The 115810-nt window shown below is 40.4% G+C and overlaps 8 protein-coding genes across 12 annotated transcripts; 5 read left to right on the top strand and 3 right to left on the bottom strand.

Annotated features, from left to right (window-relative positions):
• The first annotated feature begins 10969 nt into the window (after nucleotides 1-10969).
• LOC139942254 (uncharacterized) lies at nucleotides 10970-21968 on the top strand. Its single transcript, XM_071939044.1, has 10 exons — nucleotides 10970-11059; nucleotides 12164-12386; nucleotides 12903-13017; nucleotides 13567-13692; nucleotides 15293-15462; nucleotides 15878-16206; nucleotides 16516-16710; nucleotides 17425-17485; nucleotides 18726-19702; nucleotides 20531-21968. The coding sequence occupies exons 2-10, from the start codon at nucleotides 12283-12285 to the stop codon at nucleotides 20542-20544; spliced, it is 2091 nt and encodes a 696-aa protein (XP_071795145.1). The 5' UTR covers nucleotides 10970-11059; nucleotides 12164-12282; the 3' UTR covers nucleotides 20545-21968.
• Nucleotides 21969-22035: 67 nt separating this feature from the next.
• LOC139942062 (sugar transporter SWEET1-like) lies at nucleotides 22036-31230 on the bottom strand. Of its 2 annotated transcripts, XM_071938748.1 has the most exons (7): nucleotides 30760-31230; nucleotides 29719-29796; nucleotides 29206-29329; nucleotides 28217-28378; nucleotides 27812-27931; nucleotides 26740-26862; nucleotides 22036-25544 (listed from the first exon to the last, which is right to left on the bottom strand). In XM_071938748.1, exons 1-6 carry the CDS (start codon nucleotides 30825-30827, stop codon nucleotides 26770-26772), a joined length of 645 nt encoding a protein of 214 aa, XP_071794849.1. In that variant the 5' UTR covers nucleotides 30828-31230; the 3' UTR covers nucleotides 22036-25544; nucleotides 26740-26769. The 2 variants fall into 2 exon arrangements, with proteins under 2 accessions (XP_071794849.1, XP_071794848.1); XM_071938747.1 differs by lacking the exon at nucleotides 22036-25544 and having other exon boundaries at nucleotides 25566-26862.
• Nucleotides 31231-31391: 161 nt separating this feature from the next.
• On the top strand, nucleotides 31392-38211 carry LOC139942098 (RAB6A-GEF complex partner protein 2-like). Its single transcript, XM_071938791.1, has 9 exons — nucleotides 31392-31554; nucleotides 32564-32724; nucleotides 33238-33395; nucleotides 34087-34170; nucleotides 34837-34986; nucleotides 35382-35522; nucleotides 36385-36515; nucleotides 36997-37174; nucleotides 37812-38211. Exons 2-9 carry the CDS (start codon nucleotides 32609-32611, stop codon nucleotides 38039-38041), a joined length of 1188 nt encoding a protein of 395 aa, XP_071794892.1. The 5' UTR covers nucleotides 31392-31554; nucleotides 32564-32608; the 3' UTR covers nucleotides 38042-38211.
• An 879-nt stretch (nucleotides 38212-39090) lies between these two features.
• On the bottom strand, nucleotides 39091-43609 carry LOC139942099 (alpha-ketoglutarate dehydrogenase component 4-like). The gene is made up of 4 exons (XM_071938792.1): nucleotides 43556-43609; nucleotides 42951-43005; nucleotides 41625-41770; nucleotides 39091-40773 (listed from the first exon to the last, which is right to left on the bottom strand). Exons 1-4 carry the CDS (start codon nucleotides 43580-43582, stop codon nucleotides 40750-40752), a joined length of 252 nt encoding a protein of 83 aa, XP_071794893.1. The 5' UTR covers nucleotides 43583-43609; the 3' UTR covers nucleotides 39091-40749.
• Nucleotides 43610-44169: 560 nt separating this feature from the next.
• On the bottom strand, nucleotides 44170-82026 carry LOC139941778 (uncharacterized). 3 transcript variants are annotated; one of them, XM_071938394.1, is made up of 28 exons: nucleotides 80040-82026; nucleotides 67602-67771; nucleotides 65479-65680; nucleotides 64647-64816; nucleotides 63864-63920; nucleotides 63027-63419; nucleotides 62021-62146; nucleotides 61205-61363; nucleotides 59864-60001; nucleotides 57110-57307; nucleotides 56332-56658; nucleotides 56081-56149; nucleotides 55266-55592; nucleotides 55017-55085; nucleotides 54081-54431; nucleotides 53186-53323; nucleotides 52586-52780; nucleotides 51867-51950; nucleotides 51099-51257; nucleotides 50413-50562; nucleotides 49590-49757; nucleotides 48797-49147; nucleotides 48119-48256; nucleotides 47610-47807; nucleotides 46605-46955; nucleotides 46190-46324; nucleotides 45792-45958; nucleotides 44170-45217 (listed from the first exon to the last, which is right to left on the bottom strand). In XM_071938394.1, the coding sequence occupies exons 2-27, from the start codon at nucleotides 67702-67704 to the stop codon at nucleotides 45822-45824; spliced, it is 4893 nt and encodes a 1630-aa protein (XP_071794495.1). In that variant the 5' UTR covers nucleotides 67705-67771; nucleotides 80040-82026; the 3' UTR covers nucleotides 44170-45217; nucleotides 45792-45821. The 3 variants fall into 3 exon arrangements, with proteins under 3 accessions (XP_071794495.1, XP_071794497.1, XP_071794496.1); XM_071938396.1 differs by lacking the exons at nucleotides 67602-67771; nucleotides 80040-82026 and adding an exon at nucleotides 66830-66946; XM_071938395.1 differs by lacking the exons at nucleotides 67602-67771; nucleotides 80040-82026 and adding an exon at nucleotides 66645-66797.
• On the top strand, nucleotides 71295-80048 carry LOC139941779 (uncharacterized). The gene is made up of 14 exons (XM_071938397.1): nucleotides 71295-71459; nucleotides 72056-72184; nucleotides 72874-73122; nucleotides 74006-74243; nucleotides 74564-74733; nucleotides 74829-75039; nucleotides 75350-75519; nucleotides 75940-76150; nucleotides 76762-76931; nucleotides 77096-77306; nucleotides 77613-77782; nucleotides 78098-78251; nucleotides 78486-78650; nucleotides 79125-80048. Exons 1-14 carry the CDS (start codon nucleotides 71303-71305, stop codon nucleotides 79264-79266), a joined length of 2547 nt encoding a protein of 848 aa, XP_071794498.1. The 5' UTR covers nucleotides 71295-71302; the 3' UTR covers nucleotides 79267-80048.
• Nucleotides 82027-82713: 687 nt separating the features above from the next.
• On the top strand, nucleotides 82714-100522 carry LOC139941939 (uncharacterized). Its single transcript, XM_071938584.1, has 20 exons — nucleotides 82714-82923; nucleotides 83662-83790; nucleotides 83901-84149; nucleotides 85263-85655; nucleotides 86518-86868; nucleotides 87540-87768; nucleotides 88273-88442; nucleotides 89066-89225; nucleotides 89752-89928; nucleotides 90235-90373; nucleotides 93449-93515; nucleotides 93935-94063; nucleotides 94342-94596; nucleotides 95004-95387; nucleotides 95924-96280; nucleotides 96880-97105; nucleotides 97329-97498; nucleotides 97708-97849; nucleotides 99139-99315; nucleotides 100039-100522. Exons 1-20 carry the CDS (start codon nucleotides 82866-82868, stop codon nucleotides 100178-100180), a joined length of 4104 nt encoding a protein of 1367 aa, XP_071794685.1. The 5' UTR covers nucleotides 82714-82865; the 3' UTR covers nucleotides 100181-100522.
• Nucleotides 100523-101785: 1263 nt separating this feature from the next.
• LOC139941780 (uncharacterized) lies at nucleotides 101786-105404 on the top strand. 2 transcript variants are annotated; one of them, XM_071938399.1, is made up of 4 exons: nucleotides 101786-102004; nucleotides 102729-102975; nucleotides 103066-103486; nucleotides 103861-105404. In XM_071938399.1, the coding sequence occupies exons 1-4, from the start codon at nucleotides 101917-101919 to the stop codon at nucleotides 104002-104004; spliced, it is 900 nt and encodes a 299-aa protein (XP_071794500.1). In that variant the 5' UTR covers nucleotides 101786-101916; the 3' UTR covers nucleotides 104005-105404. The 2 variants fall into 2 exon arrangements, with proteins under 2 accessions (XP_071794500.1, XP_071794499.1); XM_071938398.1 differs by having other exon boundaries at nucleotides 102729-103486.
• Nucleotides 105405-115810: the final 10406 nt, after the last annotated feature.

Genomic DNA, 115810 nt, shown 5'->3' on the forward strand with positions numbered 1-115810 from the left:
TTTGTACCTTGTAGAAATGCCTAAAATACCAAACTTTTTGCATTTACAAGTGCAAATAACCAGTGGAGCCTTACATACTTCTAAGTTTTGGTCAAGGGAGAGGAGACTCTTTGCTTAGCAAATAAAACCACACAATTTTTATCTAGGGACAGTTTGCATCGCGCACAGAGAGGTAAAAGATTTGCCACGATTTTAGGGACACCTCGAAAACAGGACCTCCTACGATATCAAAATTATTATTAATATTAAATTTTAAACATCAGCTTGTTGATTCAATTATCACTGTTTATTTATACGCTTATTGTAAATATTAAGAAAAAAAAAATCAGATTTGGAAGCCAGTAATTATTCACACATTTTATAATTTTTTATATTTTTTTAAAAGTTTTTGCAAGTACCATGGTAATTTTTAAAATTTAATAAAAACAATATTTTGAATAAAATGAAGGCAACTGCTGGCTATAAAACAAATGGGGCCAGTTGAAGTCATCCAAGATCGGTGTGTGGTGTGAACATTTCAATGTCCATCAAGTTTTAATACATGTTTGCATACTTCGTATTAACAAATGAAGATAATTAGGGCATCGGTTGATATATGGCATCATTATTTTTTCCCAATTCAAAGAAAAAGGCATAATAGCGTGAAAACTGGTAAGCGGAGGATATGCAAGAAATGGAAACCATGTAGGCCCTAATCCTGTTTTTTTTGTCAAGGAAGAAATGTCATGCTAAAGTTTTCGTGCTTAGCAGCTCTATGAAATTGGGCCATTGTGTGTCGCTCAAGAGATGTATAGCTTATCTATACTATTAAAAGCGTAACCTGCGCCATCTTGGATTGAAAATTAGAAGGTCCAGTGGTATGGCATCCTTGTGGAATCCAACACGGTTGTTTGTGTGGAATTCAATACGTTTGTGTGGTTTCAGACGTCGGGTTGCAAGTCTGCAAAACCCGGATCCAAACTCGCACTTACAAGTCATGTGATTGGAGGAAGTTTGGGCGGCGACCGTGCGTCAACCACTGGTCGATGTTGTTACCAGACTTCCTAGAAATCTTTCTGACAGGCGACTCATTGGACAGTGTTTCGCAGATGGTGCTCCGGATTGGTTCATTCATTGCCCCTTGCCCGCCCACCCGCCATTCGATCCGCCCTTTTTGGTCAGGTTACTTTCGTGTTGTACTAACCATGGTTCTCCGGATTAGCCTTGCTCAAGGCAGTCGAATTATTCACTCCGAAAAAAGACCGCCACTGTATAAAAACCCACCCGTATTCACTGTGCGTAAAACCCACCCGTATTCACTGTGCGTAACATCGCACGACACGATGCCCCCGTACACTATCCGCATGCGGAGGCCGTCAGGCCGACAGCCTTGTAGGATCTGTGTTGAAGCCACTGACCTCATTACTATAATAAGCGAAGAGTTCCCACGGTCAGCTCATTACCATAATGCCCGCGAAAGACGAGACATGTTCTCACACACCACCACCACGGACGCATGATAGTAGAGGACCAGATTTAGACATTTTTTTCATGTTGAGTCAAACAAATTGCAAAAGTTTGTTTTATTGTTGATTCTTGTTTATTGGGTGGTTATTGATGACATATCCAAAATGGGACAAGAGTTTCAACCCAGAAATGACCTAATTTGCATATTTAAATTAGGTCGCAATTATCAAACTTTAAGGTCAATTATCTCTAAAACTATCCATTTTTAGGATAAATGTTGTGTTAGAGGTGAATAGAAACCTGACCCTGAGAATCTAAAAAACATATTTGTATACTCGATTGACACCTTCCAAACAACTAGGTCAAAGGTCAAGGGGTCAAACATACGTTAAATTGGTTTTCTCCACTCAAATGCATTGTTACATGGAATACCATCACAGTGAAATTAAAAACTAATGTGTTCTTTGGTTTAAATGATAAACCTTCATCAATGACATTCAATTAAATCAATTAGATTCAAATGACCTTTCTAAACAGCTAGGTCAAAGGTCAAGATGAATGGTGTGATGGGCCTTAATAGTACAGCTAGCTTTGTTTCATCGCAGTTTATTAGTATCTGCATGTGTAAACAGGAAAGCGGAGTTTGCCAGTGTATTTGAATTTTATCTTTGGTTTCAAGGAACTCATCAACAAGTTGTATGAGAAAGGGCTTTGTCTGTTCTATAATGAAGGTCCGCTATTCAAAGGGTCTGTAGCAAAACACCAGGGTGATAGCTTCTCTAGTAGCTTCTGGGAGCGATAGCTTCTCTTGATCTCCTTTGGAAGTGCGGTTCATACAAGAGGAATACCAACAGGTAGTTAACAATGCCTGTAGAGAAGTTTATTGAGGCAACAACAGAATTAGAGGCAGCAACATTGGAGCACCAGCTGGGAGGCAACAGCAGGGGAGGCAACAACATGGGAGGCAACACGTGGGGAGGCAACAGCAGGGGAAGCAACAACTGGGGAGGCAACAACAGGGGATCCGGGAGGCAACAAGGGAAGAGGCAACTGGGGAGGCAACAACTGGGATGCAGCAAAAGGGAGGCAACAAAAGTGGAGGCAACAACTAGGGAGGCAATTGGGGTGGCCACAACTAGGGAGGCAACAACTAGGGAGGCAACAACTGTGGAGGCAACAACTGTGGAGGCAACAACAAGGGAGGCAACAACTGGGGAGGCAACAACATCGGATGCAACAACCGAGGAGGCAACAACCGAGGAGGCAACAACTTAAGAAGCAACAACTGGGGAGGCAACAACGATGAGGCAACAACCGAGGAGGCAACAACTTAAGAAGCAACAACTGGGGAGGCAACAACGATGGAAGCAATGGGGGTGGCAGCAACTGGAAGGCAACAAAAGTGGAGTTGACAACTAGGGACGCAACAACCGGGGAGGCAGCGCAACAGGGGAGGCAGCAACAGGGGATGCAACAACTGGGGTGGCATCAACTGGGGGCAACAAAAGGGGAGGGCAGGACACTGGGGAGGCAACAACCAGGGAGGCAGCAACAGGGGGGGGGGGGGGCAACAACTCGGGTGGCAACAACCGGGGAGGCAGCAACATTGGAGGCAGCAACTGGGGATGCAACAACTGGGGATGCAACACCTCCCCAGTTGTTGCCTCTCCTGTTGTTGCTTCCCCTGTTGTTGCCTCACCAGGCAACAACAGGGGAGGCACCAGGTGAGGAGGTACTTGTACCAGCGAGGGAGGCACACAACTGGGGAGGCAACAACAGGGGAGGCAACTGATCTAATTGTCGAGAGCATCGTGGAATCACACAAAGACGGGATATGGATGAAGCACAGCGGACACTGTGGCTGCTGACGATGCCTGAATATGCTCAGAGAAGCTGAGTAGCTACAACAACGCAACAAGCTAAATCAAATATGGCAAAGACGGCAATCATTCTTGAGTACCTAGAAAGCCATAATAGTGTGTCAAACGTCTGGTCTTCAACGTTTGCCATGGACACAGGGACAAACATACCGACAGATTATCAACACATCAGCAACGTGAAACCAAAATAATGTGCAAACCTTTTTGCAGTCAATCTTTCAGCCAAAGTCAGAATAAACCTTGATTTGCCACTCAACATTGCGGCAAAGAGTCACAAGAGTGTCTCAATCCAATGAGCACACTCAACAGATGATGCTTCAAAGTAACACGCATACAGGGTATACTTGAAGGCCCAAGTTTGGAACAGCAATGTAGAAATGCAACCTAATGATCGGGAGGGGGGGGGCAGTGTGAAACTTTGCTTGCTACCAGAGAAAATGTACAACAATCCAGCCCCAGAGGATTATTGATACCATGATGTTTGTGTAAAATAAATGGGTTCAATTTGCACCTATTCACTTGGGAAATGACTAGAAGAAGGCATTTGCACCACGATTCCGTCGGATGAATTTGATTGTTAATTTCTTTGATTTTATTGAATGTCATCAATAGAGGTCATTTGGGACAGGGTGGAATCATTCATCCCAAATAATTCATTTATTATTAATTTCAATGTAATGGGAAGCCATGTAATGATGAATTTGAGTGGAGAAAACCAATTTCACGTATGTTTGACCCCTTGACCTTTGACCTAGTTGTTTGGGAAAGGGTCATTTGAGTATACAATTATGTTTTTTAGATTCCCAAGGTCATGTTTCTATTCACCTCTAACACAACATTTTTCCTAAAAATGGATAGTTTTAGAGATAATTGACCTTAAAGTTTGATAATTACGACCTAATTTAAATATGCAAATTAGGTCATTTCTTGGTTGAAACTCTTGTCCCATTTTGGATATGTCATCAATAACTACCCACTTAACAAGAATCTACAATAAAACAAACTTTTGCAATTTGTTTGACTCAAAATTTTAAATCTGGTCCTCTATAGGGTCCAAAGGTCGTGATAAGGGAAGTGCGTGATTGGACGTCAAAATGAATAATTCATTTGCCTCACATCCTGTGTTGTCTGATAGGTCTGACGAACGATATACATATTCATGAGCTGCATACTAGCATATCCTAGAGCCCCCCCAATTTCGTCCACTATTGGAATTTTTTCAATACAACACATTAAAACGGGAAGATACAGACCCGACAAGGCTGTCGGCCTGACGGCCTCCGCATGCGGTTAGTGGTGTACGAGTGCAATGACTTGTGTGAACAGTATTCGTGCGATGTGACAGTGTGTATTCGGGTGGGTCATTCGGTGTGATCGCACACACCATGCACAGGGTATACGGCGGGTGGGTTTACAGCTGCGTCTTTTCGGAGCGAATAATGCGACTGCCTTGAGCAAGGCTATCTCCGGATTGGTTCATTCATTGCCGCGCAGGGTCGAAAGGGTCGAAGAGGCTGGGTGCCAGGACAAAACCGAAACCAATCTCACGAATTTGACCGAATGTGCATTGAATGGATGAAGTACCGTAGATTGATGTTTCGCAGGCGACCATGTGTCAACCACTGGTCGACGTTGTTATCAGACTTCCTAGAAATCCTTCTGCGGGTGACTCATTTGTTGAAAAGATTAAATGGAGAATATTTATAAAAAAGCATTCACTTCCAAACCGCCGGCATGAGAATTATCATGATGAACAAGGATGGGATCAAACGGAAGCTTAATAATTTGGAAACATTGGGTAGGGTCGGCTATAGGTTGGAAGGTGTCTAAGGGAACTTTACAATTAATAACATTTTGGGGGTGGGGGTGGGGGGGGGGGTGGGGGGTGGGGGGGGGGTGGGGGGTGGGGGGGGGCCTTACACAAAGAGCCATTCTGGTCAGTGTATTGTGAGTGGTGTGTTGTCTGGTTTGAGACAGGCCACCTGTTGCTTGGTGAAGAAGGTCGCCGTGTGACCACTTTAGGTTGACAGTGGGTGGCGACCTTGGGCCAGTAAACTCAAATGGGTACATGAATACCGTTTTAGAATACGGTCTGTTCATGGAGATATAATGTTGCAGTTTCAGAGTTTAACCATGGAGGTAGAATTGTGAAACCATTCCTTACTCTATGGTGAAACTTATACACGTACGTCAAAGGCTGTTTTGAAGCTGTAAAAAAAGAACTTTGCTTTGCATTTGGTCAAAGTTGTTAACCAAAACGACATTAAGTTTCCTTTTGAATAAGTCCATTTACAAAATTGGTTAGGGCAGTGTGTCGGTCAGGTCTCAGAATGTACATTTTGCCAAATCCGTTTTGAAGCCTAATTTAGCCATCGGCCCGTCGGGTTGGTTACTGATGGAGATAATATTAACAAAAGAGACCTGAATGGGGTACATTTTTAGGAGTTTGTCTATTGACCCAAACTGGACGTAACAAACCCTAAACATGACTTGACATGCTTTCTGAAAGTGAAATAAGTTAGAGAAAATTAAGGAGTGGGAACGAGTTTATCGTTTTTATTTAGTTTGTACGATATAGGGTTCCAGAGATATGGGATGTATGGAGGTTTGTTCCTAGAGCAGCGTGAACATGAACGCGGTCAGAAATTGAGTCGTTTGTCGTTCAAATTTCGCGAGATGCAATAAGCCCAAAGTGACAATAAAACAAAACCAGACCTGCCAGTTGTCTCACGCATTAGGCGTGAGACTCACGCGTTTGGGCTCTGTCTCACGCTCACACGCACATCAACCATTATTGGGGCGAGATCGGGAAAAAAAAATTAACGACATTTTTTGTACAAAATTTGTACAAACAGAGCGCAAATTTGCAGATTACGCACGCTTTTGCTCATCCAATAGGTTCAGCTCAAATTCGGCAGAGCGCAAAACGCTTATTGCGCACAAGTTTGTTCCGATTCTTTTAGCAAATTCGTTGAAATGCGCTCCACTAGCGAATACACAACAGGCAGAAGAAGTGAGCGATTGATTTTGGACATCATTTTTAGTCTATTTTTTTCAAGTTTGGAAGGATATAATCTGACACAATCGAACCTCCACATTAACCATCAACATCTCCTGTGTACCTCAAGTGAGTTTTAATTATTCTGAGGAGGTTTTTGATGCATTTTGAAACACTTTTTGTCCACAATTAAATTTCACATTGTTTTATTTATTTATTAAAAAAAAAAAAAAAAAGGTTAGGCGGCGATTTAAAAAGGCCTTCTTAAACTGGCAATTTTTTTCCGGGGGGATAGGGGTTGAGCTTTGAAAAATCTCACACATAGCTAGCCTCTGGACTTGGCATCTCTGCCTGTAAAACACTTTTTTTGACGTTCACGTTAAGTGCTCCCGTTATACATGCAGCCTATTGACCAGAAAGTTTACAAGACCAATTCAGATGAGAATAAACTAAAAAGAGGCCTACGCTCTTACCGCCCCGCCCCCCCCCCCGAAAAAAAAAAACAAACAGTAGATAAATTAGATTTGTGGCACACAGCATGTTCCAAAAACTCGCTTTACTTATAGTGCTGTAGCAACGCTATGTATCGTGGGACGTAAAAATGTCATTTTTGACGATGTTTTTTAAAAAGGAAATGCAAGCATTATGAATGTATATTGAGTGTGTGGAGAAAGTTTTGGTAGTGTAGTACAAAAGACACTTTAGTTATTGCTGGCTAACGGTCAGTTTCACCTATCAACGCTGATTTGAAAAACGTGTAACGTTAGGGAGGCCCAACATATTAGACCCCTATAAGGATCACGGGGGAGCCTTATAGTTTCTAGATGCATAAGGTACGTCGTCTAACCCAAAACGAGGTGGGTACAGCCACTGCAAGTAGTAGTGGACGTGCGAAATAGCTTCATTTTGGGTTAGAATTATGACGCCATGCATAAATATTGAGAGAGGCGTATAACACCCTCGAAACATTTCGAAATATTTGTGTAAAGGATTTTTATATCCTAGCGGGGTGCATCCCGCTAGTGTTGTTTATAGATAAAACAACGCCCGGATGTTTCGAAGGACGCATACTATTTGTATGGTGGCCCTGAAGGGACATCGCATATCGCAAACGTGTGCGCATACGTATGCAATGTCGTAAAACAATTCGCGAATATGTGCGCACACGAATGCAATGTCATGAAACAATTCGCAAATATGTGCGCACACGTATGCAATGTCGTGAAACAATTCGCGAATATGTGCGCACACGTCTGCGAATATTATTTGCGATGTCGTGAATATGTTGCATACCTTTGAATAAAATGTCTAATGATTTGGGGGGTTTCTTTCCAACAGTGAGATAAGCGGTAGTCATTGCAGCAGTAGTCTTTGTTGTGAGGCAAGCGAGGCGTGTGGTCGTCCTTGGCCTGGTGCCAAGTTCCTGGGTATACACATGCTTTACAGAGGGAGCCTGCTGTAGCGCCACAGTACTCCCTAGATCGGTAACAAATTATCCACAACTATGACATCATCCTAATGGTATGCAACATGGTATGCAATAAAATTCACGACATTGCAAAACAAATCGCACTCGTGTGCGCACATATTCACGATTTGGTTCACGAAATTGCATATGTGTGCGCACATATTCACGATTTGGTTTACGAGATTGCATACGTGTGCGCACATATTCGCGATTTGTTTCACGACATTGCATACGTGTGCGCACATATTCGCGAATTGTTTCACGACATTGCATACGTGTGCGCACATATTCGCGAATTGTTTCACGATATTGTATACGTGTGCGCATATATTCGCGATTTGTTTCACGACATTGCATACGTGTGCGCACACGTTTGCGTTATGCGATGTCCCTTCGGGGCCACCATATATTTGGCAGTTTTAAAGTGGGCTGTGTCGACAGCAAACATGTGACTAGTCTTGGTTCCAAGACCATTGGTGTTGCGCGGTCACACACAACCAACGTTCCGATTATGCACGGCAAAAACTGTCCACGCTTGTAATGAACGAACGCTAGCGGGCGCTCTGTTTCTCTGATTTACGGATCTCACCATGTCCTGTGCTCACCATGGTCTTGGATATTTGCAAATTGAAGGCGTGGCCAGACTATGTAAATTACTTTTAATGTATGCAATATTCATATCACGTGACGAATTGAAGATGACTATTCAAACTAGATCGAGTCAAAGGTCAATATGATCGGCGGTCTTTTTTTAATAATCTTTGCTCAAAGAGTGATTCCGTGGTCATTATAGGCCTATTAAAAGGAAAACAGTGAAATTTTAAGTATAGGTACCTATTCAGATTATGGATACGTGACGATTTGAAATCGTAAATAATGGTCAAAAATCGAACGTAAAATTAGCATTCAGAGAGTCCGTGTATCGGACGCTGTATGGCCCCACAGCGTGGAGCAATCGGAACGTGAAATAAGCCTTGTGAAACCGCCCCGTGCCGTGTCTCGTGGGGGTTGGAGGTGTTAAATCCCAGGTGCTATGAACTCCCAGCTTGCGGGTGTCGAATCCGTTGTTTCTTATGATCGCAACGTTTCAATATGCTCCATTTTGATTCATGGCCCCCTAATTTCTTTTTGTTATGAGTTTTCAGGTAATTTTGATGATGTCAAAACGTAGGAATATCGCATATTGTTATATTGACAGTGTTATTGTGTGAGTAGCTTAAAACAATTATGAGAATTTTTTATAAAAGGTTTAAATAAAAATAATGCTAAAACAAAATTCCCTCAAAGCATAATTTTGTCAAACAAAGTATTATTTTTTAATTCTGTGAATGAAGAGTTATTTTTGAGGTAATGATTAAACTGGGCAAGTAGTGGAATTTAATGACCCGACTATTCGCCTCAAATAACTGGGAGTTGAATAGCAGTAGTCGCCGCTGGACAAGCAATCAAAATTCGAAATTTCTCATGAGTTATTCCAAAAGATATTGTTACGACTACATTCCAAAAAAATGTTATATGGTTACGTTCCAAGCTACGCAGCTACTCGGCTATAGTTTACGTTCCAAGATACGCTTAGGTCTACGTTCCTTCAAGTTACACTATAATATCAAAAGGTATGTTTTCAAGTCCGAGTCAAGCTACGCTTACATTCCAAGATACGCAGCTACGTTTACGTTCCAAGATACGCTTAGGTCTACGTTCCTTCAAGTTACACTATAATATCAAAAAGTACGCTTTCAAGCCTGAGTCAAGCTATGCCTACGTTCAAAGATACGCAGCTGCGTTTATGTTCCAAGATGCTACGCTTGAGTCCAAGATATGCTTTACGTTCCAAAAGATGTCAACGTTCCAAGCTACACAGCTACTCAGCTGCGCTTACAGATCTGCTTACGTTCCTTCAAGTTACGCTATAATATAAAAAGGTACGCTTTCAATCCCATGTCAAGTTACGCTTACGTTCCAAGATACGCAGCTACGAATTACGCTCCAAGATATGCTTACGCTCCACCAAAAGATACTGTTACGTTCCAAGCTACGCAGCTACTCAGCTTACACACTCCAAGATACTATTAGGTTACGCTACAATATCAAAAAGTACGCTTTCAATCCCGAGTCAAGCTACGCTTACGTTCCAAGATATGCAGCTACGGTTACGTTTCAAAATACGTTCTCACAAAGACGCTTTTGAATCCCTCAAGATTTCCTTCCCCCAAGATTAAAAAACTTTCACTGTGAATAACACTACAGGGCCCACCAGTTAATACCTGTTTGGCAGAAAATACTGTACAAAATTTCTTTACTATCCAAAAATTTACTTGGGCACTACAAAATTTCAAATTTAATTAAAAATTGGCTGGCAACCAGTTTCTGCTAAGCAATACTATTTTGTGCTAACTATAAGCAAATTGTTTAGCCAATACAGGCTTCATCAGTGTGGGCCCTGGCACGTCGGGAGCATAACGCCACGATCGCATTTCAAGCTGCATATCATGGCAATGCAGGTGTCTGGATCTGGACATTATACATAGAAATGTTTGTGCTGGTACCACAAACCTTTCTTTATCGTATTTCCACCCTGTGTCAAAGTTTTAAATCCTACTGATCTGGACATTATTTTACTCCGATAAAAACATATATACCCACACACAGAGTAAAGCAAAAGTCATGCAACGGAATTACTGCATGCATTGTACACTACATGCACAACACTGATGAATTATTCATGAGCCAACCGCAACGCAGCCTCTGATTGGCTCCACCGGAAAGTCGGGGGAGATTTGCCGAAAAACAATAAAAAAGTTAAGACCCGTCGCTGCAAATATTCAAGACCATGGTGAGATCTAAATCAGAGAAACAGAGCGCCCGCTAGCGTTCGTTCATTACAAGCGTGGACAGTTTTTGCCGTGCATAATCGGAACGTTGGTTGTGTGTGACCGCGCAACACCAATGGTCTTGGAACCAAGACTAACATGTGACGTTAAGGGGAATACCCTTTTGACGATCACGTGCACAATGCGTGCAAGTTGGGATAGCCTTTAGTCAAGGCGCACAATGCCGCTCGCGGTGATAATCTTTTTTCGTGCGTTACATTTTTGGGGTTGTGCGTGCTATCCGGTGTGCCGCGTGCGCCTTGACTAAAGGCTATGATCCACAGAGACTGTGCTTTAAAAAAAAACCCGCAAATTCTGAGCACCACAACATGTCTATCAGTATCATCTAGATTTTGTGAGGCCGCGACGTGGACATGTTTTCGACAGTTTCAGAAAGGTAACTCAAGTCTCAAAATGTTTATTTATCAAACTGATATTAATTTAATTGTGAACTTGCTACCCCCCTTTCCCTTTTGCTGTGACTTGTTGATGTAAGCATGGATGAAAACATGAGTATGATAATGTACTTATACTTCAAGTTGAAGTTTACAATTTCGTGATGCGTCACAGTTTCTGTTAGGGAGGTGGGGCTAGGGGGGCACATCTAGCTACTTGTCAAAGCCTGTTCAGCATATCTCTCGGAATCTTGCTGTATATCTTGGGTAGGCTCGAGTCCACACTAGAAAAAAACAAATGCCTATTTGACTAGTTCATCAATCAAAGACTCCACACCACAGCAGGAATTAATATTACATTTAATTTAACTTTTAATTTTAATTACTTTAGTTTAGAGGGGTTTATACTGCAGACTTGAAGATGAAACCGAGAAGCTTGGTTGAACCATGGTTGAACAAAGAATTGACTAGAGTGGGATTTGAACCAACGACCTCCGGTTTTTGCTAACAAAACAGTTGCTGGCAGTGTGTTTTAAGCATATATGGGTATAAGCACTTTATGAAATCTATTATATAAACTGACAAACCTGTTTGGAGTTTGAGATTAATCGGCCATCTGGATGGGCATGATCTGGGTCACAAGAAAAAAGTGAAGAAACCCCCCCCCCCCAAAAAAACGATTACCGTTACACATTTTGAATGACATCCATTCAAAAAAAGAAGAAATAACGCTCACTGAGTGAAAAACTCCAAACGGGAAATTAGTTTTAATTATTCGTCATAAAATATGGCATTAATTACTGAAATATTTCAAGGGATGTTTTCTACTATCATCATCATTAGACCCTGTAAATTTTATGTCAATCTATGATCTTCTTAGACAATTTTTTTTCCCATTACCAATTCTGTTATGTTCCTTTAATAACAAACTGAACATTGTTTTAATAGAAGGAGCTGAGATAATCTCATAATAATTAATTTCATGAGACAATCTCAATTTGACAAGTTTAATGAGACAACTAATTTTTCTTTTGATAATCTCATTTGATATTGTTTCATTAGTAAATCTCATTGTTTTATGGCTGTATCGTGTTACTATTTACCAGACAGAAAACCACGGAAAAGTACTGGAAAACTACAGGAAAACTACAGGAAAACTACTTGGAACAGTGTTACGGCAGGAGGGCCTTTTCTTCAACATTGGCCGCATGATCTTTAGTTGACAATGGATAAGTGTTCTGTCAAACAAAACCAAGTTTGGGGCTTTTTCCAACTTCTCCATCTCCTACCTTTACTTGCTAGGCGTTCCGACGATGCAAGCTCAAACATGTGAGTTTATTCATATTTTGGAAGGCAGAGGGGCATAAAGCCCGGTTCATACTTCCAGCGAATGCGAATGCGAAGCGAATGTTGACGTCACAAATAGGCAACGAATAATTCGCTTGAGACAGACATGAGTGACTAAAGATTGCGAAGTAATAATAAGTTTTAAAAGTTTGACTTCAGATTGAGAAAGTTCGAGTGCGCATATTTCGTCGACAGCTGACCAGCAACATGCACAGTGCATGCACTCACTCGAATAACTCATTTACAAGCCAAGCCGACCATCGGTAACACGGTATTCAACACTCCATTGCTGTCGCTAAATTGTCACTGGTTCCCCTCTGCACTTTTGCATATGTTAGCACGGAATAAACCATGGTCATGAGGCCGGTTTTAAATGGTTGACCACAGTAGTCAACCAATGGTCTACCAGCCTGGGTTCTAGTCAATAAAGGTCAACATTTACTAAAACCATGGTGCATGCTTAAACTTGATCTTTTTTTTTTTTTTTTTTTTTTACAGAACTTCTGTGAAGAGGATCGAACACAGTGGTGACACAACCAGAGCTCTTCTTTTCACACTGATTATGTTAGTGGTGATTCAAATGGACTGTGTTAAATCTGACACAGAGGTTGAGGTAATTGAATGTTCTGTACAATTTTTTTCAAAATCACAGAATGTTAATTTCGGTAGTGGTATCGTGATCATTTCTGCTTAGCCGTGATCATTTCTGCTTAGCAGAAGATTATTGAGCAGCATTTTCTGCTTAAAAAGTAGCTAGATGAAAGTGGTGTGGTGTGGCAGGGTAGATTCTGTCCCCCATATGGCGAACTGTGTACAAACGTCTTTTGTACCACATTTCATGGCTCTGCATGATAACGCAGAATTCTGCGCTTGCAATCATAATTCATCGCTTACAGGGTTTGTGCCGAATTCTTTTGCTAGCTGTTTAAGCGAAGAATGCTTGGTAATGTGAATCACCCTGCTCACCTGTTAAAACAGCTTGATGAAATCGCGGAACTCTTTCCTGTAAGTGCCGATTCTAAGCATGGAGCCGTGCCCTAACTGTACGATTTTCTTTTAGCCCTTTCCACAGGCCAGATTTCCAGTTAATGTATCTTTCCTGTAATATATCTCCCGATGAGTTAGTCATTAAGTCAGATAAAATGTCTTTTTCAATGTTTAGTGCCCAACATCGCCATCACCGCCAGATTGTAACCCTGACTGCAACGGCAACAAATGGTTTTATCACAAGGATGGAGAGAACTGCCAACCGTGCCCTAAATGTGATCCTGGCCAGGGTCTAGATGGTGTGAGTATATTACTAGCGGTTAAGAACACCGGGTTCAAACTCTGGTGGTGTTTCTAATCAACAGAGTGTGGGTTCGAGTCCCAGTCGTGACACCTGTGTCCTTCAAGCAAGACACTTAACCATGATGCTGTGTCCTGCGGTTGGGACAGTAAGCTATTGGTCCGGTGTTGTGTTAATAGCACACGTCAAAGAACCCAGTGCACTTATTAAAGGCAGTGGACACTATTGGTAATTGTCAAAGACAAGCCTTCACAGTTGGTGTATCTCAACATATGCATAAAATAACTAACCTGTGAAAACTTGAGCTCAATCGGTCATCGAAGTTGCGAGATAATAATGAAAGAAAAAAACATCCTTGTCACACGAAGTTGTGTGCGTTTAGATGGTTGATTTCGAGACCTCAAGTTCTAAACTTGAAGTCTCGAAATCAAATTCGTGGAAAATTACTTCTTTCTCGAAAACTATGGCACTTCAGAGGGAGCCGTTTCTCACATTGTTTTACACCATCAACCTCTCCCCATTACTCGTTACCAAGAAAGATGTTATGCTAATAATTATTTTGAGTAATTACCAATAGTGTCCAATGCCTTTAAAGGGAAGGTACATGTTTGGTAATTACTCAAAACAAATATTAACTTAAAAACTGACTTGGTAATGAGCATTGGAGAGCTGTTGATTTGATAGTATCAAACATTGTGGGAAACAACTCCCTCTGAAGAAACTTAGTTTTGGAGAAAGAGGTAATTTCTCACTTAAATAATAAAGGACTTCTAGCTAAATGTCTTTTATTCCTATCTGAAAGCACACAAATTCGTCAAACAAGGGTGTTTTTTCTTTTAGCATTTTCTCGCAACTTCGATGACCGATTGAGTCCAAATTTTCACAGGCTTGTTATTTTATGCTTATGATGGGATACACCAAGTGGTCTTTGACAATTCCCAAACGTGTACCTTCCCTTTAAAGCACCACGAGCATCACTGAGTGACAGGGATGCGTGCCACATGTATTTATAAGAAGCCACTTATTATTATTACTATTGTAACGTCGACTCGAGCGGTCTAAAAGTCTTCGCTGCAGCTTAACAATAATAATAATTGACACAATAAAGAAAATAACTGGTGTGAAGCAATATGTCTCCGTTACTGATAATGGTTTATTCTGTTTCCTTATTCTCTCTTGTCGATTAACTCCTTTTAATGATTCTCTTTAATTCCTTCTCTTTATTTAACAATAATCAAGCCCTGGGTTCGCAACTACTGACCTGTTCTCTGAATCTGTTCTTTCCTCCAAGCCAGCCAAATCACAACTGAAAACGCAGCCTAAAAATACCCACTGCTGCGGCCTGTGGTCAGCACATGCTGTCCATGTGATCCCCATGCGGGGATCACGCGTTGTGCACACACAGTGTATGTGCCCGGCACCGCTGGCGATGGCTCTGGAACTAGGTCAGCAATTGCGCCCCCATGCAACTGTTTCGCCACACTATTATTAATATTTGCTCGTGCCCTGATGAGTGATATTAATTTACCTGACACAATTTGTGTTAGCCTTGTTACTGAAACCTTTAAAGTGTTTGTTCTTTATGGTATATTTTCTCCAGCACTGTGATGGAAAGGATGGTCAGAATGCAAAATGTCAACCATGTAATCCAGGTCAGTTTTCAGGTCCGAAGGATTACAGTTGTCAACCATGTCGTCTGTGCGATAACACTGTCGGCGATACTCCATGTCAAGTCACAACCGATGTCATTTGTGGGAAGTGTCGACCAGGGTAATTTCTCAAAGTTTTCTTTACAAGCTACCATTAAAAGATGCATGGAATTACACAGGGAGGCCATTTTGCAGTGACTGGCCTTGGTGCTCCTTCAAAAATCTCATATTTTGTTTTAAATGAAAGGGCCAGGTCCACAATGCACAATGAAAATAGCTTTGCCCTCTCAAAGATGAATGTCCAGGCCATGGTTTATTGACTTTGAGTAGAAAAAGCAAAGATCAACTTTAATTCTGAAATCTGTAATTTTCTTTGAAAAAATGACACTTGAATAGTCTGAATTACTCTTCCCTCTTTTTGTCTTCCTGCAATTTCAAAGTAGTTTGCTTTCCTGCGCAAATGCAGCTCACATGACTTTAGAATTGCAAGTTTTTCTGTTTCTGAGGCTTGTATATCTTTAAAAAACAAATTTCAGCTATTACCACCACGAAGGTACGCCAGACCAGTGCCACACATGTGAATTTCTTTCACCCACCGAGTTAGAGCGGGAACCTCAGTGCCAAATCCTGATGACGGACCCACCGCAGGAAGGAAGTGAAGAGTCAACGTCGACGGAAGCAATGCTTGCACCTACACTATCTAAAGAAATTACAAGTCCGCCACAAGAAACTAATTTTGTTTCACCTTCCCCTGTGAGTGGAGACTTAACTGATCAAGTTGTTACATCTACTGGCATCTTTTCACCCCAGGAAGAGGTGGGTGACGACAGCGACGGCAGTGGTGACCTAGCCGAGGAAGAGCAGGGTAAGCGATACATGTAGCAAAATAGTTATTTTCAAGAAAGGGTTGTGGATCTTCATTCGTTTTTATGAACAGATACAATTTTTGACCTCCGGATATTAACAATTTAATGGTTAGATAGGTTTATTAAAAATTTTGAACGATGAGCCTACCATGTTAACAAATTAAATGGCATCAGGTTGAGCGACTTCTCTCTGGCTTCTGCTGGCGTGTTGTTGTTTATCTACTTGTCACAAAAGAAATGTTTTGTTTAAGAATTATGATATAAAGGTTAATAATCATGACACATTTTAACATTTTTCCCCCATTCAGAGGCTGATGCCCCAGTTCCCCAAAGCAGCAATCATGTATTGAATGGCATCATCTTGGTCATTTGTGCAATAATCCTGGTTGTTGGGATTGCTACATTGATGTATCAATGCTTGAACAACCGAATTTCTCAAGAAGCAAATGGTCAACATTTCCCACCATCAGATTATGTTGCAGTGGATGTCGGAGATTCAGAAGGTAAATTTCAATTCATCTTCATTAAACTCCATGTTAGGTTGTTATTATTGACGTGTTTTAATACAAATATTATTTATTATCTAGACAGGAAATTTTGGGGTGGGGTGATATTGACCCCTTGCACGCACGTCACACACGGTGACTGTGCCACGCTCACCATTTTGGTGGTCAATTAGGTATACGTGTAAACTTGGCCTCAATTATAATGCGCTTTTCACTGAATAACGCACAGTGACATTGCCCACCAGTATGGCGCATCCAAGATTATTCTGATGATGACGTCAGGTGAATTTGGCCAATACTGCAAAACAAAATTCAGATTGCAGTTTGCATCACGACAGGGACAGGGCTCAGTTTCTTGGCTCTGCATTCGCAGAATCTGCGCTTGCAAACACCATTTTTCGCTTACAGGGCAAGAGCAGAATCTTGTGTAAGCGATCAAAGAATACCTAGTAAGGTGAACTATAACACAACAATTCCAGCTAACCCGTGAAATATGCTTGACGTAAGTGCATAATTACATGCTTCTGTAAGCGCTGATTCTTTGCTTATGGTAAGTAGCACCATGACATTGGGCTCCGGTCCCAGCAGGATTTGAACCATGGTCCTGGAGGTGGAAGGCGTGTATTTTAACCTGTGTTTTAATATTATTTTTAAGCTGAGTAATTCTGTAGGTAACTTTTCATTAAACCCATAAGTTTATTTCTTACACAGCATCTGTTGCAGTTGATGTAAATGCTCAGACTGTCAGTTACAAGGTCAACCCACTAGCAAAGTAAGTAAATGAAACACTGCATTGCACTGCAATCAATTTTGAAATTTAGGTCTTTATAGATTTGAAATGTTTTAATCATGCTCACTGTTTTATGCGCATCTTTTTTAGATTTCAGATTTAACATTTTTGTTCTTCATTCTACATTGCTTTATGATGTTTTTACACTTCCGTTGAAGTTGTACTCCAAATCAACTTTCACCTCTCTGGGTTAATAACAATTAGAGTTGCCAACAATCCATTTTGGCCCAGACTTCATTTGTGGTGTTGGGTGACTCAGCTTCAAAACTTTCCCTGAGAGTCTTGCTCAGTTTACCCCTGAAAGTCTTAAGTGACTTGGTGACCCTCTGTGACATGTGAATCGAGTTCTAAACTCATCAATTTGAAACCCCAATTCTTGTAGTTAAAGAGTCTGGGTTCTATTTGTACGACACTTAACACAATTGTCAACAGTAAACAATAAACTTACACAGTATAAAAATAATGATGATAGAAAGCTTCCCTTAAAATTTTACTTGCCGAGGTACTGTATTTTTTTTTTAGAAATGAGTAAAACAACAACACAAAAATAATTTTTGTCTCGGTGAGACGAAAAATTATGTTAGCATGTACAACGCATTTCTGGACCCTCCTGAAAACATTGCTCCATGAAAAACTTGACGACTAATGAAGCTGAAACTTCATTCACAGTGAGTAGGGATCCATAGGCAAGAACGTTATGTACAAAAGGTACCCAAACCCTTTAAAGACACTGGACACTTTTGGTAATTGTCAAGAACCAGTCTTCTCACTTGGTGTATCTCAACATATGCATAAAATAACAAACCTGTGGAAACTTGAGCTCAATCGATCGTCGAAGTTGCGAGATATTAATGAAAGAAAAAACACCCTTGTCACACCATGGTCACTCAAAGTTGTGTGCTTTCAGATGGTTGATTTCGAGACCTCAAATTCTAAACTTGAGGTCTTGAAATCAAATTTGTTGAAAATTACTTCTTTCTCAAAAACCATGTCACTTCAGAGAGAGCTGTTTTGCAGAATGTTTTATACTATCAACCTCTCCCCATAACTCGTAATCAAGAAAGGTTTTATGACAATAATTATTTTGAGTAAGTACCAATAGTGTCCACTGCCTTTAATGATGATCTGAGATAAACCGAGTTGTATATTATGTCTCCCCTATACTAGACAGATTTGTGCTTTCATAACTAATTGACACTCTGTGTGACATTGTTTTATGAAGGGTCAGGGAGCTGAGTGACAACGGAGGTATTTCAAGGCGCGTTGGATCAGCCGAGTCAGGCGGTGCATGTAAGAGCAGCACAAAGCTTTTAGGCAGTTCACCATACTCAGACTCTGACCTGAGAAGTTATATTACATCGAATGCTGCCATGCCTGATGATGATGAAAGAGACGTGATGAGTGACACGCCTATCAACAGTATGGCACATTTATCAACTTCTTCTTCAGGTCCCACATTAGATTATGACCAACAGGCTGTCAAGGCAACTTCTTGTAAAGTTCGCTCAACGAGGAGTCCAGATTCCCAGCTGAGTGGCGAACCCCTTGTCTTTCCAGCCATGCTTGAGTCTTCCTTAGGGAATGCTAGCAATATTGGCACCCAACACCCTACTCCTGAAGGTTCCTGCCAATCAGTGGTTACTTCGGCTTATCCTGATGGAAAGGAAGGTGTTGCAATTCCAGAAGTCACTCTCTGCAAAGAGAACGGGATCGACGCCGACAAAGTCAGTACCTGCCAGGCTGCCTGTTCTGCCACCCTAGGTGTTACAGATGTTACTGTCGGTGCTGCATCTACAGTGGTGGACCTCGCAGCTGTTTCGTGTCACTCGCCTTCTTCTGCAGACACACATGCTGATGCAGCTCTAGCAGTGACAGATGATGCTTCTACTGCTGCTGCAGTAGCAACTGCTGCAGGTGCTGTTGATGTTGCAGCTATTTCCCTGGATGAAACTGATCGTGCTAAACTGAACAATAAAGGCGCAGGTGCTCGCAGCAGTCATTCGATGAAATCAAAGAAATCTTGGAAACCCAAAATAAGGGTAGCTCCTTCAGCTCAGAATTCTACCAATGGAAGTGAAGAGTGTTCTGCCCCTTCTCGTCATGGACATAGTATTTATGTCATTGGATCATCAAAGGTGAACATAAACATTGCTGGTAATTACAGTAATCAGAATGTTGGTTTTCTCTCCACTGACACAGGTAAAAACAAATATATTAATAGCAAATTATTTGTTATTTATAACAATTGTAGTTTTGTTTAATGTCGGCTGGTTTAAACTTGATGATCAACTCACTTTAGTCACTTGGAGACTTGATAATCCTTGGTAGCAACAACCTTAATACATGAATACGTTGTTCTTGAAAGACTGCATACCACAAAGCTTTGTTATAATAGAATTTTACTCCTTATTGACCTAACTTCATCACATTCCCCCTGTTTTACTCTGAAGTGCCCATTTTCGACAAAGAGCACGATGCCCACCATAGTGTTCAGTTAGACTTCCAATCCAATATCTCAGAACCATGGGCAGACAGTAGCCATGTGTGACATAGATCAGGTTCAAATGCACATATTTAGACAAATTCTGACCAGCAGCGTACAGGCGCAGTGACGCCCTCACTCGATAGACTTGTTTGGAAGTCTAGTCAACCATCGGTACGGTACCACGGTATCCAACACTCCACTGCCTTCCACGTTTTTGCTATAGTGTCACTGGTTCCCCTCTACGCTACACACATTTTAGCATGGAACAGGCTATTGGGACCAGTGAAGAAACCATGGTCATGAGGCCGGTTTTAAATGGTTGACCAAAGTAGTCAACCAATGGTCAGCCAGCCTGGGTTCGAGTAAAAAAAGTCAACCTTTATTTAGCTAACCATGGTGCACACTCGAACTTGCTCATAATTGCAAGGGTTCAATATCTTTTCCCCTTTTTGTGTTGAATGTTGTGTTGAATTTCGAGCTCAAAATTGTTTGGTCTCCCTTTAAAACTAAGATGAAGATTCTGTTTTTTTTGTTTGCAACAGAGGACGACGAGTAGTTGTGTGAACCACCACCACCAGCTGATGATGATGTACCCTTGCTATTGGATTTGTCATCTCAAGGAACCATCCTAATATTGTTGGTTGACACAGCTAGAGGGCTGTATAAGCCAAAAGAAGGGGCCTTTTCCAAACCCAGTGGTCCAATTTCAAAGACCTGCTTAAAGGCAGTGGACACTATTGGTATTACTCAAAATAATTATTAGCCTAAAACCTTTCTTGGTAATGAGTAATGGGGAGCTATTGATAGTATAAAACATTGTGAGCAACGGCTCCCTCTGAAGTAATGTAGTTTTTGAGAAAGAAGTAATTTTCCACGAATTTGATTTCGAGACCTCAGATTTAGAATTTGAGGTCTCGAAATCAAGCATATGAAGGCACATAACTTCGTGTGGCAGGGGTGTTTTTTCTTTCATTATTGTCTCGCAACTTCGACGACCAATTGAGCTCAACTTTTCACAGGTTATTTTATGCATATGTTGAGATACACCAAGTGAGAAGACTGGTCTTTGATAATTACCAATAGTGTCCAGTGTCTTTAAGCACAACCAAATTTTGCTAACCAGAACATGGTTTCTAACTGAACTACCATGTTAAATACACAATTTGTGACTGGTATCCTGCTCATTTCTGCTAAGCAGACAACTGTTAAGCAATATTTCTTTGCTTAAAGAAGCTCTATGAAATTGGGCCCAGGTCTGGCTTGGGCTCCATGATCAATTTGGAGCATTAAGTGCATTTCACAAGGTGCTTCAACTCTTAATGTAGCCAGACCCAGAGCCAGAGCTGCAGCCAAGCTTTCAAAAAAGCTCTCAGTAGTAAAGTTTCTGGACCAAATTTCATGGAGCTGCTTAAGCACAAAAAGCAGCACAACAAAACTATGCAGAGCCCAGCAAGTAGGAATACACATGGTGCTACCGCAAACTAAATTAAATACATTGATACTCTACCCCCAATGCCTCAAATCCAACAAAACTTACCAGAATAAGGTTACCAGCCAAAATAACATGCCACCATGTACAATCAGTGACTGGTATCCTGCTTATTTTTGCTCAGCAGAATCTTTTAAGCTTATATAGCTCTATGAAATTGGGTCAAGGTTACTTCTACCGGGTACCTCTAGGCAGGTATTAGTAGTATCAAACATGCAGTACTTACTGAAAGTGGCGTACACAAAAATAATTAGAAAACTGAAAAAGAAAGGCACACTTTTTTATCAGGGGAGGCCTTTATAGTGTCCTTGTCTGATGGGGAAAGGTGCTTTTTTTAGGACCCTTCCAATTATGTAAATAGAAAAGGTTGAGTTTAATACAGCGATTAGCTACGTATATACAACAAAGCTTGGCTTGTAACTATTTGTTACAATAATAAGAAAAAAAGAGGAAAAAAATAAGCTATTGGAGGAAAGTAGTAACAAACCGCCCCCCCCCCCAAAAAAAAAAAAAAGAAAAAAAAAAAAAAAAAGAAAAAAAAAAAAAAAAACGCAAAGACTACAATGTATTTACTCAAAAATCTTAACATTTACTGAAATGAATGTAATAATTGAAAAACATCAAGCTAATTTACAAGGCTTGTCTCGGGAATCATTCATACATAATTTATTTTGTATCTGATTTTGTGTGTGTTAATATATTATGCAGATGAAGTCATATCATAGTGTTTTTATATAGTAGAGTTATTTAAAATTAGTTGAATGGATAATTCTGGGATTGTGGATTTCTTCACTGCTACATACAGTGTATAAATAGATGTAGCCTAGCGTGAATTTTAATGTGTGTGTTTGATGTTTGTATTCAAGATAGTTTTAAGGTGGCGCACTTTGCCAAAAATGTAGAATATGGGTGTTTTTATCGCTAATTATTTGCTAACCTGAAGGGTTCTGATATTTAAAAAAACCCAACTCAGATTATATAAAGTGAATGTAGATTTAAATTTGGGGACGATATTTTAAAAAAGTCTTAATGAAAAGGAAAAAAAGGTTTTAAATGTGAATACCCTAAAATCCCCTCAAGAAAAAAAGGAATAAAGAAAAACAACTTGTTATAAGAAAATAAAAGTTGAAAAGACAAAAGTAAAGCAACAAGGCTGCTTTAACCCCAAATAAAAAATAGTTTCCATATTTAAAACAGGAGCGTTCCTGAAAGATGATAGGTTTTTTACATGCAAAGCTTATGCAGTAATATTTTGAACAAGGTCGCGTAAAGATTAGTGTACAGATAGAATCATGTAATATTTTTAACTAGGTCCATGTCCCCCCTGGGCCACCCCACTCCATTCAAAATTTTTATTATTTTTATAAAAAAAATTACATGAGTAAAATTTTACATTTTATACTAAAATGTGATGTTTCAAAGTTTTTAAAAACTAGTTTTTTTGCATTGCAAGATTATCTTGAAAAAAGTAGTAAATGGCAAAACAAGAATGCTGAGAAGAGTTTTTCAAAGAGAGAATCAAATGGAAAAGTCCCCCCTTCCCTTTGTGCCCCCACCCGCCTACAGTAGCATAGCTTCTGGTCTATACAGAGATGACATCGTTTTATAAATGTACATTTTGATCATAAATGAGTATCTCAACCCTTCCTTTTCTTTTCTATTTTCATGGTTGTCTTATATTCGTTGGTAACATACTTTTGTGGAACCTATTTTCGTGGTTGTCCTTTTTTCATGGGTAACCTATCTTCAAGCGTCTCTATTTTTGTGGGTAACAAATTTTCGCGCCTGACCTACTTCCGTGATTGATCTATTTTCGAGGGCGACCTGTTTTCGAGGGTCCTCTATTTTCGAAGGTCCCTATTTGTTTAGGCCGACGTATTTTTGTGTGGCCCTATTTTACAGCTCTGCCTTATATGCTTTTCTAAATTTCTACTCACCAACAATGTCTTTCACTATTTACATGTACTTAACTGGAAAGAAATGAAATGATTTAAATGTTTCAGGAACAAACATTTGTAAATGATACTTTGAGATGTATAAACCGAAATTCATACGGTGTTCCTGCAATTACTTATCAGTTATAAGATAACTATATGATCGAATATTTGATAAATAAATAATTCTGTTGTCTGAAGATATATTTATGTACTGAGTGTTCCTGCAAACCTTATTTGCAAGTTCATATGAAATGTTGTTATGGACAAAGTGAATTTGTATAATGATGATCCAAATCATAAATGTAATAAATCATTATTGTTACATTATGTTGTAATGGGCCAAGTGATTTTTTATAATGATGATCCAATGGATTTGAAAAAACAATACTATACAGGATTTAGAAATCTTTAAAATGTGTTAATAGGCAAAGTGAAACTTTATGATGATCCAATGGATCTGAAAGAAACATCACTTATAGAAAAATTTATATTACAAAGATTACCAGGCTTGATTTTCTAATATCTTTGATAAATGTTTATATTTTATAATAACCTGGAGTACATTTTCTTAAACTGATTCTGTGTAATTGTCTTATGCCATTTCTACTGTTATGTGCCCTCAAACAAGCTTGTCCTGGAGAAAGCTCTATATTGACCCCTTGCACGTGCGTCACACACGGCAACTGATGCCACGCTCACCATGTTGGTGGTCAATAGGTTTACGTGTAAACGCCACGTCAACTAAAATGCGCACTTCTCTGAACATAGAGCAAGGATGCTCTGAATAACACACGTTGACATTGACCACCAAAATGGCGCATCCAAGATTATTCTGATGACGACGTCAGGTTAAATGGGTCAGTAAATATACTAAATCATTATTGTTATATTATGTTGTAATTGGCCAAGTGATTTTTTATAATGATGATCCAATGGATTTGAAAAAAGAATACAGTGTCTGTAGTCAGAAGTTTTGTAAGTTTTGTGTTCTTCCTGAAGAAGACCACAGCATACGGTTCTTTCCAGAAATACCACAACTCATGTATGTAAAGACTAGAGAGGTTTATGTACAAAGAGTTCCTGCAAACCTTTAAGAGATTTAGAAATCTTTAAAAACTTGTGATTGTCCAAGTGAATTTTTATGACGATCTGAAGGATCTGAAAGAAGTACAATGCGTAAAGAGAGGTCAATTAAAAGATGTTCCTGCAAACCTTACGAGAGTATACTATGCAAGTTTCAGATATCTTTTCTGATGGGCCAAGCGAATTTTGGGATTGATGATCCAATGGATTAAAGAAATTTAAACAGGATTTAGATATCTTCAAAATGTTGTAATGGGACAAGTGAATATTTATGAAGATCCAATGGATCTGAAAGAAATCTGTACACAACGATTGTTAAGAGAATTTCCTGTACAAGATGTTCCTACAAACCTTACAAGAATACTATGCAATATTTAGGTTTATCTTTGAAATGTTGTTTTTCTGCAACAATGCACCTAATATTTTTATAATGTATTCTAAAAAACTAAATTTGGAATCAGTATGTAAGCTTCAAGTGGTACAGTTTATACTTTCACATTGTTGCCTTACAATTCAAAATGAATAATGGAATTGGAAGTGTATTTAAAAATTGTATACTTTGAATAAAATACTCCATTTGGCCCACCAATTGTGTCAGTCTTTACTTATGTTTACGGTCAAGAAAAAAAGCAAGTGCCACAAATGCCATTTGCGAGTTAGATTTTATTAATAAACGTCACCACAAAAATTTTCAGATTTTTTGTTCAACACCCAGTTGCATCTCTGCCAATAACACTTGGGGGAAACTCCTTGTCTAAATGCTATTGGTACTGGCTTTATCACTGTGTATGACACAACACACAGGACCTATATGTCTTGCGCAGAGGTCCTTCATAGCATGAACTTGAAATCATCCCTTGAGATTGACACTGGTCTAAGCGGTCCATCCCTCTCTAACACTATGCCTGACAGAGACAGTAGGGCACAACTTACCGAGTGTCGAGTAGGGTGTCGTGGCCGAGTATCAAATTTTAAGTTCTAAAGGCCGAGTCATCAGGGTGTGGGTTCGAATCCCAGTCATGACCTCACCAAGGGGTAAATGGGTACCTGTTAGGGCAGAGATGGTTTCTGTGATTCATTTAGCTTAGTGCTCACATATTTGGCAGCACAGGATGTATACTCCCAAGGGAGCTGAGATGGTTTGAGAAATAAAATCAAATGGCCAAGTGGCCAGGGGTAATAATTTTGAAGAGCCATGAGAGTTCAGTGAGTGATGGACCTATGAGCGCCATATAAGAAGGCACTATTAGTATTTAAGTCATCATGGTAGTTATTTAAAAACAAATGAATGAAATAAAGGACACTTGTTCCTTGACCAGGGTTCGAACCAACCAACGTTCTGCAATCATCGGCATGTGAAGTCTGGTGTGCTATAGCGCTCGGCTTCGACATTCCCTTACTCTCACTAGCTCCAGGTGTTACATCGATCCCCAATTTGACTGGATATTTAGTTACTTCATTCATCAGTCCTCTTAGAAAATTTGCAACAAGATTTACAAAAACATAAAACTGTCTTTTTTGTATTCTTTATTATTCCAAAGAATTTCACAATATTTCAATGTCTCATCAAATAAAGATTATAATATAAAAAATAATTTTAGTAGAAAATATAGAGCCATAAATACCAAGGAAATATACACAAAATTGTCTCAAACTTGACTTTCTGAAAAAAACCATCAAATTGTATCAACCTTAATAGAACATATAGGTTCCGCACACCCACACCATAGATAGAATATTATTAAAATGAGAGTTTTAAAAGTAAATACATCAACCTTCCTTACTTAAAAAAAACAACCATGTGCATGCATGCATATAATCACGCATGCATATAATCACGCCAACAAACAATTTTCAAAAGAAAAAAGTTAAGATTTATATAATATAATTATAAGTAACACAACCACCAGCAGTTATCGCTTACCTCCCAAAATTATGCGGGGTCTATAAAACGAAAGTCATCTGTTCCCTGGATAGTAAACGCCTTTTGGCAAACTGAAACGATGGCGGATAGGTGACATCTGTCGCATTAGCTTTGTGCTCACATAAACAAATAAAATATAAATAAAAAGTCACTAATATTAAATGTTCTTGCTGGCCGTAAGCACATAACTCTTAGCTTCCGTACACGCTGATTCTGTGGTTACGGTAAGCAGAGCCATGAAATTGGGCCTACGTGAATGGTCTTGTGTGTGGTGCTCCCTCGCCTGACTTAACATGGAGATGCTTAACTCAAACTCACCCAAATTGTCTTGAGATGTTGTGTCTAGATCTAGGAGGAGGAGGCAGTCACTGAGTTGTCTTTGTACTTCCACAGAAGGATGATTCGCAGCAGACTGCTCACAATACCAGGGATATTTGGAACCTGTGGAGTTGGGCAGGAGAGAAGACTGCTTTAAAGACACTGGACACTATTGGTAATTATCAAAGACCAGTCTTCTCACTTGGTGTATCTCAACATTGCATAAAATAACAAACCTGATTAATTTAAGCTCGATTGGTCGTCGGAGTTGCGAGATAACTATGAAAGAAAAAAATAACCCTTGTCACACAAAATTGTGTGATTTCAGATGCTTGATTTCGAAACCTCAAATTCTAAATCTGAGGTCTCGAAATCAAATTCCTGGAAAATTACTTCTTTCTCGAAAACTACATCACTTCAGAGGGAGCCGTTTCTCAGAATGTTTTATACTACCAACCTCTCCCCATTACTTGTTACCAAGTAAGGTGTTATGCTTAATAGTTATTTTGAGTAATTACCAAAAGTGTCCACTGCCTTTAAAGGCAAAGTACGTACACTATTGAGTTTTGAAACCGTCCGATTGTTTTAATCCTTTATAAAAACAACTACCTCTGCCAAATAGCCACTCACTCACTCACTCGATCGCCCACAGGCAGACTCGAGTATGACTTTTCCCAAGTAATTTGGTCTTGCATGAGGGTGGTCAGTTTGTCTTTTGATTCTACACCGGGGTCCTTTTGCACCACCCCTGTGTAAGACATTTTCGATTCTTCCACTGTAACTGTAAAGTCATGCCTGTTTCACACAAACTGGGTCTAACAGTTATAAGAGGGCTGTAGTGAATGATTGTACATTGAGGTTTTGTGTTGTTGAAATTTTGCAAACAAAATTGAGTTAGCGTAAGAATTATCAGTTTCTGTCCCCACAAAATGGCTACATGTATGACAGAAAATTTTGTTGCCAGCTTTCCTGGGCAGTAGTATCAAGGCAGATGGGGAAACTTTGTGCGTCCAGAAGTATATAATGACTTATAAAAAGGAAAGTCAATGTACAAAGACTCATTGGATCTCACCTGAATGTATAAGTCATTCACGCATTTCCCGTATAACACCCAGAGAGATGACGCAATGAGAGTTGTGATGGTCAGCGGCAGAGAGATTCCTTTGGCAGATTGTGTACGAATCACCGTTGCCTGTAAAAAATGAAACAGTGACAAGGGCTATTACAGGCCTGGAATTTGATCTTTGAGAGGGCAAGGCCAGTTTCATTTTGCAAAGGGCACTGCCATTTCAAAAACTTAAAGTTTATGAGAACTTTTTTGAAGGGGCACCGAGGCCAAGACCAGATAAACTCAATATAAAAATGGAAACTCAATTTACAAACACTTGAGAGATTCAATATAAAAACACTTGGAAGACTCAATCCATACAACAGAATCTGGCTGACTTTATCAATTAAAAAATATTTAAGTACTTACTATTTCTGCTAATGGGGAAAAGTACATCAGTACAGTCACCGAAGAACAAATGAGGCCCAGTTGATTAAGGACGGCTTCAGAGGTGGAAGTGTAGCTGGTCAAGTACATGTAGAGGGTGACCATGGCAATAAATGCTGCAACAGTGCGCTGGAAAGGCAGCAACTGAGATGAAATACAGTACACAAATTCAAGTCACTTACAGACAGCTTTATGCAGTCAAGTCAAGGAGGTGAAACTTCTTATGCTTTGACATAAATTTCATAAAAATTTTCAATTCTGGTTGTGAAGTCAAGGACTCTCAGAAAATTTAACATAATCACTATACTAGGTAAGAACCTCATGGAGTGAGAAGACAAGAAAGTTTTTTTGGGATGAGAAAACCCCAGAGAATTAATTAAATTGTGTGTAATTCAATCCAAATAGTGCCCTCCGGCAAGACTCGAACTAGAATTTCAGAAGTAAAAGGCAAGGAAAGCTACAACTGCACCAACCTGACCCCTAATCAAATGTTTTCAACGCAATATAAGGGATGTGCAAGTTTCGTTGATTAGATAGCAAAGATCTTCAAATGCACGAGTTAGCTATATAGCAGTGTAATGATTCCGGGGTGGGGTATGGCTCTTATCAATTTAACCACGCCGCCACTCTGGAATCTGAAGCCACAGGGGAAAGATGAAACATATGGGGGATTGTCCTTACACTCCACTAATGAGACCGCTGATGAGGCACATTGAAATAAATCAACTGTTTCAAACAGAGGGTTGACATTAACTGCAAGGAACTACACAGTGTGTATTTTATTCAATCATGTTCAATTACAAAATGTACATAGCGCCCTTTCTGATTTAAACGGTACTAACTTAAAGTCATCTATTCATCCAATCAGAACGAAGGTAGTATTAAAAGCAGGATTTTCAAGAGCAGGGAAGGGTCCTGACCCCGGCCCCCCATGGGCCCACCCCGGGGATCTGTGCCTGACTGAAACAAACCTTTGATTTGGTGTAGAAGATGAATACTATCATGTAGGAGGACTGTAGAAAACTCCCCACACTGTTCACTATCATCAATGTGGAGTCTTGCTTCAGGTAGCCATAGAAAAACCACATTATGTTACTGGGGAAAAAAAACAAAAACATTTACAATTTCAATTTCCTTGAACTTTACTTGGCATGTCAGAGCTCACCGGATTCCAGTTTTTGTATTTCTGATCAGCAGACTGCCTGGGCAGCCTGTGAATATCACTACTACTAGTCACGCTTCAAATAGTTGCAACTTTTTTTATATCCCAAGATGCATTGCAGTATATTTTCGCTGCAGGCGCACGATTGTACTAAAATTCCACTGAAATATGAAGTGCATGTATGCACTGCAAATGAAACCATTGTCATGAGCTTATTGGCCCAACACTAAAAGTTGTCGCTTGCCTTACGAGATATGGCTGGGATTGTAGCTTTTGGGTTGCTTTTGAACTCTCTAAAGTTGTTGTTTTAATTGCTACTCACTTCATATTGGTCATGAGGAACGGAAGAAAGATAACATTTTCTGTGCTTCCAGTTCTGATGATACCGAAACAGTCAGGGCTGCAGCAAAACAAAAACATAGTTGTTAGAAGGCTATTATAGTACAATCAATTTACACTAAAATTTATCAACATTATTTACAAGTTCCCGAGTTCTGTGAAAAAAAATCACAGGCAAATTACTCGGGTGGGATTCGAACCCATGACCTTTTGAATTCTAGGGCATTGTCTTACCACCTACAACCACCGAGATTGCCTGGGAGCTAGAGGCAGTTCAAACCAGTTGTAGTTTGCCACTTTGTTTGTCTTATTTAGGTTGTTAACTTTATTACATTTTTATTTATTTTTGCAGGGTAGACCCATGGTAAAAAAATCAATTGTGTTACATAATTAAAGGCTGTGGACACTTTTAAATAATTAATAGCATAAAACCTTACTTGGTAATGAGTAATTGGGAGAGTTTGATGGTATAAACATTGTGAGAAACGACTCCCCTGAAGTGACGTAGTTATCGAGAGAGAAGTAATTTTCCACGATTTTGATTTCGAGACCTCAAATTTAGATTTTGAGGCCTCAAAATCAAGCATCTGGAAGCACACAACTTTGTGTGACAAGGATAGCTGAATCCTTGGCCACACAAGTGGGCTAGTGACAAGGGTGTTTTTTCTTTCATTATTTTCTCGCAACTTGGACGACCAATTGAGCGCAAATTGAGTGAGAAGACTGGTCTTTGACAATTACCAATAGTGTCCAGTGTCTTTAAAATAAATAATACTAATAATGTCAGCTGTACCTTTACTTGTGCGTCAAACAGTAACACTCAGTGTAGTACGTGCTAGCATATTTGTTGGCTTAAAAAAATAAATAGCATACTGCAAATGGTCAAATTTTGCTAGTGCCATAATTAATGCACATTGTCATGCAGTGCAGATGATTGTTTAAAATAATTACATTTTAATATTATTAATTAAAAATTTATAAATTAATATTTTTAAAATAAATTTATAAATTATGGATGACTCACATTCCTGCCATAAACATCCCAATTGTACAGCAAATTGTGACATTCGATAAGAGCTGCACCCAATCCATAGTTGCTTTTTGGTTGGATTCGATTCGGTAAAGATTGGAGATTCCAAAAACGGCACCTTCCTAAGTTTGTCAAGAGCTAGAGTTTTGCAGACAGAGTGTGGAACCTCTATTGCTCCATGCTTAGTCAGTGCAGAGTGTGACTAACTAATGTGTGACAGACGTGTACGTGGCCGGCGTAGTCGGCTGTGACCGACTGGAACTATGGAACTTTATAAAAGTTTTATCAAGTCAGAAGTCAGTTACACAATAACACTACCACAGCAAGATGTTAGAGTGAAAAATACCACTTTCTTTGCAGGGAATTACTGTGTGAAATTTCGCTCCTGCATTTAGCTTTCTGCTAGCACTACCGTACCAGTCCTGTTGTTGCATGCTGATGCTCTTCTGGCCGCCGTGCGCTGGCCGTGCGCTGAAAAACGTAAATAATGCGAGAGGATTGTGGGTAGTTGACCTGAATTTCCGTTGACCTTCTTGTAGTGCATGGTTTCTGAGACCGTTTGGAGAGTGATAGTATTATTGCTTTAAACGCATCCGGTACCCTGCATACACACTCGATCGAGCGAGCGAGCGAGCGAGACACTCGACGACAAACATTATACGTGTTGACTGTGCTGTGGATGGACTGGATTGAAGGAATGTGATCCCAAGCAAAAATGTTGAAAAAAACTGTTTTCTACTTTTATTTTTAGACCTTTATACCTCGTACTCTACCCAGTGAGTTCAATCGGTAAGTAACAAGTACATGATTCGCTCAACTTGTGCAGAACTGTGCATTTTATTGGCAAGAATTGAAAATTGCTTTATTCAATAATTCATTCAATTTCAATAAGTAATATTAATAACATTAACAATTCTAATTTGAAATTGAACTTTGTTTTATTAGATGAATTAAGTAACTCAATTTCATCTTATCTTTTTTATTTTAAGTAAGGAAACCATATATCTATCTGTGTCACAGGTTAAATGGGCCCAGTTTCATAAAGCCTACAGTCACACCACAGTCATTGATAATGAAAGTGTCTGTTGTAGCACTTTTGTGTCCGATCTGCACTGCATCAACAATCAAGCACCCTAGGCCTTACGTCCTGACTTAAGGATTCTGCCGAGTATCAACGTAAACATAAACGTATTGTAACTGTTGATACATGATGATGTGAAGCACTTGTAAACACTTGCTAATATATGATAATAATTATATGATAGATGGCAGAAACTGGTTTGGATAACTTTTCGTATGGTGCCACCACTTTTTCACTCGTGTTTACTTGCTTGAACTTACTTGAACTTACTTGAATCCACCGCACCATCACACAACTGGGGAGGAGACGGTGGTTCTGGTTACTGGGGCAGACAGCTTAGATAAGCTTATGTAGAGCCCCCCGTTGTTCTTTAGGAATTTATCCACATGTCCCGAGTTCCACATGTTTACAAAAAGGGATATCTCATTAATAAGGTAAATTAGATACACTATTATTTCATATCGAATGAAAAGTGGTGGTGCCATACAGAAACTTTTCCACAGGTTTCACCACGGGGGACCAGTGAACCAAAATATGTGTTTGCATCGTTGTGGCTAGTGCCCAACTCAATTTTTGCAAAGAATTTTTTTTCAAGCAACAGTTTCTGCTAAATAGCTTTACTAGGCCCTGATCGCTCTGCTGAGATTGTTATAAATAATATCATAATGAGGATTTTGATTTTTGTTCATACATTTCAAACTTATTTTCTATTCCCAGTTGTTGTAGGATAACTAACTAGTCGGCCAACCAGTCCGTGTGATCATGATTGACGTCAGTGCTAATCTAGTGAGAGGTGTCACTTTCTTGGCTGGGGAAGTGTTAGAGTGCAATGTCACATTCTCTTGTCCGGCAAACAGCTCTAATAGCACCAGCCCTGGGTGAGTATGCAGCGCTCTCCCTTAACAGTGGTCCACTTGCCAAATGGTAGTTAGACACCTGAGGAGGACCAGTAAAAGGCTCTCCAAGTGGTTCAGCTGGTTAAAGTTCAGTATTGAAAAGCGTCCCTGTTTCATGTTAAAAGCACATCGACTAGTGAAACAACTGGCGGGCTAGTGAAAAGACAAGATAGTTGCAAACTGGCCTAGCTGGCTAGTCATTGAACAAAGTTTACATCAAACCATGCTATGGGAATTTCACTTTAAGTTTAGTTGTGTCTACCCGAGTGGTATAGCCCACCGTACTCAACTTCTAGTGACTTGAAAAGTTCCAGCAACTCGACAAGTTCTACATGTAGCTCAAAGCAGTACGGTTTGAGTTTTGGTCGAGATGGTTATGCATAATTGCTGCTCATCACCAACTGAGTACAAAATCTGAGTATCACCCAATCTCAAAAAAATCTTCTAAACACTCTTTTTTACAATTTCCTCCATTGGTTCTCTTTCTTCACACAGTGGTGTCCAATCCCTCGCTTGGGCAAGCGCCCAGCTCCATTGTCAATGTCACATCAGTGCCTCAAAGGTTATGTTGCCTAAAGTACCAATCAGCGAAAAGTCAGAGGAACTGGAGTTACTGCAGAGTTCTGGCAACACAAGCTTTGCACCCAGTAGGGGTAGGCGCTTTGATGTTTTGGTTTTTAACTTTTTAACATTGACTGAATAAATTCTTATCTTATCTGTATCAAGAGACATCACATGTAATGTGGCCTATAGACCATGTGGCGTGTCATGGCCGAACAGTTAAGAGCGCTGGATTCAAGCTCTATTGTTTGATCAGCAGAGTGTGGGTTCGAATCCCGGTCGTGACACTTGCTACATAAAATTGGGGAGGTAGTGCTTTATGCTCTACCTGCCAGGCTTCGGACTGATGATATCCAAGCCTACATCCGCATGGACTGTAAAAGGGGTAACCCTGTTTCACACTAAGGAGTAGGTGGCAACAGCCTCTGGAAAAAACAGTTGTAGCCCACACCTTGAAGTGGCCTTCAGGCCTTGTGTGTCTGGCAACTTGCATAACAAAAAAATAAAGCTCCGGTGATCACTCAAACCCTATTACTTTTGCTGCACTTGGTTAGTGTCAAAACACCTGTATTAATGGACTGCCAAACAAAACTCATCACTGGGGGAACTCACTTATGGGGGGAAATATAAACAGTATAACAAAGTACTAACTCTTCAAACATACAAGCTTTTCTACACCTGCCTCACAATCTCTCGCCAAACTGGCTCTTTCCACAAAGTTTCCATAGTGAGACTACTGTAGAGACCAAACTCAAGAACCCTCTGTGATTTTATTTTTGTCAGGAGAGAAGGGGAACTGCATCCTGTCAACAGAGCCCAAGATACTCTTCTGCGATTTGAACCTTAAACCTGGAGAAAGAAAAACATGTGAGTCAAAGGAAAATTTGATGCAACTTGATTCTGTCTTGATGTACGCTCCTCTCCAACAAGAGGTCCTGCCCGAAGGTCTACAACCAAAGTGTTATGACATGTACCGGGTAAAAATAGGGTATAAATGTGAGACAACCATGTGGGTAGACTCTTTTGAGAAGTGGTGGTTCCAAGCTGAACCACAATTGAAAAGAAGTCTTGCATTTGACTGAAGACAAGAAGCAGTGTACACTATTCAAAATGTCAAGGCTGTTTCTCTGCTATGTTTTTTCTCGGAAACCACCACTTCTCACTTGTCTCATCACAAAACAGCTATTTTGCCAATGTGGTTGTTACCTGCTATCTACTTTCTTACTGCACTAAAATGCCATTGGAAGCTTTAAACCTTACTGAGATACAGACCTGGAATGTCATCTTTGATAGGGCAAGGCCACTTTGGACACATCTTAAAAGTCTATGGGAAACTTTTGAAGGGGCAAATCATGAATAATTTTGGGCTTATGCTGATTTCAGCCATTTCTGTACGCTTTTGGTTTAATTTCTCTTGAACAATATTTCAAGTTGTCTAGATTGTTTTCGGAAAGGAGCGGGTAAAGATGCTCAGATAAGTTGTTTTAAAAAAAAATTGACTTTTCAATAATTATTTTCTGTAAACCTTTGCAGTCCTTTACCATGAGACAATCCCGAATGATGCACCCCCATCCTACAGAGGGCAGGCTGTGAAGTACTCCTACAAGGTCACCATCGGCACGCAGCGAGTTAACTGCCCCATCAGGCTTCTCAGAGTACCATTCAGAGTTCTCTTTCTGTACGGTGAGTGAAGATGTTCGAGAGCCAAACACGATCAAGTATAGGACCATATTGAATATGATGTCACCATTCAAATATCTGACCTACAAAATGGCGTGTGTGCGCATGTGCGTGCGTGTGTGCGTGCATGTGCCGTAAAAATCAAACTGGGAATGTTGCGTGCTGTGTGCCCAAGCTACCCTGGCTCTCAGAAGGCTTTTTCAAACATGCAGGTACCTATTTATACCCCACGTAAAGAGAAGCAATTGTAAAGCATCTTGCTCAAGGACACAAGTGCTATGACTGAGATTCGAACACACACTCCGATGACTTAACCACCAGAACATGAATTTGATGCTCTTAACCACTGCCATGACATACGAATTCGTTCTGAACAGTTTTCCTTTCTGACTTTTCAGGTTTGGGTGACACCAGTTTGCCCGAGCAGGAAGACACGACAGCATCCAGTAATCCGTTCCTGGCCGAGGAGAGAACTCAGAACACCTTTCTTGATCTTGCCACCCAGGTTCTCAACACAGTCACCTCAAGGAAAAACCCAAGTAGGAAAAGTTCAGTTTTTAGTACACACCAAACAGCACAATTAGCGCCATTAACATGATAGATAGGAAACAAGAAGAAATGTTCAGTTTCAGAAGTGGGAGGAAAATCCCAAATGGGGAAAACTCATGCAATCAGTTAGGGACTGAAAACCCAATCCACATGCAAGGGTCTGGTCTGAGGTTGGATTCGATTCGAGTCCACAGAGGTGAAAGGCAGCATACCTAATTCCCAGTAGGAAATAGGAAATTGAGAATGAAGAAAAAAGAAGTATTATTGACCAAAAATTAAATAAAGACTTTACAGGAAGAATACCTTTTGGAAGAGTAAATGTATTCTAATCTTCTGTTTTGCAATAAAAATACTAAACAACCGACGTTTTGCAATAAAAATACTAAACAACCGACGTTTTGCAATAAAAATACTAAACAACCGACATGTGAACAGTTATTCAAAGCGGTAACGCTTCTCGCAGTCAAATTTTGACATAAATTGTGTTATCTTTTTACATACCCATGTTGCTTCAAAGAGAAACGATTCTCAAAATTCTTTATACTATCAAACTCTGCTGAAGGGTTCTAACCAAAGGTTTTTATTGCCTTCAATTTAAAGAGTGATTACCCAACTTATTACCCTCCCTTAAATCTATTTTGAGAAATCAAGTATTGTTTTGATAAAAATATAGGCTCTGAGACCCAACCAAATCTTTTCACAGCCAACACTCAACCTAAGAGATTTACATGGTTGTACCCGCAAGTTTACTATTTATTTATAGTTTCTTCTTATTTCTCCACACCATGCAAAGCTTCAAACAATACTTATTGTTTTGATGTTTCAATTTGTAACTGAATCCTTTTCCGACAGATTCCTACAACATTAAGAACTCTGATGGTACTGTGGCTAGATTTTGTCTCTTCAAGCCGGCGTACAAACTGGGAGAAGATATTATTGGAACCATCGAGTTCCCACCAAGCTGCACGGTACCCTGTGTACAGGTAAGTACAGGGAACCAGTGATGCTCTGTGGGCATTTTTTTAGTACAACAGGCTGCAGGGATAGCAAGCCAAGAATCAGGGATATGATGTCTTTGTTTTAACCGGATAAAAAAAAAAAAAAAAAAAAAAAAAATGCATGTATAAATTTTTACAAATTTTTATAATTAAGATCAAATTAAAAAAAACATGTAGATAAAACCATACAGAATGCCCCAGATTGCAGAGTCATCAACGACAAATGTATGTAAGCTAGCTTCACGCTCACAAGCCTTCACGCCTTGCGCTCACAGTTCAGGCTTTTTTCAAACAGACTGTCTTATCCATGAAGAAAACATTTGTGCCTCTTTTAAACCCTTAGGTCGGAAAGTGTAATTATGTGATAATAATAAGCAGTTCTTGTACAGCGCATAATAAAATAAAGTTTCTATGCACTTCTGTAATTAAAAAGATGGGTTTCAAATGTATTTGTATTTTTCTACAGTATTCGGTGGTTCTTCAGTGTGAGGAGCACATAGCGGAGGAATGTAGGCGCAAACCCCACCAGGGCGTGTCAATGTCATCCCACGGTCGGCACCAGGAATTCTGCCTCCATATGAGCAAGTCGCACATGGTCTTGCCAATTCCACTGCACGTCACCCCCGGCTTCATTACGGACATCGGTAAGACAAGGATTGCCAGAGAGTGTCTCTCATAAAAATAACCGAGAGGAGCCTTAGGAAATCTTGTACTAGTATAGTATCTTGCCTGCCAGGAAGTGCACTGGAATGTTCCAAGTCTCATGACAATGACTAGAGCAAGCTCGAAATGTTGAGATTAATTAAGAACTCACTCTGCAGCAGTGATGCTAAAAACAAGAACTTCCCTCGATCTAAAGAGACCTACCTTCTGTCCAGGTAGTGTTTAATAAAGCAGGACAGTTCTTTTTAGAATAGAGAAATCTCCATAATTTCACAAAATTTGCACTGCGGCAGTTGTACATGTATATCTCAGACATGCAACTTGCTTATTGCCCCAAAAAGACGAAAGGACTGTTTACACTAAACTTTTGTACAATGGTTTTTCAGTTTTCTATGGCACTGTTTTGAAAAGTAAAAGAGGAAATCGGCTGATCAACTGAAAAGTTGCATGCCAGATATAATAATAGCAAGACAATTTCCAAAAAGAACATAGTAGACCCAGCAAGTACATGTAGTTCTACACATTAACCAAATATACAAGTTCAAACTCACTCTGTTTGTGAACGATTGTCCCATAAACCAACCCTTTTTAAAACATCCTTCATCTTTCTTTTTTTAGTTTGCTTGAAATGGAGGCTTCACTTCGAGTTCATCACCGCCAAGGATCCATCACCAGAACATGTGATCCCAGCAGACCAATCAGAGATTGCCATGTGGCAGGGTCCCAACTTCCTGAGCGTGGATACGCTGGTCTGGAATCTGCCCATTAAGATCCTGCCAACGAACCCCATGAATGCGTCAACGAGAACCGCGCTGGCGACAAGAACGCCCACATCTCTAACTGTGTGAGGGGTCTCTCTTTCTCTCTCTATGGATGTTTTGAGTAGCTTCTGGATGAAGGGAGTGTCTGGAAAATAGGAATGGGAGACTTTTCGAAAGCTCTGCCACTAGAGGGCAGCAGACCTACCAGGTAAGGGTGCACAACTCCTATACCAAACAATGGTAAATGCTACAAATTCAAAAATACTCAAAAAATATTTAGAAGTCTCTCAACCTCTTGAAAACTAAATCAGATACATTGTCATACACTAAACTTCAGATTTCTTCTCAATTTTTTTGTAGGTCAGCATTTTGGAATTTTAGCTAATTACCCTAGAAGAAACACTCCCAAAACCTCATGCATACCGCTTGTTATCATAGGGGAACTCGTGTCCAGTACGTCCTGTTCCAGAACAGTGCGGTTTATGCTGGCATTGTGTTATGAAAAACAAAATACAGTTTGGCTAAATCTAAATACAAAATCAAAAACACGCAAAACACATGGTATTTGCTGTCAGTGACCGTCACTCATGCTTCTCCTATTCCTAAGTTGTTGACATTACCTGGTGAAGTGCGCCCTCTCTTGGTGAATGGCAGATAGTGTAAAGTTTCCCATTATCTAGTTGGATTGAATAAGTATTCCGAGTGCTCATGGACATGGCACAATTTCATGGCTCTGCTTACTGACGAATTTCTGTGGTAGCTGTGTAAGTGAGGAATGTCCAGTAACGTGCAGTATGCATGTGAGCACAAGCCAAAAGTAATCACAGAATTCCCTGCTTTTGCAAGTGCCGATTCTAAGCTTTCCTTTAATAAAAAAAGTAATTAGTTTGCTATCTATTTAGACCAACACATCTAGCTCTATTACATTAGTAAGACAAAGAAAACATAGAGGTAGACATTGCATGAGGATTATTGTGAACAGTTATTTTACCCCGATATCATGACCAAAATCCCAGTGAAAGAAACAAACAATTTCTATCCATATTGTAAGTTTCTTTTTCAAAACAATGTTTTATTTTACAATACATGTACATGTACTCATATTTTTTAAAGATTTAACATAAACACTTTGCTTAGGTATTAATTAAATTATTTGTACAATAAAACGGTATATTAATTAGCAAAACAATACATTTTGTGTGACTCGCTTTTGTCAGTCTATATGTATAAATACTAGGGACTGTGCGTTCGATGACTATTTTACTGGGTTTTTAATTGAAAACAAAAGAGAAAGTATTTTAACCAGTTTAAACAGTATTGAGGGATCCTTTTCTTGGGCGAGAAAAGCAAACGTAATTACAAAATCGACAACATTTTTGCAACAATGCTGTTACAGAGCAAATCCAACTGATAACCACAGCTTAAAAAAAAGCTCAATTACAATGCAAACAAATCAAATGCATGCAGCAAGCAATTGCACTGTGTTTGATTGAGATACTACTGGTCAAATGAAGGTGTTTCTCAAGTCTTCTCATCTCACTATTATCACTAAGGGGATTAATTCAACCATGGTGCAAGGAACACACCAACTCTGTCAGTACCCATTTCATACACCTGGATTAAGAGAAACAATTTACGGTAAAGACTCTGCTGAATGACACAAGTATCTTGACTGCACTTCAAAGCCACCCTCCAAAAACGGGCATAACTTGACTCTGATGCATTAGACAGCTCGGATATTCTCAAACTTTGCATAGTGCAGTGCACAAATGGTTAGTGTGAAAGATTGGCATGGTATGATAAATTAGTCCGACTTCAGTGCACAATGATTTAGTCACTATAGACGATGTGACCAGTGACATCACATGTTTACAAAAGAGCCACAGAGCCTGGACTTCCTGCAGGCAAGATTTGTACACAGCCCAATGGAAGAAACCATAAAACCTTATATTTTATGGAGATTGCATATCAACTTTTGATATGATGAAAGGGGGCATATCTCAAAACTTGTCCATCGTTTACATTCATAACTCTTGGTTTTATGTGGAAATTATAACACAAAATTTCAACTTTCCCATAGAACCAGTGTAGTGTCTTGCCTGCCAGAATGCTCAAAGAATGTACAAGGTCACACTTATTGTAAACAAGGTTCACATGGTTTATAGTTTAACTGGCAACAGGGCCTAATTTCATAGAGCTGCTTTTAAAAGCACAACATTAGGCTAGCCAGAAAAAGATTACACCATTTGTGACTTTATCCTGCTTATTTTTACTTAGCATAAAATTTTCAAGCAATATTTTATGCCTCAGCAGCTCTGCCAAACTGCGTCCTGATGAGAAAAATTTCTCATAGACAAAGGCAGCGAGGTATCAAAACTTACGTCTGTCTTCTGTTAAGCAACAACTAAAAAATAAAAAATAATAGTATTGCATTGTTGCGATTACTTGTCTTCAAGTGAAGAAGCTCAGACCTGGGCCCATTTTCATAAAGCTGTTTAGCAGAAAATACTGCTTAACCAAATATATTTGCTAAGCAAACAAAAAAATTAATGAGCGGAGCACCAGTCACAACAAAGTAAACTTAATTGAATGTTGGCTGGTAACCCATTTTAGCTAAGCAATATTTTCCTGTGCTGAGCAAGTTTTTGTGCTTACAGGCTTTATGAAACTGGGCCCGTCATTTCCTTTCCCTCAAACTACGCCATCCTGGGTTGAATACTGGTTGTGTTGCGCATACTGACTGCTGATAAGTAAGAGATGATGAAGTAGTTATATGAAGCACCTTCATGTTGAAACTAATATAGCTTAGACCCTCCACTCTGTAACAAGAAACCAGAAAACAAATGCTAAACAAATTTCCTAAGAACTTGCTTGGTAGTGTGGAAAATACTTAAACACCAACACGTCAAAATACCCAGTTCTGTGTTGCATTCACTCTGTGGACATTCCTTTAGTACGTGCTCCATTAAACTTTTCAGGCCTTTTTGATAACAACTTCTCAGATTTTTTTCCACAGAACAACGAATCTGAAAACAGACTATAGCAGGGCTCAAATATTGGGGGAAAATCCCCAAGACCACAGGACTTGTAGCTCAGAATTTGTACTGAAAGGGGATTTATTTACAAGACCAAAATCAAAATGAGAAGCGACTACAGTCAAAATTAGAACAAGGTTTTACCATCTTAACTGTTTCATTTGAACAAAACACAAGGAGAAGATTCATCTCTTCTGTTTAATGGGCATACTCAGCAGAATTGAAAGACATTTGTGAGACTCAGATTCAACATTTGAACATCATCTGTTTGAGACAAAGATGTTGAAAAAGAACCACCAAAAAAAACAAGACCACCAGTCCTGTCTTGAGTTTACTGGGCCAACACTGAAATCACTGGCCTTTGACACATGTGTAAAAATTTGAGGCCTTTAATTTAACCAGGAAGAATATCATGCCTGTTATGTGTCACCGCAAATTTCTCATGTTATTGAATCAGAGATCATTTGCCATGTTTATTACTGACTTTTGCTGACTTTTACTGTCTTTGGGAGACATACGCCTTTTGGCGACAGTTTTTATTTTTAACTAAAATTTTGCTCTCCTGGGCATCTGATGTGTGTACCTACATGTACTTGTGAATGTTTTGCCTGAATAAATTTATTATTATTACTTACATTGATACAGTCCATCTCTTCTATTGACATTGGTAACCTTTTATACTTTGTTGGGAGACTTGTGAAGTCAATACCTTCCCCTCGTCTTGTGCTGACCTTTGAGGTACTGGAATTAGATTGAGCCTTGGAAGATGATATTGCCGGCCCTGAACAATGAGAAATGTCAATATCAAAAAAATAAATAACAGGTGATTTTTGAGGCATGGTGTGAGCTCTCGATGTATATTTATTGGTTTGCGGTAACACCATCATGTGTATACATGTATCTACGTACTTGCTGGATTTATTATGTTCTTTTGAACCAAACCTACACAGCAAAGTAATAATAAAAATAAAACGTCCATTTATATTGCGCAGTTACCTATATAAATATACTCTACGCCATTACAAGGAATACAAAAATTGCAGAAAAAAAATTAAAAAACAAAAACACAAACAGAGCAAGAATGAGTTAAATGGGTGAAGTAAACAAGTGGGTTTTTAACTTAGATTTAAATACAGTAAGTGAACAAGACTGTCTAATGCAAGGTGTGAGATTGTTCCAAAGATTTGGAGCAGCGTATAGAAATGCCAGATAACCTAATGTAGTAGATATAAGCATGGTCTTACTGCAAACTATTCTTAGAACTATGCGGTTTCGTTCCACTATCGTCTCCTGTAACAACATACGGGAGACAATAGCATAGTTCTAGGAGTAACTTCAAACCAAATACACAAAGTTTACATTTCTACAAATTTACAGGATCAACTTGATTAAAGGAACACGTTGCCTTGGATCGGACGAGTTGGTCTTTGAAAAGCATTTGTAACCGTTTGTTATAAAATGCATATGGTGAGAAAGATGTTGTAAAAGTAGAATACAATGATCCACACAAATTTGCCTCGAAATTGCGTGGTTTTCCATTTACTGTGCGAACTAACACGGTCGGCCATTTATGGGAGTCAAAAATTTGAATCCATAAATGGCCGACCGTGTTAGTCGACGAGGTAAAAGGAAAACCGTGCAATTTCGAGGCATGTTTGTGTGGATTATTGTATTCTACTTTTACAACATCTTTCTACCCATATGCATTTTATAACAAATGGTTACAAACGCTTTCAAAGACCAACTCGACCGATCCAAGGCAACGTGTTCCTTTAACCATATTTCTCCTTGTTTTAAAAGGTTCAACTTAGTTTTAAACATTCAGCAAAACGACAACAAATAGTAATAGATGTTAAAGATAAAGAATATTAATTTTTGGTTTTCACCCATACACCGCTGTGTTAGCACTTTGTACTCAGTACTTTCCCCAAATACTAAATAGTAAGTCAGTAAACACATACCTGGTGTTGCTTCGGAAAAGCGGAATTTGATGAGTGGTACGTGGGGTCGCACCCTCTGAAAGAAACAGGAACATTTAAATGTTAAAAAAGTTATTACCACCATTAAAATAAAGAGTGAATAAACCCCAAACATCACATATTTATGTTTACTTTAAAATTCAATTTACTAAGAATACAAAAAAATAAATAAAAAAATAAATATGTATTTCCCAATCCGGGTGGTGTCACTCACCTGCCCTGCCTGTGAAAACAAGTCAAAGCTCTGCAAAATTTGCCTCTAAGGTACTATAAAAGTAAAACCTAAAAGGTATTTCTCATTATTGGTCGTAAACACACTTAGCCATGGATATAGTGTCGGCAATACACGTACTCCCTTTAAAACACCGTTGTGAAATTTAAAGACCGATCTCTTTTGTGTTGGCGGATCGGACGTGCTAACGTTAATCGTTGTTAATGTTACTGTTAACAAAAGGTAGCACTACTGCATTCCAAAACCTAAAATATTAGTCCCTTAATCTGTAGGTATTAAGCTATTCATAAATTTCAATTGTACGAAAATATACTTTTCATGAAAGGAAGAATATTGCAAAGATTTCTAAGCTTACCTGGATGACAACACGGGCGGCCGACATGATGACTGGAGGTCAAAGGTTGTACCCGTGATCCTCTGCGCGAAAACAAATTAAGTTTGAGGGGGGAGGGGGCGGTGTAGGAGTGCTTTCTGTGCATTAAAACACAAGGGTCTCTCTCAATTTCAATATTTTCCGCTTACTTTCAAGAATTTGGCAATCAACTCTCAGAAATAATGAAAAGTTTCTAAGAATATAGTTTGAGGTGTTTTTGCTCATTTTGGGGGTTGCAATACAGAGAATTTGTGGAGAAATTTGTAGTGCAGAAACATTTTGAGTGCGTTGTTCGCAGTCATTGAACTTGCCATTTGTTGATCACTGGCCATTGATCTTAACAAGGATTGGTTACAGAGGGTCATGTTATAGTAACATAAATAAAGCGGCCTTTGGTTTACTAGGGTAAATTGTAGATTATTTTCCGTTTTCCGTTAACAAGACAAAATCTACCGATTCAACCGTGCTAAAGGCACAACCAGGTAAACCGTTTTAAATCAAACCCGATCAACAAATGTAGTAAAAAAACATCTCTTAATATATTAATCAAAACTCCTGATAAGTAAAGTACACAAATAAGGAAAACTGACTTGCTCTTCAACATTACTTTATTTCATTTAATTTATTAATTTCACAAGTAAAAATTGCAAGTGATAAAAGAACAATAAAGAAAACACACACAGAATGCGGTTATAAAGAAGATTTTTATTACTATCTGGTTTTGATGTCCTGGGCCCAAATTCATAAAGCTGTTAAGCAGAAAATGGAAGAAATTTTGGATGGTAACCAGAAATTTCTTAAGCAAAACTTTTCTGTGCTTCAGGTTTTATGAAATTGGGCCCTGTTATTAACATTGTTAAACACTAATTTATAGCATATAAGGATAATTATTTTTTCGGTATATGGGTACAAACCAAAAATTAATATTCTTTATCCCCGATGCAAATGTAACATCTATTAAATCGTTTGCAGTACCCGCTGCTAAAACATAGGATTCGAACTGCCTCTAGCTACCGGGCAATCTCGGTGGTCTAGTTGGTATGACACTGCTCTAGAATTGCAAAGGTCGTGGGTTCGAATCCCACCCGAGTAAAAATGCCTGTGATTTTTTTCACAGGACTCGGGAAAGTACTGAGTATACAGTGCTACACACATCGGTGTATATGGGTAAAAACCAAAAATTAAAATTATTTTTTCAATCGGTAATTAGTTTTACCCTGAAAGCTCACTTAAAGTTCACATTAGTACAAATATTCAGGAGAAATTTTATAACAAAATTAATTTTGTTATTAAAAACTAAAGGCTTTAATGAATTTACTATTCTATGAAAACTCCTGTTGTAAAATTTTCCTCCCTCTCAAGCCCCTTTCCCCTAACCAAATCACAACACTTGTCCGTACATTATTTTTAATTTAAAACAATATTATAAAAAACTAGTAGACAAGACTTAAAGGTTTAAACCCAGCCCCCTACATTTTACTGTTTACTACATCACACATGTGGCATCATGGCAAATGACTTTATATTTTTTATTATAAAAAAGTACAGTTAACGCTTATTACAAGTACAGCTGTTTCTTATTGAAGCAAAAGGTCTCTATGGTAACATTTCAAACATCGTTGGTGAGACATCCCGTCTGATCATCTGAAGAAGAAAAACAAAATTACCAACATTAAAAAAAATAATTTGGTGAACTCATTTAACTTGTATTTCAACAAAAAATCAAAAGCTCTTTCACATTACCAAGAGAATTCCCTGGTAAAAAAAAGAAAAAAAGAGGGAATTTGAGGGCGGGGGGGGGGGGGGGGGGGGATTGTAATCCTACTGTAAACCAACCATAATTTCACACTGAATTCAATTTTCCTGGTAAAATTAACAATCAGTTTTGCCAACTCCAGGTTATCCCGAGTTTTAACCTGGGTAGGAAATACAGCTGCTAAAAGGTCAACCAAATATTTCATGGGAATGGCAGGTGCAAAAGGCACTATAAAACTTTAAAATGAGTTGAATGAGTTTAACTTAAGGGCACTGGGCACTAATTGTACTTATACTCAAAATAATTGTTAACATAAAAAACTTACTTGGTAACGAGCACAAGCTTTTGATAGTATAAAACAGTGTGAGAAACGGCTCCCTCTGAAGTAACACATTTTTTGAGAAAGATGTAATTTCTCAAGCCAAATAAGTAATTAAGCTTTTTGCTCAATCGCCAACTTACCTCATGATTGTTTTCACTTCGGGTTCAGGTTTACAAATCGACAGACACTGTCTGGTCGCGGCCATGACATGTGTAGGTTCCTTCGTCAATGGACGCATCGTAATCTCTGATACGCAAGCGAGTGACGGAGGAAGAGATTTCAACTGAGCTTACTCGTGCTGGTGGTCCTAACAAAGAAACAAAAAACCAATTGCATAAGTGTATGTAATGCATACCTGCACATTATAGTAGTGATAGCTTTAACCCTTTGGTGCACAAGGTGGTCGCTAGCGACCACCAAAAACGCGTCAAATTGGGTTTTAACAGTCATAACTTGGTGAGAGTTATCTGTTATTCCTTTACTTCTTGTTACTAACTATCACCCCAGTACACTGAAAGTTTGTCTTCTTCATATTTACCTGCAATTTCTAAGCCGTCGGGGCCAGACCACTTGGGGTGGAGTTCGGGAAGAAGGTTGTAGGTACACTCAACGTATTTTTCAACACCATCTACTGATGCTACGCCATATAATTCTCCAATTTCAACCTCTTTCACTGAAAGACAAAACACCAAAATAAATAAATAGATAAATTAACATGGGGATGAATTAGGCTGTTCGAATCAAGGATTGTGTTTATAATATTATCATTTTTATTATTAATTTTAGTTTTACCCATGTACACCAATGTGTGTAAGCACTGTATACTCAGTACTTTCCCGAGCTTTGTAAACAAACCACAGGCATTTGCGTTTTATACATTTGGCTTGTTATTATCATTATCACTATACAGAATACAAATTTGAAGAAAACTAGGAAGAAAAGGAGCCAACTACCGTTGTAACATTCGCTGGAGCCATCTGCCTCACTCGGCATTGAGGCACAGGACTCTCTCAATGCAAAAATCTCCTGATAGGAGAATGACCCCGCTAATGTGCTGGCGCAATCATTGACTGCTTTCAGGCATAGCTCCTGGCAGGGTACGACCGCCTTCTCTCTGCACGGTGGCAAGTAGAGGGAGCACATGTAGGGACGGAAGTAAGCGCTGCAGGCATTTTCCAAGATGAGGGAGAAGTTTTCCAAATTGGCTGCAACTTGATCTTGGTTCAGGCCGGTGAGGCTTGGGACGAACGTCGAGGAGTAGGCGATTCCAGTCATGCAGGCAGGCACTCGGATCTCCTCACAGGCTGTTGAAAAACATTTCGAAAATCAGAACAAACTATAATTGTTCAGGCAAGATATTTTGATCATTGAAAAACAAGTAAGAACATTAGTAGTGCAAGGGCTGACCTAGATGTACACATGGTATACATGCTCTCATTCATTTAGTTTTTATGCATATATATATATCAATAAGGGAATCAATGTGTGGTGAAGAGGTTTTCAACTAGTGGATAAATCCCAACGAGGCCTCGTTCTTGATAATTTTACCGAGACGAAGTCAAGGTAAATTATCAAGAACCAGGCCTCGGCAGGTTTAAACCACTACTTGAAAACCGATTCAACACACTTTGATTCCCATTCATAAATACCTTTTTCAGTCAAAAACATCAACACTTTTTGGTCAAAAAGTAAAATAACTTCAAAAGTTATAATTGTTCAATGATTTCTTTCAACACAACACCCTCCAGCTATGAAATGGTAAAGCCCTCTGCCGCCCTAGGTACCCTCTCTACTATCATTATCTTCAGACGGTGTAAGTTTAATGTAAATCTGTGGACATTGTGTTTTGTGTTACAAAAAGTACCAAAATCCTTTAGGTGAGAGGTCTCCCCAGAGTAAATAAGAAAAGAAAAAAAAAAAAAAAATCAAACTTCATAAATACAGCCCTTTATTCTTACATGAATGATCTGGTCCCTCATCGGGTACAGTAGTGTTGTCAATATTAGTGGTATCACCGATTAAAACTGGGACGGCTGAATCTTCATGGGAACCAGTGCAGACATAGGTACCGGCGTCGACCGAGTCGGTAAACTCTCTGATGGAAAGTGCTGTGACATTGTCCGAGAAGTGGTGGACTTTGATGCGGGAAGTATAATCTGGGATTTCACAGGTAATAAAGAAGAATCTTAAATCATAAACCTTCTCAGCTCCCTGGGGAGTATATACAGCCTGTGCTGCCAAATATGTAGCGCACTTAGCTTATCAATCACAAGAACCATCTCTGCCCTCACAAGGAACCCATTTACCCCTGGGTGGAGAGAAGCTTATGGTTTAGTGTCTTGCTCAACGACACAAGGGTCAAGACCAGGATTGGAACCCACATTCTACTGAACAGAAACACCAGAGCTTGAGTTCGGTGCTCTTATCCGCTCGGCCACGAATACAAATAATCCAACAAGCTTCTTACCATCTGTGATTTCAACTCCATCAGGGTTGAACCATTTGGGCTGGACCACCGGGAGAAGGTTGTAGTGACACTCAACGTACTTATCGGTGCGACCGAGTGACGTATAGCTGCTGACCTCTTCCACTGAAACTTCGTTCACTGCAAACAAAACAACGTCAAGAAGATTAATTTGAATAATCCCAAAACATACATTGAGGGATGATTCATGGGCTTTGCAACTTCCCATAGTCAAATGTACTTTCATCAAGTAATAGTAATAATAATATTCAGTCTTTTATATATCGCTTTTTTACACTGTGTCTCAAAGTGCTTCCATTATTATAACCTCTAATCACTGGGCCTTTTCATTCCTTAAACCATCTCACCTCCCTCGGGAGTATACAGCCTTGTGCAACAAATGCGCTACTCGGCTAAATCAATCACAAGAGCGATCTCTGCGCCCACAGGTACCCATTTACCCCTGGGTGGAGAGAAGCAATTAAAGTGTCCTGCTCATGGACACAAGTGTCACAAACAGGATTCAAACCCACACTCTGCTGAACAGAAACACCAACATCCGCTCAGCCATGCAACCCCACTTTTCATTGGTTCATTTCAAAGGGCATTAATGCTTTAGGAAAGTGGGCTTCACACCCACAACACAACTTTGCAGAAAATAAAAGAAAGAGCGCGAACTACCGTTGTAACATTCGCTGGAGCCATCTGCCTCACTCGGCATTGAGGCACACGCGTCTCTCAAGGCGGTCACCTCCGTCTGCGAGAACGACCCCGCTAAAGTACTGGCGCATTCATTGACTGCTTTCAGACACAGCTCCTGGCAGGGTATAATGGCCTTCTCTCTGCACGGTGGCAAGTAGAGGGAGCACATGTAGGGACGGAAGTAAGCACTGCAGGCGTTGTCCAAGATGAGGGAGAAACTCTCCATGAGGGTCTCAACCTCATCTTGGTTCAGGCCGATGATGCTCGGGATGTAGGTCGAGGAGTAGCCGATTCCAGTCATGCAGGCTGAGACTCGAATCTCCTCACAGTCTGTAAACAAATAACCCAATATTTGTCATTTTCCTTAACCTCGTCGAGCAAAATATTTGGTCCTTTAAAACGAATAGGGAGATTTTATAAGCAATATTTGCTTAAGAAGAATTTTAGGGCAGCAGGATTTCCTAATGAAAACTTTTGAGGGCGACGCTATTTTCTACAAAATTGTTTTAATGGGCAGCAATCTTTCCCTGAGAAGAATCTCAGAGCAGCAATATTTTTGGGGCTATTTCCTAAACAAAATGTTTGTTTAGAACAACTAAATTTTCCTCAGAAATTTTTTAGGGCAGCAGTATTTTCAGATATCTAATGAAAAGCTGGTGAAATTAAACTACCAACAATGAAATGTCAACCTTAGTTAAATATTCCTTAAGTAACACCTTTAAAAAAAACAATTTAGGAAAGGCAAACTAATTCTGAAAACAAAAGTACATACTTTCTCCGATTTGCTTTGGATTCAGATCAACCAGACGAGTTGACTTTTCAAAACTGTAAACGCCGCAAACATAAGTTCCTCCATTGGCTTCATCGGTGTAACCCTCAATGATAAGACGGCTTGTGAAGTCGTTGACATATTCCACGCGGGTGTTTAGTAAACTGGAACCTTTTGAAATACAACAAATTAGGAATAATATTATTTGGTTTTAAACATACACTGGTTGTGTTCAGTACTGTCTTAATTCCTGTGAAAAAATCCACAGCAAATGTCTTACCAGTTAAATGTAGATATATATACAATAAAACTAACATGTGAAAATTAGTCATTTCAAGAGGTGGTAGCGTTTTTGAGATATCGCCAACTGGTTGTGTTGAGCTCTGCACATACTGAGTACTTCCTTAATTCCGTGAAAAAAAAAAACCAGCAAATGTCATACCAGATAAACATATATATATAAAAATAAGTATGAAGTAATTATTGAAAACAAGACCTTGAAGTGTGAGAAGAACACTTAAAGACTTTTAATGATAGATCTAACGAGCATCCAATGACATCACTTGGTGCATCACACACAGTACAAACATGTACGAAATAAGGTGGAGTTTGCGGTGACACCACATGCAAAATCTATTTAGAGTTGTGTATGGACAAATAGAACCACTACGCAAAGTTTCAAAAAAGTGTACTTTGGGTTTTTGGAACCATTCAATTGTTTTAATCCTTCATAAATGTAGATATATACAGTAAAACTAACATGTTAAAAGTACTTGAATTGAAAAAGATTAATTGTAGGAGCTGGGGTTTTAAGTCAACGACTGACCAGGTGCAATGGTATCCCCATCTGCAGTTATCCACGCCGGTTGTTCCTGTACGGTATGGTAGACAAACAGCGAGGAGCACTCCAACGACACATCAATCCGAGTTGAGGAAACTTGACTCACATTCGCAGGTGCCACCACCAGAAGAAGGGCTACATAAAAAGTAACAAATTGAAATCATGTTTTATAGCATTACCATTTTAAAATTTTAAATTGTAAAGCCTAATTTTGATGTCAAATGTTCTCCTTTGTAAAAAGTGTTTGATTATCTTTTATTTTGTGTGATTTGAATGTCCTTTAAAAATGTAAATTCAGATGGCAATTCGGTCGTTGGACCGCAAATTTATGAATTTTTTTTAATAAACCATAAACCGTATTATACAGGCACGATTCTTTCCTTTGAAAAAAGTAGGACAATTTAGTTGAGAAGGACTGACCTAAAGGTACACATGGTGCAGGCTTTAATAATAGACTTTTCCTGCTATTTTTCTGATTAGGGTAAAAAAAAAACAATCAGAAATCAGAACTACTGGTTTTTCTTGATCAAATAACAATTAGATTAGGGTTCACTGTTTTTAAAAGGAATTACATGGAGATAACAGGTGTGAGTTGGCTAAGAGGAAAAAGGATGTATTATTCCGTCCTCTTTCTTTAATGAAGCTTTCCTGCATAATGCATGACGACTTACAGCAGTTGTTTTCATCTGAGTTATCAGCGCAGTCGAACTTGCCATCGCACCAAAACACCGCCTTCAGGCACTCCCCACTTAGTAGGCAGGCGTGTTCGTCAACAGAGCAGCCCGATGAAGACGTCTTGCATAACTCCTCTGCCTCGTCACTCTCGTCAGCTTGTACAAGAGAAAACAGGAAGAAGAATTTAAGTATTGTGGCCAAAATGTCATGACTCTGCTAAGCTGTGAGCGAAGAATCGGCGCTTATAATCAAGCGTTAGTCAAGCAGTGAAGAACCAGTTGGTTTTTCAAAAATTATTTTGTCTGTTTTGTCATGATATGATAGTTGTTAGTTTTTCTTTGCAAAACAAATAATTAGTCAATCAAAGTTAAATGCATGAATTAAAAATGTAATTTGGAACATAAAAGTATAAATTCAAAAAATAAAAAACTACCAAACCAGTGAGAGGGAAGGAGGAAAAGGTGACCAGGTGATGGCTGTCCCATCAAACAAATATTGTAAACTATTACATCACAATTAACAGATGTTAAATTTGCATCGGGGATAAAGAATTTTCATTTTGGTTTTACTAATAATTTTACACTGATGTGTGTTACTGCTGTATACTCAGTACTTTTCTAAATTCTGGGGGAAAAAATGAATAAAAAAATCACAGGCATATTACTCGGGTGGGAGTCGAACCCACACCACACCTAAAATAACCACAGAAATAAATAAAAACCTTAACCCCCAACCCTAATGCAGAAGTTGCTTTATGCTCTCACCACAATCGTAGTTGTTATCACATACTAGGGTGCTGGAAATACATTCTCGGTTATTGCAGACAAATTCAAATAAAGAACAGTTCCCTGAATGAAAAAAGAGAAAAGAGAAAATGAAAAAAACAACCAATGAATGAATATCACCAATTAGGTGAGGTGCAGCGGTAGCACCATGGAAAAATCTCCTTTTTAAGGCAGAGACACTATTGGTAATTACTCAAAATAATTGTTAGCATAAAAACTTACTTGGTAAAGAGCAATGGGAGCTGTTGATAGTATAAAACATTGTGAGAAACGGCTAACTCTGAGGTAACATAGTTTTTGAGAAAAAGGTAACTTCTCACTCGATTAATAAAAAAGTTCAGCTGAAGCCTTTTTCTATGCATCTGAAAGCACACAAAGTAATGCGACAAGGATGTTTTTCTTTCATTATCCTCTTGCAACTTCGATGACCCATTCAGCCCAAATTTTGTTGTGTCTGTTCTTTTTCATTTTTGTTTTTGGTTTGACTGCACCTTGCACCCAGCAGGGAGAACATGTGCGCATTACATGGTTTTATAATTATTTTATTACTGTGTCGTGTTTGGATATCCCATCAAATTGTAACATACTGGAAATACCAACAATGTCAGTCCAAAAAACTTTGAGTTTGAAAATGCAAAAATAAAAAAAACAATGTACATGTGTACCTTAATAAAATAAAAGTATCCCTTTATTCTTACATGATTGGTCTGGTATGCCAGGTATAGTAGTGTTGTCCATGTTAGTGGCATCACCAATTACAACTGGAACGGCTGAATCTTCATGGGCACCAGTGCAAACATAGGTGCCGGTGACAAATGAGTCAGCGAAATCGCTGATGGAAAGTTCGGTGACGCTGTCTGACACATAGTTGACTTTGATGGGGGAGTTAACATCTGGAAGTTCACCGATAATAATAAAGGGTACTTGTCAGTTTATAATCAAGAAAATTAAATATATATTTGCTGGTCTGGCAGGATTTTCATATTCTTGGCAATACAAGTTTCTCCGGAGGATTGTTACTGCACTATGAACTGTATAATATTGTAAACTATTCTACATAAATTCAAAATCTTGTGTATGGAATTTTTGGCACATTGATATACCTGTTCCACTTGCATCAATAAAAATAAGCAACATTATTATTATTGTTATAAAAATGACCTTTTTTTGGTTTTTGAAAAATGAAAAATGAAGGAAAACTCAAAGAATACATCAAGTTAAAACCACTTTAAAATTTTCATTAAGCACTGCCCTGCTCCCTGCTTTAAAAGTTCAAAATAATCTTGCTTAATTCTTACCGTCCGTGATTTCAACTCCCTCAGGAGTAAACCACTTGGGCTGGAACGCTGGCAGAAAGTTGTAGGTACACCTAACAGACTTCATGGTGATGCCCAAAATAGTTTGACTGACGACTTCATCTACTGAGACTTCGTTTACTGCGAAGAAAACAATAACAAGAGATTGATTATATATGATTTGAAGCAACACATGGTGAGGTATCAATATATATTTGGTTTGCGGTAACGCCATGTGTATATCTACTTGCTAGGTAGAGTTTATTCTTTAGAGAACTGTCTTGCTATTTATGTAGATTTTTCAGATTTTTTGGGAGACTTCTCAGTTCTGAGAAGAACTGTCCTGCTTTTTAACTACTACCTGGGCGGAAGGTAGAAAATTAGCTGGGACTACTACTTTAGCTTATAGGATAGTTGTAAACTGCTGTACCACGGAGTGAGTTCTCAATTGGTCTCAAGGTTTCGACAAGGCAGGAGACTGACGATGACTATAGCCACATCAAGGTGACGGCTACATGATTTTAGGCTGTTTACCCTTAACAACTGTCACAGGGTTAGCCTACAGGCATAGGTATCATGCACTGGGAGCCTGGCTGGTAGAGCAGAAAGCGGAACCTTCCCAACTGTTTACAAAGCAATTATGGTTAAGTGCCTTGCTCAAGGGCACAAGTGTCATGACCGGGATTCGAACCCACACTCTGCTGCTGACTTCACCAGAGATTGGGTCGGGTGAACTAGACTGCTCAGCCACAACACGCAACGCATCTTCTTTAATGCATAAAGTCTTGGCAAAGTTATTGTAAAGCAATGAAACAGTTTCATGTAATCAGGCCCACTGCAGGACTACAAAATTAGGTTCAGACAACTTTGAAGAAGAAAGGAAATTGCGCTAAACTACCGTTGTAACATTCGCTGAAGTCATCTGCCTCACTCGGCACTGAAGAACATGCATCTCTCAATGCGGTCACCTGTCCCTGCGAGAATGACCCCGCTAATGTACTGGCGCAATCATTGACTGCTTTCAGGCATAGCTCCTGGCAGGGTACGACCGCCTTCTCTCTGCACGGTGGCAAGTAGAGGGAGCACATGTAGGGACGGAAGTAAGCACTGCAGGCATTGTCCAAGATCAGGGAGAAGCTTTCCAGATTGGATGCAACTTGATCTTGGTTCAGGCCGGTGAGGCTTGGGACGAAGGTCGAGGAGTAGGCGATTCCAGTCATGCAGGCAGGCACTCGAATCTCCTCACAGGCTGTGAAATATTTTTCAAATCAGAATAAAGGAGAACCTTTAGAAATTAGCTACGACATGATACTTGTTATCTATTAAGACATCATCCACACCCTGTTTTTTTTAATAGTTTGGTCAGCGAGTTTTTTCATTTGCCTCAACCTCGTGTAAAAGAGTTGCACGTGAAGGATTTGGGTGCTCATTAGTTTCCTTTGCATTCCACTCTGGCAAAAGAGTTTGCATGATTGTTAAACTGTGCACCATGCTAACACTTGGACCGGTACACACTTTATCGTGAGGTCGTCTGTTCTGTCTCTTTTGTACGCACATTTTGTGTCAATTTGTTGGACCAAGCAATATGAAGTTTCTGGTCAACTGTTTGAATGCAAGAGGAATTTTTCTGTAGCAACAAGAAAAATTGGTTCTAACCAGTGTCTTGCTGGTAGAACATTATGTGAAAACTGACATCTGAATGGTTTCCCTTTTTGGAGATGTCTGGAACTGGTTGCCTGGAAATTGTATTGTAAATCCAGAACCTATTATTTGGATTTTATTATTGAATAGAAGTTGTAAACAAAACTTCATTTCTCCAACCCATTTTTCTTACATGATTGATCTGTTATGACTGTTCCCTCATCAGGTATAGTAGTGTTGTTCATGATGGTGTCTTCATTAACTGTGAACGAATCAATGTGAAGAGATGGATTTAAAACAAGAAAGATTTGAGAGATAATTGAGTGATTAATTTGAGAGATAAAAGAAATTTTTAAGCGTTTTATGAACTGGGGTAAACCACAGGACCCAGGCAAAATAGAATGAGACAATTTTAAAGAAAAAAGGAAATTGCGCTAACTACCATTGTAACATTCGATGAGGCCATCTGACTCTTTTGGCAAAGACGAACACGACTCTCTCAAAGACTCTGGAATTAGCCCAGAGCAGCCATCGAATGCTTTCAGGCACAGCTCCTGGCATGGTGCGACGGCCCTCTTTCCGCAGGGTGGCAGGAAGAGAGAGCAGATGTAGGGTCGGAGGTAAGCGCTGCAGTCAGAATCCAAGATGGGGGAAAAACTTTCCATGAGGGACTCAGCAAAATCTTGATCCTCCGCAACTAAGTTTGGGATTTGGGTCGAGGAGTAGGCAATTCCAGTCATGCAGGCAGGCACTCGGATCTCCTCACAGGCTGTGAAATATTTTGTAACAAATCAAAACCTTTTTAGAGGATTTTGCAAACATTGGATGCCATGAGTCAGAGAGTATCATGGGTGCATCCAACTCCTGCAACTGCTTGTGCTAGTGTTTGCCACCTGTGTGCCATGATAAGATATTTGATCCCGAGACACACCTTACTCATGGGCTGTAATTGGGTCATTTTGTTGGAACAACCTTTATAAAAGTCTTTATATACATGTATAAAAATATTTTTTTGTATATTAGTCTCTTTTTGCATGTATGTAGGAACAATTTGTTAGGAGCAATTAAGAGAAATTTTTTCTACCAGTGTCTTGCATTATCCACAAAAAGTTCCCTTCAGTAAAAACTGCTATCTTGGAGATGGTCTGGCACTGGTTGCCTGGAAATCGTACCGTATTTCTAAAACGTATAGTTTGAATTAAGTTATTGAGTTGAATTATTGAACAAAACTTCATTACTCCAACCCATTTTTCTTACATGATTGATCTGTTATGACTGGTCCCTCATCCGGTATAGTAGTGTTGTACATGATGGTGTCTTCATTTACTGTGAACAAATCAATGTGAAAAGATCAATTTAACAAAAAATAGATTTGAAAGATAATTGAGTGATAAATTTGAGAGATAAAAGAAATTTTTAAGCGTTTTATGAACTGGGGTAAATCGCAGGACCCAGGCAAAATAGAATGAGGCAACTTTGAAGAAAAAAGGAAATTGCGCTATAACTACCGTTGTAACATTCGATGAGGTCATCTGACTCTTTTGGCAATGAAGAACACGACTCTCTCAAAGACTCTGGAATTGGCCCAGAGCAGCCATCGACTGCTTTCAAGCATAGCTCCTGGCAGGGTGCGACCGCCTTCTTTCCGCAGGGTGGCAGGAAGAGGGAGCACATGTAGGGACGGAAGTAAGCACTGCAGCCATTGTCCAAGATCAGGGAGAAGCTTTCCAGACTGGCTGCAACGTCATCTTGACTCAGACCGGTCAAGCTTGGGACGAAGGTCGAGGAGTAGGCGATTCCAGTCATGCAGGCAGGCACTCGAATCTCCTCACAGGCTGTGAAATATTTTTCAAATCAGAATAAAAGAGAACCTTTAGAAATTAGCTACTACATGATACTTGTTATCTATTAAGACATCAAGAAGGAGCAAATGTAGGGGCGGAGGCAAGTGCTGCAGGCATTGTCCAAGATGGGGGAGAAGCTTTCCAAGAGGGACTCAGCAAAGTCTTGATTCTCGGCAACGGGGTTTGGGATTTGGGTCGAGGAGTAAGCAATTCCAGTCATGCAGGCAGGCACTCCGATCTCCTCACAGGCTGTGAAATATTTTTAAAAACAAATCAGGTTAAAGCAGAACCGTTTACACGATAAGCACCTACATGTTGAAGCTCGCACAAGTTGTGTGGTCTCAGATGCTTGATTTCGAAACCTCAGCTGGGGTTTCAAAAACAATTCAAATGTTTAATTAATTAATAAATTAACTTCATTTCCCAAACCCATTATTCTTACATGAATGATCTGGTCCCTCATCGGGTATAGTAGTGTTTTCCATATTAGTGGTATCACCGATTAAAACTGGGACGGCTGAATCTTCATGGGCACCAGTGCAGACATAGGTACCAGCGTCGACAGAGTCAGTGAAATCGTGGATGGAAAGTCCAGTGATGCTGTCCGAAACATAGTTGACTTTGATGCGGGAATGAACATCTGGGAGTTCACAGATAAAAAAGAAAAGTACTTATGTCAGATTATAATCAAAAGGAAAAGACCACGAACCTTGTGTTCAAAAGGGCACATGCTTTTTCTAGAATTTGAAGGGCATCGGTGCCATCGGTAAATTTGAGGCATGAAAGTATTAAATAATGAGCAGTACCTATAGATACTAAATAGTAAACTTACGGGTACAACCATGAACAATATCTCTTATGAGGGAGTGTTGGCTCTGAATAGAGCCATTGTACATGGTTGTACCCGCAAGTTTACTTTTTAGTATTTATAGTTACTACTTATTTTTCACACAATGCAAAGCTTTAAACACAATTTGATAAATAATGGTTACTCTTGAGGTAACGTCCGTCGATGTCGGTTTTTTCCCATAACCGATATATCGAAAATTTAATATCGAGTATACTCGATATATCGAGTATTTCCCGCGCGCAAGATGGAAGCCTAAAAACAGCACTTGGTATACTCATGGAGGTAGAAATATATATACCGTAGACTGACAGTTTAATAGGGTTACATTTCAACCTGTTTTTGTCTGATCCCCCGAACTTGTTTGTAGTTCATACAATTTCAAATTGCGTAGTCTTGCCCCGATTATTTCTGGTTTTACAACAAAGTATGATCGCCGCTACCGCTGGCTTGGCCATTTGGTGAACGCTCACCACAATTCTCGATTCGTGATTGGCCATGATTGGCCGTCTCAAAATGACACAGAGCCTTTGTGAGTTGCGTGACTCGCCGACATTAAGGTGTCAGTTGCCGATGCATTGACGTAGAAGTGTCAATCAAGTTGTCCGACGGGCGCCCGGACTACCTTTACGGTTGAAAATGGTTGAGATAATCATCGAAAAAAAATCACTAGAAAGTCCCGCAAAACACAGACCTACCACTCCGCGATCACAATATACAACGCACGCAGCATGCAGTCACATAGTCTCCAATAAAGGCTCGTAGTCTTTTTACTTTGCATTCTATAACAAAGGCAAGAAACATTGAATGCTAGAACGCCCTCTATTGTCGAAATAACGCAGTGCATCACGCGTTACCGCCTTGACCAAAGACTGCACGTGTCTGTGCATGCTTGGGCAAACGGGTTTTCCCCCCGAATTGCAATAACCATACACGCTGGTGTGCACGCTTAAACCGTACAAAAGCATAGTCTTCGCTGGTACGCACGCAATAGCCGCCGACAGCGTGGTCTGTGCTGCGAAGCATAAAGTTCCTCGGAAATGTTAGCTTGTTTACCGAAAACAACACAACGTGTAGGCTTTATTTGACCAAAATGACGCCATTACGAAACCTTGGATTGTTAGAAAGATTATTTTACTGTATAACGTAAGATTGTTTTCTTCCTTGTTTTGTTTTGTCTTGTTGATTCGGGGAAGTTTTTGCGGGGTGAAGACGCATTGATTTTGATCACATGCGCAATGGGAAGTTGCATCTTAAACAGCCGATGGGGCAGCAGCGGCGGTTTCTTTTGAGGTTTTACCGAGCGCTCGCCGCGGGGTCGTGAACTTCTGCGGCGGGCCGGCGGCTGATGGCGAAAACACAAAGAACAAGCAGACATACTTGGTTGTAAAACGTATTTTATTTAACAGAGCAACTCAAAATGATGAAACTACATAACGACGACGGCTTTTCTAATACTCAAACACAGATTTCTTTTAAATAATCGGACACTCTTTTGGTATTTTCGATATCATTTAGGAACATCGAAATTTTCAAAACATCGAAATTATTTTCGATATATCGAAAATCCGATATTACGATATGATTATAAAAGTGACATCGGCGATTTCGATGTAAAAAAAATATCGAGTTTTTGAGTATTTTCGATATATCGACGGACGTTATCTTGAGGATTTGAAAAATCTTGTCACACAAATTGTTCACCATATGCCTCTCTTAAAGCCATTGGACCCTTTCGGTACAGAAAAAAGTTCACAGATTTACAAATAATTTACAGGGTTTACAGAAGGTAATGGTGAAAGACTTCTCTTGAAATAGTAGTCCATGAAATGCTTTACTTTTTGAGAAAACGGTAAAACAATATAAATTCTCGTTAACAAGAATTACGGATTTATTTTAAACACATGTCATGACATGGCGAAACGCACGGAAACAAGAGTGGGTTTTCCCGCTATTTTCTCCCGACTCCGATGACCGATTGGGCCTAAATTTTCACAGGTTTGTTGTTTTATATATAAGTTGTGATACACTTGGACAATACTGTTTACCGAAAGTGTATAATGGCTTTAATATTTATGCATGAGGTACGTCACAATGCTAATTCAAAACGAGGCGATGGGCGCAGCCACTGCAAGTGATGGGGAATGTGCGCCCATAGCCTCATTTTGGGTAAGAATTATGGCGTCATGCATAAATATTAAGAGAGGCGTATTGGCTGTTCATGTCACCAATTTCTAAAAGTGAGGGTGTTGCTCAAGCATCAACACCAGATTAAATTCTTTCACACTTGTCTTTCACAAGATAATGATATTTTTCTTCAAAGTTATTCAAAATAGTCTTGCTTCTTACCGTCCGTGATTTCAACTCCGTCAGGATTCAACCACTTGGGCTGGAACGCTGGCAGGTTGTCGTAGGTACAACTAACAGACTTGATGGTGATGCCCAAAATAGATTGACTGACGACCTCAGCTACGGAAACTTTGTTTACTGTGAACAAATTAATTAATAGATTAATTAACAAAATTATTTGGGAGATGATTGACGAGTAACTGAATTTTAATTTAAAGGCAGTGGACACTATTGGTAATTACTCAAAATAATTATCATCATAAAACCTTACATGGTTCTGAGTAATGGGGAGAGGTTGATGGTATAAAACATCGTGAGAAACGGCTCCCTCTGAAGTGACGAAGTTTTCGAGAAAGAAGTAATTTTCCACAAATGAGTCCACTCATGTAGAATGACCCTTAAATGTACAAACTGAGAAACGCTTCATGTATGAACAGCATTCCAGATTGAAATGTTTTTGAACCTTTCTTTCAAACCACAATCCTTAGGAGTGGAATAGTTTCTCAAAATGATATAGGTTTTCAACAGCCGCAGAACTGTTTTTTGGGCCATGCAAAAAGTTGAATGGCCTTTTGACTGTGTTCGGTTTCCGTGAAATTTGATACTCCTGATCGTTAGCCGTGTCTCAACCTCCATGCTCAGATCAATGCACAGTGGACATTTTTTTTTAAATCTGTACTGGGCGGCACATTGTATTTTGCTCAGAATGCTGGGCAAGAATGGTTGAGTCCTGGGCAAGCCCGCCCAACACAGCCCACCCACCTTTATCACACGCCAATTCGACCCTGCCGGCTTTAAACGGCCGTTTAAGAATTCGTCGCTACCCTTTTATTCCCTTGTTAAACAACATGCAAACAAAAATAAAAAACACATTTTGTGTTCACTCTCCTATCACTCAATAGCCCTGTACTGGAAAGTGAGTTGTGTGACAAGCGACTCATTTTTGTAGGGCATGTCATGTTTGATTGTATTGATAAATGTTTTGTTTTTGTTATAGGCCCTCTATTCTATTTTATTGATTCAACTTCTGCCGATATTGTCTCTACTTATCTCGTCTCCACATTGCCATTTACTGAACCATTTACTGGTTTTTTTACTGTTTGTGTTTTGTCAGTGTCTTTTCATGAGCGACTAGTTTGTGTGCTTTCAATTATTTTAGTCTATTCTTGCATTGCTTTCTCATAGATACGTATGTATGTGCACACATTCGGGGGTCTCCATCCAACAAGCTTGCTTTTAGGAGACCTCCCTCACTTAATCTATTAAGTTTTTACTCCTGTAAAGTTATATTTTGTCATCCTAAATGATTGAGTGGAAACTATGAACTATATGAAACTGTACCTGGCGCTGGCTGAGAGATGTCTCCCAGAGTTACCGAGCGTGAGAAGTTACCAGCCGTGCAGGTGTACTTCCCGCTGTGCACAGAATCGATGAACCCCTCAATGATTAGGTCCGTTACGTGTTTGTCTGTGGCCTCTACAAACACCCTCATATCAGTATCTGATAAATTATGGGAAAAATTACATAACAATAATAATAATAATAATTGTGGCATCTTATATAGCCCACATGTCTGTCACTCAGTGACGCTCCTGGCGCCGTAAAATACAGTATTTCCTGCAAGATGTGGGACTTTGTTTGAATTATGAGACCTAATTCTGATAGCACCATGTAATGTTTTACAAGGTGCTTTGGCGCAATTTGCTGCCGATCGGACCAGGAACACAGGGGCAAACCCCATGGGACCAATGGCTTAACGTCCAATTCGAAGGACGAAGCAATAGTGAAGTGTCTTGCTTAAGGACATAGTGAAGTGTCTTGCTTAAGGACATAGTGAAGTGTCTTGCTTAAGGACATAGTGAAGTGTCTTGCTTAAGGACGCAAGTGTCACGATTCGGGATACGAACCCACACTCTGCTGATCAGAAACACCAGAGTTTGAATTCGGTGCTCTTAACCGCTTGGCCACGACACTTCGGTAAGCTTTGGCGTTTAAGCCGCCCGGTGTATTTCAGACACAGGCACCAGTGTGGCGCCAAACCAAATTCTGAATTAAGTACATGAAAAGTTTGACGTCTGAAACAAGTGAGATACAACCTTTGGCTGCGCCCAGCGATTTAAGGATCAGTTAAGAAGTTAGTGTATGTACTGATCTTACCTGATGAGACTAGGGTGCCATCAGGAGTCAGCCACTGGGGTTGAACGGTAGGGCTGAGGCTGAATGTACAAGGCACTCTAACACTGGTGGAGACGTCACTTTCGGACGCTTCCCCTAAACTCAAAGCTTTAAAAAAATTCAATAAAATTCTAAAATATCAATATAAACCACAAGGGAAACTGACTGGGTAAATTTGTAAATGATTTTTGGGGTTGAACAAAGAATTGACTAGAGTGGGATTCGAACCAACGACCTCCGGATTAACGTGCCGGCGCTCTACCAACTGAGCTATCTGAAATACACCAGGCGGCTTAAACGCTAGATAGCTCAGTTGGTAGAGCGCCGGCACGTTAATCCGGAGGTCGCTGGTTCGAATCCCACTCTAGTCAATTCTTTGTTCAACCCCTAAAATTCTAAAAGTTAGTCTGACATACTGACTAGAACAGTCACCCTGTAAAACTTTGTGAATGTTTATCACTCGCTCTCTTTAAACACAACACCAATCTTCTTTAAAGGCAGTGGACACTATTGGTAATTATTCAAAATAATTATTAGCATAAAACCTTACTTGGTTACGAGTAATGGGGAGAGGTTGATAGTATATTAACATTGTGAGAAAGTGATGTAGTTATCGAGAAAGAAGTAGTTTTCAACGAATATGATTTTGAGACCTCAAATTAAGAATTTGAGTCTCGAAATCAAGCATCTGAAAGCACACAATCTCGTGTGACAAGGGTATTTTTTCTTTCATTATTATCTCGCAACTTCGAGGACCGATTGAGCTCAAATTTTCACAGGTTTGATATTTTATGCCTATGTTGAGATACACCAACTGTGAAGACTAGTCTTTGAGATCTACCAATAGTGTCCAGTGGCTTTAAGGCTTGTTTGGGGTGGAGCTTGCACTATGAATTTTCTTTTAAGGGCTTTGCACAAGAAATCATTCACCTCACTACCACAAGGCTGGTTCAATCTTTCAGCCATGGAACAAAACAAAAAAACTTACCAGAGAGGCATTCAGGATTCTCCTCTTCTGTTGGAAAGCGGTTACAATCTAGCGAACTCGGCCATTGCAGACCATGTCTGAGCATGCTCAGTCTACACGAAGACTGAGCTTGCATGCAGAGGTCCTTGCAGGGAAGGGTGACATTATGCCCACCGACACCACAGGCCGGCAGGTACGTGCCACACACTAAGGGTTTAAGAAACTCCTGGCACCCACCACCCCTACTCAAAAGGGTGGTATAGGGAGCGATGACATCAAAGGCCTCCCTCTGGGTTGGGTAGAGATTGAAGTCTTCCAGGCCGGAACCAAACGGGACGGCGATCGGGGTTCTCGTCTGGCTGTGAAGGACGCCCGACCCTGTGCAGATCTTGACTGTGATTGGTTCACATGACCCTAAAGCAAAGAGTGTGAGTTGCGTATATCAGGCGTGGAATCACACTGAGCCCAAAAATTTGTTCTTTTTTTTACAAAAGGAGCAATTTGTAAAAAATTCCACAATCATGCTAAAAATAAGCTAGGGAATGTCTGATTTTCAATGTCATGTGAAAAAGACTTTTGAACTTGTGTATGCCTTGACTGCAGTCACTGTTTCCTGGAAGTTTGTGCATGACATTTTCTAAAATAAGTGTCAATCTGCCACCATGTTTGAAGATCGGTGTTCTTCTTTGACCTAGCTGGGGTTAGGTCTAAAGAAGAGATTCATAGCAGATAACCATTTATGTTTTCAGCACACTATAATCAGTGCCCTCTGTTGGCGGGTAGACACGGCTATTGTTACAGGGCACTGCCAGGGGTAACGCTTAGACAATACAATAAAATACTAATACTGGAACGTACCATGATCTTGTTGGAGATTGCCGTAGAAATCGTCGTCAAGTGGTGGTACTCTAAAATCTTCAGGAAGTAAAATTTAAAAAAACGTTATTAACCTGTGTTACCAGGATTGGGCATGAGCTAGGGTAAGGAGATGTGAGGGAGGCGGGTCTTAAAGGCAGTGGACACTACTCGTAACTACTCTAAATAATTGTTAGCACAAAAAATGACTTGGTAACCAGCAATGGAGAGCTGTTGATAGTATAAAACATTGTGAGAAACAGTTCCCTCTGAAGTAATGTAGTTTTTGAGAAAGAGGTAAATTCTCATTCAAGATCAAAAGACTCCAGGCCTGGAGCCTTTTACTATGCATCTGAAAGCACACAAATTTGTGCAACAAGGGTGTTTTTTCTGTCATTATTCTCTAGAGTTTCAATGACCAATTGACTCATAGAATTTTCACAGATTTGTTATTTTAGGCATATGATAAAGTGGGAAAACTGGTCTTTGGCAAATACCAAGGGTGTCCCTGGGGTGGATTTCACAAAGAGTAAGGACTCTGAGTCTTATCTCGAGTTAGGATCGGTTACTTGTCCTAACTTAGTACTATCCATGCAATTTGTATATCTCCTAGGACTAGTCCTAAGTTAGGAAATCGACCCCAGCGCCTTTAAGTGTCATTTTTTTTTATAATCTAAAAGGACCAGACTTCAGATTGGTTGGGGGCATTGTTATGCAGCCGGTGGTCATATCGCATCATGGCAAATATTAGGGTTTTTTTTGAAAACAAATTTGGGTTAAAACTACCTTCCAAGTTGCACTCCTGGCCGTAGCTATGACTTGGGAATCTCTCACACTCAAGGTTCTCAGGCCATCTAAAACCAAAGGATTCCATGACTGTGGCACATCCACTTTTCACCTCTGCGCAGAGTTCTCTGCAGGGAAATAGAGCTGGACGTCCCCCTTCCTGGCCACACCTGTATTAATTGACAAAATATCGTTTCAGTAAAATTTGAAATTTTGCATTGGAGTATACTTAGGTGAGGTTTGCGGTAACACCAGGTGGAAATCTCTTTTGAGTAGTGTTGGTTGAGAAAAGAATCGGTGGTTGACAACTCAACGATTCGATCAGTATGCTTTGACCGTCTTATGTCGTTTTCAGGTTAGATTGCCTTTTCCAGTGCTTACAGTTAGCAGCGCTATAATGAAATGAAATCTTTACAGTGAGCACAGAATCAGCCGCTAAGCAGCTCTAAGAAATTGGTCACAGGATAGCCACAGGAAATGCTCTACGGAAGTTTTTAGCGTAAAGAACATAGTATTTGGGTCTCTCCAAAAAGTAATGTATACAACTGATTATCAAAAAAGGTCTGTAATTGTGTTTCCAACACATTTGTCATCGAAAATGCCCTTGTGCAGTAAAAAGAATGGTCAATTTTGAGTAGGGAATGCAGGCCTGAAGTTGACACGCAGTCAACAAAGGTCATTGCCCCTGGTTTTGGACTTGGGGTCATGCCCCTTCAAAAGTTTCCCATTGACTTTTTAAGGTTTTAAATTGGCCTCGCCCTTTCAAACATGAAATTCCAGGCCTGGTTAATATTCGCATGGTGTCGTCGAATACAAAATCTGTAGTATATACCTGGTTGCATAGAAAGCACAGAGTAAGTTCTGCAGGTAAGGCGAGCACTCCAGTTCCGCAAAGGGAAGATTCTGCAGCATCTTAAGATTTCTGTCATCTCGAAGTAGGTCCCTGAGCGAACTGGTCATGGCCGTCTGCGTGTAGTTAAAGCCAGGCTGACACAGCGATTCCATGACGTCGTCACATGCTGCTGCTGTTGTACCTACACATTATAAATAAAAATCGTCAATCATTTTGAATGTTATTTTTTTAATTTTAATTAAACTGCAACAACTTGTCTGTAGAATGACAAAATTTTTATCAAACGAGGATGCGTATGGTAAACTGACCTCCCAGTTTTGTTTGACCGGGGACTGCAATAAAGGAAATTGACCTTGCTTTCTCTGATGGGATGATCAGGGCCCAGTTTCTTAAGGCCTGTATTAAGCACACAAACTTGCTCAGCACAGATAAATATTGCTTAACAGAAAAAGGTTACCAGTCAAAATTACATTACATTGTTTTGACTGGTTCCATAATCAATGTTTGCTTAGCATTTACATCACATTTACATTATGTGTGACTTATTTTTGTTTAGCAAAGAAATTTGTCAAGATGTATTCTATGCTTAAACCAGTTAACAGCTATTTGAATTAGGACCCAGCCAGCCAGGCATACACCAATCAGAATCCAATCAGTGATGTAAGATTTTGTTGGAGTGAGGAGAAGAAGGAAAAGTAAAAGGTGTCCGGTGTTTAGTTCGTTGTCACAAAAGGTTCAGCCGGAGAGTGACCTCTTCTTGTCACTCTACCTTGACAGTTTGACGCCTTTGAACAACCCAGTGTGTCCAAACTTCCTGAAGTGATTATAACGTGTTTTAACAACCACCTACACATCCTGCAATCTGAACAATAGGAGCTCCACATGGGAATTACCATGAGTGGCAAGACTAATCAATTTGCACTGTGTATACTGTATGCAGTTCATCACAGGACCACGTTGAAATGAGATGGCACTGGACACCGTTGAAATGAAATGGCAGTTTGACACAAAACCCGGGACTGTACAGGGTGTTGAAAATGAAACTTCCTAAACTAGTTAAATTAGTAAAGTGTTATGTCAAAAACTACCCAAAACTACAATACTTGCATTCATGGGGGAGGAGGGACAGTCTGACATGGACATACCCAGTAAGGACAGAGCTGATCATCCATGCTGACACTAGTCAGTGCGGAATATTCACCCACAACACAAGGCCATGGGGCCATGCACTGACTGTGGTGAATGTGATGCAGACCCAAAAGTATAATTACTTGCCGAGATAAAGGTTATCAAGTGACGTCTTAGATACAGCTAGTTACTTTCTCCGAACCTTCATTTCTGTCATCTCCACTTTCCCGTTGATCAGAGCATGATCAGAGTTGAAATGAAACAGGTTTCTTTCTCCATGGTTCTAACCACATCTCGGATTCCCCCGCCGCGCCGCCGCGACGGAGATAAAACACGCCACCTAGAGCCACTTTCCAGGTAGTGTCTCATCAGCTAAAATTACGTGTCCCCTTCCGAGGGGGGGGGGGGGGGGGGGGGGGGAGGGGTGGAGGGGGAGGGGAAGGGGGGAGGGGGAGGGGAGGAGGGGGGGGGGGTCTCACCTTATGCAGTGGTCGAAATTGCCGCTAGCCCACTAGCCAGGGACTGCAGATTGCGTGAATTGGCAGCCGCCTTATGTCATTTAAAGGGACACACCGGCTCACCGTTTACGCAATTTAGGGCTGTAGGATCATAAATAATCTTTGGCAAATGATGCAAATTAATGACGTCGAGAAGACGGATGGTACACGTTGGTAAAGAAAACGCTGGATCCCACCCCACCCCGTGGTCCAAGCTCTGAGGTGGTCCGAATGAAAAAAAATGAAAAAATGAAAGAAAAAACCCCAGCAGCTTCTGTAATGTCGACTGTTTTTAATGTTAAATAGTCGCAACTCGCAACATTAATTTGCTCCCCGGTGATAATATTATGTTGAATTAAGTGCAGAAGTTTCTATATCCATTTTTGACCTGCCTTTAAATTGATGTAATGTATAGGGCTACTATCAAATACAAATTAATGTCAGTTGAACAGTGTACTGAAATCAGATGATTCTTACCTTGTATTGGTAGGCATACCATACCGAGCAGGCACAGTAACACAAACATGGTTGGCATTTTGTTCCTATAGTTAACACCCACAGAACGATCAGCCAACAACATCCACACACTCCTAGCTCTCCTCGGGTTTGACTGCACGTTGTGTTTATGTTACCTCCAAGATTTATACCTAAACAGGTGACCATGAAAATTATTTGGAGGGGACGTGAGGTTTGGGCGCAAAATGGTCCCGGGAACTTTAGACAAGCGCTGACTTGCTTGATTTATCAGCTGCGCTAACGTTTACTTTCGTTTTCAGTATAGACCTAGAGGTTGGAAAGATTAGATTTCGGAATGAAATGTTTTTTCACCAACTAAAAATCCATTTGTTACAAGTGAAAGAGTAAAGCATGCAGCCATACTGTGAAAGGGTCTATATAGGCCTCGCGGTTTTTGTGCCACTGTTTCCAAAAGTCTGAGATCCCTTGTTTGTCACGTTTTCTTTCTTTCTATTTTGATACCGCTCTCTGCTGAGGATACGAAGGGAAAAGAGCACACTCCATTCTAAAAAAACGGGTCAGAATATTGACCCGGAGTCGAGTCCTGACTCATTTCGTGAGCATGACCCGGGATTTTTTTAATCAAAATATTTACAAAAAACATTGGTCAAACTGACCCAGAAACCAGGTCAAGTGTTCTTCTTTAAAGACACTGGACACTATTATGCCTAATTGTCAAAGACTAGCCTTCACAGTTGGTGTATCTCATTATATGCATAACATACTGTGAACACTGAGCTCAGTCGGTCCTCGAACGAAGTTGCGAGATAATAATGAAAGAAAACAAAAAACACCCTTGTCACACGAACTTAGTTGTGTGCTTTCAGATGCTTGATTTCGAGAGCTTAAATTCTAAATGAGGTCTCAAAATCAAATTCGTGTAAAAATACTTCTTTCTCGAAAACTACATTACTTCGAGTTAATCCAACGGTTCTTTTCAGAACCACCCCAACTCATTTAGAGACAGTCATTACATGGTGTAATACCGCAAACTCTTCTATATCTTATTTCCACCATGCAAAGTTTCAAATCCTACTTACATTACTTCAGAGGGAGCCGTTTCTCACAATGTTTTATATGAACAGCTCCCCATTACTCGTTACCAAGAAATGTGTTATATGCTAATAGTTATTTTGAGTAATCAATAGTGTCCACTGCCTTTAACCAGTATAGTTTCCGGGTCAGCCTGACCGGGAACGGGTCAGGCTGCCCGTACCAATTCTCTGTGACCCGGAAGTTTGTTTTCCTACCAGCTGACATTCAGACTTGGAATTGTCATCCTCAAAAATGTTCATTATTTGTGTTGGATTCCCTTTTTTGAATCGATTTAGAAGAACAAAATTCTTATTCGATTCAGTCCTCAAAGTGTTCACAACAGATTTTGCGGCTATCGTGACTGTGGGTAATTAGGAGAAAAACGAAAGTCATTTCAGTGATTGCAGATAACTGCATTATTTGGTTGCGAAATTTGTTGATTCACACGATCGACATCTACCGGGTACTGGAGAAGGATATGATATGGGGGTGTATTTATTTAGTGTTAACCTTCCCTGAAGCTGAATGACTTGTATCCTGGAATGTAAACTACAGCTGAAAAGCTTGATAACAGATGTATATCTATGCACTGTCAATTACTGCCACAACCTCCTCACTGGGATTATTTAGCAGAGCTCTCAAAACAGTGTTTACGGTGCCCACACTTTTTATCATTTTGACACCTGCTCAAATTGTTTATAGCATTCAAACACACGCACAATAATCTACACATTTTTTTTAAAGGTCTTACATAATGTGAAAAAGTGGGTACAAAACTTGCTTAGATAGTGTTGAATTTCTAAACACTATTTTTACAGTGTGTTTTATTCAGGTGCAATGAGCGAACATAATTGTAGGCACCCCTCAGGAAAGTGGACATGTTTGTATCTTTACCTGACGACAACAGTATTGCAAATTATTTCTGGGGGTAATATAAATAACCTACAGTGTTTAGGCGTATGGCACACTGTGGACATAAAAATGGCCCAATTATTTCAACTTTGTCAGGGCCACTGTAGGCTTATTCACTTCACGAAGTAAACACGGGTCCAATACTGCATTGTCTCGGCCCACTCTTTACATTCATGCTCTATCAAAGAAGGGAATAAGATTATTCTCTAGGGAGTTTGGTATTAATTTGTTTTGTTTTAAAAGCTTAAGGGGAATTTTGAAGGTCCTGTGTTTTCGCAAAGGATCTGCTGCAGCTGATGTCGCGTCATGGATGCCGCGTGTACTCAGTGCCAGTCACTCCATTAGGGTCACACCCCGCCGGGGTTGAAGCCCAACGGCGCACGGTGCCGGGTACGCCATCTCGCCAAGGCCGCGACTGATTAATCTTTAACCCATGTTTTTTTTAAAGGGGAGTAATGGTTTTGGGAAAGATTCAAGCGCTGCGACAAATAATTCCTTACCAAATTTTCCAGAGACAATAATATCAAATAGAAAAGCTTTGCAAACCTCCATGGCTTAGTATTAAAACCTATAACGACAAACCAGGGCCCAATTAATCATAGAACAAAAAGTAGCTAAGCATAATAATATTACGCTAACCAGAATAAGGTTTACAGCCAAACTAGCCATGTCACAAGTACAATGTATGACTGGTATCCTGCTCATTTCAGCTTTAGTAGAAGTGTCCTAAGCAATATTTTCTGTTACAAGCAGCTCGATTGAGTCAACTATGCCTACCTATTAAAACGTAATTACAACAACAATTAAAAGCTGACTTCTGGTTTTTGTATTAAAAGGTGTTAGATCTAAGGAAGTACGATGAGAACATTCATGGAGTTTTGAAAGGACTTTGCAACAGAAGCATTGAATTCCATAATTCGAAATTATCAATCCAACTCGTTCTAATAATATTCTTGTGTCAATATCTAATTTAAGTGCCATGCAATGGAAGACGTAACACAAACAATCGGTACTGGGCCTTGCTCTTGCTCAAAAATGGTCAATACTGGAATAAGTGAGGGCGATCTTGGATGCACCCCTTCGTGCCCCAATGAAAAACCTACAGGATAAACAGCGTGTACCTATTATAACAATCCCCTTTGCCGCAATTTACTGACTGCATTTAGTGAAATCGAACCTTCTTAACGTTTAGAACACATGGGGAGCCCTCTACCAGATTGTGTTGGCTTTTTACGGGACCTTTCTGCATAAGGAAAGTTATCCTGTCGATCGTTTCATTTGGGCGCGATAACTAATCGACATATTTCGTCTGTTTGTTTAAGAGTGTTAATACTTAAATTAATATTTTGAATTCGTGCTGGTGCATTGAGACCCATTATATAATTTTGTTCTCGACTCAACCACCGAAATGTCTCAATGCAAATAAATGTCTTCAGGACCATTTCCCAAGCTCCGCTTCTAAGTTTTTAAAATGGATCCCTTTGCAGCGTCATATTGTTTGCACCTATAGTTCTTGATTTTCACTATAAAGTTGTAGGACTATTCATTAAACCATAAACAGATCGCTCTTGAGCGATTATGTAGCTTATTTTTGATATTACCATGGAAAATAAATGATCCTTGAACCTTGAACCTTAACACTAAATGTCAGAGCCGGGGCTAAAGTTGTTTTGGTTTTTATTTGATCGGATCGCATGCAGACGTCACGCCGTGCCATGGTAAACATAAGGCCGTGGTGGCAAACATTAAGTAGTATTTGGCCTCGCAATATTGACTCTTATACTGCAGACCCTCATAGATGTAGTTGCCCGTACTTCAAGATGGGGCGATTTCTAGTGTGTCTTCAAGTCATTGCTCTGTTCTGGCACCAAGGTAAGATTGTAGGCACTGCTCGGCTGAGTGTTCCAAGACAGCAACAATAATTATGCAAAATTAGGATTTGAAAGTTTGCACGGTGGGCCAAACTATATAAGAGAAGTTTGCGGTATTCCTTTTGAGTGACACTCAAAAGAGATATTCACATGGTGTTACCGCAAACCTCTCTTAAAATTAGAATAATCATAATCAAATATCATAATCATACCAAGTCGCTACTTTTAATATTTTAACGATTGTAGCATTGAATGCGTGTTGAAACATTGTGAAAAACGTAATCCACTACTTTGACAAACATAGAAACATGCATGGATAGTACTTCAACATTCCTAGTGTGCCATCTCTGTCAATGATGACAACCCTGGCGCAAAAAAGAAGAACTTTGCTAAGTTCGAAAGCTATGGTTTCCGAAATAGGAGGATGCTATAAGTGCAGGTATGATCTTCCTTGAACAGTCAAGTGGCATTGCTTTTGAGACACTCAGTTGAGCACTCAACTTTATGATTGTCCTGGCCCGTTCTTTCATTCTACAAGGCATGACCTACAACCTCAAACCTCCATTAATATTTATAGGGTATTTTCTAATGTTAAAGGTACCTCGAGTCAACTCGACATCCCGCAGCTGTGCAAAGATGAAGGCATTGATATTCCCACCTCGGACCCTCAGTATGTTGAACAACTTCAGTTGAGTGAACTCCGCGAAACTATCACGTATTTGCAAGGTACAGTTTCTATATAATTGACTAACATACATACCACAAACAACCTTTGATTTTGACAACTTGTTGAATTCGTTTTTTTGATCCGTCTCATCAAAGTTCAACTTTCCTTCAAAACAAATAATAATTTGGCCCTAGCACTCGTTGCTCCAGTGGTTGGACTGCACAGGTTTAGTTAAAGTTTGTTGGTTCGAAACCGGTCAAGCTATTTGCTGATTTCACGTACTGCACCTCTTTCGAACTCCTTGCCCAAATATTGGCGTGTTAACACTGCCAAAGTCGTTATGGTTCCATCAAAACAATCACAACGTTATCGTTCCAAAAATTACTGACTATATTATAAAACGGGTCCAATCAGAGGCCTGATCCATTTCTGGGTCAGGTTGACCTGGGTCAGGTTGAGAATGGTAAAAGTAAGAGGGGAATTTCGACCAGGATTCCGCCTTAAGAAGTTTTAACCATTTCTGGGTCGTTTTGATACGATTCCGGGTCATACTATAACCCGGTTCCAGGCCTGTAGCTTGTTTGGCTTTTGACAGAAAAGGGCAGGGGCACCAAGGTATTTTCTGCTAGGTAAAGGGCACCCTATGAGCAAATTGTAAATTTCTACTGGTGCATTTCAAAGGCACCAAGGCAATGATCTGATTTTTTTTTCTTCTAGAGTGTGAAATGTGTTTTTGTATTTATACCAGGTCTATTGGACTCGGGTTGTTCAGAGTTCTTGGGACGTTTTCTCTGCACCTTTTACCTACCACAACCCGATGTGGTCGTCAACAACCCTTCGCGGGGCCTCGGTCAACCACACTACCGTCGACCTTGCCTCGAGGTGAGCCGGCAGGTATGGAAAAGCTGCCGCTCCACTGCCCGCCAACTCAACCTAGATAGGACTGAGGAGTTTCGCTCTATGCATTACCGTAACGAGAAACAGGGCTGCCTAACAGGTATATATATATATATTTTTAAGGCACTGGACACATTGGTTATTACTCAAAACAATTGTTAGCGTGAACCTTTACTTCATAATAGCAATGGAGACCTATTGATAGTATAAAACATTGTTAGAAACGGCTCCCTCTGAAGTATCGTAATTTTTGAGAAATAGGCAATTTCTCACTCAATTTATAACAAAATGCTGCAGCTGAAGCCCTTTTATTACGCATCTGAAAGCACACAATGTGATGCAACAAAGGGTGTATTTTCTTTCTATTCTCTTGCAATTCGATGACCAATTGAACCCAAATTTTCACAGATTGTTTTTGTTTATGCATTTTGTTTTGGGCTGCACCAATAGAGAATACTGGTCTTACTCACAAACATGTAATTCACAAACCTGTATTCACAAACATGTGTTCATAAAACCAGTATTCACAAACCTGTTTTCGCAAACCCGTATTCACAAACCTGTAACCACAAACCTGTATTCGCAAAACCTATTTTCGCAAACCTATATTCACAAACCTGTATTCACAAACCTGTTTTCGCAAACCCGTATTCACAAACCTGTATTCACAAACCTGTATTCGCAAACCCGTATTCACAAACCTGTATTCACAAACATGTATTCACAAAATCAGTATTCACAAACATTCAAAAACCTGTATTCACAAACCTGTTTTCGCAAACCCGTATTCACAAACCTGTATTCACAAACCTGTATTCACAGACCTGTATTCGCAAACCCGTATACACAAACATGTATTCACAAAACCAGTATTCACAAACCCGTTTTCACAAACCTGTATTCACAAACATGTATTCACAAACGTGTATTCGCAAACCCGTGTTCACAAAACTGTATTCACAAAATTGCAAACCCGTTCACAGTTGAAGAGCTGTACCCGCCAGCAGACGGACCGCTTCTACACCCGTTTCCACAATGTGAAGACATCACCATCTCAATGTGTCCGCCCGAAATCGGCTACACAAAGACATCCATGCCTAACTATCTGGACATGACCAATCAAGATGAAGCAGGGCTGGAGGTGCATCAGTATTTCCCCTTGGTGAAAGTTCAGTGCTCTCCACATCTTCGGACCTTCCTCTGTGCAGTTTATGTGCCCAGGTATCTCACATTTACAGTCATCGATAATGATATTGCAATCCACCATCACATCATTGCGTGGTCAGAACTAAGCACCCAAGATAGTTTCGACAGACCATTTCTTCTGTGAAGTTTTCATATGCTTTGTATGAGTAATTAAAATTTCAGGCAGCATTTTTGACACTGCCACAAACATTCCCCAAATAATATGTTCGTTTCTAAAAACATTCATGCATCTACGATACACTTCACTCAGGAAATGTTGGTACACCATCCATATGAATCTAAACCCTCTAATGTTATGACTCTTTTGTTTATGATTCCTATTCCCATTTCTGCAGGTGTGTTGAAGATGGTTCCAGCCCGACCCAACGTGTCCCATGCAGAGAGCTGTGTGAAGAAGCTAGGAGTGGATGTAGGGAGCTCATGAATAAGTTTGGTTTCAGTTGGCCTCAAAATCTTGAATGTGAGAGACTGCCACGTCAAGAGACCGGAGCTTGCAACCACGGAGGTATCAAAATAACAGTTACTGTATTTGAAAACTTGGATCTAAGCTACATAATGATCTCGGATTAAAAATATTACAAAAAATCTCCTGTTTTGCAGGTTTACCAGCCGTTGTCGCCAACCAATGTGAAGACATCACCATCCCGATGTGTAGTTCCGACATCGGCTACACAAAGACATCCATGCCTAACTATCTGAACATGACCAATCAAGATGACGCAGGGATAGAGGCGCACCAGTTTTACCCCTTGGTGAAAGTTCAGTGCTCACCTTATTTTCAGAAATTCACATGTGCGGCTTATGTGCCAAGGTATGTCCACCTTTCTAGACACACAATAATGATATCACATGTTCAGAACTCTATTTGCATACACCCGAGAGTGTTTCGGCAGAATATTTTGCTCATTTTGAAATTGTCTAAGCTTGGTTGAGTAAACAACTGATATGAGTTAAAGTTTCAGACATCATTCCCCTACCTATTTGGAAAACAAAACCTTCCCCAAGCCACGATACTACACTTCAGTTTACGGATTATGGCCTGTAATATTCATGTCAATCTAAATCTTTTATTATATGACTCGGTCGTGTATATCTAAGAAGTTGTTCTCCCATTATTTTAGGTGCTTCGATGATGGTTCCAGCCCGACCCTTCGTGTCCCATGCAGAGAGCTGTGTGAAGAAGCCAGGATTGGATGTAGGGAGCTCATGGCTATGTTTGATTTCGGTTGGCCTGAACGACTTCAATGTGAGAAAATGCCACGTCGAGAGACCGGAACTTGCTATGACGGAGGTATACAAGCAACCATCCATTAATGAGCTTTAAAAGGGATCTCCTGGAAAAAAGGGGAACAACCTTCGTTCGAACAAAAAGTTCTTCTTTCAAACGATTATAATCTTTGTTCGAAACACCGTTCAAATGCAAACAACCTTGATCAAACGAAGAATAATCCTGGTTCGAACAAAGAATAATCCTGGTTCGAACGAACAAATATTCGTTCGGACGAAGCTTCATCTGGGCTCAAGCGAAAAAAAGATCTTCATTACACGAACATTTTTTTCTTTACGTCGTTCTGTTGCAGATATACTTCCTTTCTAACTAGGATTTGTTTCCATTTATACACAGATTGTTGCCAATTTTATTTTGACGCTCCTGTATTTAAACCCTTGTTTCTGGTGTTGTATATATAACTAAATTCTGGATTGTTTGCAGGTTTACCAATCGCTGCTCCTAGCAAATGTAAAGACATTACCATCCCAATGTGTAGTTCCGACATCGGCTATACAATGACATCCATGCCTAACTATCTGAACATGACAGACCAAGTGGAAGCAGCGCTAGATGTGCAGATGTTTTCCCCATTGGTCGACCTTGGGTGCTCTCCGTATCTTCGGATCTTCCTATGTGCGGCTTATGTGCCCAGGTATCTCCACTTTCTAGATACATAATAATATTGTTGTCATCCCTTCGATTCAGCGCATAGTCAAGACTATCTATATTCGGCTAACTGTTCTTATTTGAAGTTTGTAAACATTATTTTGTTTGAGTAATAGCTTCTCTATTTACAATTTCAGTCACCATTCCGCCCGCTAATGTTCATAAAATGCAAAATAGCTGTTAAGCTCCCATTATGACATGGTTGGCTTAAGGCGTAAAGCGCTCGCCTTTCACCAAGGTAACCCTAGTTCGATACCCGGTCGGGGCCATATGTGAGTTGAGTTGTGCTTGGTTCTCTGCTGTGCCACGAGGGTTTTCCCAGACCATCCGGTTTTCCTCCCTCGGGAGAAACCAAGCACTTTCGATCTGTGGCTGTGCTCGGTCACAATGTGGCTGGCTGCCAGCCCTTGCATGCCTGCCTCTCGAACACGTTGTAGTGTCCTTCGCAATTCAGCTCTTATAGCTGCGAGTAAGGATGATTAGCCTCCTAGGTTATTATAATATTTCAGTTTTATTGCGGCACAACTCATGTAAATATAAATCCGCTAAACTTAGTACTTAGGACATCTACAAGAAGTTCTTCTTTCACTGGTCCAGGTGTGTTGAAGATGGTTCCAGCCCGACCCTACGTGTCCCATGCAGAGAGTTGTGTGAAGAAGCTAGGAGTGGATGTAGCGAGCTCATGACCGAGGTTGGATTTGTTATGCCTGAAAATCTTCAGTGCGAGAGACTGCCGCGTCGAGGGACTGGAACTTGCTACGATGGAGGTATTAAAGAGCTTTATAGAAGGGATATCATAGGGAACCTAATCGGGGCGAAAAAAATCTTTGCTCAATCGAAAATGATCGTCGTTCCAACAAAAATAACTTTGTTTGCACTGTTTTAGATTGTGGAGGCCCTTTTTCATTAGATGTCGATTGGTTGCTTGCAGGTTTACCAGTCGCTGCTCCTACCAAATGTGAAGACATCACCGTCCCGATGTGCCAAATTGGCATCGACCACACACAGACAGCCATGCCTAACTATTGGAACATGGTTACCCAGGAAGAAGCAGAGCGAGAGTTGCAGCAGTTTTACCCCTTGGTGAACCGTCTGAGCTCTGTGACTCTTCGGTCCTTCCTCTGTGCGGTTTATCTGCCCAGGTATTTCTTTTCTATAGAGTTAACACAATCAAGTTGTTTAAATCCACCTTCACAATATTGCGTTGCCAGGACTTTATGGCACACGCCTAAGACAGTTTCGGAAGATTAGATTTTGTATTTTCAGTTTGTTTGCTTTACAGTAGAATAATTCAGACATCATTCCTCTATACCTGTTCACATTGAAAAAGAATCTTTCTACATCCATGACAAACCTTCAGTTAATGGGTTATGCAACACCAAATCTAAATCTAAAACGTCTTTGACTCGTTTTTCATTACGTAAGAAGAACTTTTGTCATTTCTTCAGGTGTGTTGATGATGGGTCCCGCACGACGCTCGTTGTTCCATGCAGAGAGCTGTGTGAAGAAATTAAGAGTGGATACAGCGAGCCCATGACTAAGTTTAGTATCAATTGGCCTGAAAAGCTTCAATGTGAGAGACTGCCACGTCGAGAGACTGGAACTTGCTATGGCGGAGGTATCCCGAAAAACTGTTCTTTTTTCTTTCTTTTTCAAACCTAAATTAAATGGATCTCAGGCTTTCTATCTTTTGACTCGGTTATATTCCTATTGTTTTACACACCACGTTCAATCTGCTGAAAGCATGTTGGGTGTGATGCGTTTCGTAATAACTCTGAGAAAATAAGTGGCCATACAAAAGTGCCTGGTAAGAAGCATTGCAATTTTCACAGGTTCACTTTATTGTATACAACTTCATAGGATTAAAACAATCGAACGGTTCTAAAAACCAAAGGTGCCTTTCAGGACACATTTTGCTCCTTGTTTTTGACAGACGTACCGGTAGATGATGAGGATTCAGATGATGTTCCGAGCCGGACCACCGCAGTGGCAGCACGTCGTTATGAACTCAAGGATCTAGGGTTGCCATCACTGTTCCGAGGCTGGGTTGATGTACAGGGACAAGGAGCGGCTAATGACTACTGCAGGTAAGACTCCATGCAATGACGTCACACTGTGCTTTCGTCACACATGATGCATGCACTGCCATCTTCGTATAATGGTGCACGCTCACAAAGGCACTAGACAGTGTTGGTAAATACTGGAAAACATCAATTTTAGAATACAAAATTACTTGATAATGAGCAGTTGAGAGCTGTTGACAGTGTGAAACATTGCGAGAAACTTATTTTGTGTGTGTGGATATTCTTACTTAAATGCAGGGTGGTGTCCATAAGCACGCAGCCCTTCCTGTCATGCGCACTGGCCGGCATGCAGGGAGACGGAGAATACAACTACAACAGTACGGGGGCGTGGTTTGATGCAGGTCACATGGACACATGGTACATGAGAGATGTCAATCAAGATGGGAGGGACGACTACTGCAGGTAAACGAGAAACGGTGTTTCTTCTTTTATGTTTTCGTTAGTGCGCATGACGTCACACTGTGCAACAGTGCGCGTGCTCACTGAGCCAAAGGAGGCAGATGATTGGACGACAGTTCCTCTTGGTGCGTAAAAGTGCGCGTGACCATTTTTGTATAACGGCACACAATCAATCATCCACAATAAGTTTATTCAATGCTGCAGAAATCATAGTTATTCAACATGAATAATAGTAATACAAACTTCAAACAACATCTACGTGCTGGGTGAAGCAACAGCTTTTGTTCCCCGGCCTGCCTATGGACGGACAGACAAAAAGAGAGACATTTTACTGCTGTTATACTGTTTAATAATGTTGAATATTCATATTTTTTATCTGTTCTGTAAATTGTCGCTTGCGCTGTTGGATGTTTAATAAACACCCTTAAAATTATTCACTAATACTTCCATGTTCTTTTATATTTTTGATTTCGATAGGTGTGTGGGTTGCGTACCCGAGACATACATCTCATGCCTCCTCGCGGATGACGGTGGATTTTCAGGTGCGGTGTTCGACTTCCAGCCTACTCAAGGAGGTTGCCACTACATCAGGGTCAACCCATTCTTTGGAACGCCGTAAAAAATAAAACATTTTGCTGTTTAAGCTATTTAAAATAATTACGTCCACATAGCCTCTCTTTGTGTGTCTACTATTGATAACCGAGGACTTTTACAAAAGGGATCCGGGAAAAAGTCACACCGGGGACAGTCCTCGGTAGATTTTGTGTTCAAAACCAATGGGAACGTCTGAAAACAACGTCTGAAAACAATGTCCAAACAATGGGAGAACAAAGAGAAGTCCTCGGTCTGCACCATTAACATGCCGGTGTGTGTGTGTGTGTTGTGTAGTATTAACACTGTGCATAGGTATGTTATGGTTACCTAAGTTACAATAAACCGTTATCACATTGCAGCCATCTTGAATTTCTACCATTGATATCAATGTTACCAAACCACGGCTGGAAGAACAAAATAGTCTGGTTCCTAAATGTAAGATGAATATTAGCATGCATTATTGTTATTCGGTACGAGGGACATGACCAAGATGGAGGCAACATGATTAAGGTATATATACAGTCCTTGCGTAAATTTTATAATTTGTTGAAGGTGTTGTTTTGTACGCCAATATACAGGTGTCACAACCAACCCAACGGGTTTGTGGTTGGAACAGAGGAAGAATAAACCACTGCAGAAATAAATTTGCACTTAAGCTAATCAATTGCATACCTCTGCTGTATGGATCAACAATGTCTTTAAACTAAAAATGCTTTTGCCAAGTGCTTTATATTTAATGAAACACACAACTACAATCCATAGGGTTTCATCCACAAAAATAAATAAAAAATAACTCACGATTCCAATACATCTGTGCCGTAGTATGCAAGCGAGAACTTTATGACTGTAGCACTTAACTTCACATCACCCCACTGACTTCAAAACTGTTACGCTGAACATCCATTCACTTTCCCCCATACAAAAGTACCACTCTGTACACTCAAGTAAACCAGTGAAATTTCCAAGACATTCCTGAGGGACTAGCTACGCCCCACGGAACAAAAGACCAACCCTAACAATGCCTTTGTACTTACTTGTTCTCGGCACGCGCAGTGTAGGCGTTGATCGAGGTGCATGCTGGTCTAGCTAGCGCTCAAATATGATCTCTAGCTAGACCAGCATGCACCCCATTCAACAGTTAGCGCTTGCGCGAAGGGTATTTGCAAAAAGGTTTTATTTCGAACGTGACTCTCCACTCCCTCCCCACTAATCGAAAGTCAAGAAGTGAAAACCGGCGCTTTTTGTTGGCGAATCTTTTGCACGACTCTCGCATGCAGAATATTTAAAACGTGATACCATAACGAAATAAAAGCAGACTTTACAATCATCCTTAAAAGGCACTGAACACTATTGGTAATTTCTCAAAATGATTGTTAGAAGTAACGTAGTTTTTGAGAAAGAGGTAATTTCTCACTCAAATACTAAAAAGATTTCCAGGCTTCATCTTTCACTATGCATCTGAAGGCAAACTTGTGCAACATGGGTGGGTTTCTCTATCGTTATTTTCTTGCAACCTCGATGACCAATAATTGAGCACAAATTGTCACAGATTTGTTTGATATTCTATGCATACTGTCGGGTTGGGATGCATCAAACGAGAATACTGCATGGTCTTTCAGTTACCAAAGTCTACAGGGCCTTTAATGTTCGTCTACTAGCTATACCACTGCATGCCAGGGAATTCTCATTGCAGGAAACTTGGTTTTGTTTGTGTGTTTTTTTTGCTTGAAAACTTCGAACTGGCTGTGCAGCCGGCGCACGGTGCCAGGTACGACAGCTCACCAAGGTCACAGTTATTTACCTTCAAACCCACCGGGGATCTGCAGTTTTTGGTCTAGGGAAGGATTTGCATTGATTTGAGACTCTGGCAGCAGAGAAGGGAAACAAGAAGTCGTCTGAACAAATTTGTGCATACACTTGAAAGGCGCTGCACTCTTTTGGTAATTACTCAAAGTAATTCGGCGTAAAAACTTACTTGGTAACGAGCAGTGGAGAGCTGGGCCCAATTTCACAGCGCTGCCAAATTTGCGTGCTTACTGTAGCAGAAAAAAAAGTTGCGCTATATGAAATAGAAATTGCACAGTAAGCACAAACTCAGCCGTTAAGCAGCGCTATGAAATTGGGCCCTGGTGGTAGTAAAACACGGGTTAGCAGAAAAACTGGGCGGCCATTTTGCGTGTTTACCGTGGATTTGCATTGTGACGTCATTTATTTTCGTGCGGTAAGCACCGGAAGGTTAGCATGCCTTTTCGTCTGCGCTTACGGTTAGCAGCGCTATATGAAATAGAAATTGCACAGTAAGCACAAACTCGGCCGTTAAGCAGCGCTATGAAATTGGGCCCTGGTGGAAGTAAAACAAATTGCGAGAAACGGCTCCCGCTGAACTAACGTAGATTTTGAGAAAGAGGTATTACTCATTCAATAAAAGACTTCAGCTGAAGCCTTAATATGCATCTGAAAGCACACAAAGTTGTGTAACAAGGGTGTTTTTCTTTCATTTATCTCTTGCAACTACGATGACCCGACTGAGCCTAAATTTTCACAGGTTTGTTATTTTATCCATTATGTTGGGACAATAACCAAACGTGTACAGTGCCTTAAAACAATGGGGGTGAATGCAAACTTTAAAGGGGATATTTACTGAATAAGTTCTATAATTATAAATACTTAACATAATTAAGTACTCTTTAGTTTTAATGGGCAATAGTTTATACCAGAGTTATACCCTCCCTAAAAGACAATGCATCTGTCTCGGCGTTTGTGACGTAGCCTGCAGCTTGTGCCTCCGTCAATAAACCAATCAAAACTTGAATTAAAAAAAAAAGTAATCAGTGTTTTCACTTTTGCTACGTTTTTAGGCATACAGTGAATGAGTCCGATAATCACAATGTTTGCTCATAATACTTTCTTCTTGAATGGCATTGCACTTGGAAACAAAAAAAGAAGCACTATTAATACTTCTTGGCATGGAGCTCAGGGCAATGAAGGCAGCACAGTAGAGGGTGGTTGACTATACGCAGCCACGAAGTATACACCAGTCAAGGGTATAAACTTACTACTCTCAATAAGGATAAATCGTATATACTTGTACTCTCTAAATGTAAAAGAGTGAAAAACACCACTCTTTACATTTCGAGCTGTCCCTCATATGGCTCTTCAAAGGGAGTGGTGGTTATTTCACTCTTTTAGAGAGGTTTCACTCCAGGACAGAGTGAAAAATCACTCAAAGGGATGAAAACTTCAATCTATAAGAGTGGAAGACCACTCGGAAAAGAGTTGTCCTTCATATGGCTCTTGAAAGAGTGCTTTTTCACTCTTTTACATTAAGAGAGTACAGCACACTTGGGGCTCCTCGCTCCGAGCCAAAGGCATGTTGTAACACGATTGTTTTCACTGACATCGTCTTCAATGTTTATACTACTAGTCAAGGACGTGTCGTTGCAAAGTTGTTTTCGATTTTGAACCCCCGGGGTAGTGTTGTCTCGACCCGGCGCGTTGGCCACCCTGTTAATCATATCTGGCACCGTGCATTGCTCCCGGTGGTACCGGCATCGCATCGAAGCATCTTGTCCATCGGGACTAGGTACTGCAAGTTATACCTTTGAATCTTATTGATGCAAAAGCATGACGATGGGGCGATTTCTACTGTATCTTCACGTCATTGCTTTAATCTGGCACCAAGGTAAGAATAATATTGATGATATCGAAGTCTTAAAAAGCGCATCTAAAACAATGTATTTAAGGCGCTTGCGAGTGCATACAAAATTCAAAAGGATAGGTTATTGCAGTGATGAACTCTGATACCCTATTTTTTAGCACCTTATAAGGGTTTACAAGGTGCTACGGCGCATACAACAGTGACCCAGGAACACCGGGGCGAACCCCTTCTCCAACATCGTGGAAGTGTCTTGGCCGAGCGGTTAAGAACACCGGAATTCAAACTCTGGTGTTTCTGATCACCAGAGTGTGGGTTCGAATCCCCAGCCGTGACACTTGTGTCCTTCAGCAAGACACTTTACCATTGCTTCGTTCTTCGGATGGGACGTAAAGCCGTTGGTCCCATGTGTTGTGTTAACGCATGTAAAATAACCCAGTGCTCAATTATCGAAAAGAGGGGGTTCGCCTCGGTGCTCCTGGTTGTGGCTGCTGACTGCGCCGTTAGCACCTTGTAAACCCTTATATAAGGTGCTACATAATTGGTTCTCAGAACTCAACACTGATACCTATCTTTCTTAAAGTTTGTATATACTCAGCGCCTTGAATATTTTGTTTGGTAGATACGTGTGCTATGTGAGACTTCGTTATTATTATTAGATTATTAACGTCGTTGCTATAAAGACGTTATTTGGCCAGTCCACTTAACCTTGTTATAGTAATAAAAGTCAACTACATTTGCTATTTGTTCATATTTCTTTTAAAGGTACCTCGAGTCAACTCGACATCCCGCAGCTGTGCAAAGATAACGGCATTGATATTCCCACCTCGGACTCTCAGTATGTTGACCAACTTAAGCTGAGTGAACTCAGCGAAGCCATCAGTTACTTGCAGGGTAATTATTCGTTTAGAACCAGTACCAGTCAGGTCATGCATGGATGTGCTAACATTATAACAAACTTATCCAGGACTAAACATATAAACATGGTTTGCATTTTATACCAGGAATGTTGGACTCGGGTTGTTCAGATATCCTTGGACGTTTTCTCTGCCTCGCCCACTTACCACGACCCAACATCATCAAGAACAAGCTCGCCCAAGAGGGTGCTCCACATCAATTTCTTCTACCTTGCTATGGGGTTTGCCGGGATATATGGCGAAACTGCCGCCACGTAGGGCGCGAACTTGGTCTCCGTCCGCCTCCCGTGTTTGAATGCAAGCGATACCTCCAAGATGACAACGAGTGCCTGACAGGTATGATTTGAATTTCGAAAGCTTGGTTTGTAACTTTGGGTTGCTTTCAATTGCGATAGAACATGCGGTTAAACATACAGTATTAATGGAAAGCCATTTAATAAATATTAATAATAATAATGAACCATTTTTGTATTCGGCATATCGCAATCACTGGTCGCTATATACGCTTTGAATTGAGGAGGTATAACTTCCAATCAACACATCGGCTGGTGAAAATTTGTTTTAGGACTCTGGAGAGTACTGAGCATACAGTGCTATAACAGTTCACACATCGGTGGTTGGGTAAAAATCAATATTATTCTTCTTTATCCCCGATGCAAATTTAACATCTGAATACATCGACTGGTCTTTTGCATCGATCAATCGGTCCTTCTAATCGATCAATCGGTGTTTTTATCGATCAATCCATGAATAAAAAGTCATGAAAAAACGATTGATGAACTTCTATCATACATTGTGGATGTATAAATGACGAGAATTTTGCGGTATATCTATTTTGAGTAGTGTTGGTTCTGAAAAAAAAACCCGGTGATTTAACGTTTCGATGAGATGTTCTGATCGTCTATATTTCTCGATTTCTTCTGAAGACGATCAGAGCATACCGGTCGAAACGTTGAGTCATTAACCACTGTTTTATCCATGAACCAACATTACTCAAAAGAGATATTTACATGGTGCTATACCGCAAACCTCTCTCAATTAGAATCTACATCAGTGTGTATACGCTAACGTGAGGTCTGTTGAGGTATTCTCACTCACAGGCTCCTTTTTTAACTCATAAATTTTGTCAATCCATCGATAGAAAACGCCGATCAATCGATACAAAAGACCGATCGATCCGTAGCGTTCCACAATGTTTTCGTTCTGAAACGAGAGCCATTGACTGGACAGAAGTCGAAGTTCTGATCAGCGCGAGATGTCATCTGATCGTCTGCGGCGGGAAAGTTCTTTTTTGACTTCCCGTCTAAAAATCCTCTGCAAATAAACACTTTTAAGTTTGACCCTGACAAATCCGATTGGTTTGTCTCGAAATGCCCACGTCACCTGTGCCGTATCCTTTCATCATAATAAATTCCTTTCACCCTTTTTTCTCGTAACGTTTGTTCACAGCTGATCAATTCTACCCACCGGCAGACACATCACTCCTCAACAGCGTCACCCGTTTTAGAAACAACAGTGCTTCTTTAGAGTTCCATCCACAGTCAACCTACCATATCTCAAAGTTTGGCGGCATCATTCGCTTCAACGACACCACGGGCTCGAAGTCCATCGTGTGCCGTTTAAGAAATTCTAATCCATTTTACTCTACCACTAAATGTCTTGTTACGTTCGACCGTCCGGATAGTTACACGTTGGAGATATTTCTGGTGAACGGCTTCGGCGAAGGACCGAAGATGCAGTACATTCTCGAGGCAGTTGAAGACGACGACGACAACGTCTCTGCTGAAGATAGCACCTGGATCCTTGGTACCTCCATTTACAAGGTTTCATACGGTTCATATTGTAAGTCCTTATCTAGCCTATTCGGTCTCATGATTTTACCACATGGTCAAGGTTCTCCTTTCCCCCTAAGGTTTCTTCACCTGTCTATTCTTCATCCTTACCAGGAGTGGATTTTAGCCTTGCTTAGGGCAACTTGCCTGCCAAAATAAAAACTCTATCCCATTGGCATTCAATCCCTTACCATACAATGGGCCTGGCTAAGGTCGCTGTCAACCCGAGTGCATTATAACCAAATCCACGGCACACGTTCTCTCGAGTCTTAAAGGAACACGTTGCCATGGATCGGACGAGTTGGTCTATAAAAAGCATTTGTAACCGTTTGTTATAAAATGCATATGGTTGGAATGATCCACACACGCATGCCTCGAAATTGCACGGTTTTCCTTTTACCTCGTCGACTAACACGGTCGGCCATTTATGGGAGTCAAATTTTTTGCTTCCATAAATGGCCAACCGTGTTAGTTCGCACCGTAAAAGGAAAACCACGCAATTTCGAGCCAAATTTGTGTGGATTATTGTATTCTACTTTTTAAAACATCTTTCCAATCATATGCATGTAATAACAAACAGTTACAAATGTTTTGCATAGACCAACTCGCCCGATCAAAGGTAACGTGTTCCTTTAACCCGATGAGCTCTTTGCAAATCACTTTAAAGCCTTGCTTAGTGAGGTTTCGATGTGTATTGGTTTTCGGAAACTCTACCTTTATTTTGCTGTATATATGTTCTTTGAGAACCTCTTTTGCCATTTATAATTCTACTGTCGCGCAAGTTCTCAAAGAAATACAAGAGTATATACACATGGTGTACCGTAAACCAAATATACAAGTTAAAGTATAACAGCTTTTAATTATACTGCTAGGGTCGTGTAGTGATGTCTCCGTGGAGTTGTGCCCGAACCACACCAAGGCAGCTCTGCCAAACCCTTTCTGGCCAGACCATCCAAACACGCTAGAGTCCGTGGAGCGAGATCTGGTGATCTTCTCGCAGCTTTTGGCCGGGGGTTGCGACGGCAACCTCAACTGGTTCCTGTGCGCTTCTTACCTGCCGACTTGCACCGAGGAAGGAGTGGTTTTTCCCCCGTGCAGGGAAACTTGCTATTTTGCTTATCGGAGGTGCCCTCCTCTCGCACAGTTCTTCCGCACCCGTCTGCCCATGCCGGACTGTCAGAACTTACCATTGAGGAGTTCTGGGAAGTGCTTGAGCGAGCCAGGTAAATACAGGTCTTTGTTTAAACAAAGAGCAAGCAAGAAGCGAACGACCCACCCCCTAAAAAAAAAACTTACAAAAACAAACATGACCTAAAGTCAATTGTACTACACACATTTTTGATCTTGGATTTCAAAGGATTTCAAAGGATTCACACAATTTCGTATACACATTCTGAAGCTTTCTGGGTCAGAATTGACTCAGATACATATCCCGTTGAGCTTGACCCCTCTGGGTCAGTATCACCCGGAATCTGTCAAAAACTAGCAATTCTTACACAAAGATTGACAAAAACTCATCATGCTATTGATACTGGTGTCTATATCACCCACCCCTGGAGTATATATTTTTTTTTTTAGGGGAGTTGTATATAATGGTGTAAACCCTGGTCATTTTAATTCTATAGACGGAAAATTAACACAATCAAACAAAAGTGCTTCATCGTCTATATTGATGATATAAAGTTTGTGTTAATTGATTTCAGAGACAATCGGTATACAAAAGGTGATTGTTGCGACGCATGAGCAGATGATAATAAGAGTCTCCTTTGCATAGTTACAAACAAACATAGTTACAAACATTACTTAGTGTTCAACTAATATTCACGTTGAAACAAAAGGTTACTCTATATAAAGACAATGGGTAGTCATGATAGTTTGCTGTTCTCATATCTAGGTATGTCTGCTGCACAAGAAGTCTCCACAGCCACGTGCAAGTGTGAAGACATTGCCATCCCGATGTGCCAGTCTGGCATACCATACACAAAGACAAGAATGCCAAACTATCTGAACATGACCACACAGTACGACGCCCGGCAATATTTAGAGAGTTTAGCTTACCCAATAACCCACAGCCACTGTTCTCCGTATCTTCGGATCTTCCTTTGTGCAGTCAGTGTACCAAGGTGGGTATTATTTTAAGTTTGTTGAAATCGTTTATTTACTCAACAATTATTCAAACCTTGCCGAAGTATGGCAAAGTGTAGACCGCTTTCGTTAAAACCATCACCGAAGACCAAGAGTGAGTTCGAATGTGCAAAATGGTTATTAACTAAAGGTCAACCATTATTGCACTCGAACCCAGGCTGGTCGGCCATTTGGTTTACTACTGTGGTCAACCATTTGGAACCAGCCTCGAGCCCATGGTTTCTTCACTGGTCCCAACAGCATGTTCCTTTGTAACGTATGTAAAGCGCAAAGGGGAACCAGTGGCACTATAGCGAAGAGGTTTAAGGTTGACTAGACTTCCAAATGAGTCGTCCGAGTGAGTGCGTTATGTTCGGTGCTGGTGCCCACTCGAACTTGCTCCCAGCGACACAGTTCTGCGAATAAACTTACTACATTGACTCCTCGCTCTATGATTCATCCAGTGACAGACCCCTTTGTTGCTTTACACAAACGTATTACAGGTGCTTCGAGAGCGACCCAACCTCCCACCGACGTGTCCCGTGCAGAGAGTTGTGCGAAGCGGCTAAGAAAGACTGCATCGGAATCTTTAGTGAGAGTCGAACTAAATGGCCCCGAAGCCTCGAATGTGAGGGACTTCCACTTCAACAAACAGGAGACTGCTACGACGGAGGTATTATTATAACCAGTTTGATTATATAAGCCAACAGATGCAGGATCTCAACATCTATACTCTCTGACGTTGGGTAGGGCGTCTATTTATTGCGAAAAAGACAGCTTGTTTACGGTAAGAATTACCGTTTTTGGAGTTAATTAAAGCCCGAATGTGATACAATTTTTGACGTCACAAATTCGGAACGAAAATTTCGAAACAGTAGTGTGTTCAACTTTTGCGAAACAGTCCCAGCAAAAACAGGGCTGTAATGTCAAAAATCGCTTCACAATTAAATAATACATTTAAAGAATACAATTTGTATAATTGAACAAAACAAGAATAAACTTTGAATGGTGGAAATACGATATGGAAAGGTTTGCGGAAACACCATGTAGTTACTATCTCAAAATGAGTTAAGGGTGGTTCTGAAAAGAACTGTTGGTTTCAAATCGACGTTTCAATCAGATAAGCTCTGATCATCTTCTGGAGAACCCCAACTCATTTAGAGATAGTCATTACATGGTGTTATCGAAAACCTTTCCATATCTTTTTTATTTCGTTGTTTAACTCTGCTGGCAAGTCACGTAATCTGTCTGTTGAAATTTTTCTATAAACAGACATGACTTTTTTTCCTTGTATAGTGGCAGACGAACCGGTAAATGATGAGAAATCAGAAGATGTTCCAACCATGGCCCCCGCGGTGGCAGAACGTCGTTATGATCTGAAGGATCTAGGGTTGCCATCACTGTTCCGAGGCTGGGTTGATGTACAGGGACAAGGGTCGCCTATTGACTACTGCAGGTAAGACCTGAAGTGACCTCACACGCAGCCTACTCTCTGTCCATGGTATGCCATTTTTGGTATTGGGAGACTTCGAAACGCTGGGTGGCAGCAGACTGATATACTATAGATGTATTTTCATTGTATACCTTGTTTTGAACATGCGCACATTACCGAGAACGATGTATTTATTTTAGTGGGTAAAGCTGCTGCCACTTAGCGTCCCAAAAGTCCCTTTTTCGGTTCGCGCGTCTAACCAAGTGCGTATCGCCTATAAGTAGAATACAACACAATACAAAACAAAAAGGCATTTATACACCACTGTGTCATTTAGATCGCAGCGGTTGATGAAGCACATGACTCAAGAACAAAATTAAAACAGGGAATCTACTTCCAAAATGGTACAGAAACCATAGACTTTCGTAGGTGATGACGTCAGGTGAGTTATAGTCATTCTAGAAACTGGCGGCCGTTACTGAATCATGACTTAATAGTGACTGACTTTATAGTGTTTAAACACTGAAAACAATTACTCTTTTTCACGTAGGGTGGTGACCATAACGAATCGTCAAGGTGCGACGCCCTTCCTGTCATGCGCACTGGCAGGCATGCAGGGAGCCGGAGAGTACAACTACAACAGTACGGGGGCGTGGTTTGATGCAGGTCACATGGACACGTGGTACATGAGAGATGTCAATCAAGATGGGAGGGACGACTACTGTAGGTAAAGGAGAAACGATGTGCTTTGGTTTTATTTTAAGAGCGGTATTTGAAACGTACAAGTTATAAACTTTTCGCGAAACAATGTACGGTCAATTCCATTGGAATTGTTAATAAGTTGGAATTCAATCACCAATGACGATTGTCGAAGATTATGATTACGCCTGACTATTATAACACTTACAAATTATTGCCGTCAACTTTATTTGGTGCCGCTTAAAGTCACGATGTCTATGCATTCCTATACACCTCTTGTTTTACCGATTCTTTTACACAATTGTTTTCCTTTCTCTTGTTTTGATTTCGATAGGTGTGTGGGTTGCATACCCGAGACATACATCTCATGCCTCCTCGCGGATGACGGTGGATTTTCAGGTGCGGTGTTCGACTTCCAGCCTCCCCAAGGAGGTTGCCACTACATCAGGGTCAACCCATTCTTTGGAACGCCCTAATAATTATGAAAGCACTAAACTAATAAAGGAACACGTTGCCTTGGATCGGTCGAATTGGTCTTTGAAAAGCGTTTGTAACCGTTTGTTATAAAATGCATATGAGTAGAAAGATGTGTTAAAAGTAGAATACAATGATCCACTCAAACATGCCTCAAAACTGCACGGTTTTCCTTCTACCTCGTCGACTAAAAAAATTGACTCCCATGACTCCCATAAATGGCCGACCGTGTTAGTTCGCAAAGTAAAAGGACAACAACGCAATTTCGAGGCAAATGTGTTTGGATCATTGTATTCTACTTTTAAAACATCTTTCCAACCATATGCATTTTATAACAAACGGTTACAAACGCTTTTTATAGACCAACTCGTCCGATCCAAGGCAACGTGTTCCTTTAAGAGCGCTAAACAGCCAGTTTGCAACTAGAGCCCTGGCGGTTTTACTCTTTTGTTATAATCTGTATTTGTGGACAGCACAGAGGAGGAATGGTCCTATATAGGGCTAGTTTGCAACTAGCTAATTTAAAAAAATACTCTTTGTATGAAATAAATTTAAATTCTAAAAGAAAACGATGGAGAAACATAGTTTTTAAATATGAGCAGCAAGAGAAAGTTTACACGCCGGATTATGTACAAAAAAAGACTGGTCTGCTGTCTCAGCGAATCCCCTTTGAATAGGGATACAGTTTAGTGATCTCAGACGAAAACAACTTTTTTTCAAATATCCAAGCCGGTTGTCTTTCTAAAATGTGTCAGCAGGCCACTTAAGAAAAGCGGGGGGAACCTTTTTTTTTTTTTTTTTTTTTTTTTTTTTTTTTTGGGGGGGGGGGGGGGCTTAAACTTCCTGGTAGTGAGGAATAATCACTCTTTATAAAATATTGGATTGGAAGGACCGCCCATACCATAAAATATTGTGTTTATATACAACAAATATATATGTATTGTTGTTTTAAAAAGTTATGGAATAAAGAAAATGCTTTGTCAACTATACACGTTGTAATATAGATAGATTTGCCGTAGTCAAAAAAAAAAAGACATTCTGGAAATTAAATAATTTATTGTTTGTGGAAAATGTGCATGACAAGTAAAAAAGATGCCGAATGTTCACTTGTCCACCTCGATCGTGCGTTGCTCACCGATTTAATAGGGGTTGCGGAGGGTGATTTAAAGAAAATAAGAAAAAAGACTAAGGTCAATTTCATAGAGCCAATTTAGCACAACAAAAGTAAGTAAGCTTACCAGTAAAAGGTTACCAGCTAAAACACCATTTCACATGTACAAAGTGTGACTGGTATCATGTCTATTGTTTCTTTAGCAGACACTGAAGATGGGCATAGCTCATATGGCGTTATCAGCGAGAGGGGGGGGGGTTGGGGTGGGGTGTAGGAATGAAAAATGCAGAAAACAATGGATGGATTGATACAACAATGCCCCGACCTGTAGCAACAAGTTAGGTGACACCCTTAGGAAATGAATGCAGACTTTACAACTACCCTATATTGTTTGTCGAACCAAAATAGATCCATGCAGGACCCTGGACGTTTCCACAGAAAGGGTAGACTTGTGGACAAGTCGTTAATGGTCTGTCGCGATCAGATAGTCGAGTCGTGGTGGTGGCGTAATGATTGAGGGTTCCGCATCGAATACTGCATTCGCGAGATCAATGTTCTCGCGCGAAGCTGCTTGCTGCTCCATCGACTACTCCCCTCCATGCTCAGCGCAAAGAAGCGCGAGAGCAATTAGTCTTGCCCGGGCAAGCAGTCTCGCGAGAACATTGCAGCGAGAATCGCGAAAAGAGTCGGAGCGCTATATCACCACGACAAACATTTCACGACTTGTCAACGAGTCTACTGAAACGGAAGACTCCACAGGAATCTCGGTATTTTTTGGGTTGAATTTCGAACTACTTGTCACTTACCCCGGGTTTCAGCCCACGGCGCACAGTACCGGTACGACAGCTCAAAGTGTTAAAAACCATGCTTTAAAGGCAGTGGACACTATTGGTAATTGTCAAAGACTAGCCTTCACAGTTGGTGTATCTCAACATACGCTTAAAGTAACAAACATGTGAAAATTTGAGCTCAATCGGTCATCGAACTTGCGAGATAATAATCAAAAAAAGAAAAAACACCCTTGTCACACGAACTTGTGTGCGTTTAGATGCTTGATTTCGAGACCTCAAGTTCCAAACCTGAGGTCTTGAAATCAAATTTGTAGAAAAATACTTCTTTCTCGAAAACTACATTGCTTCAGAAGGAGCCGTTTCTCACAATGTTTTATACCATCAACCTCACCCCATTACTCGTCACCAAGAAAGGTTTAATGCTAGTAAATATTTTGAGTGTTTACCAATAGTGTCCACTGCCTTTAAAGGGATCTGCAAAACATTAATGGGCTATGGGGGAATGTTTTTGTTTGAGCTTTGTAACTCTGATTTTAAAGATGTCACAACCCTGAGTCCCCTGCATAAAAACTTTATACTTGGTAAGAGCAAAGCGAGCTGTTGATAGCATATAACGGCTCCCCATGAAGTAACGTAGTTTTTGAGAACGAGGTTATTTCTCACTCAAATAATAAAAGACTTCAGCTGGAGCCTGATATGCGTCTGAAAGCACCAAGGGTGTTTCTTCTTTCTTTATTATCTTGCAAATTCGATGATCAACTGATCCCAAATTTTCACAGTTTTTTTTCTGCATAATGTTGGGATACACCAAGTATTATAAATACATGGTCTTTGACACGTTAACGCACCCATGAAATGTATATAGCACACAAATGTAAACAATTCCACAGGCGTTCTTCACTCTGTTTATGATTGTAGCTTTTTCACACTATAGAGCAATGTTTGAACACGATTGTTTACTAACATTTTTACATCCAAGCTTTCACATAAATATTTACACAACAACTCAAGGCCGAGCCATTTCAAATTTACTTTCGGTTTGTACGCTCCCCGTAAGATGTCTTGACCCATCGGCCACCCCGCTGGTACCGATAATCACATTGAAGCGTCCGAGCTCATCGGGACTAGGTACAGCCAAGTATTACTACCTTTAAATCTCATTGATGCAAAAGACTGTATACTCGACGATGGCGCGTATTCTACTGTGTGTTCACGTTATTGCTTTAGTCTGGCACCAAGGTAAGAATTTTACTCCAGCCTTTTATAGAATTATCCCACTGTATAAGCATAGGGGATCGAGGACCTTCTTGCAAGTATATAATTGCATCAATGTTAACCTGTATGTTACGCACTGCACAATTTGACGAATAATGTTTTGATTGTGTGCATGTATGTTTTGAGGGTTAAATTTCTGTTAATAAGGTGCAACAGGGACCTATGTCTATTTAAGAGCTGTAAAGCAAGAAATATTGCTTTAAGGGAAGGTACACATTTTGGTAACTACTCAAAACAAATATTAACATAAAAACTTACTTGGTAACGAGCACTGGAGAGCTCTTGATAGTATAAAACATTGTGAGAAAATGTTCCCTCTGTAGCACAGAGTTTGAGAAAAATACTTATTATTTACAATGTATCAATATTTATTTATTTAACAGGTACCGCGAGTCAACTCGACATCCCGCAGCTGTGCAAAGATGAAGGCATTGATATTCCCACCTCGGACCCTCAGTATGTTGACCAACTTCGGCTGAGGGAACTCGACGAAACTATCACGTACTTGCAAGGTATAATTCAATTTAAGTAAGTCCGTCGTGGCGGTAGATCTGTCTTACATCCGGAGATTTATGGTCCCCCATCCATAATATGACAAACACGTACCAAGTTCTTTTGATAGCGCCCTCTGTCGAATCCTTCTCTTCGTACCGCAAGTTAACTTTCCATATGGGGGGGGGGGGCAGAGTCTCTGGTGGACAGATTTCACTGAGACACCGGTCCGAAAGTGTCAACAATTACTGACTTAACCAGGGACTAAACTTATAAAACTGCATTTTTCATATATCAGGTCTGTTGGACTCGGGTTGTTCAGACGTCCTTGGACGTTTTCTCTGCGTCGCCTACTTACCGAGACCCAACGTCATCAAGAACAAGCTCGCCCAAGATGGTGCTCCACACCAATTTCTCCTACCCTGCTCTGGGGTTTGCCGGGATATATGGCGAAACTGCCGCAGTACGGCCAGCCAACTTGGTCTCCGTCGGCCTGACGTGTTTGACTGCAGTAAGCGCTACCTTCACGAGGACAACATTGATTGCCTGACAGGTAAAATGTTTCAAAACTATGCTTGGGTTTTTGTAATTGGGGCGCTTATAGTCCATGCCTAGACTTGTCGTTAAATGTCTGTCGCGGTCATAGCGTTCCGACTCTCGTTCCGAGTTATGGAACGCCAAAGGGGCAGAAATTCTGACCAACATTTCGAATTGTCTTGTGCATCGATCCTTGCCACCGGATTCGATAGACGGCGTCCTACATTGTTTTCGTTCTGAAACCAGAGGCGTGTCAGTGACCATGTCGATGTTTCGATTTAGTGCGATACGTCCTCTGATCGTTTGCTAGATAGTACTTTAAGTTTGACCTTGACAATTCTGATTGGGTTGTCTCGAAATATGTCGTATTCTTTCCCTCATGTTATTTTCATTCGCCTTTTGTCTCGTAATGCTTGTTCACAGCTGATCATCTCTACCCACCAGTAGACACACCTCTACTCAACAGCGTCACCCGCTTCAGAAACAACAGTGCCTTTTTAGAGTTCCATCCACAGTCAACCTACCATATCTCAAAGTTTGGTGTCCTCATTCGCTTCAACGACACCACGGGCCCGAAGTCCAACATGTGCCGTTTAAAAAATTCCAATCCCGACTACACTATGAATACATGTATTGAAGTATTCGACCGTCCGGATAGTTACGCGTTGGAGTTGTTTCTGGTGAATGGCTTCGGTGAAGGACCGAAGATGCGTTACGTGCTCGAGGCAGTTGAAGACGACGTCTCTGCTGAGGATAGCACCTCGGTCATGGGTACCTCGATCTACAAGGCATCATACGGTTCATATTGTAAGTCTTAAAACCTATTCAATCTTGATATGTCGACTGATGATCGACTACCCCTTTTCTTTATACCCAAAGTCTAAAGCCAACCTGCTATCAGTAAGAATGTTTCAGCCTGAAACTAGGAATTTTGATTAAACACTGATTTGGGCTTTTGAACCAAATCTACCCTCAACAGGGGCGCGTTGTCACGTACTCCTGTTGCTGAAACAGGGTTACCAACAATCTGCTGCTGACAACACCAGAGCGTGGGTCAAGTGCACTAGAATGCTCGGCCACGACTAGACTTGATTGAAATCCCGTTCTCGTGCGGAAGGTCTCTATATAAACATACACCCACCCGCCGCCGCCAATGTATTGTGGTCCCGAGAATGGAACAGGTTTGGGAATGCAGAGCAACGCAAAGAAATATTTTTCTGAGATTGGGACTTGAGTCAAGTCTAGGCCACGACACGCGGCCACAATGATATTCTTTTCAAACCAGAGTTAGGCCTATTCCTAAAAGCCGTTAATGTCTTGCAACATTTAATGTTAATGTTTAGGGTCGTGTAGTGATGTTGATGTGAAGTTGTGCCCGAATCACACCAGGGCAGCCCTGCCCAACCTTGTCTGGCCAAACCACCCGTACACCCGGACAACGGAGCACGTGGAGAATATTCTGACAGCCTTCTCACAGCTTTTTACTGGGGGTTGCGAGTTCAACCTCAACTGGTTCCTATGTGCTTCTTACCTTCCGTCATGCACCGAGGCAGGAGTGATTATTCCCCCGTGCAGGGAAACTTGCTATAGGGCTCACACTAGGTGCCCTCCTATTGCACAGTTCTTCCAGGGCGTTCTACCCCTGCCGGACTGTCAGAACTTACCATGGAGAAGTTCTGGGAAGTGCGTGAGCGAACCCGGTAAATATAAGTCTTTATTTAAATAAATAAATAAATAAATAAATAAATAAATAAATAAATAAATAAATAAATAAATAAATAAATAAATAAATAAATAAATAAATAAATGAATGAACAAAGACATATTGACAAACAAGTTGTATTAAATTTACAGTGGTAAAACAAATAAAGCATTTCGTTTCTCGTATATTTTTTTCATTCAAACACAACTACTTAAATGTATGTTATTATAACACCCCTTGCAAGTATTCTGCCTGCTCATTGGTTTAGAGCGCGTCACATGACATGTCTTAGTTTTGCCAGACGACGGCCGTGTGATAGAGCGTCGGTTTGCCATTATCCACACCTGGGATTTAAAAAAAAAATCTTAATTCATAATAACCAACAATCTATTTTTTTCGCGGCGAAATGAGTTCGAGGAAACGAAGAAGTATTTTGAGAGAACGCAAACGTATTTAAGGTAAAAAAAAATATATATTTCTGGGGGGGGGGGGAGAGACCACGAAATATTACTTAATACTTTGAGGGAACTAAAAATGATACCAAGTTCTCTGTCTTGACTTTGTATATATCTATTGCTAATGTTTTTACTTGTATAGGTGTGTCTGCCGAACCAGAAGTCGTCACACCTGAGGGTCAATGTGAAGACATCGCCATCCCAATGTGCCGGTCCGACATACCATACACAAAGACAAGCATGCCAAACTATCTGAACATGACCAACCAGTATGAAGCCAGGCTACATTTACAAAATTTTTACTCACTAGTGAACACTGACTGCTCTCCATATCTTCGGACCTTTCTATGTGCGGTCAGTGTACCACGGTATGTTTATTAATTTGTTTGTGGGATTTGAGAAAATCCTTTAAAACTCACATTCTGACAATTTTACATAGCTTGACCCATTGATTTAACAGCATCATTAGTTTCATAGTAGATACCAAACACCCGATCCATCTGCAGATTGGAAAAGAAGCTTCCTGCATCCATGAGAATGTCTCAGTTTATAGTCTATGACACAATGTAATTATTTCTCTCATTTCTCCAGGTGCGTTGATGATGGTTCCAGCCCGACCAAACGAGTCCCATGCAGAGAGCTATGTGAAAAAGCTAGGAGTGGATGTAGGGAGCTCTTGACTAACTTTGGTATCAGTTGGCCTAAAAATCTGGAATGCGAGAAACTTCCAGGTCGAGAAACTGGAGCTTGCTATAACGGAGGTATCAAAACATTCTGTCCCTCCTCTTTCTTTCAATTTTGTAAATATGATCTCATACTTAAAGACAGTGGACACGTCTTTTGTTTTATAAGTATCTAAATCATTTGGTTATACGTCTCTAAGTTAACTTTTGTGTTAACATTATTTACTCCGACAAGTCACATGATCTTATGAAAGTGTTAAAGACATATTTGCTCCAATTGTTTTTAGCAGACGATGAGAAATCAGAAGATGTTCCAACCCTGACCGCGGTAGCAGCACGTCGTTATGAACTCAATGATCTAGGGTTGCCATCACTGTTCCGAGGCTGGGTTGATGTACAGGGACAAGGAGCGGCTAATGACTACTGCAGGTAAGACTCACTGTAATGACGTCACACGGTGCTTACGTCACACATGGTCTGCCATTTTTTGATTATGGGGAACTTCTAAACGCTAGGTGGCAGCAGACTTACCGTGTAAATTCCCATTGTTCAAGTTCTAAGCATGTGCACATTACCGAGAGCACTGGATTTACCGGGTATGTCTGTTGCACCTACTGTCCCAAAAGTCCCATCTTGGCATGATGATAACAGTGCACGTTTAACCATGTACATATCGCCTACGTAAAACCCTTTCTCTATGGTAAAATACACAGTAACTCACAGTGAATCTACTTCCAAAACAACCAATGTTAATTGTAGGTGACGTCAGGTGATTTTAGTCACAGTACATATCGCCTACGTAAAACCCTTTCTCTATGGTAAAATACACAGTAACTCACAGTGAATCTACTTCCAAAACAACCAATGTTAATTGTAGGTGACGTCAGGTGATTTTAGTCACAGTACATATCGCCTACGTAAAACCCTTTCTCTATGGTAAAATACACAGTAACTCACAGTGAATCTACTTCCAAAACAACCAATGTTTATTGTAGGTGACGTCAGGTGATTTTAGTCACAAACTCTCAGTGCACTTCCTAGACCGATTCTTTGTTTCTCATTTTATTCCAGAAGATTGCAGTCTTTACTAAATCAACTTGAAATAATTATGCAATGATGACATTTTACTTTTGCTATGCTGAAAAAAAACCATGTATATGCCTATGACTCTCTTTAAACCTCGTAGGGTATAGACCATGTGAACTTTGTTTACAATAAGTGTGACCTTGCACATTCTTTCAGTATTCTGGCAGGCACTGTACTACACAGGTCATATGGGAAAGTTGACATTTTGTGTCATAATTTCCACATAAATCAAAGAATTATGACAGTAAAAGCTGGACAAGTTTTGAGCTGTGCCCCCTTTCATCGTATCAAAAGTTGATAAGAATTAGACAGTACAATCTCCATAAAATATAAGATTTTATGGTTTCTTCCATTAGGCTGTGTACAAATCCTGCTTGCAGGAAGTCCAGGCTCTGTGACTCTTTTGTAAAAATGTGATGTCACAGGTCACATCGTCTTTAGGTACACAGTACCGAACAGGGAATTTAATTCCAAAATGGTGCAACAACCTTTATAGATTATCGTAGGTGATGACGTCAGGTGAATTATGGCCATTCCAGAAATTGGCGTCCTTTATTGAATCATCTTCTGATTATAGATAATTGACTTAAAAGTGTTTACAGTGCTGAAAACAATGACTTTTTTTCACGTAGGGTGGTGACCACAACGAATCGTCAAGGTGCGACGCCCTTCCTGTCATGCGCACTGGCAGGCATGCAGGGAACCGGCGAGTACAACTACAACAGTACGGGGGCGTGGTTTGATGCAGGTCACATGGACACGTGGTACATGAGAGATGTCAATCAAGATGGGAGGGACGACTACTGCAGGTAAGAGAGAAGCTGTGTGGTTTTTATTTCAAAACGTACGGAGATCCTACGGGCACAGATCGAAAGGATACCAAATTCCGGATACCAAGGTGTGGCTGGAAATAGAACCCACGGACGACCATATATAATGCGATGACTCGACACCATCCAATCAAGCTGACTTCACAATTATAGATCCCTTAAGTGCATTGGCCGCCATCTTTGATGAATAATGTGCACGCGTGAAAAACTATCATTTTGCAGAGGCCTTGTACAGCGCGTACTCACGTGCACGTTTCTATTTATCTTCATCAGAGACGGTGGTCAATGAGGTCATGTGCAATCTATCAAATTGATTTCGCACTGTTTGTCTGTAAACAGGCAAGTTTTAAGCACTTTCGTCCCCCCCATGTTTTTTGACCACCTTTATGTTGAAGCCCAAGTATTGCACTGTGTAAGATCAAACCCTGTGTCCTGCCTTGGGCATTGATCCTGGGGGCAAAGGATGACACAACTTTTTGAAGGGTGGGGACACAGTATCAAATGCTCCCCTTAAATTGGCCCAAGATTGCACCACGGAGCATCTAAAATGCAAGCGGGCCCCGGACCCCACGCCTTAAATATTATGACTAACGATGCCCCCCTTCCATCAGATCAGATTGACGACCATGAATATATGTTGATACCTCACCATGCAATGCCTCAAAAAACATAATTATTACTTGTTTTTTTTTATCTCGATAGGTGTGTTGGTTGCATACCCGAGACATACATCTCATGCCTCCTCGCGGATGACGGTGGATTCTCAGGAGCGGTGCTCGACTTCCAGCCTCCTCAAGGAGGTTGCCACTACATCAGGGTCAATCCATTCTTTGGAACGCCCTAAAAACGTCTTATCAAACATGAAAACATTTGTGTTTAAAGCTTGTGATAATTAGTTGCAGTAATGTTGCATCCCGTTTATGTATGTATTTACACAGCAACGAATTATGAGAGAGTTTTTATGCGTGAACGTTAAAAAGCGTTAACTCATTGGATCTTTTAATGTTTTACTATGTGAATCCTTTTTAATTTTTAAGTACATGTAGTCCATAGACGTTTAAAGGCACTGGACACTATGGTAGTTACTCAAAATAAAAATAAAAATTCTTGGTATAACAAGCAATGGAGAGATGTTAGTAGTATTAGAAATTGTGAGAAACGGCTTTCTCTGAAGTAACGTACTTTTTGAGAAAGAGGTAATGGGAAACTTTAGACTATCTGCAATTGAGTCAAAATTGTAACGGATTTGTATAAAGTTATTTTATGATACACCAAGTTAGAATACTGGGTCTTTTTTTAAAGAGAGAACAACAAAAAAAGCATCAATGCAAATCATCCATTATACAAGGTACAGAATTGAAACATAATTATAACATGGTTAAAGATATTAAAGGCTACAGATATTAAGTGATGTCTGGTCAGCGCCATTTGAGTATTAAATCGTTAGAATTAAGCACAAGTATTAAGAGAGGCGTATAAACTGTGCAAGTCTCGCGCAGATTTGAACTTCCGGGACCATTGTGGTCCCAACCTTATGGAGTTTTACGTTGGGGAGATTTTGTTTCGTCCATTACTTTAGTTTAATATAGTTTATGACCATAAAAATGCCATATGTTGTTAAAAATGTAATACTAATTAACAACATATATAAAAGTAATAATAAAGTCAACATAATAACGAAGAAAAACCGATATTTAAACTTGACCTCAGGTCAGGTTACTTATAAAAAATTAAGAATTTGTGCCCATCTCCGATCACAAAACTTACGCAGACGCTTGTTTTGGCCGCGCGGGGTGGAAAGCCTTTTCATTGGTCGCTTAGGCGTCGGCTTCCTCTTTAAACTGCGTCACGCGTTTATCTAACGCCCTTGCGACCATCGTGCGTCCGCGTATAAACCAGCTTCACATTCGGGCGTAGATTTACAAAAGGGGTTTCAAAACATTTAAGATCAAACAAACATCCTTGTCCAAAAGTTTTACTTTTGTCTATACATATAGACTTTAACCGATAATTGTGTATTAATTTAAAAAGCTAAAACTAATTTAAACAAGCTCTAATGGGTATTTTTGTTGTTCAGATTCGGCATTAAGAAAAAATTACAGCAAATATTTGATTCATAAAAAAATTAAGTTCTTCAGTTGTCGTGTTTTCTCGCTCCGGTGCGCGCGAGACTTGCACAGTCTATTCGCGCAACAAATGAGAGTTGTGTCAAGCTTCTTGTTGTACACACTGCATGCATGCATGCCGCCGGCCGTGAACCAGCCCAAATGGTGGCACAGCGTACATCACTTGCGCGTTAGCCCGCACGCGCAAGTTTTGTACCCTGCGGTAGGGGAGCGCGATGTTAATTTTGTACAGGCAGCGTGCAGCACTAATTGTGCGCGTGGAACGGTCTACGCGCAATGCCGATCTAATCATAAAAGCATCAACACTCGCCCCGCGTGAGCTTCGAACATCCGACCAACCAAACGCGCGTTCAGCAGTCTGCTCTCATGATATTAAAAATAAAAGAAACACAGGAGAAGAGAGTGTGGGAATACTTCAAGATTGATTCTGAACTGCTGCAGAAACTTTGGCAAAATGAGTCTTTGCAAGAATGTCGGCAAAGTTAGAAATATTTTCTCAATTTTTATAATTTCGATCATAGTTGTATCAACGAACTGTCGGGGTGAGTTGGTTTTACACTATTGATTTATCATGTAAACATGTTGAATACATTCTTGTTTGTGTACGCAAATTGTGTTAGGCCTATGACTTTTCCTAACGTGAATTAAATTTTCCGAAAAACATCAACTTGATCAAGGGTCTTTCTATCTGGACCAAATGTCATGAAATTGTTAAGCAAAACATACTGGGTTGACAAAATTGAGTTGGGCACCATTCGACACTGTAAACCTTTAAAAACATATTGGCTGGTGACCTCTTTCTGTTAAGCAATACTTTTCTGTGCTTAAAATGCATATGTAACTGGTAGCAAGTTTTTGGTGCTTACAGCACTATGAAATTGGGCCATGCGTGTAGCCTAGACTATACTTCCCATTATTTCTAGGCAGGCTGATTATAAGTGGGTAAAAATCGGGACTATATTTAGGAATCTGCAAAATTTTGATAGACTTCTGGGTCATTTTGATACAGATCCTGGTTAATACTGACCCCCATATAAGGCCCCATGGGAGCCAAACCGAAATTATATCCCGGCCCGGACGTAATTAATGCTAAGTGTATACATTGTGTATACCATAGCCTACGCTTTTGCTCCTACTTGGATTCTATACTATTCTCTTCATAGTAACTCTACCCGCAGTCAGCCCCACTGGCAAAAGTCAAAAGTTATCCAGAACTCGACAAAATATTTAAAAGATAATGTATTACTGTTTTTCTTGGCCTTGCAGCGTTTACAGTTGAACGCCCTTTAAAGAGAACTCCGGACCCAAGTCTGATTAGTACTGTGTCGACGAGAACGGGAGAAGGACCCATTCTTATTCATCGGGGAACCCAGGCCAGCACATCACCCATCATGCCCGCAAAGGCCCACCGGCACTCAATCAAGTCCCACGAGTTCCAGGAGCACCTAACCAGGTCACCAACGGCACACGAACACCCCACCGGGTCCCCCAAGTCCCAGGAGAACCCCACCAGGTCCCCCAAGTCCGAGGAGAACCCCAACAGGTCACCAACGGCACACGAACACCCCACCGGGTTCCCCAAGTCCCAGGAGAACCCCACCAGGTCCCGCGAGGAAGACGAATACCCCACCGGGTCACCCAAGTCCCAGGAGAACCCCACCAGGTCCCCCAAGTCCGAGGAGAACCCCAACAGGTCACCAACGGCACACGAACACCCCACCGGGTTCCCCAAGTCCCAGGAGAACACCACCAGGTCCCACGAGGAAGACGAATACCCCACCGGGTCACCCAAGGCCTATGAGAACCTCATCAGTTTACTAACGGCCCACGAACAACCCGGCGGGTCCCCCAAGGCCTTTGAGAACCTCATCAGTTTACTAACGGCCCACGAACAACCCACCGATTCCCCCAAGGGCCTGGAGAACCCCACCAGGTCCAACGAGGCCCTCGAGCGCCCTATCAGGTCTTCCGATGACGCATACGTCCGAAAAGTTGCCGATGCATTGGCAAAACAAGCTAAATGGGTAATAATAATTTTAGTAACTCTTGTAAAGGTATTTTAACCTGGTATCTGCATATATAGATGTATTTTTTTGTATGATCGTGTAGGCCTACTGCACACCATTGCTGGTTATCGCGTACGATAGCTTGGGGTCAAGGGTCAATCGCTAAACACGCCTCAATTGACGTGTGCCTTTGCTACAAGATTATTCATAGGGTTCCAGCTTTAAATGCTGCAAAACACTGGGCGAATTTCCAAACCTAGAGGATTGGTAATGATAAAAAAAAGATTGCAAGGATAAAACATAAATCATTCTTTACTTTCAGCATTACTTAAACCTTGACACAATTAAAATTAAGCCATCAATGTGATTATTCTATGTGTATTTTATTGCAGACGATCAAAGACCAAAAAAGGCGGGACAGGGCAGATATGGAGCTTGGAGCCGCCAAGACGTATGCCGCTTGTTTCGGGATCATGCTCGCCTGCTTTTCATGCACTATGTTTTTCTCGTGTCAACTTTGTAAGTTTGAGGGCTAACTGTTCATCATCTACCTCAAAAAGTTAGACCTGATGCTAGGACAAGTGAAAGAGAGAACTACCCCCCCCCCCCACAAACTGTATTTGCCGATTGTTTTCAATTAGTTGATTTTAGCGAAATCCTCGATGCACAAAATCAAAGCGAGATCGTTCTTTGTCTGCTTTGTATCTGGGCCCAATTTCATAGAGCTGCTAAGCACAAATATTTGCTTAGCATGAAATTTCTTCCTTGATAAAAACAACATTTTGTTATAATACAATAAATAATTGTGTGTATTGAATGGTCCTTCTATATGGGTGCGTTCGTTTAGCTTCCCTGTGTCATCCCCGGTCTGCCCGGTGCGTTCGAATAGCTTTCGACGTCATTCCAGGGGCTCACCCAGGTCAGCCCCCAGTGCCCTGCCTTGTGGAGTGGGTCACTTGGGGGCGTAAGTAGGTACGTAAGTACGAGAGCGGTTTAATTTTATAGTGGTCGTTCGTTGAGCTCTTATCAGGGGATCACCCGAGTATTGTGGGGTCCTGCAATTGTTGTTCTGTTAATCCCTTTTCAAAAAGAATTGGTCCCCGTCGTGGTCCAAGTTTAGACAACTTAAAACAGTTTGACCTTCACTGTCTTTTGCACTCTCTGTTGTGGGGTCCTTCAATATTGTTGTTCTGTTAATCCCTTTTCTGAAGAAATTCCCTGAGGTGGTCCCAGTTTAACTATGGAAGTTTAACAAAGACGTTGCCTTGGATCGGACGAGTTGCGGTCTATAAAAAGCGTTTGAAACCGTATGTTATAAAATGCATATGGTTACAAAGATGTATTAAAAGTAGAATATTATCCACAGAAGTATCATTCAAAATTGAACGTTTTTCCTTTTATGGGAGTCAAACGTCATTTGACTCCCATAAATGACCAACCGTGTTAGTCGACGAGGTAAAAAGAAAACCATGCATTTTCGAGGCATATTTATGTAGATCATTGTATTCTACTTTTAAAACATCTTTCCGACCATATGCATATTATAACAAACGGTTACAAACACTTTTTATAGACCAACTCGTCCGATCCAAGGCAACGTGTTCCTTTAAGTTATCAACACACTATATCAATGATTGGACAAACATTAGCTATTAAGTGTATCGCAGGTCTAGTTTGTTAGACCACTGCCCCATAATTTACCACTTTGCTCTATAGAAGGTAATGGGTTAAAATCCAGCCCGAGTAATATTTCTGTTTTTTTTTTGACAGAACACGGGAAAGTACTGAGTATACAGTGCTAGTTGTATGAATTTGAAACCAAAATTAACTTGACAAAATGAGACTGTAGTAATGGACGAGGAAACCAACATGTATTTCAATCTGAAAACACCATTTCATTTATTCGATTAAAACTCTCACTCTTTTTTAATTTGAACTGAAATGACTCAACGTCCATATTTCACCGCTCAATCTGAATGACTCCTTGCATATCACAATGATCAGAGGAAAGCTGGCCTTTTCTTTAATTTGACTAGCAATTTAATGCAACTGGCGCTTGCATTCATATTTGGCGATTTGTTAAATCTTATACTCGCTGTAGCTTTTACTGCTCCTGCTAGCAGACTTTTAATCTCGCAGCTCCGGTGGCTGATTTCTTCTTCGTCCCAACCCCTCTCAGGAACTGTCATGGGCCCGACTTCATAGAGCTGATTAAACATACACCTTTGCTTAATTAATTCCTGCTTATAGCAGAAATAAGCAGGATACCAGTCACAGGTAATACATGTGACATAGCAGTTTGGCTGGTAACCTTATTCTTGAAAGCACAATGTTGTTGTGCTTAGCTTATTTGTGCTTAAGCAGCTCTATGAAATTGGGTCAGGGAAGCCAAACAGCTCGCAAAAGGCGCATGGAAGCAGGACATACATGTATACCTTGTTGGAAGCAATTCTAGGGTAGCGAACTAGTATAGGCCAAACATCTGTACATTTTAGCGTAGGCAAACAGGTCACTCACACTGATCAGCATTTTAAGTATAGTGCACACACACGGAACACACAAAGAAATTATCTTCTAAATAACCAAATGAAACAACTTGTATGTAAGGCATTACATGTATATGCTAAACAACAAAGTTAAAAACACGTTTATAAAAGAAACGTTACAGAATTGGTAAGAAACAAAAATCGTGAAGATCACAGATTTACATAAAACTAACACGGTCTCATGATGATGATAGGAGAAAACATCCCTTGAAATAATTTTGTCTGAAATGTCATATTTGATAAGAAATAAATAATCTTACTTCGCGTTTGGAGTTTATCGCTCAGTGAGCGTTTTATTCATTTTTATTTTGACATCGATGCAATGCAAAATTTGTAATCGTTTTTTTTTCATTCTCTCGTGACCCAGATGGCAGATCGATCTCAAAATTTCCACAGGTTTGTCGGTTTATGGTTGTGGTGGATTACATAAAGTGCTTACACTGCCAGCAACTGTTTTGTTAGCAAAAACCAATTCTGTAATGTACCTTTAACCAGTTGCGGTAATAGACCTTTATCATATTATCATGCTGCCTCCATATCAGTCATGTTCTCATTTTGAAATTAGGAACCAGACTATAGTTTGTTCTTCCAGCCTCGGTTTGGTAACATTGCTATCAATAGGGGACTTTCGGGACGCTTGGTGGCAGCAGACTTACCAGGTAAAATCCATTGTTCTCGGTAATGTACGCACGCTCAGAACTACGTAAACAATGGAAGTTTACCTGGTAAGTCTGCTGCCACCTAGCGCCTCAAAGTCTCCCATTGGAGAAATTCAAGATGGCTGTGTGATAAAGGTCTATATACACGCATCTCTGTAATAAACTAGTTTTTATATATGTAAGAAATAACAACTTTAGGTTCACTAGCGTTGAGTAAATCTTAACTAATACAAAGCATCTAACATCCTCATCAAGGAATAGTCTTAGATTATGAAATGGCTGGAATTCCAAATTTAGTGACAAAACAATCTGAATAAAAAAAATCTGAATAGAAAACTCTACTGTATAGTTAACAGGTTCACATTTAACTGCATTCTTTTACATTTGGTTATTGTTCAAATTTACAGCTTTAAATTGTCGAAACAGAATTTCAAAGCAACACATTTTGGTTTTACCATTTTCTCCTCCAAATTTTGAAAAACATGCTACACGCTCATTTACCGATTGTGTATTGAATTTTTAGCGTATTTTCTTCTAATTACCCTAATTGTCACTAAGAGTTACAGTCGCACCTATATGAGATTGTTTTGTCTCTCATACTATTTGCAACAATATTGTTCGATTAGCAAACTCTTTAAAATAATAAAAGCACCGCAAACATTTTCACACACTAAACTGAACCATACACGTAAATCATAGTTCATGTACATTACATGTACATGTACATGCATGTGTACATGTACATTGTACATACTGCATCACCCCGTGGTCACTGCAGTACCCAGGGGCACTTCGGCACCGGTCACTTCGGCACCTACACTCGGCACCTTGGAAACTCGGCACCCACAACCTCGGCGCTAGAAAATGGGTTATAGGTGCCGAAAATGCAAGGTGCCGACTTTGCAGGGTGCCGAGATTGTGGGTGCCTACAGTTTGCGAGGTGCCGCACTGTCCTTTTCGAAACCACGGCTTCAGATTCTGCCTATGCCATAGCTTGGCCGACTTTTGATTGGACAATATTGCGCGTGCTGCGATCCAAAAGCCGAGGTTTGAAAAAGGCGCCGAAGTCTTTCTTACAATTCCTGCCGAGTTTTGTCTGCGGCTAGATCATCGCCTGCCCCCTTGTTTAATGGGAAAATAGCATGTACCAACTTATGCGCAAACTGACGTTCAGTCTTTGAGTTCATTTGAACCACTTTAGCGCTTCTAAAGGGTTTGCTAGCAAACGCGTTTGTTTTCTCACTGATTTGTAAGCTGATGATAACTCTGTCGTCAGAATCAGGGGAGAATGTATATTCTTGCATTGTTGCTAAGGTAAAAGCATCGTAAGACGCCCCTTCGTAATCCCCAATAGGATCATTTTTACTCGATCCATCTGCTTCCCAAACACTCCCGTGCAGTATTATCTTAGTGTTCGTTTTACCTAGAGACATGAAGTCTGCTTCTTCCTTGAAATCTATTGAAATACTTTGTTCAACACTATGGTAACATTTGACACTACCTGAGCGACCCATATGCCACACTTCATTACCCTGATTTTCAACTCTGTTTCCAATATCTATTGAGAATGAACCATATGGCTCATACCAATGCTGACATGGGCCATCGTCGTCACACGAAAACATAAAGTTGCCAGAAAGTTGGTAGTCTATTAAAATCGGCGGGTGTTCGATTGCGGTTACGGACATTAGTTGTAAATCAATGGTAAGTTTATCTTCTGGGTCGTGTCCAAATTCCAATTTAGTTAAATTGCTCAGTGAATTTGCTTCGTAAGATTGTCCATCATAATTTCCAATCATATCGTCACCAGTTGGGTCGTCCTCTTTGACTTGCCCATGTAAAGTTATCTTATTATTGGCCTCATCCATAAAGCGTTCACTTTCCTGAAATCTGACCATAAAAGGTTGACGATACAGTCCACCATTTTCGAGCGAGATTTTATTAGCCCCAGACTGCCATATTTTAAAGTTTTGATTAATGTTTCTATTCCCAGCGCTAATAGCTAAGGAACCGTAAGGCTCATATTCAGAACCATGCAAGCCATCACTATCGCATTGGAAACTAAACACACCATTCAGCTGGTACTCGACCAAGTTGGACTCTTGTTCTGTTATCACTTCTATTTCTTTGACTAAGGAAATGGAACGGTCCCCACTGAAACAACATTTACTCAATTCCCGCTGATCGGATGTTTTCCAATCAATTAAATCAAAACCCAAAGCATTTCCCTTAGATATGCAGTCATCGAAGGCAAGTGCAGATTCACCATCTAATTCCCATAGGTTAGAGAAAACAACGTAACTATGTTCATTCTCATTTTTATAATATGCGCTGATTGGAAGTTTCTGACCACTGCTAATTGAAAAGTCATTGATTGAATTATAAACTCTGCTGTAGTCAAATAGTGGAAACGCCGGGCCTTGAATTATGGGCAATTCCAGATCTTTGAGCTTCTCGGGACATTCGATCTGCGTAAGATTTGTCAACAAGTCACATACCTTAAGAGTGCTGGCCTGAGGTAACATATATAACTGACCGAATAGTTCATTTCCTCCTAGGCCGGGATCCGAAATGCTCCACGCATCGTCCACTCTTTTGTAGTTTCCTGGTTTGCTGATGGGATCTTTGATCTCCTCAAGAGTCAAGCCAACCAGATAGATGCCCAATACGTCTTCTAACAGGTGAACAGCATCAGCTGCGGAAACGTCAGGAAACTTCTTGGCCAAGTCGTAGAGGTAGTCGATGACTGCATCCATGTCTGCCGCACCATAAGGAGAAAGCAACTTGTGATACCCCTGTTGTTTGACAAACATTTTAACAAACATCAGTAGTGCATCACCGCCCAAGTCTTTGTTTTTGTTCAATGCTGACATCGAATCCGTTGGTTTACGCACTCGATACGAGGCAGAACCGCTGCAAACAACATCATCTTCTGAGCTGACATCGTCTTCCGTCAAGTCGCACGTTATCTTCACCTTCTTGGCTGGAGGTCCAGTGTATTCAATAGAGAAATACCGCACAGCTGCAAACTGGATGTAGTCAAAGTCACTACCAGTGTCAAAAATCGCCTTCGTCTCACCGCTCGGCAACTCAATACTGATCTTTCCTTTGTACTCCGATCCTTGGAAAATTCCATGTGCCTTTCGAAACAGCTCGCCGATGGACATTGCCTTTATCTTGTCCGTGTCAAAAATATCAAAGATCTGAAATGAGTCCCAGTTGACAAACAGCAGAGCTCCACTGAGCCGGTATCGTTTTGGGCTAGCTGTTTTATTTTCGCTTGGCTTGTTGTCCTCGGCATGAGACAGCGAAATCCACAACAAGCTGAAGACAACGACCAGTCGGAATAACTGCTTGAAACTCATGTTCCTCCCCGCCATGGTTATTAAAAAAACGTGTTTCGTATCTCTTGCGATCCAGGCAACTTCTATAAGTTTATAATCGTGCTGTTTTACTGCACAGCGCAAAAAACGTAAGCATCCAGGGACACCCACTGAGCAATTGGAGCAGCCAGTATAAGATACAGCCAAATATACATCGATAAGACACAGCCAATATATATCGATCACAGATTGCTTTATTATAGGATCACTGTTGAGTCTTGGCTGCTGATAATCCCCCAAAAACCCGATGCTTACAAAGGGGTAAAAAACAAGTCTATTGTGTGTTAAAAGCCCTCAAATTTGCATACTGCTGGCCCGGATAAGACAGGACTTAATCAGTTTATTGCTCCATGGTCAGGTGATGAACCTCTGCACCTTTTTTAAGAGAGGTCAGTCCCCCGGTGTCCTTGGTTACGAGAGAATAATGGAAGAACCCCCCGCCCCCCTTGTCGCAAAACTTGTGTGCTTTCAGATGCTTGAATTCGAGACCTCAGCTGAGGTCCCGAATTCAGTTCAAATATTATTTAAGTGAGTTACTTCTTTCTCAAAAAGTACTTTAGATGGAGTCGTAATATTAGGATCGAGCGACAATGGGAGACTTTGGAACGCCAGGTGGCAGCAGACCTCGAGGTAAATTTGGATTGTTTACGTAAGTTCTGAGTTTAGGCTTAAATCCGAGACCAATGGATTTGACGGTCTGCTGATGCAGTCTGTCTATTCCGTCACCAGAAGTCTCCTATTAATAGGGCCTCTGGCGACTAGGGGTCGATTTGATTTTACAAACTTACTTATACCATAGCGAAAAGACAAATACATGACTATAATCCCGGCCAAAATGCTTGGGTACGGAGCCCCTAAACCCTTAAGGGACATTCTAAAAAAATAGGTAATATGTCTTGCGCACGAGTATGTCGTGCATGCGCACGAGGTAATATGTCGTGCGCACGAGGTGATATGTCGTGCGCACGAGATAATATGTCGTGCGCACGAGATAATTATTTCGTGCGCACGAGATAATTAAAACATTTTGTTTTTGAATGTCCCCTTAGGGGCTCCGTACTTGGGCCACCCATTCCTAATGTTATAAACAGTTCCCTGTCCACTTCCCATTGACAATAAAAAATATTGTCCCCCGCCCCGCCCCCGCCCCCGCTCAATGTTGACAATTACGCAGAATAAGGTTGGCAATTGGAACCAATACTGAAAGGGGGCAGGGGGGGGGGGCACTGAGATATTGCCGTGATTGTAGAGGTTAGTCTTAACTTAGTTCAACGGTCCCATGACTATTTAGAACTCTTTAAAAGAGTTTTATAATAATCATAAGGGTAGTTCTAAGTTAGAACGGGTTGTCCTAACTCGAGAAGACTATGTTTTAACTGTTTGTGAAATCTACTCCACTACTGCACCAACCAGAAGGCTAGATTAGATGGCTGATTATATGTCAGGGTCTGAAGCCCAGGATGTTTTAAATTTAATCAACCTGAGTTTATGAGCTAGACCTGTCTAACAGCGGGAAAGAATTATAGGGTGATTTCAAAGTCTATGTGAATGAGGTGATCTTTTCCCAGTGAATTCGTTACAAAATGTTGACATCATGAATTCGCAAAATGTTTTCTTCTTTTTGCGGCAACATTACATGTTGACCTCGTTTTTCACATACAGTTCAAATGTTCAGTGTGAGAGAGATTCAGTGAAAGAATTGTTTCATTTCGCGCAGTGGTGTGTTTTTGTGTCACCAACCTATAGCAGGCCCGCCCTTTGTTTCCCGCCTACCAAGTGCATGGGGCAATCTAGGGCGCCAGGTGACTGAACAGTGAACACCCCTCTGGAATATAGTGCCTATGTCCAAATGACAAAGTTCTGTCTGGGCCAGCAAATAGTCTGTAATTTATGCAAATTTTAGAGGTTTATTTTTTACTCATACTAGACTTTTGTATGATTGTCAGATGTTATGGACTATCAGCAAACCATGGCTCAGATCCTATATAAAACGCTGCACTCTATTATAATCGTTGCGGTACCTCAATGCAAATCCAATTGCTAAGTGGTTCTCACTGAGAGCACTCGTGTATTACATGTGAAGTGAAACAACACAGTAGTAATTATCAAATTGTTTAAGTTGCCTAGAGAGCAATACATACGCATCAGGTTGTACAACCATGGCGGGGAGGAACATGAGTTTCAAGCAATTATTCCGATTGGTCGTTGTCTTCAGCTTGTTGTGGATTTCGCTGTCTCATGCCGAGGACAACAAGCCAAGCGAAAACGCAGCTAGCCCGAAACGATACCGGCTCAGCGGAGCTTTGCTTTTTGTCAACTGGGACTCATTTCAGATATCTGTTATAACCGCCATCGAAAAGATCAAGAACATGTCCGTCGGCGAGCTGTTTCGAAAGGCACATGGAATATTCCAAGGATCGGAGTTCAAAGGAAAGATCAGTATTGAGTTGCCAAGCGGTGAGACGAAGGCGATTTTTGACAGTGGTGGTGACTTTGACTACATCCAGTTTGCAGCTGTGCGGTATTTCTCCATTGAATACACCGGTCCTCCAGCCAAGAAGGTGAAGATAACATGCGACTTGACAGAAGACGATGTCACTTCAGAAGATGATGTTGTCTGCAGCGGTTCTGCCTCGTATCGTGTGCGTAAACCAACGGATTCGATGTCAGCATTGAACAAAAACAAAGACTTGGGCGGTGATGCACTACTGATGTTTGTTAAAATGTTTGTCAAACAACAAGGGTATCACAAGTTGCATTCTCCTTACGGTGCAGCAGATATAGATGCAGTCATCGACTACCTCTACGACTTGGCCAAGAAGTTTCCTGACGTTTCCGCAGCTGATGCTGTTCACCTGTTAGAAGACGTATTGGGCATCTATCTGGTTGGCTTGACTCTTGAGGAGATCAAAGATCCCATCAGAAAACCAGGAAACTACAAAAGAGTGGACGATGCGTGGAGCATTTCGGATCCCGGCCTAGGAGGAAATGAACTATTCGGTCAGTTATATATGTTACCTCAGGCCAGCACTCTTAAGGTATGTGACTTGTTGACAGATCTTATGCAGATCGAATGTCCCGAGAAGCTCAAAGATCTGGAATTGCCCATAATTCAAGGCCCGGCGTTTCCACTATTTGACTACAGCAGAGTTTATAATTCAATCAATGACTTTTCAATTAGCAGTGGTCAGAAACTTCCAATCAGCGCATATTATAAAAATGAGAATGAACATAGTTACGTTGTTTTCTCTAACCTATGGGAATTAGATGGTAATACTGCACTTGCACTTGATGACTGCATATCTAAGGGAAATGCTTTGGGTTTTGATCTAATTGATTGGAAAACATTCAATCAGAGGGAATTGAGTAAATGTTGCTACAGTGGGGACCGTTCCATTTCCTTAGTCAAAGAAGGAGAAGTAATACAAGAACAAGAGGATAACCTGGTAGAGTACCAGCTGAATGGTGTGTTTAGTTTCCAATGTGATAGTGACGGCTTGCATGGTTCTGAATATGAGCCTTTCGGGTCCTTAGCTATTAGCGCTGGGAATAGAAACATTAATCAAAACTATAAAATATGGCAGTCTGGGGCTAATAAAATCGCGTTCACAAATGGTGGAATGTATCGTCAACCTTTTATGGTCAGATTTCAGGAAAGTGAACGCTTTATGGATGAGGCCAATAATAAGATAACTTTACATGGGCAAGTCAAAGAGGACGACCCAACTGGTGATGATATGATTGGAAATTATGATGGGAAATCTTACGAAGCAAATTCACTGAGCAAGTTTACTAAATTGGAATTTAAACCAGATTCACAAGATAGAGTTACAATTGAATTACAACTAAGTCCCGTAACCGCCATCGAAAAACCAACAGTTTTGAAAGACTACCATCTTTCTGGCAATTTTGAGTTTTCGTGTGACAACGATGGCGTAATGCAGAATTATTACGAGCCATATGGTTCATTCTCAATAGATATTGGAAACAGAGCTGAAAATCGGGACATTGAAGTGTGGCATTGGGTTCGCAATGAACATGAGATTAAATGTTACCATAGTGTTGAACAAAGTATTTCAATAGATTTCAAGGAAGTAGAAGACTTTATGTCTCCAGGAAAAACGGACAATAAGATAGTACTGCACGGGAGTGTTTTGGAATTGGATACAACTAATTCAGATGTTATTGGGGATTACGAAGGGGCGTCTTACAAAGCCGATACCTTAGCAGAGATGCAAGAATTTAAGTTCTCCCCAGATTATCAAGACAGAGTTATCATCAGCCTACAAATCAGTGAGAAAACAATGGCGCTTGCTAGCAAACCCTTACCGGTAAGAAGTACTAAAGTGGTTCAAATGAACTCAAAGACCGAACGTCAGTTTGCGCATAAGGTGGTGCATGCTATTTTCCCATTAAACAAGCCAGGCGATAATCTAGCTGCAGACAAAACTCGGCAGGAATTGTAAGAAAGACTTGGGCCCTTTTCGAATCCACGGCTTCGGCTGTGGATCCGGCTTCAGGCTCCGTTTTCTCGTCTGAAGCCCTGAGCACGTATAGCACAAAGCACGTGCATTTTGTCAAAGCTACCGCGGGGCCAAGCTATATCCTGAGCCGAATATGGAGCAGAAGCCGTGGTTTCGAAAAGGGACTTGGTGCTCGCTGTAATAGGTTTTACATCACCATCACTTTCTTGCGGACAATAAAATAGTTGTGTAAGAGTTGATCACAACATAATCTACATCACTTTGAATGATACGAATTCAGAAAATGAGATAAAAGCTGAATTAAAATGCTTGCAATTTCAGTGGCTTCATCCGCGCATGTGAGTAAATCTTTATGGTGGACTGTAGTCATTGGGTAATCTATAATAAACAGAAATGCAGGACCGATTATATGTTTTCTCATTGGTTGGCGGATGGCATGTGCCCCTATTGCCACATAACGTTATGGTAGTTGGCTTTCTTCTTGTCTCCAAAAGGTATCAGGCTCTGATACTTGGTAACTACATCAATAATATTTTACGCGGTTTAAACGTACGGTACAGTGCAGTACAATGACCATGGAGCGAATAATGTACATGTAGGTTGTACTATGATTTATTACGTGTAGAGAGTTAGTTAATTTTGTGTGTATAAATTTGCTGTTTGTTTAATTGTTTAAACGAGGTTGATATTGTTTACCTTTTTGGGGGCTAATAGTTTAGTCATGGGAGACACAAAGTTTTCATGAAGTTGTGATCGTGACGTTAGGCTATACTGCCTGTTATCCTTTTCAACAAATCGCTTCTCCTTTTATTGACTTTCATAGCGAATGAGCCCTGCCGAATAGAATTATGATTTTGTTGTTATAACAATTACTAGAACAATCTTTTTTTTAACAGTCAAAGAGTGTTTGTTTGAAATCCACATCTATTGTAATTTAAGCACCCAATATTAATACTTGATGAGTGATGGACTCATCACCAGTGAACATTAAGTTGTAAACTCTTACTAAATTTATATTAAAACGACAGATGCATGTATATGTCGCAACTGGTTAAAGATGCTGTGTCAGATTTTTGGCCGATTTGACCCAACAATTTTGATATAAAATTCAATAGGTTTTTTGATGGGGGTCGAGAAAGTTACAAGCTTTCATTCGAGCCATTGCTCGAAAAAGTCTGCCAATTTTTAGTAGCAGTGAAATAAAGTGCTCAAAATTAGTGCTCAATATATCACGTGACCAATTCTTGTGTGTTTTATAAGAAACGTTTTA

Source organism: Asterias amurensis, chromosome 9 (assembly GCF_032118995.1).
Source record: "Asterias amurensis chromosome 9, ASM3211899v1".
In the NCBI taxonomy this organism is placed as follows: Eukaryota; Metazoa; Echinodermata; class Asteroidea; order Forcipulatida; family Asteriidae; genus Asterias; species Asterias amurensis.

What these genes read in the sequence shown, in the direction of transcription:
- LOC139941778 (XM_071938394.1), bottom strand. Translation starts at nt 67,704, where the DNA reads ATGTTGTTGGCTGATCGTTCTGTGGGTGTTAACTATAGGAACAAAATG. An exon ending in TGAGGGACCAGATCATTCAT is followed by an intron (nt 56,659 to 57,109) that starts GTAAGAATAATG and finishes AATATTTCACAG; the next exon opens with CCTGTGAGGAGATTCGAGTG. An exon ending in TGGGGATACCATTGCACCTG is followed by an intron (nt 49,758 to 50,412) that starts GTCAGTCGTTGA and finishes GTATTTCAAAAG; the next exon opens with GTTCCAGTTTACTAAACACC.
- LOC139942098 (XM_071938791.1), top strand. Translation starts at nt 32,609, where the DNA reads ATGATTGACGTCAGTGCTAATCTAGTGAGAGGTGTCACTTTCTTGGCT. An exon ending in GCACGGTACCCTGTGTACAG is followed by an intron (nt 36,516 to 36,996) that starts GTAAGTACAGGG and finishes ATTTTTCTACAG; the next exon opens with TATTCGGTGGTTCTTCAGTG. An exon ending in CGGCTTCATTACGGACATCG is followed by an intron (nt 37,175 to 37,811) that starts GTAAGACAAGGA and finishes TTCTTTTTTTAG; the next exon opens with TTTGCTTGAAATGGAGGCTT.
- LOC139941780 (XM_071938398.1), top strand. Translation starts at nt 101,917, where the DNA reads ATGAGTCTTTGCAAGAATGTCGGCAAAGTTAGAAATATTTTCTCAATT. An exon ending in TGTATCAACGAACTGTCGGG is followed by an intron (nt 102,005 to 102,728) that starts GTGAGTTGGTTT and finishes TTGGCCTTGCAG; the next exon opens with CGTTTACAGTTGAACGCCCT. An exon ending in TGGCAAAACAAGCTAAATGG is followed by an intron (nt 103,487 to 103,860) that starts GTAATAATAATT and finishes ATTTTATTGCAG; the next exon opens with ACGATCAAAGACCAAAAAAG.
- LOC139942254 (XM_071939044.1), top strand. Translation starts at nt 12,283, where the DNA reads ATGGATAAGTGTTCTGTCAAACAAAACCAAGTTTGGGGCTTTTTCCAA. An exon ending in GACGATGCAAGCTCAAACAT is followed by an intron (nt 12,387 to 12,902) that starts GTGAGTTTATTC and finishes TTTTTTTTACAG; the next exon opens with AACTTCTGTGAAGAGGATCG. An exon ending in TGTGGGAAGTGTCGACCAGG is followed by an intron (nt 15,463 to 15,877) that starts GTAATTTCTCAA and finishes AACAAATTTCAG; the next exon opens with CTATTACCACCACGAAGGTA.
- LOC139941779 (XM_071938397.1), top strand. Translation starts at nt 71,303, where the DNA reads ATGGTAAACATAAGGCCGTGGTGGCAAACATTAAGTAGTATTTGGCCT. An exon ending in TGCTCTGTTCTGGCACCAAG is followed by an intron (nt 71,460 to 72,055) that starts GTAAGATTGTAG and finishes CTAATGTTAAAG; the next exon opens with GTACCTCGAGTCAACTCGAC. An exon ending in GCGGCTAATGACTACTGCAG is followed by an intron (nt 78,252 to 78,485) that starts GTAAGACTCCAT and finishes ACTTAAATGCAG; the next exon opens with GGTGGTGTCCATAAGCACGC.
- LOC139942099 (XM_071938792.1), bottom strand. Translation starts at nt 43,582, where the DNA reads ATGTCGGCCGCCCGTGTTGTCATCCAG. An exon ending in CCGCCCGTGTTGTCATCCAG is followed by an intron (nt 43,006 to 43,555) that starts GTAAGCTTAGAA and finishes TGTTTCTTTCAG; the next exon opens with AGGGTGCGACCCCACGTACC. An exon ending in CTTTTCCGAAGCAACACCAG is followed by an intron (nt 41,771 to 42,950) that starts GTATGTGTTTAC and finishes CTCATTGTTCAG; the next exon opens with GGCCGGCAATATCATCTTCC.
- LOC139941939 (XM_071938584.1), top strand. Translation starts at nt 82,866, where the DNA reads ATGACGATGGGGCGATTTCTACTGTATCTTCACGTCATTGCTTTAATC. An exon ending in GAAGTGCTTGAGCGAGCCAG is followed by an intron (nt 86,869 to 87,539) that starts GTAAATACAGGT and finishes TCTCATATCTAG; the next exon opens with GTATGTCTGCTGCACAAGAA. An exon ending in ACCCATTCTTTGGAACGCCC is followed by an intron (nt 90,374 to 93,448) that starts TAATAATTATGA and finishes TTGATGCAAAAG; the next exon opens with ACTGTATACTCGACGATGGC.
- LOC139942062 (XM_071938748.1), bottom strand. Translation starts at nt 30,827, where the DNA reads ATGGATTGGGTGCAGCTCTTATCGAATGTCACAATTTGCTGTACAATT. An exon ending in TCTTCTACACCAAATCAAAG is followed by an intron (nt 28,379 to 29,205) that starts GTTTGTTTCAGT and finishes ATTTCATCTCAG; the next exon opens with TTGCTGCCTTTCCAGCGCAC. An exon ending in TTTCCCCATTAGCAGAAATA is followed by an intron (nt 27,932 to 28,216) that starts GTAAGTACTTAA and finishes CATTTTTTACAG; the next exon opens with GCAACGGTGATTCGTACACA.